Raw genomic sequence first — 144179 nt, 5'->3', positions numbered from 1 at the left:
TCTCAATCTATGGAGGCTGTCCTTAGAAGAAATAAAGTAGAAAATTAGATTGTGATCTCAAGCAATTCCACCCCCTATTTGATCGAAATTAGAACATGGCTTTAAAAGCGAAAGAAACGAGTCATATCAGAATTTCGATAGTCGGATATTTGAAATGATTTGTTTATGCATTACAATCATTATTTGTCTTAGTCTATATCTACAATTTAACCTTTTCACTTTTTAATTAAAAGTCGTATACGCATAAAGAGAAATATTGTATTTCAAAGTGTAAGGAGGAAATAGAGCATTTTAAATAGTTAAAAAAATAATTACGTAATCCGAACATAAATTAAACATTAACAAATTTTCTCTCTAGGGAATACATATAATTTTTATTGTTAAACATAATGTACGAGTCCTACGTATTTAGTATGTTCGTTTAACAGATATTTATCAATTTTCTCCAGTCGAATCTTAATTTCTAAATGCGTGGCATGTGAAATGATGTTTTAAATTATTTTAAATATCCCCTAATAAATTTTGTTCGACGTAAAACATTATTTGTTTTTCATTGTGGACATTTTAGAATGTAGTGGACTGGAAGAGTAACGAGACGCTCGAAAAGACACTGTTTATGTTTCATTGGTCGAGTAAGTTTTATAATCAGCCCCGAGAACCACCCGGGACGGTATTAACTCGTATCTAGATTGTTCTCACGATTAAAGACATCTGATTGTAACATGAAATTTAAATCGAACAGATTAAAATGATTTCGATTTAAAGTAGCTTATATACCCCTTTAATTAACTATCCTTCTTTTGTCGTACGTGGTTCCGTTTAAAAAGTTTACACACTCAACACGACAGTGTCATAATACTTGTGTATTAGTTGTAGATAAGTCGATATTTTCGGTTAAATGGATCTTTAAAATGGAGAGGTTTTCTTCAGACGGATACATTTTTTTCGTTCAATTTTGTGTAATGTATTCACGTCTATTTTGAAATATATATTCCTAGGTAACAATACTATTTAAAAATCAACAATGTTTAACATATGAGTTTAACAGAGCGTTGACAACTTTGTATAGTATGAACGACGGGAAAAATTGCAATTTTATTACTAATGGATGTACATTTTATAGTTAAATAATTGGATTGAAATTCATCCAAAGATACAGATGTGATTTAGTATCTTTTGTCCACTGATATTTTATCCATCAATTTATAAAAGATGAATACCACAGTGACAAACAGCGAGAGAAGTGTAGCTGGGACCGTAATTGCTGAAATATTTCTAATTTTCGTGTGCATTTCGGCAATAATAGGTAACACGTGCATGTGGATTATAATTTATCGGACACGTAAACTTCGGACGATATCAAATGCATTTATTTTGTGTCTTAACAGTGCCGATTGGTTAGTGTCCGTTCTGAATATGCCAACGACTGTCGTGGCACTTGCTCTAGGAAGATGGCCACTGTCGTCTCAGGCATGTCAAGTTTTCGGATTTTTTAATATGTTCACTTTAGTTCAAAGTGTTCTATCGTTGTGTAACATTAGTATAAACAGATATGTGATAGTCTGTAAACCTTTCAGATTTCCATCAATATATACAACTAAAAGATCTATCATTATGATAATAGGTTAGTACGCTTGTATTTATAAGAAGGGGGTTGTACGGGAGGGATCCATTACTTGTATTATAAGAAAAGTAAAACCAAACATTTTGGAAAGGAGGAAATTTTACGAAGTCTGGCCCTTGTGGTCGATCTATACAAGACACGAATATGTCACATTCCCCTAATCAAATACACCTCTAGGGGAAAAGGAAAGAATGAGGGGTCTTCGACTCTTCAATTTTATTATGGTATATTTGAGTCAAAAGACAAACGACGAGGAAAAACAGTAAGCATTTTTTTCTTGTGCAAATCCTATATTGTAGATGGCATATGATAGACATAAAATTGTAAAAAAAAGTCTTCCTTATTTAAGAATGCAGATTTAATGCATGTTTTTAACTTAACAAAAACATTATTCCTTCAAATTTTAAGTCCGGTTTGTCAAAGTTATATAATATGTTTATTTACGATTGCATTTATAAAATGATAATTAAATAGAACCAACTACCTGTTGCACAAGTTACATTTGTAAAATATAAAAGACGTAAAGATAAAATGTTACAAATCAGCATAATAAATGGTTACATTTACATAATACAATCATGTTGAAAAGGGTTGTTTTGATTTATAACATTTTGATTTTTTTGTCCTTCCTTATCTACATATATAAGGTTTTAATAAGTCACCCAAATAATATATTTATGACAGTAGTTCAAATCGAAGATTTGTACGTTTATTGTGCCATAAATCTTAATTTTAGATGTTATCGGAAATATTGAAATTTATAAAGTGCATTTAGTTGCACACGTTAGTGACTTTTTCCATATACCATGAGAATAGCATTAACATATATATCACACACCATTTTAAAGATAATGTTTAGGAGAAGAACATGAAACACCTAGCGCCCTTTTAACCCCTTTTATGAGCGCAATGTCACAGCTCGTTCAAACTTCATGGAAAGTATTAGTATATGCAGAGTGACCAAGTTTGAACTGTATTTATACAGCAAATCAGGCTATAAATCGTGTTGATCAGTACATTTTTGTACCTTTGACCTTGAGTTTGATATGTGACATTACAAACAACTAGGTTGAGCCATTATCTTCTCTTGGAATTATGCTCACCGTTTATAAAGAGGTTAAACATGCACTTACTATGTGTATATCAAGCAAAAGCAAAAAATGTAATGCTCCGAACCAGTGCATAGCTTGCTTTTACCTTTGAAATGAAAAGAAAGGGATAATGTACTATATACCAGCTTGCTTCAAGGGTTAAGTTCAAGGGACATTGGTCACATCTTAGATCTTCACTTCTGATCTCGAACAAATTAAATTGATACAACTTCAGTTCATGAGGAATATTTGATCTACTTTACATGAAATTTAATTGAGGGTTTTACATGTAGTTACAATTTAGTATATAACATATTGTCATACTATTATGCTGCCGATGGTTTGTCACGGTTGTATTCTGTCAGCCATTTCTATGTTTTAATTCATCTGATTCAAACTCAACTTTCGTTATTAATCAAAATCTGAGTAAAATAAAACATTTTGATGACAATTTGTATAACTTCCCTTTGAGGACATATAATTGAATATCAACTGCTATGAACTATTGTCCTGTGGGAGGATACAGTTTCATAAATTTATATGTTGCTGTAAAATTCTGACCACTGAAGAGACAAAATTCCATGGCAATGGACTTTGCCAGTATTACTCCTATTTTTATATTAGAAACTGTCCAGACGGACACTTTTTTTCAGGACACTAAACACTAACGTACCAGTATGAACCAGATTTATTCAATATATCAATTTAGAACATTTTAAATTCCTTTTTTTTTCTTCAACGGAATTTTGCTGAGGGTGCTCAATGTTAAAATTATAAAGACATTTCCATTGATCCCCTGACAATAATAAATGTCGATGAGAGTATCAAGGACATAAAATATTGACTCTTCAAAGATCAGTTTTGTCAGAAGCGTTTAAATGTCTTATTATCATTCCACTTTGTCAAATTTATCTATCATATGTTGTCACCCGTAAAAATAAATATATACCTAATAAATCAACAATCTTTTGAAAGCCATACCTATATTGACATTGGTGTCTAGGGTCCGTAATCCTTGAGACAATAAAACCGGTATATGAAGAGGGGTATTTACAAAATAGAATTTAGACATATACATAAGGGTACTATACTCATAACATTTTAATTAATGTAGAATGTAAATTTTCATGATAGGTTAGTAAACCATTTTCCCAAATGGGAATATAAATGTACACAAGGAGAAATATTTGTTTTCAAGTAAGACACTTGATGCTTTGAGCATGTTGTGATGATGTCAAAACATGCTAGGTATTTGTTTTATTTTATTAATCTAATGGACACATATCTCCGTAGTCTTATCCTTTGGGAGACATGATTAAAAGAAATATGTCGAAAGTTAATCTTTTATATTAGTATTGCCTACATTGATCTTTTTAAGAATTAGGACAAAACTACACTGTCAAATATACAACTCGACCGTCTGGGGTACAAGCACTAAGTTAAATCGTAACTAGAGCCTTTCACTTATTTCAATTATCACTAAATTATTAAGGTATTCATCGAAACAGAAATCAACATCAATGGCATGACAAGACTGAGAGTGAGAAGGGTATCCGAAACGCGAAGGGGAGGAATTTACTCCCAAAATCTGAATAGAGAAACAGATTTGGATTTTATTTGTTAAAGTAAAGTATGAAATTGTATATAGAGAAATAAATAATCTTTGTAAAAAAGAATCACTAGAAATGAAATTTGAGATAGGGTCCATTGTTCAGGACCTATAGATATGTTGAAAACTCTTAACCTTGATTTTTTCCCAGTGTACATTTTTTAACTGTAAATAACCGAAGTACAACAATGTAACAAGCTCCGAACAATTCGAATCATTTTTGCTTCATAAAACTGTTTGTTCCTTACTTTTTAAAGTGATTTTTAAGTGTGCTTTCTTATAATGCTTATTCATAGTTTGATGCAATTACAAGTAATCAATGGTATTTCAGAAACTAATTGCTGAAAATTATTCAAAGGGGGTTTCTGGTGCGATTTACTTTATTTTAATTTGTAAATTTTGGGTATATATACGTACTAAATAAATGATTATACTTTTAGAGTGATACAAAAATTATTAAAATTGATATTTTTATATTAAAATTCAAAAAGGACTTGTGTTTCATACATTTAATACTAATCTATTTTTACATTTAACCAATTTTAAAATATTTGATTAATAACACAAGTGTTTTGTCTTTTTTTCTAATTCGGGAGAATACTCGAATAGAAGTTTAAAATGAAAGAGAGAGCAAAGTTTGATATGTTGTTCAAGAGGGAAGTTATTTCTTCCCTTAACAATCCCATACGTTTTTTAAGCATACATTTGTACACTAACTTATTGTATAAAATTTAATATTTAAGTTTCGGTAAACAACACAAGTCTAAAATGTTTTAAGAGTTGTTTGTTTGATTTATATTTCTAAACGTAGTAGTAGCACTTTCATTCGTATTTTGGACGAAATCTTATTGTACAATAACAATGCTTATTATATAAAGAGATTGAACAATGAAGATATTTGGGGATTTTATTAGGAATTACTACATGTATATGAATACTTCATACCACGGTCTAATTATATAGACTAAGTTTAAATTAAGCTTTTATGAATCAAATAGAACTATCAGTCTCTGAATATAATATTATTTCTATCTATTTTCTACAGTGCTAATCTCTGCATTGTATTTTACTTTAAACCAAAGGTATTTATTTGTATTCGACGGTTCAAATTTTGAAAAATTAAGGATATTACATTTTTTTTTATTGCGAAAGACTTGATTAGAATCAACACCAATTCAGAGAAATAATTATTCACGTAATACAATGTAGTTTTGCTATAAGATTTAAGGTGGAAATAAAATAGACGTTAAGGAAAAAGACAATAAACGTCCTGCAGAAAGTATTAGAGTTAATTCTCAGCTAACAAAAGATAATACCCGTTTAACAGAATATCAACTTTCAAGCAGTCTTTAAAACGTGACAGGGCTGTGAAACAAATTGCTATTAAAAAGCTGAGTTATACCATGACAAATATGTGTAACGATTATGCCTTACTAATTCTAAATAAGTCGGCACCGGCTGCAGTTTGAATTTTAAATCGTCAGGCACAGGCATGGCAGGTACATTTGTATGTAGACAGTTTCTAGATTTTGATAACTTATTGAAGCTAAGTGTTAACCTAAAAAATTGTATCGGGGGAGGGAGGGAGTATGTTAAACGATTTGATGTAATAATTTATACCGTATGGACAACGGAACTTTTGTCCGTTTCATCTAGTCTACGTTCAAACTTAATTCAGGGAGAAGTTGCTTTCTAAGACAAAAAATCGAAAATACTTTTTTTTTTTTTTTTTTTTACACACCCATTGACAGGGTATATATGAATATCAAACAAAGCTATTCCACCGGAGTGAAGGGTCTCGCCCTTAGCAAAGAGGAAACGTTTATTAAGATTGGGTTATACTTGCCACATGCCACATGCAAATGTACGTAATTTGCAAAACAAAAGTGGATCTTTCCTTGTAATATATAAGGTTTTCATATTCCACGTCACCATTCCGAAATGTGTGTGACTGCGTATTTATACATCCCGCAAACTCCTTACAGACGCCCTTCTTATGCATGGGATTTACTGGCGGACGAAGACATTCCATTTGACCATCTGTCAATACCCAACTCATTCATATAGCGTGGGATAAGAATAAAGAAGATGTTGCATACTAGATATTTTTGAGACAACGTACAACAAAACACGGCCTATATCATTCACATGTATAGATTTTTGTGTATAGTCTCAGATGAATGATCGCTAAAACAAACTTTAACATTAGAGTTTACAATCCACCCTAAATTCAGATCATAATCATTATTTAGAGAACAAAACAAATTTATTGCGTGCAAGTCATGTAGACTAGATAGTATATCTGTACATAGATTGAATTTCAAGAAGAATATTGTGACACAATTAATATTTATGTAGTATTTACATTTTTACGGACCATAAAATATCCATAAGCAAGAAGTATTATGTTTACTAAATTGTCATTTTGTCAGATGATGCAGCAAAAAGAAACCATTAACTGTTTCAGTGTTGTACTATTACGTATTGTTATATACGTTCCAATGTGGGTACATATTTGCTAGTCTATACATAATGAAATATCACTGGGGTCGACCGTTTCAAAACCGTATGGTCGATTTAATCTTCCAAACCTTGCGAAACCGAAACTATAATAATAAATTGTTTGTTTCACTTGTTTTTTTGTATAGGAAATATTTATTGATTTAAAAAAATGAACAGTAAAGTCAAGTTATCAAATATAACTGGCAGTTGATTTATCCCTTTCCCTCCCACAATCTTCAAGTTGAAAATTTACAGATATATGCATGGCTACTTTCACATGCTTTGGCTTACATGTAAAGGTGTAAATCATCTGAAAATAGGAGTCTGAATTATGTATATAAAGAGATTTTTAAAGAAAATGACGAAAAGAAACAACACAATTTCGCATGCACAATCAAGTTTTGACGATATGTTTAACCTCAAAAAGTGTTTGGCTGTCCATTCGATAAAAAAAATCCAAATTTTAATTGATACATAATATTACTGATAAATCCCTCCCCTGGGCACTTATTTTAGTAATCAATCAATCGATCTGTATGTACAGTTGATTATCTGATTATTTAGATTTATAAGTCTAGCGGCCAATATTACATAGACGTACATACACAATCTAACATCAAAAGTCACTCATGCCTTTTATTACAACAACTGTTTTACAAGTTTCTAAACATAAACAATACAAGGCATTCGAAATCTTTTCTAAGTTCTATTCTTGAGTATCAAAGTGAAATTGTAAAATATTTTTATTAGTTAAAATTATGTACTAAGAAATTTTATACCTTTAAGTTCAAAAATGTCACCATAAATTTGAGTAATATAGATAAATACAAAATATAATAAGCGTAAAATTCACCTAATCATTATTATCCTTTAATCCTTTATGAATTTTTTCGAAGCAGGTCACATTGGACAATTGGCCTGTGGTTACTTTAAAAATAATTATAGCAAATACCTAAGTGCTTTAATCCTTTTCATGGTTAATTTCAACACCAAGTTGAACAAGTACTTTTAAGCTTAAAATAAAGATCTTAGGGAAATCGTTATCTCCATCTTACTAACAATGAATATGGAAGAAGGAATGGACATATAATCCTTGATGATGGATGTTATTCGGTTTGTTTTTTGTTTTTTGTTTATTTTTATAATATCCACGCGAATAAATGACGAGATGTAAAATAGCTTCTTCATCACTTGTTATTTTTATAATACCCACGTACGAGAATGAATGACTGATGTAAAATTGCTTCAATCACCATTATGAGTCAATACCAAGACTACAGTTACATTGTACCTTTTAGGTTATTTTAATTCGAATGCTAAGCCTAATATTGAAATGATGTCAGCTTATAACGTATAAACAGACTTAGAGATTTTCAAGTTGTTCCTTCTTGTTTACTTGTTGATAGCGAGGTTGTGGTTTTGTTTTAGTTAGAGTAAAATAATACGAACAGTATATAGAAGAACCAATCTGATATAAAAAAAAACATTCTGCTAAAGAGTTAGAAGATGAAGTATGAGTGTCATCCAAGTTACAATTTAGTAAAGTAAACCATTATACTAGGTCAAAGTACGGACTTCAACACAGAGCCTTGGCCTATACAAAGCTGCAAAGGGCCCCAAAAATTACTTAGTGTCTAACCTGTATATATAACGAGAAACGAGAAACACATTTAAACCACGTGTACATCAGCAAACGATAATCACTGAACACCAGGTTTCTGACTTTAAACACAATATGTGGGGAATGGACCCAGAAAAAGATGAACGGGTCCCTGTTTAGTTAAAAAATTTCAAAATTGGAGCCAGATATTGAAACTATGTCAAGTGTATGTACCTTTTAAGGTAGGCGCTGTAATGTTCAGTAAAGACTATTGTACTTCCTAACATGAAGGGCCGTTCGGGTCATCATTCATTTAAACAAATTGTCACGTGTTCTCCTAGGGTACGTAACAAAGCGCTAGGTGTAATACTTGGGTGCGTGAATTACCTGTTACGCGTACATCTAGCGTATGTCTAAAAGAATGGAGTATTGCCCGAACGGCCTTTCATATCCCAGTGCCTATTTTACCATACTCATATCAATCGCTTAAGAATTTTGTATCAAAAAGATATATTAATAAGCTTTTCGTTTAGGTTCTTGTTTGGTCACATAGCTCGTAACGTGTCTACGTATTAATGCATTGCTGGTTTTAAAAGGTTCTGTGTTTGGGCTCTCATAACAGGATAAGGAATTATAGTTTATTTGCTTAAATATGCATGCGTAATTTTTTAATGATGATATATGTCCTGTAATCTTGTTTACAATGTTAATAAATTTCATTATTTTATTTTCAGTCTGTACCAGCATATCCATAATTATTTCAATGCCGCCATTGTTCGGTTGGGCCGAGTATGGTTACGTTGATACACAATTTTATTGTTTTTGTTTATGGCCTAAATCACCATCGTATGCATTTTTCATGATTGGCGTTTGTTTTGGTATACCTCTTACCGTTATGGCTATATGTAACGTTCTCATTTTCACCGCAGTGCAAGCAAGTAAGAAACGAACAGCCCGTTCCTCAAGATCAAGTATGGCAATAAGCAAAAACATTTCAATTCAGGAATCTTCTAGTGACACAGAAGTTCCAACTAAGACCGAAAAGAAGAAAAAAGATAAACCAGAAACAGAAAATAAAAAAGAACGTAAACATGTGGATATGGTCGATGTTCAAGTAGAGATGTCCGATTCAAATACGGAAACTAACGATGTGAAAAAGAGGCTAAGTAAACTGCCGAGTAATAAAGTGAAAGCAGAAGATGTTCGACTTGCACTTGCGTTAGCAATTTGTGTAGTGTGCTTTTTCATTTCTTGGTTTCCATTTTGTATAAGCATGCTTATTGGAATTTATACTCCAAATTCTGTTTCGAACGATTTCCATTTAGCTACACTTCTTATTGGATATTCAAACAGCTGTATGAATCCAGTGATATATGGAATAATTAACAAAAGAATCGGAAAGGGATTCAAAGATCTGTTTTGTCGATGTCGATGTTGTAAAGAAGAAAAATTATAAGTTAAAGCATTTTCGTCAATAGCATTTATTTTATGATATTTATCCATTTGTTAATAATATATATTATAATAATTAAACTTTCGTGTTTTTTATGTTATATGATTTGAATTTTAAAATATGTAAGAGACATATATGGTCGAAATGCGCATCAGGTGTAGTCCAAATGGTACCATTTACGTTATTACTATCACTGGGTCGACACCTTTGCTAGTTGACGGTTAAAAAAGCCAAGAAGTGATTGTCAGTACCTCTTTACTGGTATTGACATACGGATATTGCTTTTTTATACTGAAGAATATATATCCCTTATGCAAAGCTCTGATTCGTTGTCCGGATTTGGCCATATTTTTAGTCTTGTTTTCGTTTTATCAGCTTTCCAACTAGGTTTTTGATTCTCAAATATTCAGGCCTGGAGGATTTCTGAATAAATAATGATTTTCGATATGGGCATCTAGTGCAGCAAGTGTAGTACCGTTCATGTTAATGCTACCATCAGGTCGATACCAATACAGGTGGGCTGTTAGTCCCCAGAGTATCACCAGTACATCGATACTGACTGGGTAATATTATTTTGTTAATCAAATTTGAGTGTTAAATTTGTTATTTCGGGACCTTCTAGCTGACTATGCGGTATGGGTTTTTCTCAATGTTGGCTACCGATAGTTGTTATTGTGTAATCATTTGGTCACTTGTTGAGAGTTGTCTCATTTGTAATCATATCATATCTTTTTATTTTTATCTATAATACTAAAATTACGAGGTCCAATTTGTCAGCCGTCATCACGTAAAAACGATGAATCAAAGAATTCACTTTTATATATAATTAATATAGTACAATGGTGTTGATTAAAAATTACACCACTCCAGGCCCATTTGTTTTCCACGTAATTAATATTGCCAATAATTAAGAAGTTCCGGATCGAGTCCGACACCGATACCAATAGTATATTCACCTGTTACCTATTACCTTATCTGTACGTTCCGCATCTGACAGGCGCACCACCAAACGGTGTATTTATAATTTTGCTGTATACTGTTGAGTAAAAAATACTCCATTCCAGGCGCTTTTGTTTTCCAAATTATTAATATTACCAATAATTGATAGGTTCCAGGTCGACGGGTTCAAACAGTAAGATTTTGAAAGCAGACGACTTTATCAGATGACAATACCAATACTAAAATAAGGCATACGCATAGTTATATACTTTAATTCAGTCATGGACCCGCGATATCACGGGTGTGTTCTAGTATAATTAATGAATGTAGCACGGTTTGTCTATGAGTGCTCAACTTCCCTCAAACCTTGCGCTGGAAATTAGAAAAAAAAACGTGCAAGAGTCGAAATATAAGAACCATGTGAAAAAAAAAACAGCTGAAAAAGTGAACCGACATGTCAGATTGGCATGAAGCACACTCAACAAATAGTTTAAAAACAAAAGATACAGAATGCCAATTCAAGATAATATGCAGTTACTGAAAGCTAGCTTAAAGCGCCAATTACAACTTATGTATATCAAACATTTGATTTCAGACGAAAGTTTTAGCCAACAGATTTAGTGTTAAGACGTCGTAAACAGTCTTCAAAAAAATATAACCGTTTGCAATGCCAAATGCAAGTGCATAGACTGTTATAGTAACGTCAGGACCCCGAGTGTTTATAAATGTACATCAATGCATGTACAGTTATGTCTTTAATTTAAATGCAGTTCATTTTAAGCTCTAAAAACTTTGGTATTTACGTAAAATATTTACATGCACTTGTTTTGGTCAAAACAGTCTTCACCAAATCTATGTTTTTCTACGTGTAAAACTCTGAAAATTTGTTGGGAGTGCATTATTAAGACTCTTTGCTCCGTGGTGAAGGCAGTACTTTGACCTAATATTATTGTGTAGATTCTGACTTGAACTGAGAGTTGACTCATTGGCACTCATACCACATATTCGTGTTTCTATTTTAAAACTCAAAGCATTTACCCAATGTGTGAAACAATTTACAGTGAAAAGTGGTTATTTTTATTGTTTTGGTCAAAAGTAATGGTTTTAAATTGGACAGATATACCACATTTACCTTGAAAAAATAACTATTTAGCTAGCTACTATATGAATTCGTTTTAATTCGTGACTCAAATAGATATAAGAAGTAGTGGTACATGTATGAGCGTAAATGAGACAACTCTACATCCAAGTCACAATTTGTAAAAGAAAAACCATTGTAGATCAAAGTACGGTCTTCAACATGGAGCCTCAAACCGAACAGCTCATTTATACATTTGAAAACATAAGAATACAGCTATCACAATAGACGAATCTACCCGTCTGAACTAAATGCATTTAACGGTTATATTCGAGACAACTATATGTATGTTGGTGTAGATCTAGAGAGACATATATAATTAAACATTGTCTGTACATATAGAGTACTGCAAACACATAATATAATAAGTAATAAGAAGATAACAAACACATATAGAAAAAAATATATAATTATATATTGTCTATGCATACAAAGTACTGTAAACAAATTTATAATATATATGAGAAGAAACAAACGCATATATTTTAAAGAAGGTTGGCCGATATTTTCCTTATCTAAAAGGAAAATCGTTTGCACAGTCGATATTAAAAACAGAAATTTTGAACTAAGTATAGGGTTTAATTGATATCAAATCCTCAACAGGTATTTATTATTTAAGTTCCAATTCATACTTTCGTATAGAAGTTAGATTGGCATACAATAACGGCTTTCGAGTAGTAGGTTTAATACATACCCTTCGTTCGACAAGCCTCTTAAACCAAAACCCTACTTATTATAAATGTCATTTATTTCAATTTCATTGTACAAATAAATAAAACTGTCAACCACGGATTAAAATACGTGCTGGATACTTTAATATGTTTATATACGAAAGTGTTGTGACTGTTGTAAAATGTTTTAGCTTTTCTTATTTAAATTTACTTAGAATGAAAATAAAACATAGAATGACACTCTTTTCACCTGCAATTTTTAATTGAATTTAATTTTCCTTTTATTTCATTTATACTCCTAAATTTCTAAAAGACAAAAATGTATGCCGGAATTGTTGACATATTTGTTTGATATGGCAATATGAGAAACCAACGATGAATATGTATGTTTTAGTTGTGAGCTTTCCATTTCTAAATAGCAATTTTTAATCAGCACCTGCATAATTTGATGTACATTTATATACCTCCAAGTTGATACGATATTCCAGACTTGCATTTCCTATCATGATTTTTGTGATAGAGATTGCTGCATACATGGAAGCTATTCAAACAGAAGTTCTTAAAATTGTACAATTTTGTTCACAAATTGGAATTTTGTGAACGTACTTAGTTACACTTATCTGATATTCTAACATTATGGATTAAGTTGAGTCGCATCTCGTCAGTGCCAACAAAGTACAAACTATATTACAAGTTAAAAACTGTACACATTTTTCTTCTTTCCTCTTTTTTTTTTAATTCTATGTATTTCTTTTTTCTTCTTTTTTTTACTTCAATAAAACATGAGGGTCTATGTGACGTTAATAAAATGGTGAATGTTGATTCCCTGCTCCAATCAGCAGCTTCCATGATGTTATTCATTGATGCACCTTTATAAAGAGCCCAAGAAGGACCAATAGCTCTTGTCGAATGAGACACATTTATTTATGTCGTTATATGCCATCTGACTGGTACTTACAATCCATGATGAAATTGTTTGTCATGAAATCGGATTATGTGTATTGCTTATTGCTAAAACCAATTTATGATCTTGTCTGTTCTCACCACGAAACTTGTCAGGGCTCTTTAAATAGCAAGTTAATGACTTTTTAGGATCAAGAAGCTTTTTTGCATCAAAAACAGGTACGAAAATTGCTTGGATGATATATTTTTGTACTTGGCTGAGGTAGTAGATTTTTTCTACTGGTATTTTTATGGGATAATCTGATATAATTTTTAACGGTTCTTGGTACCAGTGTCTACTCGGCCAATGATGAGCTACTAGAATTAGCTGATAATTGTATCAATTCATGTGTTGAAGCACTTTCGATACTAGACAGACAGGAAATGCATACCCGATTACATTGTCCCACAGTATAGACATAGCGTCTATTTCATATCCTTCTGAGTGTGGAAACCATGAAAAAAATATTTTCATTTTATAATTTTCCACTGACGCCAACAAATCTATCATTGGTCTGCTTAAAGTGACAAATAATGTAATGTTGCAGTATCTGACCACCAAATCAGGTGAGATTTAAGATATTGTGTAATTGGAACATTCAGTTTCAGATTTTGGGAAGTGAGGCGCCAATGACTTAGTAAATAAATTTAAATTTGTCTCATATGAAGTCTGGCATAGACAATTATCTCTATACAACAAGCCATAATTCTGAGTAGATGTAAAAGATCTCTTGCTGTTGCATGGTTTTTTAATTTCATTTCTTTGAGTGTGCTTTTTTTGTAATTTCAACACTCTTTCTTGTGTTGGCATTACTATTCCTTAATCCAAATGCAATATTACACCTATATATGTTATTTTCTGTGTTGGAGTTAATCATGTTAAAGAGGACTTCTTTTGATTTAATATGAAACCAGACTTTATCAGAGGATTCAACACTATCTCTCAATCCTGGATTAACATGAGAGATGCTTGATTTACTAGAAACCAGTCGTCCAGGTATACTACCAGTCTGATGTATTGTGCTCGTAAATGTGCAGCTGCAGTGACTACCGATACTACTTTGGTAAAAACTCGAGGAGCTGAAGTTGGACCAAAGGTTAGAGCTGAAATTGTAAGAAAGCGCTGTTTTAACACAAAACCTTAGATATCGATACTGTCTGGTTTTTTTTTTAAATATAAGGATATGCATAGTTGTCACGGTCCTTTAGATCGAGAGATATTGTCCAATCCCCTTGTTTTACTACAATCAAACCCGTTGATAGAGCTCATTTTGAAGAGTTGTTTTTTGATATACCTGTTGAGGGCTTTAGATTTATTACGGCTTCCATGTCCCCCTGGTTTTTTTTCGGAACTAGGGAAAATGTGCTGTAGAAACCGTTTTGAATGTCCGCTTGGTTCGTTTACTTCTAAACGTAAAATTTATAAATATTTGGCAGCAACAGAAGTTATTTTGACTCCTATGTTTTGGAGGAAAGTGTTGAAACTCCAGTTTGTAGCCCTCTTTTATAATTGATAAAACCCACTGATCGTTGGTTATTTTTGTCCATTCCTTTAGAAATAGGCTTAAACGACCCCCTACATGTATCTCTGGAAGCATTATTATTACATGAAAGTTGTTTACCATGTTTTGATAGTCATTTCTTTTCTTGCACTTTTCCATGAAATGAAATTGTTCGTTGTACCAGAACTCGTGTCATCCTTATATGGTCTAGTTCTAGTTCTAGTTCTTTGCACTGTACACTGTGTAACAGATTTTGCACCTGTAATTGTAAAACCTTGCTGTGCATTGTCAAATTTTGGTCTCTTAGACAAATCATTAGAAAATTAATTGCCTGTAGCTTTCCTTTTCCCTGAAAAAGTTTTTTTCACATGTAATTCAGGCAGTAACTCTTTTAATTGTTTATTTGTGTCAACCCTGTCTTTAAGAGCTTGTTCAATGTAACATTTGTGTAATCACCAACTGACTTTGTCAAAGGTAAGTGGATGTTGAAGTTCTTTAATACTAGTATCATCAAGACCTGTGTCCTCCTAACTGGCTTTTCTATGGATTAAATGGTGAAACGTACCAGCCCGTGGCACTTGGTTTAAAGATTTTGTAGTCATTTCAAATATGTCTCTTACTAGTTAAATATATTTATCTAAATTTATTTCCTTTCCTGATTGATAAAGTATTTAACAAATTTCCAAAAGCTTGTCGGGTGTATGCTGTAGTGATTATTCCCAAGCGTTTTTAACTAATAAATCAGGTACCGTACTATTTAGACTTGTTACTTAAAAAATTTCACCAGTTTTCTCGTGAACATGAAAACTGCACCTATACTCATCATTATAGGCTGTCAACCTTTCTTGATTTTTACACCTCAAAGAACCAGATAAAATATCAATTGACGTTTGTCAAGAATAAAAGCTTGTCTCTTTTTTTACTTAACATCATCCCCAAATAAAGTTTTAAGTGATCATTATTGTTCGCATCTGAATCACTTTCATTACCCTTCGATATTACTGACTCCTGATGTAGATTTTTGAGGATTTTCAGTTTCACTTTTAAAGAAGGCTCATTATCTACTGGTAAAAATATAGCATGTCCTTCTTTATGGCCTGATACTACGTCATAATTTGCCCTTTCACGAACTGAATCTGAAGAGCCACTATATTGTCCATATTTTTTCTGACAAGGTATCTGCTTACCCGAAGTGACAGTATCCTTGTTTTAGCAACCATTGTTTGAACTAAATTAATCAAAAAAATGATTAAACCTGGATTCTATCTGTGAGAAACGGCTATCCCATTTTTTTATTCAGTTCCTCGACCACATCATTTTTCTTGGACCTGCTAGAACTTGTCTTTCTCCAGGATTTGGACTCCGCCATTTTATCTCGAGCATCATCTGCCACTGACGATTTTGGACTGCTGGCAGTAGAATTTCCTCGTCTTCGCTTAACGTGCGATGAACAGTGACGTCAGTCATCAAAACACGAATACTAAAAAAATATTTGCAAAAATTGTGTCAAAGACACGTTAATTCTGACGAATAAAGAAACGTGGCCGCTTTAGATTGCGCCGGAAAAAATACTGAAGAGTTTCACACGCTTGATCTGATCCATCGGAAGGTTTGAATTCTTGATCAGTCAAGCGTTTGAGCAAGATGTGACCAAATACCGGAAAGATAATCCATAATGTAAGGATATCAGGTAATTGTAACAAGTAATGTTTAAATTAAAATCATCCCTGCGAAATTTGTACGGATCCCATCACGAGTTGTTAACTGGTATGAAAAGTCAGTTTTTAATATATGATGCCAACCTCTCGGAGTAAACATGTGCAAAGCATTAAATACACAAAGACCAAATAAAATCTATGTATCTATTCAGTCAAAATAGAGAACATACAACTTATGAAGATTATCTATAAATTACACATGAAAAGAACTGTTTTATCTTGTAGTATACGATGCATGTATAACCCAAACATAACGATATACTTAAACGGTAACTTTATTTTCATTATCCAGTAGTAAAGACGGGTTGCAATAAATTTTGCTGTTTTGTTTTAAGATTTAGCTTGGTTTTTAAGCAATTCTGTTGTAGTGTACAATTCGGAAAGCATTTATTTGTAATTTACGTAATACCATGAACATTACATTTTGTTTACGGATTGTTTTTATTTTACAAACGGTGCACGGTTATTGTGTTCTAAAATATGTATAATGCAATTTTGAAACCTATCATTTACTATTGTCAACTACATGCATAAACTTATCATGGTCCTTTAAATTGTAATTATCGTTCAAACACCATGAATTCAAATGTTTTTAATTCACATCTGATACATGTTATCACAACGAAAATAAAATGCAACTTAAAAAAGAAGAACAAAAACAAGGTCTTTTTTGTTTCCGTAGGGTAAAAACGATTTTCCGCCTCTCTTTCTACAGAAATACATAATTCAAGACTGAGAAAAAGGTTCAAATTTTTTTAAGTAACTGTCAGTGTGTTTCATACATAAGATAATGAAATTCGATGGTGCATTTAAACTAATTGTAATTCAATTTAAATTTGATATGACACACTAGTTAAATGATTTATCACAAACTTTTAAATCAAAAGATGCAATAAATTAATAGAATATGATTGTGTATATTGCTCATGAGTTTTTTTCACAACTTTATGATACTATTCAAACATTGATACCTGATTTGATGCTTAAATATTCAAGCAATTTGAAACAGTTGTTAAATTAACTTCATTAAAGAGCATATCAAATCTCAAATAGTTGTACTTAAAATTATTCTATTCACATGGTGTTTTAGTAATGTATTTTTGATATATTTAATTGCATATGTACAATGTAATAATTATCATGTACAGTCTGGGTATATCATTACATGGTAACAATAATGTCTAGATCTTTCTTGCATTTATAATTGAACGAAAACTAAAGAAGTTGGTAAATGAACTCGGATAAATCATATTATAGGTCGCCCCACTATCTATATCACTATGCTCAGCTCTTAATAAAACTCAACAACATGGCTTCTCGACGCCAAATACGTTTACCAAACTTTATCAACTTAGAACCATACATATCAGTAACGTCATAATACTTGAACTGACGTTGATAAGTGTGAGCTGAACTTATCAAGTCATCTTCTGGTTTGCTGATGAAACAAAGAATACACTTCCGAAAGACGCCAATACAGACAGATAAATCGATTATCTATGGTGGCCGGTTAAGGCCATTTCGCGTTTTCGCCCTTCATATTTTATAGGGCGAAAACGCGAATACAAGAAATAGCCTTAACCGGCCACCATAACTATCAGGTTATCTGAATATTAAATCAGCTACTTGCCACAATGTGACGGTTTTTCATTTCGTTCGCTGCGCTCCCTCGACAAAATGCTGTGAACCATAGCTGATATTTTTCAATATCAGTATGCAGACAACCTGATAATCGATACACACTGAGAAGTGTCAAACCTGATAACTTCTTCACAGATTTATTAATACAAAACCACTTTATCTGTACCCACTATTTATACTGTGGCTGTTGTACTAATATTATTCATCGGATACTAATATTCTGGATAAAAACTAATTTTTAAGACCCAAAACCTTTATCAGAAACTTAAGACATAATCAATACAACGGTCACATCAAAAAGACTTCGATAATGTTACACACAATTATTTCAACAGAATTTAAAGGATACATATATACAATCCTTATACCGTTTCAAAACAGTTTTATTGATGTATCATACTAATTTTAAGATACTTCAAGACAGTTCAAACTGGAAAGAAGGTCAAGTTCTACGCATTTTAACAAACGATTGCAACAATTCATCCAAGAGTCAGTATGTGGCTGGTTACAAAACAAAAATCAATCCACTATAGCTACATTAATTGTATTTTCATCTTTCAATGTTTTCGTTTTGTTGAATTATCTGACATATCCTACTGGTGGGTAAGGTCAGAACTAACAATCTTCTTTTTTTATTTGCAAGGTTTGTTGCTCGTGCTGGGTGGATACAGTAGAATGCGTCCAGGTGTCTCTAGTGTATACCCTTATATTTTTACAGTTAGGGGTGTTTTGCTTGTTAGAGAGGTGTCTACATATTCCATTATTATGATTAATGTTCTATTTGTTTTACTGTATTCTGTGTCACTTGGTCGCTTGTGGAGTGTTGTCTCATTGGCAATAGTACCACATCTCCTTTTTTATATTATCATTACAATTTAATACAAATCATTAAATGTATCATGAATCACATACTGTGTAGTCTGCATTATATAAATTATATCTTTTGTCTACACAGAATTGCCTTGATCTTAAATGAAGGCAACAGTAGTATACCGTTGTTAGAAAGTCATGTATTGATTGTTTGAAGAAAACAAATTCAGGTTACAAACTAAAACCGAGGAAAACACATCAACTATAAGAGGAAAACAATAAAACAACAGAAGCACAACAAAAAACAAACCACAATGCAACACACACAGAAACGAATTACAAGATAACAACCTGACCTTAAATGGATGAATTCGTTCTGACTAGCTTAGTGATGTTGCAGATAGAACAAGAATGTGTCAATAGTACACGAATGCTGAACATGTACTTTCATTTTCTATACACAGTGGACCGTGACATTAGGTGCAAACATGTACGTAATTTGGCATTAAAATTGGAAAGATCAAATCATAAGGAACATGTAGACTTCAACTTCATAAAAAAAAACTACCTTGACCAAAAACTTTAGCATAAAGCTGAACTGACGGACGAACGAAGAGATGCAAAAACGACCGGACACACAGACCGCATTCATAATACCCCTAATTTGGGGATAAAAATACCAGCAAAAACACTCATCATAGATACCAGGATTGAAATTTTATATTTTCGCTAGACGCGCATTTTGTCTACAAAAGATTCATCAATGATGCTCGAATCATTAAACGTGAAAAAGCCAAATAAAGGACGACGTTCTTTTTTCTGTTGTTTTTGTGTTTGTGTTTTTATCTAATATATGGAATTTCTATAGAAACACCGTGTTACCGTTGTTTTGTTTTTGCCAGCTTTGTATGTTTCATGGACGTTCAGTATTTAATGTGCTCGAACACAAATGGTTTGATACGTGATGATTCGTTAATGTTGATTTGGGAGGATATTATAGTAAAGAGCGCCTATTCGTATCTATTACCAAACCAAATGGTATGGAAAGAGCGCTTAATTGTAGTTAGTATTTCATAGCTTCAACAGACAGACGATATTCACCTACAGGTAGATGACTAGGAAACTGACATTTCTTTAAACTGTTGGATTGTAACGCCCATTGAACTATATATTGTACCCCTTTTTGTGACATTTTTACCTATTTTGTCTGTTTGTTTTTGCATCGATTGTTGCCAATATAATGGAATATGATGCACTGTCATACAAGTGAGACATTAAGCTAGCCATAAAACCAGGTTCTACATAAAAAAATGCCTGTACCAAGTCAAGAATACGACAGTTATTATCCTTTCGTTTTATGTGTTATAGCTTTTGATTTTGTCTTTTGATTTAGGACTTTCCGTTTGGAGTCTAAATAAAGGCAACAATATATACCGCTGTTAGAAATTCATAAATCGATTGAGATAAAAAAAAAAAAAAAACCAATTCGGGATAACAAACTAAAACTGAGGGGAACACAAAATCGTTCAATTAGTTGAAAATTAGAGATTGTTTATTAAACAAAAAAACAAACGTAAACGTAAACATTGTGTACATGTATATGGACAATTAATGCCTCACCAGAGTGAATGTAAAATATCTCGTTGATTTTATGACAGATATAAATAATGCAAAGGAATACTATTATAATTTAACTTCTGGAAACTTATTTTAGAAAATTGAAATACACAACACTAGAACTTTTATTGTGACAATATTTGAAGTGATTTCTTTCAAAAGTAACATTAAAAGGAAAGCACAAGTATTATCCGTCACGTATTTGTTCATGTAGTAAGTTCATCAACTCAAATCCATTCAACACGATGCCCACCTTGATTACAGGAGAGAATTTTCATAACAAGAAGATGTGGTATGAATGCTGATGAAGAAAACTCTCCACAAGGGACCAAATTACACATAAATTAACTGCAATTTGTTTACAACTGACACATATTCATTTGTTTTCAACGACACGTATTTTTCGTAATCAGTCTGCGTGATGAGTTCTTATCTAACAAATACATGTGGTCTAGCTGTATGAACTATACCTTCCAACACGTTTTGATTGAACTTTTCCTTGTCATATCTTGAACAGGTGACATAATTACCGACATTCGATATATGTCTGTTGTTATTTTGAAACGATTCTAGAATGGTTGTTTCAAAGAAACTTGTCGTTGTATTAGTGTTTTGTTTATATGGTATAATTCATGGTAAACAGGTCGAGGATGTTGAATCTATTGCTGATATAAAGAAAATTCTAGGTAACTATTTGCTTCTTAAATTCGGATTTATTAGAAAACACAATGCAGTTAGCTCTAAAATCATTTAAAGGAAGACGTGGAGATTGGGATGTATACAAGATTCAATAGTTGGACCGGAAACAAGGAAACAACCATTGTGTCATAGGATACTGGATTTATTGCCTCTTTCATGTCTTTTTATCGTAAAAATAACGTTGTAACTCATTATATTTTAACATACCTTTCTAAAATTTGTAGAAACTGATAAGAACAAGGGTTCCAACTCCCTTAGTAAAGGTTAACGTAAGAGGAATTTAGACATTATTTTAAAGTTCCCTGTGACATGTAGCTCCTCGAATATTCAAGTGTGTAAATAACTTTGGGTTTTGTATGATTGTCATTTTGCCTTTGTACGTTTCCGCTGAAGGCTATTTTATAACTATTTTGATTTGAGTGTCACTGATGAGTCGTAAGGTAGACAAAACGCGAGTCTGGCGTATTAAATTATAATCCTGGTAACTTTCATAACTATTTACACCCTGGGTCGATGCCACTGCGGGTGGACGTTTCGTCCCCGATGATATCACGGGCCCAGTAGTCAGCACTTTGTTGTTATCAATTATATGGTCATTTTTATAAATTTACTGTTTACCAAACTTTGAACTTTACGAACAACTAAGGATTTTCTTATCACAGGCATAGATTACCTTAACCGTATTTGAGGCGTGCTTGAGATTTTGATTTTGCCATTTTATAAAGGACCATTCGTGGCTGACTTTCTTTGGAGTTATGTATTTCTGTAATTTATTTTTCTATGGGGTCTTTTGTCCGTAAAATGTGGAACTCATAAAACAAACAAAATAAACCCAACGATTCCTGAGAGCTTCGTACGACATATATGTAATTTAGAAATCCATTTTTCGTATAAATTAAAATACTAGTAATAACATATATACCTTCTATAGTTGTCATGTAACTTAAATACTGCAAATACCACACTTTCTGTTGCCTTTATCTACACAATATTGTAACAGTTTTATTTCGTGTAAATATTTCATATCACGTCAAGTTAATTCAGAATCTGGGTTCTTTAAAGGATGGACTATAAGTTTTAAATTTGTTTGATTTCATATAATTACTGTGACTATCCATTTTTAACCGCAATGCATCATCAATATTAGTAGAAAGTCACAAACTAACACATGTTCGTATTCGGAACAATTCTCGCCTTTCGCCAATTTGTTAGTCTCAATACATATCAATATTATATTTATAGAAAAATAATTGTATCAATTATTTGTATTGAAAGACAGGGTATTGGATGAAGTTACTCATCTAAGACTTGAAAACAAAAACATGAAGAGTGACAACAATAATCTGCAAATGAAACTGAAGGAACTCGACAAGTCACAGACAGAGCTGTTACACAGATGTCGCAAAGTCGAAAAGGGCAATAACAAACTAAACGAAAAGGTGCGACGTTTGTCCATTCTTGTACACCGACAGTGCAATGAAAACAACTTTGACAATGAAGATCCACACACTTTACAAACAAACTTAGATAAATATCCTAATAGAATATTACCAGATCCTCAATCGGTGATTGATACAATTTCGAAACGGCTGCTTTAAAACGGTGAGTCTGCTTTATTGTCGTAACTTAAGACACCGATACTAACAAAAAGTCTTTTAGACATATACATATATAGATTTAATTTTCTTTTTCTTTTTTCATCATGCTTTAAACATAACAACATAACAGGTCCAATGGTGAACTGGAAAGATGCTTTTTTTATTGTCAGGGAGCGGTAGAAGACAATGAGAAAATGACTCAAGCATATATATTCAACTATGACATTTTTTTAAAAGGTCGTCACCCTTATTTGACTCTTGCTGAAACCATATTGTTCTGAAGGAATAAGAATGTGCCTTTTACTTATTTTAATAAGATAGAGTCGGTAAATACCTGATTGTTTATTATGGTGTTTCCATGTCACAATTTCGTATTTTACTTAACTTTGAAAACATATCACTTGTTTTGTGATTAACAGGTAATCCAAATTTTGCGACAATTCATAAGACATGCCTATACTCAATAATCATATATATGCAAATATATGATATTATAATTCTTGCAGTTCCGACCTCAAGCATTGTTGCATTTTCTGTCATTTTGGATCACAAAGCCACTCTTGGACCACTTCAAGTAGTCAAATACAACAAGATACTTACCAATGTGGGCAATGTGTATGATCCACGTCATGGTCACGCTAATATTCCTATAAAAGGAATATACTTGGTCGCTGTTTCGTCCATGAATCACGTAAATGAAGACATGCATGTAGAACTGGTTCGAAACGGTGATATTCAAGGAAGTATGTACACGCCGGCTGGCCAATCATTAGAGTCAATGAGCCAAACACTAGTATTGTCTTTAGAAAAAAGCGATCTTGTTTGGGTTCGTGTTCACAACAGTAATACCTATACTGGACATCGACTTTATGGAAATTCAGCTGCGTTCTACAATTCATTTTCGGCAATACTTTTATTTCCGTTATGAGAAGTATATTGATATTAAAAGTATATTTGTAATTGATTTTTCTTATTTGTGTCTTTGGGTTGCTGTTTATTGAAGTATGGCAACATCTAGATCTCCTTTTATTGATATTGATAACAAAAGAGATACAACTGATAAACATTATTTTTATAATTTAATTATTCGAAGTCTAGGTTCATATTTAGGAAAAAATAAGCAACACAAACAGCTGTAAGCCAGGGAATCGGTTAAATTACAATCTGCTCTCTGTATTCCATGTTTATAAGCTGACGAGTATGTAGCATGATAGTCAATGAAAATACTATCCGTAGAATAGCTATACAGACAAATAGTAATGTAAACATTTACCCTTAAGTCCAACATTTCACTGTTAAAGTTTGAATTACTAACATTTATATGAATCCTTTAACGATGGCATTGTTTTATAATTTTATGTTTGATTAAGATGAATCATTGTTGAAATCTAAAATGAAAGTTTTCTCACTTTTTCAGTTAAACAAGTATATACAAATCTGTGTTAATTGCCAGAAAGTTTAACCTGTTCAGTTGTCTGGTCAAATACAAAACCTACATGCACATGCGGTCAGATTCACCAGTACACATAACACAACATAGAAAACTAATGACAAGATACTAGTATAAATACATGCATATATACACCTGGAAAAAAGTATTGCAACACTTCCATTGACAACAATGTAAATGGACATGATTTTAGAATGTAGATAGTTTAGGTTTAACCAAATACTTTGAATCCGTTTATGGTTTAAAATTGAACTTGTGTAATTAACTGACATTTCAGGCAAAAACAAGACTCGAGAGACGCATCATTAGAGCTGTACTGAAAAAGTTATTCAAGCTTGTTCTTGTCTTCTATACTAATATTTTATAAAAATAATTTTTACAGCAAACTAATCATCTGATACAGAACATGTGAGTCAAACTAAGCATTTCAAACAGTTCTGAAAGAGTTTGATACAAAAACAATCTGTATTTATTGCAGAACTAAGGTTTTGGAAAAATAAGTCCTCTAAAATTTACATTTTTTGTGAAAAGCGCGAAAACTATTTCCGTGCAGCTCTCATGTCCTGTCCATGTAACATTAATATTGGATGAAAAGTAAGTTAATAACATGAATTTTAATTTTAAACCATAAACGGATTAAAAGTTTTTGGTAAAACCCAAAATATACACATTTTAAAATTATGTCATTTTTCATTGTTTTCAATGGAGGTGTTTCTATACTTTTTTCAAGGTTTATAGAAAACATTGTGCTTTAAATTGCAGTTATATTTGCAACCAACATCAATTAACCATTTAAATTTCGAATCTGATTCATTATATCACAGAGTAAATAAAATGCAATTTTTTTAAAAAAGGTCTTATACTTTTCCGTAGTTTTTAATGCTTTCCAATAGAAATACTTATTACTTATATTGAATAGGGGGAATAATTAACCAAGCGCGGATCGAGTATACAGGTGTCAATTACTTGGGGAAAAAATGTCGGATTTCAAAAAGTAAAGTACTCGATATATGGTTCATATATATCTACATATTAAGTGAATGAAATGAAGTGAATGGTGTAGTTAAACTAAAATAAATTATAATTCTATTTGAACTTTATATGATACACTATCACCAAATTTAAATCAAAAGATACAGTGAAATAATAGCACACGATTGGTCTTGAGTTTTTTCACAACATTATAAAAACGGCAAAACATTGATTCCTTATGCGGTGCTAATATATTCAAGAAATTTGATACAGTTGTTAAACTAACGTCATTAAATACCAATCTTATCTTTATCAGTTGTAGCTTTAATTCTTCTCATTAGATGATGTTTAAGTAATGTACATGTAATTGTGATACATTTAATTACATATTTAATAAATATTATATGTATACAGTCAGAGTATATTATTACAGTGTAACAATACTGTCTAGGTCTTTTTGCATTTATAATCAAATGAATCCTTTAAATTTCGATTAGTATTTTAAACTCGAAAAAACATGACACTAAGACTAAAATCGAGCCCAGGATGTTTTCATAAATATACATGCATAGGATTATAACACAAAAATGTATCGGTATACTTAGTTTCTATAATTATTTATTCTTTGTTGCAATCATATAACAAGCAATCCCTTCGCGTATAATGCAGTATTGTATAACGGTTTTACTGATACTAAACACTTCAGACGATATCAATGCAAAGCTTGCATCACAATGCCTTCGATGTAATTTTACACATTTAAAAAAAGTGTTAAGGAAACATTTATACAACCGAAATGACAGTTTCTAACAGTTCTCCTGACGGTGTCTGACACATTTTTAGAGATGATTGAATTAATTTTAACTGTAGCTATCCCATTGTTTGGAAATCGGTCCCAGTTTATCTGTAGAAGTACGTCTCAATCGTAAGGTATACCAGTAAACCTTTGCGGGATGTAAAAATACGTTGCAACAAAGCAACAAATAGTGTCGGCATGTTGAAGCAATAATACAATGCTTTATGAAGCTTGTCACGCTCTCAGCATGAAAATTTCCATTGCAATAGGTGGCTGCAAGATTTTCAGTTACAGTCGATTATTCCTAGTTGTCATAAATAAATCGAATCGAGAAGTTTTATTCATTATTCGCATATGATGATCTAAGGATTTCGCTTGTTTTCCTTTCATTGTGTTAATATTAATTGTACATCTTTTTTCTGAGTTGGCTGGTGTTGGTGGGTTTTATGATTTGTTTTCCTGTTCACACTGTTTGGATAAACCGGTTATCTATTTAGTTTTCGTGAAACTAAGGTGAACAATTTTCATATTATCACCATCTTTCTTGTCAACTTTGTCATGTGATTTGCTTTGTTTTGCATTTCCCGTAAATTTATGCAGTAGTTATTCGTTCGAAGCGTATTTTTGAATTAACCTTCACCAGGAACGTTTAAATATAAAAAAGAAGATGTGGTATGATTGCCAATGAGACAACTATCTACAAAAGACCAAAATGACACAGGCATTAACAACTATAGGTCACCGTACGGCCTTCAACAATGAGCAAAGCCCATACAGCATAGTAAGCTTTAAAAGGCCCCGATAAGACAATGTAAAACAATTCAAACGAGAAAACTAACGGTCTTATTTATGTAAAAAAATGAAAGAAAAACAAATATGTAACACATAAACAAACGACAACCACTGAATTACAGGCTCCTGAAAAAGCCTTTTTTGTTGAATATTTGAAAGCAAATGATGTTTAAGAATAGAAACAGTTAAAGAGCAATTTGACTGAAAAGTAAATACAAATTTTCAAATCTATCTAAGGTCAACTTTGACTGAGGAGTTGACATTTAGTTCTGTTTTAATTTCATTTTTTTACGGACAACGTATGCAACAATTGTTATAAATCATGTCAGTACCTATATATCATTTTATTCTGGTATCACCTAAGTTGGACAAAGGTATACATTACATTGCATATATGTACATTTGTTTAGGAAGCATTAAGTATGAGTTTTTTTACAACGGTATGATCAGTACCAAAGTTCTGACTTTGATACCCTCGGGAACTGATACCACATCAACAGAGGTAATTACCCAATCATGCTATTAAAATAAAAACACATAGACAACGATGTATAGCGTGCAAATAACCATGATTAATTAAAGCGGAAGATGAATGTAAATTGTGATCAGACTGTATAAAAACTATTAATGGAATCTTTTTGAATATAGATGTACGCCCTTTTCAAAATAAGAATGTTCTCTTCTTTTCTACATTGTTGGAGAACATAATTTTTGCTAGCGGATTAAGACGTTTTATTTATGCTGCCGAAGCAGTAATGGTTTTGTATTTTATGATTCGTTAATGTACATATGGATAGAATGTACTAGTAAGGAGCGCAAGGTAGTGTTTAATGCCTAACCAAATAGTAAAAAAGGAACGTTGTTTAAGTCAGGATTTTAAAGCTTCCTTCAACATATCACACATAGGATTTTCACATAGATAACAACGAAGCTCACATTTCTTGATATTATTGTATTATAATCCTCAATCAACTATATAAAGTAGACTTCTCTCGTTTAACCGTTTAACTTTGTTCAATTAGTATAGAAATTAATTTTGCTTAACAAAACGCAAAAATTGTGAATTGGAATGATAGAAGCATCACCACAGTGACGGTGAAACATTCAGTGGATTCTATGATATTTTGTTTAAAGTAGTTAGTTCATCAACAAAAGCCTCAACACTACGAAGTCCAGAGAAACCATCAGAGAACTAATGTAACATTGTCATAACATGCATAAGTAGAATGTAATTACAACTGACGCAAATACATTGGCTTTTTAAATTACGTAACTGTAGACAGTCTTCATAATAAGTTCTTATCTAACACTTATATATGGGTCTTGCTGTATGAACTGCTCCTTCCGACACGTCTTGATTGAACTTGTCCTTGTCATATATCAAACAGGTGAACTACTTACCGACATCCGATATATTTCTGCTTTTGTTTGGATACGATTCTAGAATGGCTGTTTCAAGGGAATTATTTGTGATTGTATTAGTGTATTGTTTATATGATATAAATCATTGCACACATGCTGAGGAAGCTGAATCGTGTGCTGACATGAAGAAGATGATAGGTAAGGGTTTGTTCTCGGACGTCGTGAAACTGATAAGATGCACCCGAATAGAACATGTTACAAAAGGAAAACTCCAGAAATTGTCCTAACTGAAACAAGGAAACAATCATTTTATCAAAAGCTTGTTGATTAACTATCTTTTGAAAATAACATCAGCATTAACATAACTTATAACAAACCTTTCTTAAAGGATCACTAGAATCAAATTCTCATATTTCATATACATGTATAACATTGTAACATTTACATGTATCCGTATAATAAAAAGTCTAAAACAAACAATTTACAGTACATGAGCTTGAGAATATATAACTTTTTTGTATATTTTTGTCAGACGCCATATAATTAACTATCGAGTTGACCTCCGACGACATCCGATGGTCATATTAACAATATAAATATAATATAGATATAAATACAAAGGGAACTTTAAGAATACGAATGACAGTTCGTCGATCGAACCAGTTGATCACATTATTTTACCTTTGTTCACTTTCAATATTGACATTCTTTTCCTTTGTACAACTCAACACGAACAAATGCATGTGTTATCAATTTCTAGCTAACGGGTTTAATTGAAGTTCACATGAAAACGGATTCAATGAGATTGATTTATGCACTTGTTGGTGAATAATTCATCATCAATGTTTCTTTTTTTGTTGACAAAATTGAACCATACTGGCCGTTAAAAGCAAATTACTTTCCCACTGTTTCACTTTCATTAATGATTGAACGCAACAAATCGTATTTCATATTATTCTATATGTATCGTAGCTTGTACCTTTTAAATTTGCCGTCGATTAATTTTTATGTTCTCTTTGGATTCCAACTGATTATATACATGTAGTTCCTAAATATACTCCGTTTTTGCTTTCTTAAAATTCTAATACTCGTCGCCATCAAGACTCGTATTCATTGTAACTGTACATATCCTATGAAAGCTATAAATGTGTATTGGTTTGCAAATATTTAATGTGGATTTGTAACAGTTGTATTCAAACGTTAAATGAACGAAGAAAGAAGTTTTGAAAGGGGTATAGTACTTAAGCTTCGTACAACGCCTTCAGTAAAATGGCAGCAGGTCACCAAAGTAAAATTCATAAGTGGTGAGTTATGTTTTCATCGCCAAAAATTATGACGTTGACAGTCGAAGAGTTGAAATTATTACGTTTTTCATAGATTCTAGTTTGAAGTTGTCCATCGTTACTTAAAATTAAATTGAAAATAATGTACCTTTTTATATGCCAAAATATATCGCACTGTCTGTCTGGAGGTCAAACAAGGCTGTCCGACAATAGATGGTCTATTACTTAACCGATATGGAGAGATATATTGAATACAAATGGGACCGTCAGTAGAGACAATTCAGTCTAAGAGCTTCAAATAATATGTGAGTAGAATTTAGTTCGAAAACATGTATCAGGACATCAAAAACAGAAAGATGTTATCACGGTTCTACTGAATCTTGTATGTTCTCTAAGCCAAGCATTTGTACATTTTTGACTTTTCTCTATTTTGGGTTTGAGCGGCCCTGACGAATTATAATGGCAAATCGGTACGCATGAACGGTAAAAGGAGATATTTTAACTTTAAAATGCATTCTGATGCACAAAATATTTACCAAAAAATGATAATTTCACTTGTGCACTTACTAATGTCGTTGTAGAAATTCTATCGAAGGATGTTAAACATCAGCTAAAAATGGCAAAAGGAAAGATGGACTACGAAAATCGACAACTTCGAATGAAGATAAACGTTTTTGAATTAAAACAAAATGAAATCTCAAATGAATTACATAAAGTACGAAGAATCAATCGGCATTTGCATAAACAAATGAACAAACTTACTTTTGCAAACAGAACCGCAAGTCCTGAGGTACAAAGTTATAGCAGTGATAACAATGACAAGAGCAACTTTCAGCCGACATAAGAAGAAGAAAAAAGTATTGATGCATATCTGACAGACCAGCATCAAAAAAGTATTCCTCTTATATTTGCCCAAGAAAACTATACTGGAAAAAAAGGTATTCGTCAAACAGAAGGAATTAATTTTGCAGACAATGAATCGAAAAGGTTGCTTCTCAATAGTGAGTATTTAAAAAATAAGTTAAAACATAAGTAGTATGTGATTACATAATTAAATGTCTTTCCACCCTAAACGATATAGTTTGATTTGAAAAGTTAAAATCCGTTTTAAATTTACAAGTCATACAAGTGAAAGGTTTAGCGCTATACAATCAGGTTCAATTCATCATTTTCTACATTGGAAAATGTCTGTACCAAGTCAGGATTATGACAGTTGTTGTTCATTCGTTTGATGTGTTTCATCATTTGATTTTGCCATTTGATAAGGGACTTTCCGTTTTGAATTTCCTCTGAGCTCAGTATTTTTGTGATTTTATTTTTTACAATGTCAAATGCTAGCTTTTGTTTGCAGATTTCAAAACATGTATGGTTTATATGCATTTTTTTAAACTAAGGAGATAATGTGTTTCTTCTGGCCTAAAGTCACTTTCGGTATTATATGATAGTTTATATATTACCTGACACTGATAAGAAAAGTGCCCATATTTTTTATTCATTTGCATTGAAGAAGTACAAAAACAGGTGCATCCGATATACGCAAGGTCATTTCCGGTTGGCTTGCTAAAGGTCATATGGCTTGCAACAGAATGTAAAAATATAAAGTTGCATTTTTATCATGTATAGATCTGAAGTTTCAAAGGCCAAATTCTATAATTGACTAAGTCCGTATACGTTAGGTGGACGCAAGAAGAACGCTAAGCATTGCATTATTTACATATTTGCTGTCGTATCCGTATCGACGTATCGTATTACACGTGTATGAGGAAAGGATAGATTTAGTTAAGTTGGTCACGATGAAGTATTCTATAATGAATTTAATTTTTATTTAGTTTTGATTGAGGTCGGAGCTAAATCATTATTTTATACAAATCTGTCCGATACGTATTCGTCGATCCGTGCACGTATCGAGAAACGTAAATAGTACAAATGATCTATTAATATAACTTGCACTACACGCCGAAAGCACGGATAATTGTCCCAGGTACGAACGGAAAGCGTGTCAAATACGTTTTAGGGACTTTCGTACTTCGTAGCGTGCATTTAATCTTCGTTAGACAAACGCTAGACTTACGCTAACATACGTTACTTGAATGCCCGATAAACGCTTATTTACGGTTCTCGTATATACGCCCTAAACACGCATAAAGGTCGTTGTGCACACGACACAGATATGATTAAGTCGAATGCGTACGAACGTACCAGCGTATTGATAGCGTACATGGTTTTTGACTACGCCCGGCGTACGTCGGTGCTATAAGCTTTGGTGTGATGACGGTATTATAAATGTAGACGAATCGCGCGCCTAGCGTACTAAATTATAAGCCTGGTACCTTTTATAACTATTAAGGTCATAAACTAAGGAATCAAAACAAAAGTCCGAAGATCATTATTAAATATGGTTTATGCTGTATCACTATACGCATAATTCTAATATGACGTGCTTCTTTCGCTTTGTAAACAACACCGTGATAAAATTCTCAATATATCTATACTTAGCTCAGATTCCAAGATGTACACACATGACTGTTTAAATATGCCTCCCACGTAAATCCACATGTATCGTTACCTATGTGTAAACGGTTGTGGATTTCGTTGTGTTAACAATTACAATTGAATAAAACCTTACAGAACATTTATTCTGATTCTGACGCATAACAAAGAGAATTTACACATTAGAGAACAGAAAAATGGACAAAAACAAAATAAATTAAAATTTCGCGAAATTCCAGTAATGATTTTGGCGCATTAACGTCATTTCAAAACATGACGTCATACGTATGAAAACGTCAAAGCTGTAGGTTTTTCTATTGCGTTTACCTTCTAAACTCGGATACAATTGCATTAAATTAAATTATTGGGGTAGGTGTTGCTTGTTTTCTGTTCTATTGCATTATTCGCACATTTACTGATTTCAGCAAGTCAACATGGCGGCTCCTTTGTTACAACATGTCAACAGTGAATTTGACGGTAGCTTACGATAAAAAAAGTAAATTTAAAGTTGCAAATGTTGGGTTTACTACGAAGTAACAAAAGGAATCACATTTTTTTTCTAGCTGTTAGTTAAGAAATCATTCATGCAGGTTTATTAAATTTGTTTTACATTTATCGAACAGTGTGTAAAATAGAACAGCCACACACACGGTATACCCATCATCGCTTCAGTTTTTTAATGATCGTATTTGTCCTATTAGAATCGAAATAATCCATGGAAGCCATAGATTTGTTGTAAATTTACACATGGCCTGGGCCGTGATATTCGTTAATTTTATCCCTCGCTAACGCTCAGGATAAAATTCGAATATCATGGCCCAGGCCATGTGTAAATTTCCAACAAATCTATGGCTTCCATGAATTATTTCTTAATTTTAATTCTTAAATGACATCGACACACCCGTGTTAAAATATGAATATATTGCATAAGCTGTTACGATCGTACTCCCGACGTCATAGAACGAATATAGGTGTAATACCACCATTGGTTTTCCCCTATTAGTATATGTTAAATTGGCATTTTTAAAAACATTGTACAGTATTTACCTTTATTTCAACCAAAGAAATACTATGCATGAATAAAGTTTAATCCTTGCCAGTGCTACAGTGAAAATTTCACACAACATTTCATTGCATATAAGACCGTAACCATCACTGGAAGTAAACAACCTAATTTTTACACTGTTATTTACTGGTTACCTGCTTTGGTAACTGTAACCTTAACTTTCCAAAATATTTTATAAGACCATCAAATAAAACAAGAATGAAGCATTCAGACACCCAACATACATGTTTATGACTCAGAAAAATGTAATTCACTGAAATGCAGGGTTAATTTTCTACAACTGTCAAGTTCAAGGGAATATTTTTTTAGACCTACTTTTGTATACAACCGGCCGATGTGACGTACCATGATTTTGTTGTATTACACCTTTAGGCATTTTACTGGAAAATACACGCTTGTGAAACGGAAAATCATCAAAACAAGGAAACGTAAACAAACGATGCTAAAATGTGTTATAAGCCATATTTGTTTATACATTTAAGACATATATTAGTAAATTATCATTTAAATTCATTCTAAATTATCTGAATACATTATTGTAAATAGTTTAAGCATGTCACTAATTCAGTTTGCTCCGTTCTTTTACACCAATTTAAAAGGCGTTTATTTGTGGGAACGGCAAATATTTGCCTCCACTTAGACCGCTTCGATCGAATCGAAAAGAATTGCCGTTTTTGTCCTATTAGAATCGAAATAATTCATAGGGCCTGTCGCTCAGGGTAAAATATCATGAAGGGCCAACCCGTGGTAAAAACGATATATTCAAGCCCCATGAATTATTTTTTAAATAACACTGTAATAAGATCATTGAATATTGTTTTTATTGGTATAAATATTGATTTTGTTATCAGTAAATTAAAAGCTAACTAAATATTACTAGTATGTTATATACATATACATATTCATGGATCTACAATATGTCGATACCTGTAACTTGGCATTGCACAAGGTCATGTTTTTCTCTGGCTGTTTATGACGTCTTTACACTAAATCCATTGGATGTTGGATGTGTACGGATTGATTGTTTAGTCTTAGATGCATGTTTTTTTATTAGTTCAGTTGTAAGCGGCTTTGAACTAGCTGTCAGATAACTGCGAGTACTCTCAGATCTGTTCATTACGTCTTTTTGTGTCGGGAAGTACCCGGCCACGTCTACTTGTATTTTTGTCCATCTGATGAGTTAAGCCTTTTTCAACTGATTTTTATAGTTCGTTCTTATGTTGTACTGTTATACCACTGTCCCAGGTTAGGGGGAGGGTTGGGATCCCGCTAACATGTTTAACCCCGCCATATTAATTATGTATGTGCCTATCCCAAGTCAGGAGCCTGTAATTCAGTGGTTGTCGTTTGTTTAATTTATGTGTTACATATTTGTTTTTCGTTCATTTTTTTACATAAAAAAGGCCGTTAGTTTTCTCGTTTGAATTGTTTTACATTGTCTAATCGGGGCCTATTATAGCTGACTATGCGGTATTGTCTTTGCTCATTGTTGAAGGCCGTACGGTGACCTATAGTTGTTAATGTCTGTGTCATTTTGGTCTTTTGTGGATAGTTGTCTCATTGGCAATCATACCGCATCTTCTTTTTTATATAATAGGAGAAAACATTTTAATTAAATATCAACGTTACCTTTGCACCAAAATTTATATGTCACGTCCAGCAGTTTAGTTCATATATTTTGTCGATTTCTTATACGATGTTTAATAAGAATCATTTAGATTTATGAGTTTGACTGTCCCTTTGGTATCTTTCGTCCCTCTTTTCAAATATACCAACTTCAAAATCAAAAACATGACCTTGATCTAATTTTCATCTTTCTAATCAAACTACCTTAACTCAAAAGTAAAATGTATATTATTTATAACAAATGCATTAGGGTATATAACTCTCTTTAGGAGTCTCTAACCAAACTCAACATCCCAATGCGAACCGCGTCTTTGTACACGCAGGATATATTGTAGTTTTGATTGGAGTTGAAAAACAATTTCAACTGTTCAATTTATCTTTTCCCGATTGTAACACCATTGCATTGGACACACTTTTTGATTTGAGGCCAACTGAAGCCCGCCTTTGCTTGCAGTATTCCATACTGTGGTGAAGGCTCATTAGTGGCATTCGGCTGTTTTCTGCTCTTTGGTCGGGTTGTAGTCTCTTTGATACATTCCCCATTTCCATATACAGCATGCTTCTAGTGGATCAGGATAAGCCTAGCTATCAGAAACATAGAATCATAAATAGTTTTTTTTCTATATAGTGTTTTATTTTGGCAGTTAAAATGTTGATACTACAATGTACATGATGTAACACATTACAAATCAAGATACGAAAGACCAGTTAAGGTTTCAAGTTGTCCTTTGATTGAAAATAGAAGGTGTGTAGGTGTTTGGAAACAAATTTGATATGGAATTAATTTAAGTATAAGTTGTATATCTGTATGTTTGCAATTCACTTCTTAAAAACCCATGCGATCAATTTGAACATTTATACCACTTTTTTCTCAATGGTATACTATATAGTTATAATATACACAACTATTTTGTCTTCAATTTTAGCAAATCCGTAACAAAGTATACGGTGGAAGTATTTTATATACACAATGAATTCCATTTTTTCAGTTGCATCTTGATTGTAACCTTGTAAATATGTTGGGTTTTTTTTTGTAGGTCAATCTACAAATATTGTTGCCTTTTCTGCCATTTTGGACCACATAGTGACTTTAGGACCGCTACAAGTAGTCAAATACAACAAGATTATTACCAACATTGGCAATGCATATGACCCACATCATGGACATGCAATTGTGCGAACAAAAGGAATATACTTAGTGTCTGTAACCGGCATGAACGATGGTGCACAGGCTATTCACTTGGAACTTGTCCGCAACGATGATTTAATAGGAACATTGTATTTAGGCAAAACTGAGTGGTTTTCAATGAGTCAAACATTGGTATTATCGCTTGATGAAAATGACCTTATTTGGGTTCGTGTTTTTAATCATAACAATTACGCAGGCCATAGTATTGTTGGTTCTGCAGATCAGTATTTTAACACATTTTCACTTCTACTTATGACTTCACTCTAATTCTAATATGACGTGCTTCTTTCGCTTTGTAAACAACACCGTGATAAAATTCTCGATATATCTATACTTAGCGCAGACTCCAAGATGTACACAAATGGCTGTTTAAATATGCCTCCCACGTAAATCCACATGTATCGTAACCTATGAGTAAACGGTTGTGGATTTCGCTGTGTTAACAATTACACATAACAAACGCATAACAAAAAGAATTTACACATTAGAGAACGGAAAAATGGACAAAAACAAAATAAATTTAAATTCCGCGAAATTCCAGTAATGATTTTGGCACATTAACGTCATTTCAAAACATGACGTCATACGAATGAAAACGTCAAAGCTGAAGGTTTTTCTATTGCGTTTACCTTCTAAACTTGGACACAATTGCATTAAAAATAAAGTATTGAGGTAGGTGTTGCTTGTTTTCTGTTCTATTGCATAATTCGCACATTTGCTGATTTCAGCAAGTCAACATGGCGGCTCCTTGGTTACAACATGTCAACAGTGAATTTGACGGTAGCTTACGATAAAAAATGTAAATTTAAAATTGCAAATGTTGGGTTTACTGAGAAGTAAAAAATGTAATCACATTTTTTCTAGCGGTTAGTTAAGAAATCATTCATAGATATAGGAAGATGTGGTGTGAGTGCCAATGAGACAACTCTCCATACAAATAACAATTTAAAAAGTAAACCATTATAGGTTAAAGTACGATGCAGGTTTATTAAATTTGTTTTACATTTATCGAACAGTGGGTAAAATAGAACAGCCATACACACGGTACCCATCATCGCTTCAGTTTTTTAATGATCGTATTTGTCCCATTAGAATTGAAATAATTCATGGAAGCCATAGATTTGTTGTAAATTTACACATGGCCTGGGCCGTGATATTCGTTAATTTTATCCCTCGCTAACGCTCAGGATAAAATTCGAATATCACGGCCCAGGCCATGTGTAAATTTCCAACAAATCTATGGCTTCCATGAATTATTTCTTAAATATATGACACACAAAAGTCCAAAATTTAGATTAAATTATAAAACAATAAAAACTTTTATTTATTTGATACCCTTTAGTCGGCAGTAGCATACTGTTTGCTCCGTCGTTTGATTTTTACATATATATATATATATATATATATATATATATATATATATATCAATAAAAAATCCTTTCGATCACGTTTATACTATACGGACTTTTTATTATAGGGTATGTCCTTCACAAAAACTCCCCAAACAGTGTAATGAGGACGAACAACTGAAAACGACAATACATAAGTTTCACGGCTAATATAAGAAATTGTTTAACCGGAACGATGCGTCTGTGTTTTTATTCACTAGCGACATCTTGTCGAGGTATTAAATCATAGATACACTGTACCATTGAAGTCGTACAATCTGTAATTTAATGGATTGTGTCGTATTTCCGATAAGGACATTTTGACATATTGAGAGTACAAAAAAAGATGACGATGACTTGGTGTTTAATGTCTAGTGGGTAACTAAATTATGGATATCTGGACTGACTCATATACCTGTGATATGGATATGAACTCTGTCGGAGTTCCTTTAGACACTTGTCAAAAACAAGGCGATCAAGGAAGCCAGATTATTTAATTTAATATTCCGGTATATTGGTGATGTTCTTTCAATCTGTCTCTTTTTTAGGCTTATACTTTGAATAACATATTAAGTGGTCATCATCTCAGTACCAGAATATATAACAAACGAGACGTTTTTCATTTTGAAAGTATCAATTTCCCCAACATTTGTACATTTTGAAGCAATATGCCAACTTCACCTGCATATGGGATGTACGTTTTCAATAGTTATCTGTTAGTTGTTGTCCATTCGTTTGATGTTTTTGAGTTTTTAATTCTGCCATTTGGTTAGGTACTTTACGTTTTGAATTTTCCACGGAGTTCCGTATCATAGTGATTTTATTTTTTGTAATTCAATCGGTATTTACGAGCTTTCAGACTTAATAAAACTTCTCTAGCGTGTGGCCAGAAGGTTGATGAACCTGGGTATGTCAACAAACGTGTCGTTCTTTTTTCTGTAAATATACCACAGACTTGTAGATATATATTCCGTTTCAACTTCACAAATAATATACGATGGTCTTCAAGCATATGTTCTAGCCACTGACGTTGTTCATCGTCTTACCTACGTGTTAAAATCATGATATAGTTCTTTTATTTGCCTTTGTAAATTATTAAACTTTACTGTTTACTTATGCTGTTAAGAGTATTATTGGTAATATCCATTTGACATAGCACTTTACTTATACATCCCGTCATATGTCATTGTGCTATGGTCAATTTTTGTATCTTTTTTTTTTTGTATTTGAAACGCGCGTCTTGCTCAAATACATCATTTAAATCTTAATATCTATGATGAAGTTTTTTTTTGCTTCAATTTGATGTGCTTTGTCAAAATGCTTTTTTGTCGAGCCTGCGACCTTAGTTGCAGAAAGCTCGACACAGTGATGGTGATAAGGCGGCGGCGGCGGCGGTGGCAACGTTGGAGAAGGCATTAACTAACTTCTTAAAAGCTTTATATCTTTGAAGGTGGAAGACCTGGATGCTTCACACTTTGTATTATATAAGTTACCATGCTTTAACCCAACTAACATGTTAGTGTGTATCGTGTAATCTGATGATCTATTGATTTTCCATGTATAGTGCATAGTTCATGTGTTTTTTATGCCAACTAAAGATGGAGTCTGGTAAAAGACGATTTGTTGATACTAGTGATGAAGAAATTCAACAAAAACGTTTGAAAATTAGTGCTGACAAAACAATGAAGCAGAATATAGCAGCAGCCACTATTTTCAGGGAGTATTTAAAAGTAAATAACATGGATCCTGGATTTGAACAGTATGACACATTAAAACTAGATGAAATGTTGGGTCATTTTTATATGGATGTGCGTAAAGCTGATATAAATCGTTATAAAACAAATTCACTGCAATGCTTGAGATACTCATTGAATGGATATTTAAAGGCTCCACCGTACAATAAAAAAATTGACATTGTGAATGATGAAAGTTTTATACAGTGCCTCCTAAAATTTTAGCAATTGGTCCTTCTTCTACATTTTTTCCTCTACCGAATATTACAACAGCCAGCACCACACTTATGAGCTCAGAACGTAGTTCCGTTACTTATAACGTTGGACAAAAGACTCTATATACATCTGCTAAGGAACACAAAGCGCCGCCGTTGCCATTTAGTGGACCTTTGCCATGCAATACGTTTAAGCCGAAACATGTAAGTACAACCCAACAAGGAAACAGCACACAGTCATTTAATGAATCATTGCAAAGTGTTAATCTAAATGATTTGTTTAACGATTTTACTGAAACTGCCGTAAACATAAATCGTACTACACTTTGTCCACAAGTTTTCAACAACTGTTCCGTTACTATTGTTTATAAAAAAATGACTTCATTTTTAGAAGAAGAACAGTTCTGATAGTTTTTGAACATATTTTAATTTACCGTTGGGTTTAAGGTGATCGGGAGCATTTCACTTTGTTTCATTCCATCTTATATATTTTTTCTTGTTTATATTTTTAAGGGTTTTCTGGACGAAAAACAATTTTTTTTAAATCTGTTATTACTGTTAAGTTTGTATAATATAATAGAGATGTATAATAAATATATGTTATTTGAATTTCTCTAGATTGATAAAGCCATTGATTGCGTCATGCATGTATAGATTTCAACCAGTGGAAATTTCCACAAGCGGACAGGCTAACAGGTCAACTGGCCTTATGTAGGGCAATACACGAAGGTTATCACAAGACAGCGTGTACCTTACTTTGTTCTTTTTATAGCAAACATGATTTCAGGTCAATAGTTATAGGTTAAATGTCAACATATTACAACGCGATTTGTGATTGGCTACAGGCACATTCGCTCGTGTTTGTAACAACGTATTAGATATTAACGAGAGAAATTTATGTATTACTGAAAAATTATTACACCAGGGTTTTCGATATCACAAACTAGTCAAAACATTTTTATCATCGGTATAAGAAAATAATTCGTAAATATAACTCAATATGCAGACATCTTATACGTTCAGGTATTTCACATCCAATCTTTTATGGTAATATTCCATACAAAGCACAACAATGTCAGTATTCACCTCAAAAGCTTACAAAACCTTTAAACAGACTTATTAAGAAGGGATATAGTTACGATACTGTTGTCAGGTCATTAAAGATTGCATATTTTAGCTTTAATATTGATTCACTTATAGGGTATTTGCATCGGAACTAAACACATTTATTTAAAAAAAACAGTTGTTGGCATGACACGAGTTATGTTCTTCTCATATATTTTATGATAGTATGATACTAAACCCCTAACGGGAGGTATTGTGCCTGATATTCATATGATGAAGACATAATCTTTCAATCAGTTTAACTGAGGTCTGGAGCTGGCATGTCTGTTAATTGCTAGTAGTCTGTTGTTATTTATGTATTATTGTCATTCTATTTTTTTCCTATTGTTTCATCCTCTGACATCGGACTTCTCTTGGACTGAATTTTAATGTGTGTATTGTTATGCGTTTACTTTAATATATTGGCTAGAGGTAAAGGGGGAGGGTTGATATCTCATAATATAGATATAGGAAGATATGGTGTGAGTGCCAATGAGACAACTCTCCGTCCAAATAACAATTCAAAAAAAGTAAACTATTTTAGGTCAATGTACGGCCTTCAACACGGAGCTTTGGCTAACACCGAACAACAAGCTATAAACATGTTTAACCCCGCCGCGATTTTGCCCCTGTCCCAAGTCAGGAGCCTCTGGCCTTTGTTAGTCTTGTATGATTTTTAATTTTAGTTTCTTGTGTATAATTCGGAGTTTAGTATGACGACCATTATCACTGTACTTGTATACATATTTTATAAGGGGCCAGCTGAAGGACGCCTCCAGGTACGGGAGTTTCTTGCTACATTGAAGACCCATTGGTGGCCTTCGGCTGTTGTCTGCTCTATGGTCGGGTTGTTGTCCCTTTGACACATTTTCCATTTCCTTTCTTAATTTTATTCCGTACTTTTTCAATTAAATGCTAACGGTAGCCGATTAAGTGCATTCTTATCCAAAGGAGGTCGTTTTCTTACGAGCCGTATGACTGCATACCAAAACCTTTTTTTTCTTAGTCTTAAACACCTAGATTTTATTCATCTCATTGTTATATGTTATTTCTATATTGACAAGCATCAAGTGACTTATATACTACACTTCCACTAAATTTGATAAAATAATTCTACTGGCTGTTAAGTAATCATTTATTAAAATATATACTGTGCTATTGAAAGGTTGTTTCTAAGTATTATATTTTTCAATCATTTTAGTTACTTTGTTCTACTGTCCATATCATACGCATTTTTTTTAATGTTTACTGTTTTTATCTTGGTTTAAACATTGGTTCTGCATAGTAGTTGGAGGTTAAGACATTAGTACCCTTCATGTTTTTGATATATGTAACATACCCTATCATGCCTGTATTATTTACACACATATAATTAATGCTAGCATGCTAAGACTTTCTCACGGAGAGGTACATAAATGTGTCAAGTTTATGTTGATTTACGACTGTGGTTTTCATCGCATCTGTAAAATAATCGCCATCTTATTAGTTAAGGATACTAATTATTTAGCAACGTTGTCATACATTTCATCCTAATTAATCCATCTTAACATATATCATGAAGCTGGACAAGTCCACCGTTTCATTCTTACCACAAACTTCATTGTAAATGACTCACAATCCCACCTTCCACTACAAGTGTAGGCTGTACTTCTTGGAGGAAGAAAATAAGCTTCAATGTGCACTCCTAGACAGTAACCAAATGAGTATGGTACATACGTGTATATATGACCAACCAGAAAATATTATAGTTAACTGTTACATGTGTATACAGTCTACCACATCCGTAGATCCGGCAAATCGACATTACGCTAGTTATTAGTTGAGTCAGCCGTGGATGGTGTTCTAAATAACCTTGTGGAGAGTTGTCTCATTGGCAATCATATCACATCTACTTTTTTATGTATAATAAACATACTATTGTATAAAAGTATAAAATCTATAAATTAAGTATAATAATAACAATTTCATTCATATAATAATAGTAGTAATAGCAGCGCAGGAAAATATATACATACATACATATGGTATAACAGTATACATATAATTTTATAACCTCATATACACACATATACATATATATATCTGGATTTTTTCAATAAAATTTGATTAGTAACTTTAATAGACCAGGGGTTTAATTGCAAGTTGTGTTCTTCCAAACTTAAATATTTTTAGGAAATATGTTATTCTAAAATCAAGTTTATTTCATGTTATTTTGAAAATCTTTTTATATGGGGTTTTATATCTTTATATGGGGTTTTATATCTAGCATCATAGAGTTGTTACTTATGGTGCCATATTGCATGTTTAGAGTTATTATGTAGTAATAAAGTTTCAATTGAATAAAATGTATGTCAGATAAGGCAAAATTTCGTAATGTATTTTTCATAATCTGACCGTTATGTTAATATGTCAAACAACTACAACTTAACATGAAAAATGTTGTTACGTAGATTGATTAGTCAATAGTTTATGAAAATACGCATTTTGACTCTAAATTTCAATATTTTATGTCATCAATTGACTGAATGTTTTTTGTTCTTTATTATATGCTGCACTTTAATAAATATTGAAAATGTAATTTCCAATACCAGCTTCTTTTATGGCTGAAACTGTACACTTATGTCTACAAAATTTCACAAAATGAACTCTACATGGAAAGATCTCATGTATGTGTTTTTGTAAAGATAGACAGATAGGGTTAGGCGTCATACTTTCAGTTTTTATATGGATTTTCAAGAGTTTAAACCAATACTTACCTGAACTACCAATCCCTTTGCTTTAAGTATTCATGAGAATTGAATTTGGCCACTATACAACTGTCTTAATACTGGTAAAAATTCCCATGTTTTGCCAAAAGAGACGTGGTTTGTGAATCAGCTGTAATTACAAATTGCAACATATTCTTACATTTATTTAATAAGAAGAAGTCTATAAAACATTATCTTATCAAAACAAAATCTTTTAACTAGAGCTATAGCCTAAACGTAATCACGGCATACATCAGTGAACTACGTGCATGTCTCCTGACAAAAAGATCCATTAAACCTGTATGAAATCTCTCTAGTTACAAACGGAAAGCATTCGAAAGTGTACAGTTTAATAGTTAAGCAATCCGTCATTCAATGTAATATAGATACTCATCACACTGTCTCCAGTCCATATATCAATGCATGTCCATATATCATGTTTGGCATCAGCTGGACATTAAAAAAAATATTGTCATTCCTAACCATATATCTACACTACAACTAGACTTATATTTGAGCTAGAAGTATTTAAATCAAGCCATTTCTGCAAAATTTGAACTGAAGAAACAATTTGATATATACATTCTTTATCAAATGTATCCGTCCAGTGTATGGTAATTTGTGATACTACATCCTTTGATTGAGTTAAACCATTCGAATTGATATTTTATAGTTCGTCTTTCTATGTTCTGATGTAACACTATAGTTTCAGATAAGTGCAAAGATTTGGTACCATTAAATCGTGAAGACCCGCTGCAAGTGTTTGCACCTGTCCTAAGTCAGGAATTGGATGTTCAGAAGTTGTCGCTTGTTGATGAGGATTATAGATAAACTCATCATAGATACCAGGATTAAATTTTGTATTTACGCCAGACGCGCGTTTCGTCTACAAAAGACTCATCAGTGACGCTCGAATTGAAAAAGGTTAAGAGAGGGAACATTATTTTCATAGTTATAGATGTTACAGTAGTTTGGACGCATTGATTCCACTTTCACAAGATTATATAGTCATGTGTTACGACTTACTTTTAGGTTGTCGGAAAGATGATACACCCAACAAAAATTTCATTAAACATCAATGAGTTTCAATGACTTACAATAAAAGCATTTCTTAACAATTTAAAGTACATACTAGAAACATATTTCCTGTAATTAATTTGCATACAGTAAACTGTGATTTTTTGTGAGTCCATAGCTTAAATTTTTTTTAAACAAATTCTTAATCTTCCAAATAATAAAAACAATAACTATATTTTTTTTTATTATTCAGTTTGAAACTGTATTTTGCCTCTAGATGCAGTTCGGTAATATTTCTGGTTGAGAAATTGTCTCATTGTCTTACATGGACATGTCACTGGTCTATATGAAAATGAAAGGAAAACGACAAGCAGGTTAAATGGATTTCTCTAAACCCAAATATTGCATAATAAAATGCATAAACAAGTTATATGATGTTGAGTTTTAATTTAAAAAAATACCATTTTAAACGATTTGTACATACCGAAGACGGAATCTGCGGAAATGTATTCATTGAATTCTCTTTCTCTTTTTTTACATAGGTTAAACCGTTGGTTTTCCCGTTTGAATGGTTTCACACTAGTATTTTTTTTAACCTCTTTAAAGTTTGTTGTTCGTTGTTATTCAATGCTCCGTGCTGCAGACTGTACCATGACCTATACACCATGCTATAATGGTTTACCTTTATAAATTTGACTTGGATAGATAGTTGTATCCTTGTCACTCTTGTCCTTTGGATGAATAAATTTAAAACCACTGGGTCGATGCCACTGCTAGTGGAGTTCCCCGAGGGTATCACCAGCCTAGTAGTCAGCACTTCTTTACTGATATGTACTATCATTGATATGGTCAAATTTATAAATAAACTGTTCACAAAACTTGAATTTTTGAAATTATAAGGCTTTTCTACATTATGAAAAGATTACTCTAGCTGTATTTGGCAAAATTTTAGGAATTTTGGTGCTCAATGCTCTTTAACTTCGTACTTTATTTGGCCTTTTAAACGTTTTTGAATTCGAGCGTCACTGATGAGTCTTTTTTTGACGAAACGCGCGTTTGGTGTAAATACAAAATTTGATCCTTTTATCTATGATGAGTTTATTCATACCACAGCTATGTTCTATATCTTGATGATCGACTGAAAAATAAATATGTTAAATTTACATGCATTGATATATTGCAGTACATTTTTGCATAAAATATCAAAATTTGTAATACAATACATTTATCAACCTTTCCCCTAGTCGCAATGCATTTGCAGCTGCACTAATCAAACTTTGCATGACTAATTGTATCAGTGTGTATAGTGATAAAACTTGTAATGCTGTTGTGATAGTACTGTAGCATGCGATTTCCTGCAAAATTTTAAAAATTATGAATCAAAGTAAATATATTTCCGTACAAAAAACTGTTTATCCATCACACTAGTAAAACACATCGAGGAAGTTTGTTAATGTGCAATTCATATTGAGGTATGTTGCGTTTTTCATTTTCTTAATCTCAGGGACAAAAAATTCTATATACTGTCTATAAAGCAAATAACAGGGAAATTTCACTTACAAGAATTTAGACTAGTGTGAATCTTATGTAAAATTCACATGAAAATCAGCTGAAATGAGCTTCTACGTGAACTGACTTCTCATCAATTTTATAGAAGTCTAATGTGAAACTCATGCAATTCTCATGAAGATTACCTGAAGTATTTCATGTGAAATTCAGGGTTATATTTTCAAAATAAAGTTATTCAAATATCATCTTAATTCTAAATTATGATTAAAACATGAAAGCTACCATTTGTTTTTTTGTAAAAGATAAAATAAATTTCATGTTAAAATTTTCATAATGTAGTTCAAGTGAATATTTTGACGTGAGTTTCACGTATAAGTTCGTTTGAAGTGAATCTCACACGAAATTTATGTGAAATTCACCTGAGGAAAATTTGCCTTAGTATTAAAAAAAATGTATACACTTTGTGTAATTAAGGAATGACTTTAAAAAAATTTCTGTCTATGAAGAAATAACATAAAAAATGTGTTGCACACTGAATAACGTTAAAGTGTGCACCACATTTTATTTATTATTTCGAATAGGCAGAACAAATATTATAGTCAGTTCTTATAATTTAATTCTTAATTCCATTTTAACCCGAGTAAATCATGAAAAAAACGTTGATGACGCCACGGTCACATGACAAAATGATGTCTATGAGATGATAAATAAAGGCAACAGTAGTATTAAACAAAATGACGTCAGCCAATCAGAAAACGCGTTACATCCAAAATTAAATTATTGAAATATTAGACCAGATTTAAATGAACCCATTAAGACGTTTGAGAAATGTTAACGCCGTTAATAAAAAGGGACACATATGCCTTGCAACAATAGCATAAAAAGCCATTGAAATAGTAAAATTTGACAATACAATTAGTTATCATGATTATAATTATGTTCATTTGGAATAAGGAATGATCCGGAATTTATTTTAACAATATGATAATGTTTTGAAAAAATTGGAAAAGTTAAAATTCAAATAAATTAAGGTGAATAATATTCTAAAATAATGTTTGGGATTGATGAAAGGGATAATTATAAAAAAAAAAGATTACAACAGAAAACATTCTTACTGTCAGTGCATGCCTAAGCGCATCGGCTTAATTATATCTTTAACGTTTATGTTTATAATAATTTTAATAGTAGTAATTATGTTCTGATTTCAGTGTTATTGTTGTCATAGTGTTTCTCAAATGGCTACATTTGTTGGCAATATTGCATATCGTACGATATGGTTTGGCTAATTCAACTAATTGTGATTTTGACAAACGATGCCGATGCAGTCTTAGAAACGATCTCTTAAACGTTGATTGTTAAAAAAGTGGGAAAATTTCAGTTCCAGCTGTTCCGACAAATGTGTACTCTTTCAATGTATCCCATAATGATATTCTTAATAATCCAGAATGGCACTTTCAAAAATCTGTCTCATCTAGTTACCCTCGATTTGACTTCGAATCGTATAAAAACTTTAGAACCAGATGCTTTCATTGATTCAATTAATACTGCAAAACAACAAATTGCGATATCATCATACTGTATTTCCAGCCAACATCTTTAGACCATTATTCAGTCTCCAATCTCTAAATGTCCAAAACAATAGTTTTAAATATGATCATACATTTCCTAATGATATCATATCTGATATTGCAACCTTAGAGAGTTTGTATGTTGATGCCATCTTTGTTACTCGGGTACTATCATTTGGTAAAGGCTATTCTCTATTGAAGAAATTGTCAAAAGTATTCCTTGGAAATTGCTTATTGAATGAAATTAACAAAAATACATTCGTAAATGTACCCCATTTAGAGCATTACAGATTTCGAGATGTTCGATTAGAGTTTATAATCCGTCTGCAATGCAAAGTTTGTTCAGAATGAAAATTCTGAATTTATCATACAATAAGTTAGACGTCAACGGATTTCAAAACTTGGTGAAAGATACAGAGAAAATGAAACTCTTAGAAACTTTGATATTAACTAATACATTTCCAACCCAAATGAATTTACCTAAGTTATTGTTCTATTATTGGGATGCTACTAAAATACATGAATTGTATCTTAACGAGAACTTGTTTGTAAATGCCACACCTGAAGTTGAACATATAGAAAGACTTCCAGAAACGCTCCAATATTTGGATTTTTAAAATAATACACTTATCGACTGTCGCTTTGATATGCCAAGTTTAAAACAAATGAAAATGCAGCATAATCTACTAGGTAGATTTTTATCATCTGAATCATATGCTCCAATGATCGAAAACGATACCAGCTACTTACTTGAAACAGTGGATCTATCTTTTAATGAAATTCATACACTACAATGGTCAGTGTTTAATAACCAACTTAAATTAAGAATTATTAATTTAAGTAACAATTTCTTCAAAATCAGACATTGCTTTTGACATTTCTCAATTAACCAAGCTTGAAATGGTTGATGTATCCAACAATAATATAACAAGCATATCGAACATGCAAGCAAAGGAAGCAATCAGCAACTTCTGAATGTAGTCAGCATTCAAAGTAGATTTATCAAATAATGAATAATTGAATGTGTATGTAAAGAGACAGTATTTCTAAGATGGATTCTCAACCATGTAACTGTTTTTCATAACATTGATCGTTACACGTGTAAACTTGATAGCGGAAAAGTTGTAAATAGAAATTTTGTCCACAATGCTGAACAAGTTATTGAAGGATGCAGAGACTACACAATTTTGATAATTTGTATATCGCTGGTTATGTGTTTGGCCATTGTAACCGTTGTTGCTGATTTAATTTATCGATATCGTTGGAAGCTTCGATATATGTATTATATGACTAAGAGCAAATGGCATCGACATAAACCCCCGGGTACTGAATGCCAATACAGATATGATGCCTTTATATCGTATTCTGACAACGAACAGAATTCTATAGTTAAAGAGTGCATTCCAAAACTTGAAGTGGAAAGAAACCTACAGATTTGTATTCAACAGAGAGACTTTATACCAGGAGAGGAAATTACCGTGAACATTACAAGTGCCATTCATGACAGTAAGAAAACAATTTATATAATTACAAGATCATTTCTAGACTCATATTATTGTAATTTTGAATTCAATATGGCTAGGATGAAAAATATTAATCACAGAAAGGGACAACATATATTATTTTTAGTGTTCTATGAGAAGATTCCAGCAAAGGATTTATCTTTGGTTATGTTAGAACTTATTCAAAAGCATTCCTACATTGAATACCCAAATGCTGAACAAGGCAATGTGTTGTTTTGGGACAAGATCAAAGAAGCAATAGAATGACAATGCATTATCCTTATATATAGCAATACAGCTGTCCCTTTGAAACTGATTAAGAGGTGATCATTCCTGGAAAAAAATTAAATAGTCAGAAATTGATGCGGAATTATAGAAGTGTTTTTTGAATATCAAAGTATAAATGTTATCGTTTCATTTCAAAGTTGTGTTTTTGTTGTGTCGTTGTTCACCTCTTATATTTGATGCGTTTTTATTCAGTTTTAGTTTGTAATCCGGATTTGGTTTTTTATTTCAATCGATTTATGAGTTTACTACTGTTGCCTTCATATATCTAACTGATTTTTGTTTTAAGTGTGCATGCTCAGAAAACAATAGGTTATCTCCATAAGCTATCTATCAATTTAATGCGCAAGGGCATAAATAAAACATAAAAGTATGAAATGATTCACCAAAAAACTAAACGCAGTATCAAAAACCACATATAACACTCGAATATAAAACAAATAGATATGCCAAGTTTTCCTACAATTGAGACGTTACCGAAACCTGTAATATTATTGGCGCGCTTCAAGACTTGTATTATTGTTCTAGATAAATTATGAATGATTGCTAATTGCAGGCGTTAATGACTTTAATATAGCCTTCGTAGTACAGACGAATGAAACATTTAGACTATTTCTTTAGTTCGTATTGTGATTTTTTTTCAAAATAAACTCTATATCCTTTCTCATATTTCTGTTCCATCATTATACTCAAATTGATTGGAGATGCATGATAAAGAATTACCATTTATCTATGATGATTCTATACTATTCGGCCAGTTTTGAGTAAACTTTTTTTTCCGGCTTGTTGTTCGATAACAATTGGATGTTTTTTTTCCTTTTTTGTTGCAGGATAACAATTGGATGTTTTTTTTTTCCATTTTGTTGCTCGAAAGCAATTGGTTGTTGGGCTAAATAGTCTTTTGATTTGTGCCTTCTTGTTGAAAGTCACATGTAGTGCGCACTATATAAAATCTGTTGCATACATTCTGGTGTAAATGCTAGATCCATCAAAATAAAAAAAAGAATTCAGTTGCAGCGGAATGCTAGGTTTCCCCTTGTGTATTAAAGATGCCCTTCGTATGACATCTGATGATATGCAGTTGAGTAGATGTGGTATGATTGCCAAAGTGACACACATCTACCATCTACATGGTCTACACCCGTTACTTACGGACAACTTTAATTGTGCAAGTACAACTTAACCTTTCTGTGCAACATTAGGTTTCCTTTTTTATCGTATTATGGTGAATTAGATATGTTCAGATAATCTGTCTTGAACTGGAATAGACTGAACAAAAAATAAGAAAGTCCCGACGTTCTCAAGTATACAAATAGTTCTTTATACATACAAATAGATGTGGTATGTTCGCCAAGGAGACAACTCTCTACAACAGACCAAAATGACACAGAAATAAACAATTATAGGTCAACTTACGGCCTTCAACAATGAATAAAGCCCATACCGCATAGTCAGCTATAAAATGCCCCGCAATGACAATGCAACACAATTCAAACGATAGAACTAACGGCCTTATTTATGTTCAAACAATAAACAAAAAACAAATATGTAACAGATAAACAAACGACAAGCACTGAATTACAGGCTCCTGACTTGGGACAGCACATACATTGATAATGTGATGGGGTTAAACACGTAGAATTATCCCAACCCTCCCCCAACCTGGGACAATGTTGTAACAGTACTACATAAGAACAAACTATAAAAATTAGTTTAAAAAAGCTTAACTCATTAGATGGATAAAACATAAATACAATGCAAGTAGACAAAAATTTGTTTGGATACATTTGTGATCATGTTGTTATAACATATAAAACATGTTTTAATGTTATTTATTGATGTTTTAACGCGGTCTCTTATCTACAAAATTTACTTAAACATTTTGAAACTTTCCAAATTCTAATAATGACTCATCAGTGACGATCGAATAATTGAGATTATAAAAAATTTATATTTTCAATAATCTGGTTTAATTCAATCAAATATTTGTGTGGGTGCGTGGGTGTTGCAGCCTGTAGCTCAATGCCATATTTGGCATGGCCATAGCGGCGCTCGCAGCATGAATCAGAATTCCCGTATCAGCTAGAATATAATTTTGGAATTCCCGTATCGGGCACTTGTTAATTTGCTGTCGACAAGAAAGCAAGTGTTACGCAAATAAGTTAAAATATCCAGTAAGAGGATGCCCAACAAGAGAAATGCCGTAGGATCGCCATCAAGGGCCATGGGGAAGAAAAGAAGAACGACCAGCAGGACAGGAGGACAGAAAGTGCAGCCCGAAGAAATTGTCCAAAAGAAAGACGGAGCTGGCCGGAGAAGACCTGCCAAGAAAACAAAAGAGATCGGACATGTGGTGGCAGAAGTACCTGAGGAAACTACTGATATCTCATCAGGTAATGAGTCGGAGGAGGATGCACGGGCATTCCCCTCTTTAAGGCACGAAATTGCAAATCATTCCATTGATTTCACTCCGTCACAAGAATCTAGCGTTCTTGACACAGTGGGAGAACACGTGTCTTTTAAAATTAAAGAAAAAATTTGGGAGGGAAAGTTTCTAGAGCTTCATTCTCTTTCGAGAACGCAAAAAGAAATGGAAGAGGTTGACGAGGGCGATTTGAAATTGAAAAGGGGGGAAATTTGCATTGAAAAAAGATCGTCGGGGGTTTATTTGTCAATAAATGAATGGACTTCAGCATTCATGATTTTTATGAGTGTCTACATTGAGAAATACAGCACACGGGCACAGGAATTGTTAAAATATATGCGCGATATAACATGTATAAGATAAGCGGCAACAAGGTCAGAAAACTGGGCTACCTATGACGAGCAATTTAGGCTAAAAATAGAAAAGAATCCAAATTTATCTTGGGGAAGTATACACGGTGAATATTGGCTATTACACATCACATCTCCCACAGTACATAACAGTGTGTCAGTGCAATCACAGGGTTATAGAACAAATACACAAAATCGTGGTAATTATAACTCAAATGCAGCTACACTTTCAAACAATAGAACACATCAAAAACCACAGGTAACTAGTGGAAGTGTAAATATGTCATGTAAATACTATAATAATGGTAATGACTGTCCCTACTTCTCTCGTAGGTTTAAACACATATGTGAAATATGCAGTGGCAAACACAGAAAGGCCCAATGTAATAACCGGGCCCAAGGAAAAAATAACAAAAAGTATTATTTTTTATTCATTGGGAAATACTCTAATAAAAGTATCAGTCTTGGAAAATTATTTAGAATTCTACCCACTTAACAATGTAGCACATGAAATTATATCTGGTTTCAAATACGGTTTTTCATTAAAATATTTTGGCTCTAGGGAACCAAGGGAGAGTTCCAATTTAAAAAGTGCATTACAGCTACCCAAAATTTTTAAAGAAAAATTAATGAAGGAAGTTAAACTTGGTCGAATAGCTGGTCCTTTCAGATACCCACCTTTTCCCACACTTCAGGTATCACCAATGGGGCGAGTGTCAAAAAAGGATGGGGATTTCAGACTTATTCAACATTTATCCTATCCTGAGAATAATTCAATAATCGAGTTTATTGATAAAGATCATTGTTCAGTGCAGTACAGTTCAGTGGACGAAGCAGCATGTTTGATTAATAGACACAAAACATTTGCCCGATTAAGTCAGTGTGACGTAAAAGCGGCTTTTCGTTTGTTGCCAATTGCCCCGCACGATTTTGACGTGTTGGGGATAAAATTCAGGGTGAATATTATCTTAATAAAATGCTCCCTCAATGAGTTGTGCCCCGTGGGAGAAATTTGCAAAAGCTTTGCATTGGATAATACAGCTAAAAAGCGGAAATGATGATATCCTCCATTATTTAGATGATTTTCTTTTTGTCGAGTCGAGCCAAACATCAAAAGTTGGCAATACTTTGAAGTTATTCCAAGAGGTATGCAACAAAATAGGTATTCCTCTTGCTAGTGACAAGACTACTTTGCCGACTACATTACTTATGTTTTTGGGTATAGAATTTGATACACAGAATTTAATCATGCGACTTCCAAATGAAAAACTTGTCAAACTCTCACAAAAAATCAGAGATACCTTGGACAGTTCTAAAATAACTCTTAAAGATATGCAATCTCTTCTTGGGCTCCTGAATTTTGCTTGTAAGGTAGTTGCTCCAGGCCGCACCTTCTGTCGCAGACTCATAAATTCAACAATCGGGTTAAGAAAATCATATTACAAAATTCGAGTAAACAAGCAGATGAAAGCAGATTTAGAAGTTTGGCTAGACTTTTTAAAACAATACAATGGTGTCACTGTAATAATAGACAATGTATGGGTTTCAAAAGAAAAATTAGAGTTGTTCACTGATAGTGCAGGGGGGTCCAAAGGCGGGTATGGGATCTATTTTGCAGGTTAGTGGGCCCAAGGCATATGGCCAAAACATTGGGTTGATACTGGAATCACCAGAGATATGACATTGTTAGAGTTGTTTCCAGTTGTAGCTGCTCTTATGTCCTGGGAATCATATTTTGTTATCAAAAAAATTATTTTTCATGTTGATAATCAGGCGGTTGTTCAAATCATTAATTTGAAAACTAGCAAATCAAGTAGAGTTATGACTTTAGTAAGACAGATGGTTTTAATGAACTTAAAAAATAATACATTAGTTAAGGCAATTTACATCCCTTCAAAACAAAACCAAATTGCTGATTGTCTTTCTCGTTCTCAGTGGGGGAAGTTCAGAAGCCTAGCTCCAGAAGCAGACCAGTGGCCAACCAAAATTCCAACACAGATCTGGAACATTTAAGTCAGGTGGCTGATTATATTGTCAATCAAGGTGTGTCCAAAAATACACAAAAATCATACAATTTGGCTCTGTCAAAACTTTGTACTTTTAGATCATCTTATAAATTGAAACAGGATTGGCCGGTGCCAATCAATGATTTGTTAAATTTTATAGCTTTTTTGTCAGTACAGGGTCTTTCGGGGGGAACCATATCATCTTATATATCAGGAGTTTCATACCATCATAAAAATCAAGGGATACAGGATACTACAAAATTCTTTATAATTGGAAAGGCATTAGAAGGAATAAAAAGAATTCAAGAAGGAAAACGTAATGACATTAGAGCACCAATTACAGTGCAATTGTTGTCAGATATGATTAGTTGTTTAGATAAAGTATGTAAGAATAAAGATGAAGCTGCTTTATTTTCAGCAGTTTTTTCTGTTGCCTTCTTTGGTTTGCTAAGAGTAGGGGACATCACTACTTCAAAATCCAAGTCTGTTATAAACGGCTCCAACTTAACAATTTCTGATATTTTAGTTAGGAGAAAAGTCCTGGAGCTAAGAGTAAGGTGGTAAAAAACTGACCAAAAGGGAAAGTCTGTTACTTTGTTGATACCTGAGAACGGAGAAAACTACTGTCCGATACGACTCATTAACGAATATTTAAAGATACGACCTACCTGTAACAATACAGATTTGTTTATCCATTATACTGGTATGCCTTTAACTAGATACCAATTCAGTAGTATACTGGAAAAAGCTTTACATTTTCTTCATATTAGTAAAGGCCATTTTAGGTCACATAGTTTTAGAATTGGGGAAGCCACGGAACAAGCCAGGCAGGGGGTCTCAGAGGAGGTAATTATGAGATTAGGCAGATGGAAATCGCATGCTTATTCTCGTTATATTAGGTTACAATTTTTCTAGTTTCAAAAGGCTAACAAGCTACAGGTTTTCACAGGTCCCAAGATTTTATGGATTGTTGGAAGTTCCCTTGTTCATTGGGCCAACGTAGAGGCGAAGAAATATGGTAGGAATAACCTGGGACTGGGGTCAAAAGGTGTAACAACATACTGGATTGGGCAACCTGGTTTACAGATTAAAGATTTGGACTCCCTACTGGACGCAAAAAGAAAATTTTTACCTTCTCCTTATTTTATAATAATTCACTGTGGAGCTAATGATTTGACAGATTTAGAATTGACAGGGAAGGGTTTAATGGAAAATGTAAAATGTTCTATCCTACGTTACAAGGCTTTATTTAAGAATGTTATTATAATATGGTCTTCAATGCTACAGCGCAGATACTGGCATTTTGCCCCCTTGAATGCGGGTTCAATAATCGAACAGAAGAGAAAAAGAGTGAATTCAGTGGTCAAAAACTTTGTAATAGAAAACGGGGGGAAAGCTATATTACATGAGAACATTAGGGCAAGTGAAATGTCTTTATACAGAACAGATGGAACTCATTTGTCACAAACTGGAGATCAGGTTTTCTTAAATAATATTCAAGGAGGGGTTGAGTCTTTCCTACGCACAACAAAATCAACTTTTCCAATGATTCAATAATGAAAATTTTGTGGAGGTGAGAACCTCAGTCAGATTTGGTAGCTGACTGGGGCTCTCATGTGGCGGTCCAGGGAGACTGGTAGTGATTGGGGGATTATTTCACTCGGCCCTTGCTCTGGGCCTGACAAGTTCTACAATTTGCAGGTTTGGAAAATGTGGTTAGTGGTAACGGTGGGGTCTACAGATTGGTAACTCTGGGACCTCCTTCACCTCATCTTTTAAAGGGGAGGCCTACACCTGCCAACAGGTGGGGCACTAATAACTGGAGCATTGGTAATACGAGTGTTTTCCCCGGTCAATCCCCATGGTAGATGGTGGTGTAACCGTGTTTTACTACCAGGGGTTTATGACACTATGTCAACATAGGTCAGCTGATAGCCATTGTGTATAGGTAATCGGTAGTCACCCTGGCGCCTCAACAAAATATTATAAAATACTCTGTAGCCAAAGTAATGCCACAAAGTAAAAATGTATATTCTAGTCATGAAAATGTAAATACAAGTTGGTGTAATAAAATGTATGTTTAATTCAAAGGATTGTTTTTGTATTAGCTGTAAAAGTTATAAATGAAAAGCAGAGGATGGAACTTCTACACAAATGAGTATAATATACAGAAAGTCTGTATAATGTTAATTTTGGTATTTGTGAATTACTGTAAAACAACATATAAAGATAGACAACTTTAGATGAATTTTTAATCACTTTGTGATTAAAGGTAGGACTTCAACATAGTTTAGAAATACGTCAACAACTCTTGATCGTTGTTCTTCATCTCCTTGCTATTCGTTCAGTATTGATATAGGGTCTTCTTCTATGAGTATTGCAATTAATTGAGATTATAAAAATTTTATATTTTTAATAATCTTTTTTAATTCAATCAAATGTTCGTGTGGGTGCGTGGGTGTTGCAGACTGTAGCTCAATGCCATATTTGGCATGACCATAAGGCCGCTCGCAGCATGAATCAGAATTTTGGAATTCCCGTATCAGCTAGAATAGAATTTTGGAGTTACCGTATGGGGCACTTGTTAATTTGCTGTCGACAAGAAAACAAGTGTTACGCAAATAAGTTAAAATATCAAAACCCGCCCACCCTCCCTTTGAGAATAGTTGCTGCTGCTTTTGTTTTATGTTTTCAGGCACTGGTTTGCTGTATTTGATTACAATATTATGGTTACCATTATACAAGCCGGACCTTCATAGTATTGGACCTATACAGGACTATTTGGAATAAACTTGCGTTTCTATGATTTGGACATTTCCGTCATTAAGCACGTTATTAACATATGGACTATTGTGATTTAAGCATCCAGAATTAATTCTAGTTTTAAGTAATTAACAATTTTAACAATTGGAAAGAAAACAAGACATTTTAAAGAAATTACTTATCTTCTACTATCCTTAGGCGCAGAGTCAAATTTGAATGGGGGGAGGTCCAGGGAGACTGGTAGTGATTGGGGGATTATTTCACTCGGCCCTTGCTCTGGGCCTGACAAGTTCTACAATTTGCAGGTTTGGAAAATATGGTTAGTGGTAACGGTGGGGTCTACAGATGGGTAACTCTGGGACCTCCTCCACCTCATCTTATAGAGGGGAGGCCTACACCTGCCAACAGGTGGGGCACTAATAACTGGAGCATTGGTAATACGAGTGTTTTCCCCGGTCAATCCCCATGGTAGATGGTGGTGTAACCGTGTTTAACTACCAGGGGTTTTATGACACTATGTCAACATAGGTCAGCTGATAGCCATTGTGTATAGGTAATCGGTAGTCACCCTGGCGCCTCAACAAAATATTATAAAATACTCTGTAGCCAAAGTAATGCCACAGAGTAAAAATGTATATTCTAGTCATGAAAATGTAAATACAAGTTGGTGTAATAAAATGTATGTTTAATTCAAAGGATTGTTTTTGTATTAGTTGTAAAAGTTATAAATGAAAAACAGAGGATGGAACCCCTACACACATGAGTATAATATACAGAAAGTCTGTATAATGTTAATTTTGGTATTTGTGAATTACTGTAAAACAACAGATAAAGAGAGACAACTCTAAATGAATTTTTAATCACTTTGTGATTAAAGGTAGGACTTCAACATAGTTTAGAAATACGTCAACAACTCTTGATCGTTGTTCTTCATCTCCTTGCTATTCGTTCAGTATTGATATAGGGTCTTCTTCTATGAGTATTGCAATTAAAAACAACTTAATAGGACATTAACAAGTTTTCATAGTTACAATTTGAAAAATATGATATATTGACTTCGACAATAAAATAACATAACAATGCACTTATTTTTCGTCTAAAATAGAAATAAAGGAAGTAGCATTTCGCCGGTATTTTTTTCACATGGTACATAGTTGACCAGAAAGTTTCGACTTCCTACTTTATCGTGAACAAATACGATCATATATGGTTATTGTTTGTTGCAGAAATAAACAATGACCAACAGATAAGAAGGAATGGTTCAGTCAATTGTTTTGTACTTGGTTACATTCAAATATACTTTGACAAACGAAATGTCGCAGTGTTTGATATTAAAATAGTATCATAGTATTGTTACAAATGAAAACTGATATTTGCATCACTAAGATTGAAAATCCTTCAGATAGACGAGGAAACCTTCAAACAATCGACGACTGGGTAATTTTGAGAAAAAAACTAAACAAATACCACAATCCAATATAAATTAAAAACAGAAAGTGTCTTATCAAATGGCAAAATCAAAAACTTAAACGCATCGAACAAATGAAAAACAACTGTGGTTTTCTGACTTGATACAGTCATTTTGTTTCGTAGAAATGGTAAATTGATCCTGGTGATATAACTATCTAATCACAATCTGATGATTTAGGTCTTTTCCAACGGATTTTTGTACTTTGTTCTTATGTTGTGTTGCAACACCACTGTCCCAGATTATGGAGCGCTGAACCCTCATAAACATGTTTAAACAGTCACATTTTTACGTGACTGGTCAAGTATGGATTTGAAAAAAGGAAAAGGTTGAGGATAAAACAAAAATCGGTTCGAAACCAATTGCCTAGATGCAAGTGTCACATCAGTTTTAAAACACTTACAAAAGTTACGTACTGGAAAACTAACAAAGGCAACACGTAAGTCAGGTCATTGCCAAAATACTAACTACTAAGCAATAGGGAAATGATTTAATGTTGAATTATTAGAGTTTATTAGGCATTTTTGCCGTGTCGATAACCACAAAGTACGCCATATATTTTGAATGCCCTTTCCAGTGACCACGGCATAATGAAATACAAACAAAAATACAAAAATACAAAAATACAAAAAATTTCAATAAAACTAACAATATTGTGTTCCATCTTAAATGTGTACTGAACATTCTATAATCACAGAAACATCAGAATTATTTAACAACAAAGAAGAGAAAAATGCCTACTGTCTTGATCATACATATAGATTATCGGGTGTCCTACATATTGATATCGTAAAATATTAGCCACGAACCAAAAAACTCCGCATTGTATCGAGCGGCTAATATTTAACAATATCTATACGAATAAAACTCGATTAAATGTATCTGTTTTAATTGTATTATTGGTATTGTTCCCCTCCCTAAGACAGTTTTACTCTTGATGAAAGTCAGCTTGATAACGTCTCCTCAGAAATTGTGACGTTGCTGATAAAGCCTGATCTCGTCTCAAATCCGTTATACAAGAATTACGGAGCGACTTATATTGGCATAGGAAAGGATGATAAAACAGATGATTTAACCTGCAGATACTCTAATTCTATTATTTTTAAGGTTTGCTGCAAATATAATAAAATATGTGTTTGGAAGTTATTCAACAAATAATGTAAGTTCTAAAACACTTTTTAGTGAATCATACATCATACAAGCAATTTCACACATACAATTTTTGTAGATATGGCTTCTTTATAAATAGCACTTCTAGTTCAATTATTAGCTAAATTATGTTAATGTTAAATGAGAGGTGATGTTTTTGAGACAAAATTTATAAACTTACTATTTTTGTCCCTGAAAGCCAATCGAAAATAAGGGATCTAGCCAGGGATCCCTGAGGGCCAATGAGAACCCTGTCAGGACTGACAGGAAAATGTCCGATAAAATAGGGGCTTGACAGGAAAACCTGCACATTTAAGAATCACAAGTAAAATGAACAGTAAATTGCCTGTTCTTTAATTATTATACAAATGGGCCAAAGTTCTAACTTTTCCTTTATTTAAATTTAGCAAAAGAAGCTTAAAACTTCGTTACTAGACTAGTTTCCAATTTCTAGCCGTGTGTAGGACTAGCAGACGCCGGGAGTACTGATACTAAATTCCAGCAGTAAACTGGTTACAATATAATCCCTAAGAAACTAATCTTTAACAGATATAAATAATGGAGCCTTAATAAAACTATAAATGTAATGACTTATTTGTTACTCTTATAGAATACTTAAGAGAGTTTAGATATATAATGACAACGACAAAAATATTTCCTACTGCGGTCACATGGAAAGGTAAAGATTCTAATCCAACAATAGAGATTATCACAAACAACATTGAAGGATTAAAAACAAATATTACATTCTTACATTCTTTAGACCTGTCAAAATCAATAGTATGTCTTCAAGAGCACTTCTTATGGGATTTTCAAATTAGAGAAATTAAAAACATACTGCCAGATATGGAAAATCATACAAGATGTTCGAATACCAATGACCCAATAGACAGTTTTAAACTTCCTAAAGGCAAAGCTGGAGTCTCCATATTATGGCCAAATGCATGGACTAACAGCATTAAAAAGCTAAAAGATGGCAATGAAAGAGTAATTGCAATACTAATAACAGCCTCACAAGAACTATGTATTATAAATGCATACATGCCAACTTGCAATACAGACTCCCAATTTGAATATACAGAATGTTTGGATATAATATATGATATCATACAAAAGTATCAGGAGACTCATAAAGTTATACTTTGTGGAGATCTGAATGGGACACTCCTATCTACGAGAAGTAACAAACATGACAAGATGCTGAAGAACTTTGTGGCAGAAATGGGTTTATCAACAGGACAAGATATATGCGAAAAGCACACATTTTTCCATCATGCTTGGTCATCTTCATCACAAATTGACTATATACTCGTCCAAGACAAAAAACTAGTACTAAACTACACTATAGATGAAAAATCAAGTATCAATCTGTCAGCGCATACCTCAGTCAGAGTCATTACAACAATAGACATACCAGCAAAAGTGAAATCTGCAAATAAAAACAGAAAAGCTAAGTATAAGTTACAATGGGACCAAATGGATACAAACCAATACAACAGGCTCATACAACAGGATATAACTGCAATAGTGGATGAAAATAACATTAACACACAGGTTGATATTCTAACAAATAGCCTTGTAAGAGCAGGAAATATTACAATTCCAACAAAACTCCTGCAACTTAAGGGTCCAAAATGGAAAGCATCCCCAGAAGTTCAAATACTTATAAAATCTTGCAGAAATATATACAAACAGTGGCAAGAAGCAGGTAAACAGAAAGAACATCCATTAGCTACAACACTTAAGCTGGAGAAGAGAAAATTGCGTAGCAAAGTAAGAATGGAACAAGCTGTCAGTAGACAAAGTTTATATCAACAGATAATGGACAACCCAAATACCCAACTTTTCTATAGACTAATCAATAGGAACCATAGCAGCCAACAAACTTCTACAAACTGCTTAAAAATCAATGGGGAATTGAATTTCATACCAGAAGATCAAAGAAGAAGTTTTGCATCCTACTACGAGGACCTGAGTGTCCCAAAGGAAGAGTTATTTGACATTAACTATCTCAACCTATGTAAAATCAGACAGCAGCTATATGAACAAGCAATGGACCAAAGTACTGTGGAACCAGAACTCTTTACAGATACAGAAGTCATGAAAGCAATAGATGAGCTTAATACCAAAAAAAAAGTGCTGATGAATTTGGGATATCAGCTGAACATCTAAAGTACTCCAAAACTACTATTACCCCTGCATTAACATCCATTTTTAACAACATCCTACTGAATAAAGCAGTACCAACAGCATTTACTTTTGGCCTACTTACTCCAGTACTGAAAAAACAAAAAGATCCAACTATCATGGGGAACTATCGTGGTATAACAGTCACAGCTACTATTGGAAAAACCTTTGAATATGCTTTTATAGAAAAACTAAATCTAAAATCAAAAACATTGCTACAGTTCGGATTTACAGAAGGATTGTCACCAATAATGTCAAGTCTGCTTATATCTGAAGCCCGCTATGAAATCAAAAAGTCAACTGAAAAATTTTATATATCTGTTCTAGATGTTCAGTCAGCATTTGATGTTGTCCAGCATATAATTCGTATGGACAGGCCATTGATCAGAATATTCATCCCACCTATTGGAAGATCCTAACAGAACTATATAATGGGCTTAGCTCCAAAGTAAAATGGCTAGATGGGGTAAGCGAATCCTTCACAATAAAACAAGGAGTTAGACAAGGTGGGATACTCTCTACTCATCTATATAAAATATTTGTGCAGGATTTGTTAGTTGAGCTAGAGCAGAATTCCCTGGGTTATCATCTAGGAGACATCTATATAGGAGCACCAACCTGTGCCGATGATATCGCCTTCATCTCAAATAATGAGCATGAGCTCCAAATAATGTTGAATGTTATAGACAGGTATGCAAAGGAACATCATTACAAAATACATCCTACAAAAACTGAAATAATCGATTGCTCAAAAATTAAAACTGATTACAACTGGACTATGGATGGTAAAAAAGTAAAAACCACTGATTGCAGTGAACATCTAGGAGTAAAAAGAACAGATGGTTCAGAAAATAACTTCAACGTAAAAGACAGAATTCAAACAGCAAGAAGAACAAGGTATGCTCTTATGGGATCTGGAGTACATGGCACCAATGGACTCAACCCAGAAATCTCCTACCAAATTTATAGAACATATGTTATACCAAGATTAATATATGGATTAGAGGTACTTCCATTAACAAAATCTAATCTTGAAGATCTAGAGAAATTTCACAGGAAGAATTTGAGACACCTACAGTCCTTACCAGAAAGGACATCAAATGCTGCTGTCCTACTGTTTTTGGGAGCCTTGCCGATAGAAGCTGAAATACACAAGAGACAACTATCACTACTATATTCCATTATAACATGTGACAATACCAAAATCAAAGATGTCATGAACAGACAGATAGCTACCAATTTCGATAACAAGAAAAGTTTCTTCAGCAAAATACTGAACATTTTAGAGTTATACAGTCTACCTTCAATCAACATACTTCAAAATAGCACACCCAAAAAAAATGCATGGAAGGAAGAAATCAATAGACAAATTCACAAATTTTGGAATGATAAATTAAAATCTGATGCTTTCAATAAAACCAGTCTTAAATATGTCTGCATAGATAATTTGGAAATAGGAAAAACAGCACATGTATGGAAGCTAAAAAATCAACCCAGAATTGAGATAAGAAAATCCATTGTGAAATCCAGAATGATGACTGGAACTTATATATTGCAATCAGACAAACATAAGTTCACACATTTCTCAACAGAAGCAACATGTCAACTGTGCCATACAGAAAGTGAAGACATAGTACACATGATAACCACCTGTCCTGTACTAAGCACTATAAGAGAGAAATATTTTATAGATATAAAAAAAGTCATTCTGGATAGCTGTGGTCCTGCAAAATGGAATACATACTGCAACAATAAGATGGAAATTACACGTCTGATATTAGACTGGAGCAATTTTAAAGAATCCCTTAGTATAGGAATGGAACTGGCAGAAAAGTTAGAGCAGAAAGCTAGAAACCTACTATTCCAACTACATATCAAGAGAATTGAAATATTAGATGCACGGAACATCAAATAATATTGTGTAAAACCAAAGTGTACAGGTATATGAACAATTATACTGTGTATTAATATTCAATATTCAGTGGTTAGTGAAGAAGCAAAAACGGATAAATGTTTATACATATAAGAACTGTTTTATTAAAAAATGTTAAACATGGAGAAACAAATATATTCAAATTCTCATTACATGGACTAGAGATAGACGATTCAAATAAATGTGTTAGTAAAGGAGACAAAAGGAGGATATTCATCAAGTTGAATTGATAATCACCCGAATGCGAGTTCAGCTCTAAATTATGAGTATAATTTAAATTTACAATCTCTATAAAATGAGAAATGTTATCATATAATTAAAATAATTAAAATTAATGACAAGCTCCTGTATTATAAATGATAATTTTATATGATGCCAAAATATTTTTAACCACATTTTCCACTTAAAACAAAGTAAATTTATTACATGATACTGAAACTAAGAATAAGAACTTTGTTTTTAATGACTGTCTTATTTTTATTTTATTTTTTAGCTTTTTAATTAGATAAAAGATTCTAGTTTTTATCAATGAAATTCCACATCGCCAGTCAAGAAAATTGACGTTCACTATTATGAGATATTTTATCATATTAAAATTGATGCAATATATTTTTACTTTTTAAAATACATACTTGTTCCTTTTAAAATAATTAAGTAACCTCATTTTAGAAAATTAATCTATAACTCTATCCTTTTATAAAAAATAGAATTATATATATATAACTACTATCACTATCACTATAGACACTTATTTTGTTTTTGTACAACTTTTAAATATTGTATGGTTAAGTTTTAAAACAAAAACAAAAACATGTATATAAGACCCTCACATGTAAATACTGCTATGGTGCACGTTTCCTTTATTATAATAAAAATAAAATAAAAAGATACAAAATAAAACAGTCTGTATATATATATAAAAACAACCTATAAATGAAAGAAAACCTCCTACATAGTGTGCTGTACATAGTTATCTACATACAACCAGAAAAAAATCTTTCAAAATTTACCCCAAATACTCTAATAATATATATATTAGAGGTGTTCCTATTTAAAGGAAGCTAATACAGAGAAGAAGAAGACCTGTAAAATGGCTCTTCCCGGAGAAACAACAAAAATGGTTTGGACCGATAGTAAAACCTTAAATATTTCCTTACTGAGACACTTTCAGGACTTATAATGGGTTGAAATATAATTTCAGGTATATGCATATTTGTGCCAGACACCTTACAATCTATGAAAAATATGTTATACAGTAAAACGAGTTTGGTAAACAAGTGGAAGGGGCACTTGCCAAACAAAATGCATAAAGTTAAAAAGTTGCAAATATAACAGTATGTCCAATTCAAATAAATGTTCATAAAGTCAATAATATTTCTGTTGCAGGCCATCACCCAATAAAGTTTTCATCCGTCTGTAGTTGACTTATTTCTTCTGTTGGCATAGTAAATTCCAGGTTGTACATGTTGTAAAAAGTATTAAAAATGTTATATTTGTCCAGTTGTTACAATATATATATATATCATGTATCATATAAATTAACTGTATATGATTTTTTAATACATGTTTAAGATGTCAAGAACAGATAAAACTTTGAATGTTAAGAATTTGTAAAGAAAAATCAGAACGTGAAGACAATTTTGACACAAATCATTTATTATTGACAATGTTAAGACAGAATAAATAGTTACATATTCAAATATACTGTAGTCATTTCCAAATATAAATACTTTATCTTTCAGATAAAATATTAAATTTAATACTAATTGATGGGGTAAAACTATTGTTAGGATCTTTCGTGCATGTGCGTAATACTTAATTATATTGTTGCGGGTCTGAAAGCGGTGAAAATTTGTTTTTCTACAATTTATCATGGCAATAATTGAGTTGTAAAAATTATACACAAGAGTAGTTGTGGAATTTTAAATGATTTCTTTGACAAAGTCATTGTTGTGCGTCGTTAAATTGATTTAAATCAAAGGAGTTATTCATGAGGTAATACTTATATACAAACGATTTTTCTTTCGTGAATACAACTTATTTCTATCAAATTATATCTCTTTTCAATTAGCATACACAAACTTCAAAATGTAAAGGAAAAGAATGTCAAGGTCAAGACGAAATATAATGAAATGATCATATCAATCGATTTTCGACGCCATTTTGAGCAGTGAATGCAGCAGTGGCTATATTTCGATGTTGAAGAGGATGTTAACATTTAACAAGGTATCATTTCATACTGTTTGAACATTTAATATTATACATTATAAATGAACGTTAATGCGCATTTTACCAGCAGTAATCATACACATAGATTCATATGGAATAAAAAGAGAGACGCAGTACCGTTTTTTAGAAAAATATAAAAACCCGATTTGAGTGAATTGAATGGCTTAATATGAATTTAGTTAGTTTATCTCAAATAATTACTGAATATCAAAATTTTTGGGATGAACGAAAAATTTAAATAGTAATCATCCGCTTATCAATATGCGCATATGTGATAATTAATCTATTTTAAGATCAGCATTTTTGTAAACAATAACAATGAATAAGGAAACAAAATATTTTGTACGTTAAAGTGTCATTAAATTCCAAATTCATGTCCATCGAAGTGTCTCATCTTTCCACTGCTATCTGATTCATAAGATATGTAGTCTTAGATGCATGATTTTTTTTTATAAAAAGTAAAATCACAAATTAAAAATACAGAACTTTGAGGAAAATTAAATCGGAAAGTTCCTAATCACATGGCAAAATCAAATGACAAAGCACATAAAAAACGAATGTTATTGGCTTTGAACTAGTTATTATTAACTACGAGCACTCACAGATATGTACTTTTTGAACGACCATTTAACTTTATAAGGGAGGGTATGTTTTTTTCTATAAAAATATTCTAATTCCCAATTTGATGAAGAAAAAAAACTTTTGTCAAGCAGATGACGTAAAAAGATATTCTAAATGTAAATTCCCCCTGTACAAGAGAGCGTTAAATATTGAAAAAAAAAGTCGGATTGATCGCGTTGAAAACTAAATAATTTTCTAACCTATCTCCCCCTTTTTTGAAGTGAAATGGTTGCTCCCTTAGTGTCTTTTTGTCGTCCCGTCACGTTCACTCTCTGTTTTTGTTATATGTTTTTTTGTATTTAAACCAATCTGATGAGTTAAACCGGTTTCAACTGATTTTTATAGTTGTTACACCACTGTCCAGGTTAGGGGAGAGTTTGTATCCAATTTATATGTTTAACCCTGCCACAATCTGTAAGTATGTATGTGCCTGCCTCAAGTCAGGATACCTCAGTTGTCGTTTGTACCTGTATTACCTATTTGTTATTCGTTTATTTTTGTACGTTAATTAAGACGTTACTTTTCTCGTTTGCATTGTTTTACATTTGTGAATTCGATGCCTTTTAAAGCTGACTAATAGTATGCGATATGGGCTCTCCTCATTGTTGAAGGTCGTACGGTGAAAAATAGCTGTTAATTTCTATGCCAGATGGTCTCTTGTGCAGAGTTGTCTCATTTTCAATCATATCACATCTCTTCATGGCTTATATATTATTATAGGATTGACATATGAGTTTATTCTCGACCAATAAAGCAATAAGAATAAAAGAAAAATGGTCAAATATTGATAATTTAATAAGAAATAGAGTTCAATTAAGATGTATTCTGTACTGTATAATTGACATAGTATTTTATAATTTGTAACAGTTATGGCTAAACATACATATTTATGAGTTATTATAACAAAATTATGTGTTGTACATCTTTACTCATAGACATGATAGATGATACTTGAGAATAATATATATTACAAAAGAAACCGTCGCCGTTTTTTATATTGACCCTCATATTGGCTTACTGCGGGAAAGACAAGAAATCATGTGTGTAGAAATAAGAATATGTTCCTTATATAAAAAATATCCTTTTCTACAAAGTTAACATGATATAGGTTGCAATTTTTAGATACAGATACGGAAGGGTGGGCAGACCTTATTATTACTATAGTTTTAATGAATGGGTATTTTTATAATGACCCTGTTATATGTCCAATGTCTGTAATAATGGTCGAGGAAGTCTGTAATGGCCCGAGGCCACGCCAAGGGCCATTACAGACATCCGAGGCCATTAGTACTGACCAAGGACATATAACAGGGCCATTATAAAAACACCCATTTCTTAATACATTTATTAACCAACTGGAAAAAAGTGTATGTGTTGCTGCCAACGTGATGTACTCTCTTACTCTTTTATTAATGACAGTTTAGTTTGAAAAAAAATAATTTGTACTTCACCATGATCAGCCTTTAAATATACCAAATATCCAAGATATTAAGTTGAAAGAAGTTATGTGTTGAAAAACAGGATAAACAGTGATCCCTTTATAGGGTTCTTTAATGTTTGTTGCTCGTTACTAAATTAAATAAAATACAAAAAAAAGTATAATACACTTTACAGCTTAATTTTATTAACTTAATTAAAAACTCTAACTGGGCTCAATACAGACAAGCTGGGCATTAATACAGGGCCATTACAGAAAAAACAGGGCCATTACAGAAAATACAGGGCCATTACAGAAAAACAGGGCCTTTACAGAAAAACAGGGCCATTACAGAAAAAACAGGGCCATTACAGAAAAACAGGGCCATTACAGAAAATATGTTATTCTTAATAACCAGTCATTTTTGACAATAATGTACTTAGTTGGTTAATAAAGTAAAATATATTCCATAACTAGAAATTTGTATCATACACTAAGTTAACCACCTCTAAATCACTCTTAATGTATGCATATAAAAATTAGAATTATTTGCGAATTAATTACGAAGGATTATAATAAGATCTACTGGATTGGTCCTGGACCCCATTGATTTTAATATGTGTATAAAATCTATCACTGCTTCTTTTTGTAACTTTATAGGGTTGGAAAAAAAACCGTTGACCATGCGCACGTTTTTAGATTGAAGCGCTTCCGCGCTACAAAATGTAATTTAGTCAACACTTATACACCCCAGTGATGTTATAAAAATAAGCATTTAATTCTTAAATAAAATAAACAGATAATTAAAAAGGCTATTTGATAATAAGGATGTATTATTAGGTCGAACCGTCTCCTGTTACAATTTAATGTAATTTCAAACTATATTTCAGAAGAGGAACGAAAGATACCAAAGGGACAGTCAAACTCATAAATCTAAAACAAACTGACAACGCCATAGCTTAAAATGAAAAAAAGACAAACAGACAAACAGTAGTACACATGACACAACATTGAAAACTAAAGAATGAATACCTCGAACCCCACCAAAAACTAGGGGTGATCTCAGGTGCCCCGGAAGGGTAAGAAGATCTTGCTCCACATGTGGCACCCGTCGTGTTGCTTATGTGATAACAAATCCGGTAAATAGTCTTATTCGGTAGGTCACATTCATGAAAGGGAAGGGGATTGTAGTTAAGACGTAAAGAACATATCCAATATCAGTTGTGAAACGGTTATTCCATAACAGTCAACCAACTCGAGATGGCGTCCGTAAAATTTACGATGGAATGATTTCAACTTCACCTTTTAATAGCTTCCTTGTAAGCAGCAGCCCTCTATCAAGAAAATCAGGATAGGAAATGCAAGCACGGGAATATCGTATCAATTGGGAGATATATACCCCGCATACAGGTGCTGCTGGAATGTTGCTACATGTACTCAGAAATGGAAAATTCACAATGGAAAGCTGAAATCATCTCTTTTGTCGTAAAGTTTGGTTTTCAACCGACCCTCATTGTCAATTTCTAGATGTAAGTCAAGATATGAGGCCGACTTAACTGTATATGTAGTATCCTTTATCTCCAGTTCGATGGGAAAGATGCGTTCCACATATCAACCTTCATAATTTGTTTTAGGAAATTAAGGAATGTTTCCTTTAAATTTGTATCGCAACGTCTTTTGAAACTTCACGTATATTTTTCAGATTTGAGGGAAAATAAACATAGAATAAAATGTTGCACATACATTTGTATATATAAAGAGTAATTTACATATTTATATTTTGTTTCTTTACCATCAAATGTTTATTAATCTTTATTTTGCATTTTCAGTAAACCAATTGTTGATTTGAAGAAAGGAATTTGGTACACTATATAAAGGTATCGTCATAATTAATGTGATTTGACTTTGGACGATAGAATTTCATGATTAATGCTTCTTTTATTACCCCAAAACTGAACATGGGGGATTTAAGTTGACTAGCAAGATGCAAAGGAAGCAAAATAAACAAAATTATAACATGTATTACCCAAATGAATAAAAATATTTTTTTTTTTTATTTTTTAAGAAAAAAAAGTTTTTCTGAATAGTATAAATATACGATTTTGAAAATGTGCATTGAGGTGTTATACCACCAAATCATGGTACGTCACATCCGGTTGTATACGAAAGTAGGTCTAAAAAAATATTCTCTTGAATGTGACAGTTGTAGAAAATTAACCCTACATTTCAATGCACTTAAAACATTTCTGAGTCATAAACATGTACGTTGGGTGTTTGAAAGCATGATTCTCTTTTTAGCTCACCTGGCCCAGAGGGCCAAGTGAGCTTTTCTCATCACTTGGCGTCCGTCATCCGTCGTCGTCGTCCGTCGTCGTTAACTTTTACAAAAATCTTCTCCTCTGAAACTACTGGGCCAAATTAAACCAAACTTGGCCACAATCATCATTGGGGTATCTAGTTTAAACAATGTGTGGCGTGACCTTGCCAACCAACCAAGTTGGCCGCCATGGCTAAAAATAGAACATAGGGGTAAAATGCAGTTTTTGGCTCATAACTCAAAAACCAAAGCATTTAGAGCAAACCTGACGAAATAAAATTGTTAATCAGGTTAAGATCTATCTGCCCTGAAATTTTCAGATGAATCGGACAACCCTTTGTTGGGTTGCTGCCCCTGAATTGGTAATTTTAAGGAAATTTTGCTGTTTTTGGCTATTATCTTGAATATTATGATAGATAGAGATAAACTGTAAACAGCAATAATGTTCAACAAAGTAAGATCTAAAAATAAGGCAACATAACCGAAATGATTAGTTGACCCCCTTTAGGAGTTATTGCCCTTTATAGTCAATTTTTGACCATTTTTCGTAAATCTTAGTAATCTATTACAAACATCTTCTCCTCTGTAACTACTTGGCTAAATGAATCCAAACTTGGCCACAATCATCTTTGGGTTATCTAGTTTCAAAAATTTGTGACGTGACCCGACCAACCAACCAAGATGGCCGCCATGGCTAAACATAGAATATAGGGGTGAAATGTAGATTTTGGCTTATATCTCTAAAACCAAAGCATTTAGAGCAAATCTGACATGGTGTAAAAATGTTCATCAACTGGAAATCTATCTGCCCTGAAACCTTCAAATGAATCGGACAACCAGTTGTTGGGTTGCTGCCCCGAAATAAGTAATTTGAAGGAAATTTTGCAGATTTTGGTTATTATCTTGAATATTATTATAGAAAGAGATAAACTGTAAACAGCAATTATGTTCAGCAAAGTAAGATCTACAAATAAGTCGAAATGACCAAAATTATCAGTTGACCCCTTAAGGAGTTATTGCCCTTTATAGTCAATTTTGACCAATTTTTCGTAAAATTTTGTAATCTTTTACAAAAATCTTCTCCTCTGAAACTACTGGGCCAAATTTAACCAAACTTGGCCACAATCATTATTGGGGTATTTAGTTTAAAAATGTATGGCGTGACCCGGCCAACTAACCAAGATGGCCGCCATGGCTACAAATATAACATAGAGGTGAAATGTAGATTTTGGCTTATAACTCTGAAACCAAAGCATTTAGAGCAAATCTGATGGTATAAAATTGTTTATCAGGTCAAGATCTATCTGCCCTGAAATTTTCAGATGAATCGGACAACCCTTTGTTGGGTTGCTGCCCTTGAATTGGTAATTTTAAGGAAATTTTGCTGTTTTTGGCTATTATCTTGAATATTATGATAGATAGAGATAAACTGTAAACAGCAATAATGTTCAACAAAGTAAGATCTACAAATAAGGCAACATAACCGAAATGGTCAGTTGACCCCCTTTAGGAGTTATTGCCCTTTATAGTCAATTTTTATCCATTTTTCGTAAATCTTAGTAATCTATTACAAAAATCTTCTCCTCTGTAACTACTTGGCTAAATGAATCCAAACTTGGCCACAATCATCTTTGGGTTATTTAGTTTAAAAAATGTGTGGCGTGACCCGATCAACCAACCAAGATGGCCGCCATGGCTAAAAATAGAATATAGTGGTGAAATGTAGATTTTGGCTTATATCTCTGAAACCAAAGCATTTAGAGCAATCTGACATGGTGTAAAAATATTCATCAAGTGGAAATCTATCTGCCCTGAAACCTTCAAATGAATCGGACAACCAGTTGTTGGGTTGCTGTCCCGAAATAAGTAATTTGAAGGAAATTTTGCAGATTTTGGTTATTATCTTGAATATTATTATAGAAAGAGGTAAACTGTAAACAGCAATTATGTTCAGCAAAGTAAGATCTACAAATAAGTCAACATGACCAAAATTATCAGTTGACCCCTTAAGGAGTTATTGCCCTTTATAGTCAATTTTGACCAATTTTTCGTAAAATTTTGTAATCTTTTACAAAAATCTTCTCCTCTGAAACGACTGGGCCAAATTTAACCAAACTTGGCCACAATCATTATTGGGGTATTTAGTTTAAAAAATGTATGGCGTGACCCGGCCAACTAACCAAGATGGCCATCATGGCTACAAATATAACATAGAGGTGAAATGTAGATTTTTGCTTATATCTCTGAAACCAAAGCATTTAGAGCAAATCTGACATGGTGTAAAATTGTTTATCAGGTCAAGATATATCTGCCCTGAAATTTTCAGACAAATCAGACAACCTGTTGTTGGGTTGCTGCCCCCGAATTAGTTATTTTAAGGAAATTTTGCAGATTTTGGTTATTATCTTGAATATTATTATAGATAGAGATCAACTTGAAACAGCAATAATGTTCAGCAAAATAAGATCTACAAATAAGTCAACTTCACCAAAATTGTCAATTGACCTTTTATGGAGTTATTGCCCTTTATACATTTTGTAGTCAATTGTTAAAAAATTTCATAATTTTCTGTAAATTTTTAGGAAATATTTTCCACTGTAATTACTAAGCCAAGTTCATTATAGATAGAGATAATTGTAGCAACAAGAATGTTCAGTAAAGAAAGATCTACAAAAACAGCACCATCACCAAAACACCATTTTGTCATGAATTTATCTGTGTCCATTGTTAATATGCACATAGACCAAGGTGAGCGACACAGGCTCTTGAGAGCCTCTAGTTTTTTTGATGGTCTTATACAATATTTTAGAAAGTTCAGGTTACATAGTTTCCAAAGTAGGTAACCAGTAAATAACAGTGTAAAATTGGATTGTTTAATTCCGGTGATGGTTACTTTTTTATATGCAATTAAATGTATCGTGACATTTTCACTGTAGCACTGTAAAGGATTAAACTTTATTCATGCAAAGTATTTCTTTGGTTGAAATAAAGGTAAATACTGTACAATTTTTAAACAAATGCCAATTTAACAAAGACTAATAGGGGGAAATCAATGGTGGTATTACACCTTGATAATGTCTTAAAATGAGGAAAAGTTTTCTTGGATTACTCATTAGTTTCCGTACCTTCTATTTGGAGTCAAAATAGTTCGTTTGAATTATGATTTAAAAGAGCTATATAAGCTTAGAAATGGAAAAATATTAAATACTAAACTTGTTCAAAGGGTATCTACACGTCTCAATCTTCAAAATCGGTTATCTAAAAATACCACCATTGCTATCATTTTTAACAATGAAAAACGTAGTTATCTTTCTATCGATAAGTGTCATGCCAAAAAATTACTTACATGTCCCCGTCTTTCCACCAACAATACGGCAAGGTCCACGTTTAATAGTCGCACATTTTCTTTGAGTTTTGAAACTGATGTAACTTGAAAAACAAACAGCATTATTTATTTAATCACATGAAACAAACCGGGATGTGGTATTCAGTACGCGGGAGAAACTGGACGATATTTATCTAAACGCACTCAAGAACATCTGTATAGTTTTAAAAGACCCAATAAATTCAAAAGTATCATTTACCAACACCTTAAGAAGCACAACCATCCTTTTAAGTATTTAGCAGTTCAACCTTTAGAAGTAGTAAATAAGCAGCCTGGTGAATCTCATTCAAAGTTTGTACGATCACGGAAAATAATTGAATTAATTTGGATTAAAAAATTACAGACAGTCTACCCTCTCGGTCTAAATGATAATATCATGGGACTTGGTAATATATCTAGAACCGATTCCGTTAAAATTTTGGATATAGTTTCTTAAACTGTTCGGAAAAACCGTTCTCACGGTCGTAGAACAAATCGCAATAAAAGAAAATTTCGGACCAATCATACCAATATTTGGGACCTAATTTCTATTTCAAAAACAACGGCAGAAATTATCTGTTAACAAAACTCTGTTCATTACCGATTAATAAGTTAAATAAAATTTTGGAGGATTGCAACACAATTTCATATAGCAGTCCTAAGTATGAAATTGTTCAAATTGTTATGGCATATTGTTATTCTAAACTATTTCCCAAAATTGATCGCTCTGAAGATCATAAAAACATTTTATTAAAATAAAGCATGTCAATAAAGGTTTTGATTTTGTAAATATTTCCGGTATATTTAACGACCATTCTGTAAAAGAACAAATTCCTGGATATTTTGACAATACTGAGCTACCTCTTATTTGTTATATTTACAAGAAATCTACCCGGAAATTTGTGTTTAATTATAGTCAATTGTGTAAAGATGTTAATATCAGTGAAAATACACCTACTTCATGTAATTGTAGTACATCCGAACATATTTATGGAAACATTTCCCATGTTATAACAGGAGATCTTAACATCGTTCAAGACCGAAAGTTAAAATCATGCCTCAGTAAAGGACATAAATATCGTCCCCCGTCAATTATTAATTGGAATAAGTGTCGTAATATCACCAACGACTCACTCCATACTTACTGTATAAAATAGATAAAACGGGAAAAAGCTGACAACAAATCTTTGGACTCTTTTTTTAATTCAGTAATGAAGATAGTTGATATACGTATTCAACATTTTAAAGAACATTTTACTATTAACAATAACCACAATAAACCTATTTCTCGTATCAAACATAAACTTTAAGAACTAGCCAAGAAATGTATCCCGGCCGATAAAGCTGCTAATAAAATTATTATTGTTTGACGTAAATTGTACATTGAGGTTCTGAAAAAAGAAATCACCAATTCACCAACATTCCAACTGACTCCATTTTCAGAAAACGACATCTGTAACAAACATAAACTTTTAGCTACCGCTTTACAAGCAGAGCCAAATACAATGAAAGTCCCAACTATGTATTGGTTCCGAAGCTACACAAAACACCTTACAAATATAGATTTATTTCGTCTTCAAGCCATTGTTCCACTACTAAATTGTCTATTCTTCTTACCAGCACACTTGGTACAATTAAAAACCTGATAATAAATTGTTCAAATAAGGCCTTCGAAAATAGTGGAATTAATTACTTTTGGAGTCTCAAGAACTCGTTGGAAGTACTTGATAAATTGCATGCTTATATTGGTGATTTTGAATCTTTTCAAAGTTTTGATTTTTCTACCCTGTATAATACCACATTGCCTCACATTCTCATTAAGAAAAAATTCACACACCTAATTAAATGGACATTTAAAAAGTCAGAATGTGAATATATATATGTTTAAACTCTTTTAAGTCATTTTTTAGTAGCAATAATTAAAAAACTATGCTTTGATACTATATATGCCCTTGAATTTTTACTAGATAACATTTTTGTTCGCTTTGGAGATTCCGTATAACGTGAGATTATCGGAATTCCAATGGGGACTAACTGTGCACCACTTATTGCGGACCTGTTTTTGTATTGCTATGAGTTACAATTTATGACAAAAATAAGAAAAATAAGGAAAGACCCATCGAAACAACATCTGATAAACAAATTTAATACTACTTTTAGATATTTGGATGCTATTTTGGCTCTCAAAAATGACGACTTCAGTATGTATATTAAAGAAATTTATCCTGTTGAACTTATTTTAAATAAAGCTAATACTAACAATGACCCCTGCCCTTTCCTCGATCTTGATATCTATATCCCTAACGGAAAGCTGAATACTAAAATTTATGAAAAAAAGAGAGGATTTTTCATTTCCTATCGTTAATTATCCATTTTTAGATGGTGACGTTCCTTAGTCACCATCTTACGGTGTTTATATATCTCAACTTGTACGATTCGCTCGTGTATGTAACAATGTTTTAGATTTTAACGAGAGAAATGTATGTATTACTGAAAAGTTATTACACCAGGCTTTTCGATATCACAAACTAGTCAAAACATTTACTAAATTTTATCATCGGTATAAGGACATCATTCGTAAAGATAGCTCAACATGCAGACTTCTTATACGTTTAGGTATTTCACATCCAATTTGTTATGGAAATACTCTTTATAAAGCACAAAGGTGTCAATATTCACCTCAAAAACTAACAAAACCTTTGAATAGACTTATTAAGAAGGGATATAGTTACGATACTGTTGTCAGGTCATTAAAGATTGCATATTTTGGCGTTAATATTTATTCACTTATAGGGTCTTTCCATCGGAACTAAACACATTTATTCAAAAACCAGTTGTTGGCATGACACGGGTTATGTTCTTCTAATATATGTTATGAAAAAATCAAAAATCAAAAATAATACAAGACTAACAAAGGCCAGAGGCCAATGTCTATACATTGTTCCTTTTTAGTATTTTTGATTCGTATCAAGTAGATTTTTTAGGATAAGGACATTCGTGGGACTCAATGTATGTATATAGAATCGTAAGTTTTATCATTTGCATAAGTAGGATGATGGATGATGCAGGTTTACTTTGGGGCAGCGTTTTCAGCTCCATAAGAGCTTTATACGTCATGGCGGTATCTGATCCCAAAAGTTGAAATGTTACACTATTATTAACAAATTTATAGTCAAGGGGATATAACTCTAAAATGATTGACTTTTCAAAAAATTCAATTTCAATAATTGATGAGATTTGTCTTTTCATTTATTAAATAATATGCTCATTGGTTCAGACTTTAATGATAGTATAGTATATTTAAATTCATAATTGGTACTTATAATTGTAGTGTATGCAAATTTTATACATGTATAAACTGTCACATCTGTGGCCTGCATCATCATACTATGTGTTAGTTGTTATTTTGACTTTAGCGGACCATAAATACACTTATGTGCAGCATAGGTGACTTTATGGTACAATGAAAGACTAAATTTTAATTGTATTCAGTCTTGTGTTATCATGTTTTGTAAATTTTAGAAATATGTAGAAAATAGTTACAGATGGTACATATGTGATTATCTAACTTGGGGTTCGTGTTGTTTATTCTTTAGTTTTCTATGTTGTGTCATGTGTACTATTGTTTTTCTGTTTGTCTTTTTCATTTTTAGCCATGGCGTTGTCAGTTTGTTTTAGATTTATGAGTTTGACTGTCCCTTTGGTATCTTTCGTCCCTCTTTTGAATCTCATTGGAATTTTGCAATTGATAAATTGATAAATGTTTTAATATCCAATCTCTTTTCCAAATAGCTGCCAAAGGAAGAACACACAGAAATTTGGTGACATTCAATGTTCTTCTCATATATGTTATGATGGTATGATACTAAACCCCTAACGGAAAGGATTGTGCCTGATGTTCATATGATAACATCATAATCTTTTAGTCAGTTTAATTGAAGTCTGGAGCTGGCATGTCAGTTAACTGCTAGTAGTCTGTTGTTATTTATGTATTATTGTCATTTTGTTTATTTTCTTTGGTTACATCTTCTGACATCAGACTCGGACTTCTTTTGAACTGAATTTTAATGTGCGTATTGTTATGCGTTTACTTTTCTACATTGCCTTGAGGTATAGGGGGAGGGTTGAGATCTCACAAACATGTTTAACCCCGCCGCATTTTTTGCGCCTGTCCCAAGTCAGGAGCCTCTGGCCTTTGTTTGTCTTGTATTATTTTAATTTTAGTTTCTTGTGTACAATTTGGAAATTAGTATGGCGATTATTATCATTGAACTAGTATATATTTGTTTAAGGGCCAGTTGAAGGACGCCTCCGGGTGCGGGAATTTCTCGCTACATTGAAGACTTGTTGGTGACCTTCTGCTGTTGTTTTTTTCTATGGTCGGGTTGTTGTCTCTTTGACACATTCCCCATTTCCATTCTCAATTTTATATATGTTTTCTTAGTTAATTGCTGATTTGACAAACAAAAGAAGAAAGGAAATTGGGTATGTGTCAAAGAGAAAACTACCCGACCATATAACAGACAACAACAGAAGGTCACCAACAGTTCTTCAATGCAGCGAAAAATTTCTGCACCCGAAGTTGTCCTTCAGCTGGCCCCTAAACAAATTTATATACTAGTTCAGTGACAATGGACGTCATACTTAACTCCAAATTATACACAAGAAACTAAAATCAAAAATAATACAAGACTAACAAAGGCCAGAGGCTCCTGACTTGGGACAGGCGCAAAAATGCGACGGGGTTAAGCATGTTTATGAGATCTCAACCCTCACCCTATACCGCTAGCCAATGTAGAAAAGTAAATGCATAAGAAAGCCAGTATATGCAATCTTTAATCACCTTACGACAGTATCGTTAGTATATTCGTTCTTAGTAAGTCTATGTAAAGGTTAACATTTTTGTGCTCTATAAAGAATATTATTTATAAATCAACTGTTATCAAAATTTTGAATTTTTTGAAATACTAAGGCTTTTCTACCTCAGGCATATATTACATTGTACCTTAGCTGTATTTGGCAAAACATTTAGGAATTTTGGTCGTCAATGCTCTTCAACTTCGTACTTTGTTTGACCTTTTAAACTTTTTTGGATTCGAGCGTCACTGATGCCAATTTATCTAAAAGTATAATCAAATTTTTGTATCAGATCTTGTTTCGATGGGTCTTTGTCAATTTTAGTCATAAATTGTAACTCTTAGCAATATAAACACAATAAAAACGGACCCACAATAAGTGGTGCACAGTTAGTCCCCATTGGAATTTTGATAACCTGACGATATACGGAATCTCAAGAGCGAAAAAAAAAATGTTATCTAGTAAAAACTCAAAGGCATATACAGTATCAAAACATGTCAAATTGACATAGATCTTTTGTGTATTGCTACTAAAAATGACCTAAAGGAGTTTGAACATATGTATACGCATTTAATGAGAATGTGGGGCAATGTGGTATATAGGATAGAAAAATCAAAATTTTGAATTGATTCAAAATCACCAATATGAGCAGGCAATTTATCAAGTACTTCCAACGAGTTTTCAATTTTTCGACACTCCAAAAGTAGTTAATTCCACTATTTTCGAATGCCTTATTTGAACAATTTAATACCAGATTTTTGATTGTACCAAGTGTACTCGTAAGAAGAATAGACAATTTAATAGTGGAATAATGACTTGAACACGAGATAAATATATATTTGTAAGGTGTTTTGTGTAGCTTCGGAAGCCACTACATACATGTAGTTAGGACTTTCATTGGCGAATTGGTAATTTCCGTTTTCAGAACCTGAATGTAAAATTCATGTCAAACAATAGTAATTTCATTAGCAGCTTTATCGGCCGGGACAAAAGAATTCCTTGGCTAGTTCTTTTAGTTTATGTTTGTTACGAGAGATAGGTTTAGTATGGTTGTTGTTCAGAATAAAATGTTCTTTTAACTGTGGAATACGTATATCAACTATGTTCATTACTGAAGTAACAAAAGATTCTCCCGTTTTATCCATTTCAAACGGTAAGTGCGGGAGGAGTCGTGGATGATATTACGACACCCATTTCAATTGATAATTGACGGGGGACGATAGTCATGATAGTTATGTTCTTTACTGAGAAATGATTTAACTGTCGGTCTTGAACGATGTAAAGGTCTCCTGTTATAACATGGGAAATTGGTAATAAATGTATTCGGAATTACTACAATTACATGAAGTATGTGTAGTTTTTACTAATATTAACATCTTTACACAATTGGCTATAATTAAACACATTTATCCGGATACGTTTCTTGTAACTATAACAAATAAGAGGAAGCTCAGTATTATTAAAATATACAGGAAATTGTTCTTTAACAGAATGGTCGTTAAAATACCAACAATATTTACAAAATCAAAACCTTTATTGACATACATTATTTTAATAAAATGTTGTTTATGATCATCAGGGCGATTAATTTTGGGAAACAAATTTCCATGATATTATCATTAAGACCGAGAGGGTAGACTGTACGTAATTTTTTAATCCAATTTATTTCAATTATTTTCCGTGATCGTCTAAAATTTGAATGAGATTCACCAGGCTCCGTATTTACTACATCTAAAGGTTGAACTGTTAAATGTTTAATATGATGATTGTGCTTCTTAATGTGTTGATAAATAATACTTTTGATTTTATTGGGGCTTTTAGAACGATACAGGTGTTCTCGCGTTCGTTTGGACAAATATCGTCCAATTTCACCTACGTACTAAATACCGCAACCCGGTTTGTTTCATGTGAGTAATTGAATAATACTGTTTACTTTTCAAGTTATATCAGTTTCAAAATTTATTATTTAACCCTTTGACTTTGGTAACCGCTTTACCTTTGACTGTCAAGAATCGGCCTGGTGACTTACGTTTTCAAATAGCGTCATGGCAACCTTTGCAACAATTGATAACGTCATTCTATTGTACGTGGTACCTGCAGATGATTACTCGTTTTGATGACACTAATTGATAGAAATTTAGAAATGGTTGTAAAAACTGATAGCCTCATTGAATTAAATGGAATGTAAGCTAAAAAAAAACGTGTAATTTATCTTATCTGGTTATGCTTTTTGTATGTCGTAATGCGATTTAGTTTTTCATATTGAATAATCACTCTTTGCACTGCAAATAGTTATCAAAGGTATCAGAATTATAATTTAGTACGCCAGACGCGCGTTCCGTCTACAAAAGACACATCAGTGACGCTGATATCAAAATATTTATAAAGCCAAACAAATACAAAGTTGAAGAGCATTAAAGATCCAAAATTTAAAAAAGTTGTACCAAATACGGCAAAGGTAATCTATGCCTGGGAAAAGAAAATCCTTAGTTTTTCGAAAAATTCAAAGTTTGGTAAACAGGAAATTTATAAAAAATGACCACATTATTGATATTCATGTCAACACCGAAGTGTTGACTACTGCGCTGGTGATACCCTCGGGAACGAAACGTCAACCAGCAGTGACATCGACCCAGTGGGGTAAATAGTTTCCATAGGTACCAGGATTATAATTTAGTAAGCCAGACGCTCGTTTTGTCTACAAAAGACTCATCAGTGACGTTCATATCAAAATATTTATAAAGCCAAACAAGTACAAAGTTAAAGAGCATTGAGGATCCAAAATACCAAAAAGTTGTGCCAAATACGGCTAAGTTAATCTATGCCTGGGATAAGACAATCCTTAGTCTTTCGAAAAATTCAAAGTTTGGTAAACCGGAAATTAAAAAAAAAATGACCACATTATTAATACATTGTATTCATGTCAACACCGAAGTGTTGACTACTTGGCTGGTGATACCCTCGGGGACTTGGGTGCACCTGTTTTTAACGGGAACCTGGGTTTTCTCGAATGCCGTTTGTTTGCAATGTATTTTAATTTTTTGTTTGCGTATGTCTAATGATATTATTTCAGTTTTATTACGCTTCGATTAATTCTACCTTAAAACGTCAGTTTATATTTTGTGGCTGGGGCGGAATTCGTAAACTATTGATAAATAAAAACTAACGAATATTCCGTATGTCGTAACTAGAATCCCATTCCCTTTTCACGAATATGACCTACTGAACTAGTATATTTACCGGGCTTGTAATAATATGAGGAACTCGACGGGTGCCACATGTTGAGCAGGTTCTGTTTACCCTTCCAGAGCACCGAGACCTGATATCATCCTCAGTTATTGGTGGGGTTTGTGTTGCTTAGTCTTTAGTTTTCTATGCTGTTTTATGTGTATCACTAGTATTATCTATCCGTCTGTATTTTTTTCTCTTTTAGCTCACCTGGTCCGAAGGGTCAAGTGAGCTTTTCCCATCGCTTTGCGTCCGGTGTCCGGCGTCCATCGTCCGTCGTCGTTAACTTTTACAAAAAATCTTCTCTTCTGAAACTACTAGGCTAAATTAAACCAAACTTGGCCACAATCATCATTGGGGTATCTAGTTTAAAAAATGTGTCCGGTGACCCGGTCAACCAACCAAGATGGCCGCCATGGCTAAAAATAGAACATAGGGGTACAATGCAGTTTTTGGCTTATAACTCAAAAACCAAAGCATTTAGAGCAAATCTGACATGGGGGTAAAATTGTTTATCACGTCAAGATATATCTGCCCTGAAATTTTCAGATGAATCAGACAAACCTTTGTTGGGTGCCTGCCCCTTCATTGCTAATTTTAAGGAAATTGTACTGTTTTTGGTTATTATCTTGAATATTATTATAGATAGAGATAAACTGTAAACAGCAATAATGTTCAGCAAAGTAAGATTAACAAATAAGTCAACTTGACTGAAATGGTCAGTTGACCCCTTTAGGAGTTATTGCCCTTTATAGTCAATTTTTAACCATTTTTCGTAAATCTTAGTAATCTTTTGCAAAAATCTTCTCCTCTGAAACTACTAAGCCAAATTAATCCAAACTTGGCCACAATCATCATTTGGGCATTAAGTTTAAAAAGTGTGTGGCGTGAACCTGCCAACCAACCAAGATGGCCGCCAAAGCTAAAAATAGAACAAAGGGGTAAAATGTAGATTTTGGCTTATAACTCTAAACCATAGCTTTTAGAGCAAATCTGACATGGGTTAAATAATCTATTAGGTCAAGATTTATCTGCCCTGAAATTTTCAGACAAATCGGACAACCTGTTGTTGGGTTGCTGCCCCTGAATTAGTAATTTTGAGGATTTAGCAGTTTTTGCTTATTATCTTGAATATTATTATAGATAGAGATAAACTGTAACAGCAATAATGTTCAGCAAAGTAAGATCTACAAATAAGTTGACATGACCAAAATTGTCAGTTGACCCATCAATGAGTTATTGCCCTTTATAGTCAATTTTTAACCATTTTTCTAAAATTTTAGTATTCTTTTAAAAAAATCTTTTCCTCTGAAACTACTGGGCCAAATTTAACCAAATTTGGCCACCATCATCATTTTGGTATTTAGTTTTAAAAATGTGTGACGTGACCCTGTCAACCAACCAAGATGGCCGCCATGGCTAAAAATAGTACATAGGGGCGAAATGTAGATTTTTGCTTATATCTCTGAAACCAAAACATTTAGAGCAAATCTGACATGAGTAAAATCGTTTATCAGGTCTTTGTGCCATTGACTTATGTCCGTTCTTTGTAATATTTGTTTTTCATATGCTACCCGAATATACGTTTCTTTTTGTGTTATTTAATACCCTTTCATTGGGGCGCTTCTCCTGTATCTGAGTAAGCTACACCGCAACCACAGAAAAACGTGATGTCCCTTAATTACTCATTATCGAGTAAACGTTTACGTATTAACAGTACTGTTGGGCTATCTTTTTATTATTTGATCGGTCTACACATACAATTCCATTAGGACGAACACCGTTGTATTTGTATTTGCACGGGGAGATAAGTGTTCAAAATTTTCAACATTAAATGTTAGAAAGACACAATGTCATAAATGAAACAAATTGTAGGTACATAGTCTTAATTTTTGAATTTTCAACATTGTTTTAGAAAGACACAATGTCATAAATGAAACAAATTGTAATCGCATAGTCTTAATTTATATGACTTTTTTGAATATCTTATTGACTGTGCCATTAACATTTCAATGGCGCGGTAGTTTTTCGTTGATGTTAATAAAAAATTCCAATATGGCTATGAAAGAGACTTCTAGTAAAAATAAGCTTTTAAGAAAAAAATATTTCACTAACCTGTTAGTTTATCTGACAAACTCTTTGATAAGATCAATTGAAAACAGCAAATAAAAGTAAACTATTGGGGCGGCATCTCTGGACGGCATATTAATGGGTCCAGTGGTTGCTCAATTAAATGGTGGGTCATTCATTGGCTCTGGTGGAAGAACCCGGAACCACGGAATCGGTTCAATTGCAGCCATGTTTCTATCAGCGCTGCTCAAAGTCTATATCGTCATATATAAGGTCATTGATGCTGCACATCAGTCAAAGCCGATGTTTGACAATCAAAAGTTATTTTTCAAATCGGCGCTCTTTTTTGGTTGTGTGTAAGAGTGATATACCTCGTTTTCACACGTAATGGTCCGTAGACATACAAAACAAAATATTCGGTACCCAAAGTAATGGTATACTCAGACATTAACGTGCCATTGGTACTCGAAACGCCGGAATTGTAAATTAATTGTTTCTGTTTATGCCACCACCCACCGGATGCGGCATTAGGTGTTACCTTTGAACACCCGTCCTTCCGACCTTGTTTTGATGACCGTGCTAATAATCAAAGAAAACGACGAAACAATTATAAAAAGTTTAGAGGGATAAATACTGTAAAAAGTATTACTGATAGATAATGTTAGCTGTGTCATTTTGGTCTCTTGTTGGGAGTTGTCTCATTGGCAAGTCCATATGTCCATCAACTAAAAAGAGTTTGGTTTTATTGCTATATTATACACGGAATATGGCAAAGGCGCATTTATACAATTAACAGATTGGAGCTTGGACAACTTTTAAAACTATCAGTTCATTTGAAAAAATATAAATAGAAAGAAATATGTTAATGTAAGCAAATGACAATAGCTTCTGTGTAATAATTAATTGATAGCAATGGCTCCATCGTGATAGGGCTTCAATAACGGAAAACTTCACGAGTCCGGTAGCAGAATTCTAAACAACACCGGATTTTCTTTCAACACTGGCTTCCCAGAGCACTGCAAATTCTCTTTAACGCCAAGGAACAACGTCACAGCAGAAATAACATCGACGTTGGGCTGATCCTTGGTAGTTAAAGGTGCATCGGCCATATGACAGAAAGAAGGTTAAAAGTGGACTTTACCGCATTGTTGGTACAAAGACGGGGACATGAAAGTCATTTTTTGGCATGACACTTATCGATAGAAGGGTTTTATGTTAAAAATTTAAGCGATGGTAGTATTTTAATATAAGCAATTTTGAAGATTTAGACGTAAATATACCCTTTGAACGAGATAAATATTTAATATTTTTCCACTTCTAAGCTTCATATTTGGTTTTTTTTTTGTCTCAATTATTTCGATTCTAATAGACAAATTCGGTAATTGTGTTAACCTAGAAAGCCCTATACATACAATACTGTTTTGGCTGTTCCGTTTTACTAAATTTTGATAATATTAGTAATATTATATAATACACTGATTATTTTGTTAGTCGCATTTTTTCACTTTTAATATATATTTTCTTCCAATGTAATTTTATTCGTTCTGAGAGGTACACGAAACTTTAAAACGCCCGGTATTTTACATTTAAGTTTTTATTTACCTAAAGATACGTGTGACGTCAACTTGTTTCGTTGCCCTGCCAAGACAATAACATCATTTCGCGGAATTTTTGTTTAATGAAATTTTACCATTACAAATTAATTGAAATAGACTAATTTGATTATTTTGCTGTAAAATAGAGATAAATATTCTGTATCTGAATCTTGGCCTACGTAAACTGGGTATTTTGATGTAAAAAAAAAATGAGAATATCTGGAAGAATGAATCAGTTGGTCGTAACGCAGAACAGCCGTTTTTGTGTATAACTGCGTTTGCGCGAAAGGTATATTTATTGTGATTATCCTGGTTAACAATAGTAGGTCGTCACATTTGAATGCATCTTAATCACTTGTACAACATTTGCCAAATGTATTCCTTTTTTCAGGAATGATAAGTATAATTTTCATCTTATTTTAGCAAGGTTTTGCTAAATTATATGTATGTACTGTCCTAAAAAGTGTAGAAATAGAAAACTGTATTGTCATTTTATACTGGTTTATATCATTGACTTGTTTTAGCATTTGCATAAAAAGTGGAGGAAACACTGTGGTTAATGTGAATATGGCTATGCTGATGAGCACAATGCCGACACCACTCAACCAAACTATCGGTCTAATCCAATCCAGGTGTGAAGAGATAATACCTGTAAAACCTCCAGCAGCACAACAACCATGTCCTATTCAGAATTCACTCCAACCTATTTTGTATCAATCACCAGTATTTGCAGATATAGAGTCTACAGGTAGTTTGAATATCTACATAATTATATAAATACATATTATAATTCTACACTGCCCTTGTGGTCTTGTAGTAGCATGCTTGCATGAGTTCAGAAGGTTGTGGGTTCGACCCTGACCTAGTAGGGTGTGTCAACATGTCTTCATGATAACTGGCCAAGCGTGGAAGTGAAAAACAAAGCAGGGTTTATATTCATGTTATTCATACTGTTATCATGGTCTCGTGCTGAATATGTATTTAATTTCAGTAATTTGCCAGTGGATGTTACACAACCATATATCAATCTAATATGCATTGTTATAATACTACAAACATGACAGGTAATTATACCAACCAAGTTTAATACTTTCAGGTCGTCTACGATACATGCACAAACTGAAAGATTCACCAGCCAAGTAGTCAGCACAATGATTACCATATTTTGTTCACATAAATTGAAAGTGCCAGTATGTTCGCTTTCTATTCAAAATATTGCATTATAAGCAAATATCAGTTGTTTAAATACCTTAGACTGACTCGTTTAACAAAATTATATGTCCGAATTAACCGAAACTGGCCGTATTTGTACTTTATTATGTAAATCTTAATTGCCGAATAGTAAATTACTATTTTTATATCTGGATGTATTGTATAATAAAAATAACAGCAATATTGAAAAACAATGACTTCAAAACTATGCTCACATCATTTTTTCAGTGCCAGCATGTCCTTTTTTTACTCAAAATATTTAATCGTAAACAAATTTCAGTATCTGTACAAATATCGAGGTGGATAGAAAGGTTATCCAACACATCTAAAAAATATTGCATATGATGGGATATAAACATCATTGTTTACGTTGCATCGTTCTCCATTTTTAACTGTCTTTTCAGATCACTAACTATAACTCGATGCATTTAATACATTATTCCTAATCGTTATTCATCTTGGATTTACATGATTTAATCTTCTGTTTCATCAAATGTTCAAAACGAAAACTGTACAGTGTATTGAAAGGGATGATATCTGTGACGTCTGAAAAATATACTCGATCTGAACATGAATGAAATATTGCCACTGGACGTAATGCTACAATCAAATAATCAATAATCCAACATGATATATTAACAGTATACTATTCCGTGAAAAGAACTTTTTCATACTTTGCATTATACAGTACATGAATCAGTCATATGAGTGTTGAATGGTGCCGTTAAATAGTTTTGTTTAAAATACAATTCTTCACGGACTACTGTCTTAAAATATTACTGATTTACTATTTGACTATAAGATTTACATAATACATTTAAAATATGGTAAGTTTTGGTTGATGCGGACAAATAATTTTGTTATGCGAGTCAGTCTGAGGTTAAAAAAAAACCTACAAATATTTGTTTACGATTCAATATTTTGAATAAAAAGAGGACATGCTGGCTCTCTAAATTATTGCGAGCATTTTTTTGTAGTCAATATGCTCCAATTGTGCTATGATTTCTTTTATACAATCCATTCTTACATGAAAATATAACTGATTTACTATGCGACTCTAAGATTTACATAAGAAAGTGCTAATATGATCAGTTTTGATTGATGCGGACAAATAATTCTGTTATGCGAGTCAGTCTGATATATGACAACTACTGAAATTGGTATTCACAGAAATATTTTGAATAAAAAGAGGACATGCTGGTTCCAATATTGCTGTCAATTGTATTATGCGGTCCATAATGACATAAAAATATAATTGACCTACTACGCGGCTATAAAGGTAAATTGATAAAGGTCAGTTTTGGTTAATGAGAACAAAATAATTTTACGAGTCATCCATATTTAATATTTATAAATGATTTTTTAATATTAAAAAATCGGGTATAAATTCCACAACGGCTTGCATACGAGTCAGCCTGCCTGATATGTGAAAACTGTTTGATTTTGGTGATGAACAAAAGGCGTGGAACATAAGGTGAAAAGAAAGTTGTTTGTTCCATTCGTACTTAGGTAAGTTCAAGTAGAGATTTTGTGCCATAACAAAAGCAACATGGAGTGAATATCAACGACTTAAGTCAATAAGCATTTCCAACCAGGGCAATACCAAATTCTATAAACAAACTAATATCACCCAGTAGACTGTCCATTCCATCTATTATCAAGCCACAGCTAATAGTACTTCAAAACAAACTGACTTTTATACCAAATTTATTAAATTTTGCTAGAGTTTATCGTTATTTTCATTGATCTGTAGATCAGTAAATCAGTAAAGAACAAAACTGTCTCACTCTGAGATTTCATACAGTCAAATAACGTGGATTAACTTGCTTTATCCGAAACTTAGCTTTGTACTAAAATTGACAAAATTGTGACTTCTGAGCTAATTCCAGACGGATACGATATAGATCAGGTATCACGAAACGACCAAAGAGGTGGCGGTCTAGCTGTTGTCTACAAAACATATCTGGATGTCAAGGTAGTTAAAAACAATTGTCATTCTACCGATTTCGAACTAATAAAGTGTAAAATTGCTACTAAAAACTAACAGTTTCGACTATGCGTGATATATCGTCCACCTCCATCGAAAGCGAAAAAAATCGGAAATTCAATCTTCTTCGAGGAATGGTCACAGTTTCTATATCGTACTGTTGTTGTTTCAGAAGAACTTATTATAAAAGGAGATCTAAACACATGTGCATGGTCATACCCTCGATGTAGTCATAACGAGAGAAAATAGTTCTATTTTGTGTGGAATACCTTCAATTTAGGACCCACATCTCTGTGATAACAAATACAAACCCTCTGGCAATCATTTAGCGATTACGTCACAACTTTACATCGTTAAACCACAAAAAACAGCGCAAAACAGTGACATTTCGGAAATATCGTGATATAGAAGTCGAAGATCTGATCAATGACTTGATTAATTCCGCCTTTCTTTGTTATCCGGAAGAATAATCAGATGAACTTGTGAAAGTATATAACTCTGAAGTTCAAACTATCAACGATGAACATGCTCCATTACAAACAAAAGACATTTTGCTAAGACCTAACACGCAGTTGTAAATCGATGAATTGCATTCAGCAAAAAGAGAACATTGCAAAGCTGAGAGACAAACGCGTAAAACAAATTTAGAGGTGTACAAACAGATTTATATGGACAAAAGTGTACAATGAAACATACTGACTTTGAAATGTAAAAATGAGTACTTAAAATCCTAGAAATTGGAAACGACCAAATACAGCTGCATAAACGTACGAACAATCTCATGGGAAATAAAGCAGAAACTGTATTACCATCACATCGGGACGAATATGCACTATCCAACAGATTTGGTGAATTCTTCGTTGGAAAAAATAGACACAATTCGCAACAACCTGAGTAATTCTAACACATCATCAACATAAGTTGTTAAATCCCTTGAAACCGCTTACTTCGCTTTAACCAGCGTCAAATGAAGAAGTTCTAAAGATAATCAAGACAGCTTCGGCAAAATCATGCGAACTCGACTCAATTCCTACTTACCTCTTAAAATCATGCCTCGACAGCTTGCTTCCTATCATAACCAAGATAGTAAACATTGCAATGACAGACTCGCAAGTTCCTGCATTTTACAAGGAAGCGGTTTGAAAAAAAAACGGTCTTGACGCTGATGAGTGAAAAAACTATCGTCCCGTTTCGAACTTGCCTATTACGTCAACGATCTTGGAAAATGTGAGTGAAACTCGGTTAGAACAGCATCTTGAAGCAAACTCACTTTTCGACAACATGCAGTCAGCATATCGTGCTTGTCATTCAACAGAAACGGCTCTATTACGGGTTCACCAAAATATAGCATTGGCACTTGATAATAACTGATTTGCGGTAAATGTTATACTCGATCTATCTGCTGCATTCAACATTATCGACCATCCCATCCTGATCAATCGGACGGGTTAGAATACTCTTACGGCATAACTGGCTGAGCGCTGCCATTGATGAGATCCTATCTTGAAAGTTGAAATTAACATGAAGCAATTGGCTTCGTACTATCAGATGTAATTAACATTAAATATGGCGTTCCACAAGGTTCAGTCTTGGGACCCCGATTGTATTGTATTTTTGCAAAACCGATCAGTGAAATATGTCGGCGACACAACTTTAGCTTGTTTGTGTGTACAAATGTGTATACTGATGACACTCAAGTTTACTTAGTTATCAAACCACTCTATAATTGGGACAACATATCTTTATGTCTAGAGACTTGTTTACCTGACATTAGTAAATGAATGTGCTTAAATATGCTGAAACTGAACCAAGACAAAACTGAACTGATCTTATTTACACCAAAACCTCGTGTAAAGGAATTTTCGAATTGGCATCTGTTATTTGATGGATCAATAGTAAGCAGTGCATCTGTGGTAAAAAAAATCTTGGCGTTTATTTTGATAGAACATTAAGCATGAAAAAGTAGGTCAATGGCATCACGAAGTCGTGCTATTCCAAATTAGGAACATTGGTCGAATTGTAATATATCACCGAGAATGTCTGTGAAACTTCATTCTGCTCGCTTGTCACGTCACGTCTAGACTACGGAAACGCTCTGTTATATGGAGTAAATGCCAGTTTGGTCAATAAGTTACAGCTAGTACAGAAAACGGCAGTCAGGCTCGTTACACATACAAAGAAACGTGATCATATAACACCAGTTCTTGTGTCTCTTCATTAGATCCCAGTGCAGTACCGAATACAATATAAATTTCTTTTATATACTTTCAAAAACCTGCTTGGCCTAGCGCCCGTCTATCTTAGGGAACTCCTTAGCGCCTATCAATCATCAAGATCTCTAAGATCGGAAAATGCAATGCAGCTTATACAACCTCGTGTACGCACAAAAATCTATGACGAAAGACGTTTTGACAAAGCTACTGCGACTCTCTGGAATAATCTTCCCAGCCATCTAAGACATGAACAATCAATCAAATTTGTTTAGAAAAATTAGAAAACCCATTATTTTAGACTCGCTATCAGTGATTATAATTAGATTTTTATACTGACAATGACTTTTTATTATTAGGTCTTTCCACTTTTCTGTGGAAAGACCTATTGTTTTTCTTCTGAAAGGGCCCAAATAAGCATTTTCTTGGTTTTCGCACTATAACTTTAGTTTAAGTTAATAGAAATCTATGAAATTTTGACACAAGGTTTATGACCACAAAATAAAGGTTGGGATTGATTTTGGGAGTTTTGGTTCCAACAGTTTAGGAATTAGGGGCCAAAAAAGGGCCCAAATAAGCATTATTCTTGGTTTTCGCACAATAACTTTAGTTTAAGTAAATAGAAATCAATGAAATTTGCACACAATGTTTATGACCACAAAAGGAAGGTTGGTATTGATTTTGGGAGTTTTGGTCACAACAGTTTAGGAATTAGGGGCCAAAAAGGGACCCAAATAAGCATTTATCTTGGTTTTCGCACCATAACTTTAGTATAAGTAAATAGAAATCTATGAAATTTAAACACAAGGTTTATGACCATAAAAGGAAGGTTGGTATTGATTTTGGGAGTTTTGGTCCCAACAGTTTAGGAATAAAGGGCCCAAAGGGTCCAAAATTAAACTTTGTTTGATTTCATCAAAAATTGAATAATTATAGTATAACTAATCGCCGTATTTGAATATCAAAAATAAGACAACGCGTGACCGAACGACGCATGGATTAAACGAGTGCACAGCACGAGTTTAATCCATAGCGGCGTTCGGTCACAAGTTGTCTTATTTTTGATATTCAAATACGGCGATTAGTTATTCTTTTTATTACATTGGCAAAATTTGGCCTTTTTTTATGAAATTAATGTAGAAAATGTAAGGAACTATATCTTTTTCCTACGCATTGACAATTTGTTTTGATCCGACGTTATCGACGTCTTGACAACGCGTATTGTTGTATGACGTCAGAGAGTGAAATAACCACGTTTATTTCACATGTGAAATTATCGGTTTTTATCTAACTGGGAAATCAATGTAATTCATTGCAACCAATGTAATAATTGGGGTTCTTTGATATGCCGAATCTAACTGTGTATGTAGATTTTTAATTTTTGGTTTCGTTTTCAAATTGGTCTACATTAAGGTCCAAAGGGTCCAAAATTAAACTTAGTTTGATTTTAACAAAAATTCAATCCTTGTGGTTCTTTGATATGCTGAATCTAAAAATGTACTTAGATTTTTTATTATTGGCCCAGTTTTCAAGTTGGTCCAAATCGGGGTCCAAAATTAAACTTTGTTTGATTTCATCAAAAATTGAATAATTGGGGTTCTTTGATATGCCAAATCTAACTGTGTATGTAGATTCTTAATTTTTGGTCCTGTTTTAAAATTGGTCTACATTAAAGTCCAAAGGGTCCAAAATTAAACTAAGTTAGATTTTAACAAAAATTGAATTCTTGGGTCTCTTTGATATGCTGAATCTAAACATGTACTTAGATTTTTGATTAGGGGCCCAGTTTTCAAGTTGGTCCAAATCAGGATCCAAAATTATTATATTAAGTATTGTGCAATAGCAAGAAATTGTCAATTGCACAGTATTCAGCAATAGCAAGAAATCTTCAATTGCACAGTATTCAGCAATAGCAAGAAATCTTCAATTGCACAGTATTGTGCAATAGCAAGAAATCTTCAATTGCACAGTATTGTGCAATAGCAAATATTTTCAATTGCACAGTATTGCACAATAGCAAGAAATATCTAATTGCACAATATTGTGCAATAGCAAGAAAATCCAATTGGATTTCAATTGGAGTTATCTTTCTTTGTCCAGAATAGTAGTTGAATCAACTTAAATCATTGTTTTATACAATATACAATGTATATTCACTTTTACTACCAACTGATATATTAAAACAATCTTTACCATTCAGTAATAACAAGCACTTTTTTACATTTTAATATTTTATGATGTATTTAAATGAGTAGTTATTGTTGCAAACTTCATTAGAAATTTGAATTGAGATCAGTTTTGAAATAAGGGAAAGGGGGATGTGAAAAAAAAATTGGGGGGTCAATTTTTCATTTCAGATTTCATAAATAAAAAGAAAATTTCTTCAAACATTTTTTTGAGAGGATTAATATTCAACAGCATAGTGAATTGCTCAAAGGCAAACAATTTTTTTAAGTTCATTAGACCACATTCATTCTGTGTCAGAAACCTATGCTGTGTCAACTATTTAATCACAATCCAAATTTAGAGCTGAATCCAGCTTGAATGTTGTGTCCATACTTGCCCCAACCGTTCAGGGTTCAACCTCTGCGGTCGTATATAGCTGCGCCCTGTGGAGCACCTGGTTTTATATGTGTTCAAAATTTCAGCATTGATTGTTTTAATGTTTAACATCTCTTTTAACTGCATTGATTGTTTAATGTTTAGCGCTTTGAGTAATTTTAATTAGATAATGAATGCGCTATATAGATATTATAGATAACAAATAATAATAATAATAATAATAATAATAATAATAATAATAATAATAATAATAATAATAATAATAATAATAATAATAATAATAATAATATTTCAATAAACAGACATACTTGAAACAATTATTCGTGAAGAAAACGAATTTACTATGATTAAGTTTCAATTAATTTTAGAAGTGTTATTTCATTTTTAATTTACTATAATCTTCAATATGTAAATACAAAATGACCAGTTGGTCATTTGTTTTTGATGTACCTTACCACTTGCTATTTTTTGTCAGTGTATTCAGGATACAATGCCAATCTGCGTTAACGCGCGTTAACTACAAAAAGTAAACCGTGCATTTTTTCATAATAGCTTTATAATCCCTTGATCTACCAGAGATTATCCGATTCGGATTGCCCTACCAGATCACCCTAGCTTGAGTTTCTCCGCTTTGGATGCTTTCCGTTATTTTTTTAAAAACGACTGAATACAAACTCTCTGTTGATTTAACGTATTTAAACATTGTGTCCTGATCTCATAAAGGGTATACGTATAAACTATATACATGATATAGGAAGTATATATGGAAGTATATACTAATGATTGTGTGGCGTTCGAAGGTAAACTCTATGAAGCTTAATTGTGTTTTTTTTTAATTTAATCTAGTATAGCCGGGGTGTAAAAAAGTTATTTGGACTTCTTGGTGTGTCATTGTAAGATCACCTTCTTGCTTCCGGTCATAGGGACGATCTTACACAAACACACCGCGTGCTCATGTGATATCTATCACTGACAATCGGTCAATTACGGCTTCAAAGTAAACTCATCATAGATACCAGGACTAAACTTTGTATATACGCCAGACGCGAATTTCGTCTTACAAAAGGCTTATCAGTGACGCTCGAATCCAAAAAAGTTAAAAAGGCCAAATAAAGTACGAAGTTGAAGAGCATTAAGGACCAAAATTCCTTAAAGTTATACAGCTACGGTAATCTATGCCTAAGGTAGAAAATCCTTAGTTTTTCAAAAATTCTAAATTTTGTAAACAGTTAATTTATAAATATAACCATATCAATGATAATTCATGTCAGCACAAAAAGTGCTGACTACTGGGCTGGTGATACCCTGAGTGATACCCTTTGTCAAAACACGACAATAAATAAATTACCATATTTTCACATCATAATAGACCAAGAGATTTTCCTGACGATTATACGATATGGATGCACAAAAATAATAAAATTGTGCAGAGAAGACCAAGTTCATGGTACATTGGTTCAAGAATTGGATAAACATTATTTTTCACCAGTCACTCGTTGCATATGACTTAACTCGTCAATATGTCAATACATGTCAAAATGACCAGTTGGTCATTTAATTTTGATGTACCTTATCACTTGATATTTTTTATGTCAGTGTATCCAGGATACGATGACAATCTGCGTTAACACGCGTTCACTACAAAAAGTTAACGTGCATTTTTTCAGGTTAACACGGAAGTAAAAGCGAAAGTAAAAGCCCGTTTACTCTTTACAAAATTAGAAGACTCGTCGTTTTTGCGTAAACGCGGAGGTAAACGCGAAAGTTAACACCTGTTTACTTATTATGTCTACTGAAATTTCGGAGTCAATGCACAGTAACGCGGCGTCAACATGAAGTGCACACGTGTAAACGCCGCGTTAACCTCTCCGGCCCGTCTACATGTAACGCTTGGACTGCAACAAACTGTAGAACAGTTTTAGACAGTTTGACACCAGAACTGATCATAAAAGTTCTACGTAGCTAAAACTGAAACTGACAATTCTACTTCGAACAGTTCTAGGGTAGAACTGTTCTAGATAGAAATGATCTAGGACAGTTAAGAACACTTTATGACAGATTATTCTGACAGTTCTAATGAGAGTTAGAAGTGCTCTCCACTTAACATATACTTTTTCTCGAGAAAATTCTAAAAAAATTTCAAATCTAGAAGAAATTTTATTTTTTTTTATTCTTAGCTTCAAGCACATAATTCTCCGATATATTTTCCGTATGCTTTGAACTCAACGTGACCTTTTTCGTAAAAATCTAGTGATCGCAATACGCATGGAGCTGTCATTAAACTAAACTATAATTATCTTATTGTACATGTGCTCAATATCAATGCTTCTTTGTTGGTTATTCGTTAAGGTAACATAATAGCTCCCTTGATCTACCAGAGATTATCTAAGGCGGATTACCATATTTTCACATCATAATAGACCAAGAGAAATCTGTGTTAACGATTATACGATATGGATGCACAAAAATAATAAAATCGTGCACAGAAGACCAAGTTTATGATATTTATATTAGCTCAAGAATTGTATAAACAGTATTTTTCACCAGTCACTCGTTGTATATGACTTAAATTATGTTAATGAAGAAGAACAATATTCAATATTATTATGACATGGCTGCTATGGTAGTATGACAACTGATATCATAATATGTTTACCTGTATTATTCGAATTTGTGTGCTCGTATACATTTACATGTATTTGCTAATTTAAAACCTTCTTCAATAATGAAAAGAAGATAAAATTACTAGATAAACTTTGTGAAAGTGTGATATGCTGAACAAATCTGTGACCATTTATTTTCTTTAGTTCATTTTGTATTCCAATAATCATTACATGATTATCTTTATTACATATTATAGGAGACTTGAACCTGTGTAGTTTTCAATCACAGTGTATGGTCAATGTTAGTTAAGACCCTTACATTTTGCACAATTTCCACGTCACGCACTGTTTCTTGATGATATTTTTTCTGAAATAATCTACACAAGATCAAGATTCTCTAAATCATATGTAGTACCATATTTTCTTGTCTTAATTGCTAGTAACGACATTTTGAATGTATGACTATGTCATGGCCATGTCTATGCCATGCGTTGTTGTCTTGTTTTAAAGTCATATGAATGAGAAAAAAATATATGCATATATAAGGGCTAGTTTTTATCACATTCGTGTTTACATTTTCTCAAGAAAATTCAATCATTTGTCGAAATTTTAGAAGAGTTTTTTTTTTATTTTAAGTTGCTTGCTTCAAGCAAACAATTCGCCGACATATTTCCCGTACGCAGTTACATGTACCTCAGCGTAACCTTTCTTGTAAAAATACGGTAATCGCAATGTGCAAGTGAGAATGATTAACAAAACGTAAACATCGCTCCGTCATCAAAATAAACTATATCTTATTGTACCTTGTTATACACGTGCCTGAATATCCCTGTTCCTATTTCATTGTTTACAAACAGGTAACAACCTTTAAACTTATGCTTCAAAACACGACAAGTAATTAAGCTGCAATATTTTTACAACACTGACCGATTATAACATTTTTTAAATTATACAAAATGTATGCAAAACATAAAATAAACTCGATAAAATCGTGCACAGAAGATAAAATTTATGATATATCTATGCATTGGATTAAGATTATGTTTCACCGGTCACCAGTTTCATATGACTTTGATATTAACTTATATTAATTTTCATATTTGAATCTGTAATCATTGACATCCTCAACTTCACAAAATCACCGCTACATGTATTTTGACCTTTTACATTTTTAAACATTCAAATATTTTGATGTCAACACTGATTCAAGAATACCCTGACTGAAAAAAAAAACCAGATCAAATTGAAGGGTTGAAAGTTGGTAATCAAGCTTTACTGCATAGTTTATGCTGTCTTGGTAGTTTGTTTTACATGCACAGCTAAATATACAAAATGCCCATTTCATCATACACGATTCAAACATAAATATTAATGCATTGATACAATTGATTTTTTATTTTCAGATGTTTCTCCCCCAAATGGATACACATTTGTAAAACGTATTGGAAAGGGAGGATTTGGCAAAGTATATTTAGCGAAAAAAAAACAACATAACTGGGCAGTCAAAACAGTGTCGAATCAAAATTCAGAATTGGTAAGATTAATTGAAGCATTATAATCATCCAGAATTGTTTAGACGTATTCATTTTATATTGTCATTCAAATGATATGATATAATGCTGTTGTTACAATCTTTTTCTTAAGGTAACTTATTCATCCGTCTCGATATCTTCTGTATAAACAAACTGTTGGAAAGAATTGAACAAAGACAAAATGTAGGCTGATCAGAAAACTTTCTTCAATCAGCAAAAGAATGCAAATTTCAACATTGACCTCTGACTGCCTGTCTTAGTATCAATTCACACCTGTGAGCTTAACTGGCCAAAAGGGCCAAAGAGTTTTTATAATTTTTTGGCGTTCGTCATCTCTCGTCCGTCGTTGGTGTCGTTAGGTAACCTTTTACAAACATCTTATCCTCTGAAATTAATGGACCAAAAAAAACCAAATCCGGTCTCAATCATTCTTAGTATTTAGTTTTTAAAAATGTATCCAATGACCCCGCCCTTAAACCAAGATATCCCCTATGGCTAAAAATATATCATGCGGGTAAAGTGTAGTTTTTGGCGTATATCTCTAAAACTAAAGCATTAAAAGCAAATATGACGAGTGGGAAAAAATGTCAATCAGGTCAACATCTATCTGCCTTGATATTTTCATGCACATTCAAGGACCTATTGTCGGGTTGCTGTCCATGAATTGGTAAACTTAAGGAAATTATTTTCTTAAATATTATAATAGATAGAGTTAAACTGTAAACTTGAAATAAACTATCCGTAGAGTATCTAGTTTAAAATGTAATCCCAATACCCTGTCCATCAACAAATAAGGCAACAATGGCTAGAAATAGAACATGATGGTAATATGCAATCTCTGAAACTGAGAATCATTTACAGCAAATCTGAAAAGAAGTAAACATGTTTACGTTTCGTCCCCGAGGGTATCACCAGCCCAGTAGTCAGCACTTCGGTGTTGACATGAATATCAATTATATGGTCATTTTTATAAATTTTCTGTTTACAAAACTTTGAATTTTTCAAAAAACTAAAGATTTTATTACCCCAGGAGTAGATTACCTTAGCCGTATTTGGCACAACTTTTTGGAATTTTGGGTCCTCAATACTCTTCAACCTTGTATTTGTTTGGCTTTTTAATTATTTTGATCTTAGCGTCACTGATGAGTCTTATGTAGACGAAACGCGCGTCTGGCGTATAAAATTATAATCCTGGTACTTTTGATAACTATCATCAGCTCAAGATCTTTCTGGCTTGGATTTTAAGACGCATCAAACAACCCCTTGTTTGGTTGCTGTCCCTCAATTTGTAAATTTGAAGGACATTTTTCAGTTCCTATTCATGTTATACGACAGCAAACATTTTAGGGGTTCGTAAAATGCTATGATGTCATCATCGTCTTTGTCGTCCGAAGAGTCATTTAGTTTCCGGGCAATAACTTAAGTTTAAGTAAATGTATCTTTATGAAATTTTTCATGAATGTTCAACAACACAAAAAGGAAGGTTGTGATTGATTGTGGGGGTTGTGGTACGAACTGTATAGAAAAAGGGACAACACAAGCATTTTTGTAGTTTCCGGACAATAACTTGTGTGCAAGTGTATGGTTGTCTCTGACATTGTACCACAAGGTTCCCAATCACAAAGGGAAGGCTGGATTTAAGGTTTGAGGTCATCAAACATGCAGGAATCAGGGGGCCCGAAAAAAAAGCCCAACACACACATGTTTTAGTTTCTAGACAATAACTTGTGTATAAGTTTATGGATATCTCTATCATTGTATTTGAAAGGGGAGACTGTGGTTGAGTTTGGTGGTAATTGCACCGAAGAAAGGTTGGGTGGGATGTGCAACAAGATTTAGGATGTGTTCTATTCCCAATCAAATGTCAATTGTTTTAAAAAAACAAATATCATTATAGATAAAGAGAAACTGAAAAAGCAAGCGTGTTTTGTTTTAAAGTACGTTGTGAGAAAACGAAACAGTTCATTATAAAGGTGCTTCCAAATAATCTTCTCTCATTCCCAACAACTGGGGAAAGATCGGTTAATTGATTGCAATGGTTGCGTTTTGAGTGCATGTAAAGTCCAAGGACAAATGTTTGAAGCATGACAAATACACGGAAATGACATTTATGAAATAATAAAAATTACTAAACATCAAGTTCTATATATTATTTAGAATATAATTAATTTCGACACATTAAACAGGTATCCTAGAAAATAATTGTAGGGAAATGTATAATCATTTATATTTCATATTCTATTTAATCTTTCAATAAATAAAAAAAAGTACGATTTTCGTTCTCAAAAATATATTCTGATCAATCTTATGACAAAAAACTGTTTTGAATCTAGATTTACTCCTTTACCTTATACATTTGTTATATTACCAATATTATTTTAACTGATCGGGCGAAGCTTACGTTTCAATTTAGATTGACTGCAATATAAAACAGAGCGAAGTGCGAACTTTTAGAATATGTGTTGATCTCATAACAATGCAAGTTGAACAAAAAAGACAATGAATATTAATAATGAACAGATGGGAGCAATGTCTCAGCAACTTCAGCAGAATGAACACAGGATAGACCACAAAGCTAGTGGTAAGCGCTTTGCAGAGTTGACGGTCAGAACACGGATAAATTCAATGTTGCGGTGAGACAGATGGACAGGCTGAAAACAACTGAGGAAAAAGTGCATTTGAACAGCAGGGTACTTTCCCACAAATGGCATCTGTTATAAGTAAATTAGTGGACAAGCGAAAGTTAAAATGCCTGCAATGGACACATAATCTAAGCCAAAATTTGACCTTAGTCTCAGTACAACACAAATACACAAAAAGTACACAACAAACTCCCTGCCTGGATGTTTCCCCAATTTGTTAGCATGAACCATCAACAGCACAAACTCTGTTGAAGGCAAATTTTGTGTCTTTGCCTAAAGTCGGAAGTCCTATGTCAGAGCACTTTGCCCTGCATGAGACAGTTCAAATTATTCAACAAAAACCTTAATGTAAGAACAGAAAACTCTAGTACTGACCAAAGATACCAGCAAATGGCTAATGTGTCTTCTTACACACACTTATATAATTACAACCTACTAAAGATCAATCATATTTGGTTCAGAGCAGCACACCATTACATAAATAATTTACTCAAGTGGATATATCAAGTTTCTCCAATGTTGGCCGCACTGCCTGCTAACAGTACCAACCCTGTCGAGTCAATGGTTAATCCTTCTCCTCCCACATTTATGACTCCAATTATGACAACCTCTGCAGCTCCTGGAGCTCTAACGGAATTGCCACAACAGCAAGCTGACTCCACTGACCGATCCAGAAAAGGGTAGAGGAAACCAAAAGAGCAATGCAACTTATTTTCTTCAGACTTCTCTTTGGAGAGAGAATATACCCGATGGCAAATACTTTTTGATATCAGGAACCGGAGCCGAAGCCCACAGCTCCTAAAAATGCCCATCAAATCAATGGAAGAGGACCCATGTCCTTGGAGGCGTTCATTTACCCATTCGAACGGACTACCGGTAGACGACAATGGGAAAACGAGAAAAAATGATTGTCGGCTCCTAGATTGCTTGGCCGATGTTGCCTTTGAGAAGGCTCGCAAGGTAAACACAGATGATGATGAGAAAGTCTAAAGAAAAGCATTAAAGCAGCGCTTAAGGAAGAAAGACGATCATAACAGATTTAAACCGACGCATTCCTCCGAGGACAAACAATCAAAAACTACAATAGCCAACCAGATGGCGATTTATTGATCAAACAGTGTCAATTATGCCCATCATCAAGTCTTCGTTTGCGCAGTATCACCGACCGATAATGGGAATATGAACAGTTCTATGGAACATAAGGTCCGTAACCTCACTCAAATTGTCACAAAACTAGCTGATGTTTATGCTTTCAACTAATCAGCGTAATCGTGGCCGATCGGTCTATCAACCTTGGGACTTCTGGTCAATATTATCGTTGAAAATCAACACATCAATGGAAGATCACCTGGTCAATATACACCTGGAAGATCCCAAAGCAGTATAATCGCGGTAGAACGCCACATAGAAATGCATCCAAGTTTAATGCATATCGACCACCCTCACCAAGCCAATGATGATATAGTCCCTAGGACAACGATCAGCATCTCCACGGACAAACTCCAAAAATCTTGATTATTTCAGACAACGGCTACCTTCACCAGGATACAGATATAAACAAAGCGCAACCCCAACAACGTAGTCTTTAAACAGTAACGGGTCGGGCCAGTGGGCCAACGCTCGACTCCCAGGTATATTGGTCATGAAACATTACCTCATGATAAAACCGAACAGAGGCCCACGTCCTCGTCCAATATTGTCATCAGACGAATCATTGGAAAAAGCCTAGCAGTACAAGGTACTATATATAACCAGATTGTTAGCATGAGTTTGGACATTGTTGTAATGATAACATTAGTGATTGAGCAGATAATAAAGATTCAAAGACCATGCGCTACGTGGTTTTGGTAAACAGCTGGTTAGTGGTAAGATTACAAAGAACACCTCTTTCGACATTGACTCGATATTTTTGGCACACTGGGCGCAGTGATAAATCAGAGTTCTCCCACAATAAAGTGATAAATGCGGCATTTGTTAATAGTGGAGTTGAGATTTAAACTCAGCAAGTTTGCATAAAACGAGCCATCACAACTCCGCCAAACTTTGAAATGACAGTTACAACTGAAACTAAAAAAGTGCTGACCAGGAGTCATTTTAGAACCATGCCCGCAAACTAGTTGCGTATTGGTTTTTCACGTAGTTGGCAAAGGAAATAGTTGTCCCTTGACCATTTAAATAATAATTTCCGCCTGAAGAAAGGTACTACTATTGGTTATATAGAATGATTTGACGATATAGTGGGTACGGCAGATGAAAACCCGATAAGTGACGTAAGACGTAGCATTGAAGAGACACGAAACAAGGTGCCCTAAGCACTGCCTTAAAATTACCTAATATACCACAACGTTTAACCGACGTCCGATCGAATCACTTCAATCTATTTCATTCCAACTATTAAAACTGGAAAGGATTAAAGAACAATTACAATGACATGTTACATATTGATTTATATTTTTAACACTATTTGATTTTGTAATTGCAGCAAATGTATGCGTTCTAGAAATAACCGAACTATCTTATCTATTTTTTGAAATTAATTGATAACAAATAAAAGAACTTTTTATCTTGTGAACAATCCTGATATTTATAACTTTTTTCCGCCATCTTGAAAATGGCAGCCATATTGGATTTTTCTGAGTGGGTTCATAGCAGAAATCAAATGGTATACAACCAAGAACTACTGTGCAAATGTCATGCTTTTCTCATTAGGTGAGCAATTCTGCTCTATATCTGCACCAATCAGCCGAACTAGTACACAGTTTGTTTTCTGTAGACCACATGTACATGTAACTTAGACTCGAAAATGTCGAAATTTAAATTTGTAATATCAATTGATGTATTTCTTTATTTCTTTTTCACAGCACGCTAAACTCTTCACTGCCGAATGCAATCTTTTAAACAAGTTATCACATCCGAATATTATCACTTGTCTTGGTTTGATTAAGGCCACTGATGGAATCTCTTCTACGTTGTATCTGTTCATGGAATTTATGGACAAGGTATTGATTTCCATAACATTAATATTATATATTTTTCTTTATGTATTGTTTTTTAGCTCACCTGGCCTAAAAGGCCATGTGAGCTTTTCTCATCACTTGGCGTCCGTCGTCGTCGTCGTCGTCGTCGTCGTCGTCGTCGTTAACAATTTTTCAAACATCTTCTCCTCTGAAACTACTGAATGGATTTGAATGAAACTTAGCATGATTGTTCCTTAGATTATCTTGCACAAAGTGTGTGCTTCGATTTTTGATCCGTCAAAAAACATGGCCGCCGTTACTTAAAATAGAACATAGGGGTCAAATGCAGTTTTTGGCTTATATCTCAAAAACGAAAGCATTTAGAGCAAATCTGACATGGGGTAAAAATCTTCATTAGGTCAAGATCTATCAGCCCTGAAATTTTCAGATGAATCAAACAAACCATTGTTGGGTTGCTGCCACTTAATTGGTAATTTTAAGGAAATTTTGCAGTTTTTGGTCATTATCTTGAATATTATTATAGATAGAGATAAACTGTAAACAGCAAAAATGATCAGCAAAGTAAGATCTACAAATAAGTTAAATGACCAAAATTGTCAATTGACCCCTTAAGGGGTTATTGTCCTTTAATGACAATTTTTCACAATTTGTTCATCACATTTGCTAACTTTAAAAAATCTTCTCCTCTGAAACTACTGAATAGATTTTGATGAAACTTAGCATGATTGTTCCTTAGATTATCCTGCACAAAGTGTGTGCTTCGATTTTTGATCCGTCAAAAAACATGGCCTCTGTTACTTAAAATAGAACATAGGGGTCAAATGCAGTTTTTGGCTTATATCTCAAAAACGAAAGCATTTAGAGCAAATCTGACATGGGGTAAAAATCTTCATTAGGTCAAGATCTATCAGCCCTGAAATTTTCAGATGAATCAAACAAACCATTGTTGGGTTGCTGCCACTTAATTGGTAATTTTAAGGAAATTTTGCAGTTTTTGGTCATTATCTTGAATATTATTATAGATAAAGATAAACTGTAAACAGCAAAAATGATCAGCAAAGTAAGATCTACAAATACAGTACTTGCAACCTTAGGCGTTACTGTTTGACGTGAACTTGACTGATCGGTGAATGATCGGTGACGGATGTTTGACTGATCGATGAGTGATCGGTGATCGGTGACCCATAGGATCCGTCAGATAAGTCAAATAACCTATGTGAGAGTTACCCTGACAACTGTCACCGATCGATCAGTAAATTAAATTTATGCACGGATCGGACGGATACGTATATATTTAAAATTCTTATGTAAACCGAACTCCACAGTTTTTACAATCGCTGAACGCGGACCTCTACGAAGACACCTTAATTTACACGTTATAATTTGTAAAAAATTAGTTGCAATAAAAAAGTAAAAATAGTTTAACAGAATAAGATGCTTAGAACGTTAAATTGTTTGTGTTGATTAATATTTTCGTATTAAATATTATAAACATCAGAGACATATAATCATAATTGTATTATATGACTCAGTTAACATGAACTTATTTCTACGAAATTGGTTATTGTTGACCGCCATTGGATTTTTGAACTTTTAATAGTTTCGAATAGGTTGTTTTTTCATGAAATTAAAAGAATGTCAAAGAAATGATATTAAAACTTTGTTCCCATTGTTAAGAATAACCAAAATGAATCTTCTTTTTATCAAATATTGTACTATTTTATTTGCAATCAGTTATTTTTACCATCTTGAGACAAGTCTTCCAATCAGAATTGAGATATAATGAGAATTAAAATACATAAACTTTTATTTTTGTGGAATAAGAATGTAATTATTGATTTATTTTGATACAAATTATTAACCGTCATATGATTTCAGTACTTTTTGTACATCAAGATTGGCTGTTCTTCATAAAATATGCTTTCTTTTAGGAAAAAGATATAAAATTATTGTACGCGTTTCCTAAAATGCAAATATTGTTTCATTTTATTGAAAATTATTGACCGCCATTGGATTTTTGTACTTTTTATAGTTGCGAATAGTTTTTTTTCATAAAATTCAAATAATATCAGAAAAATCATACTAAAATTTTGTTTGCATTGTTTAAAATAATCAAAATTATTCTTCTTTTTATCAAAAATGATACTATTTTATTTGAAATCAGTTATTTTGATGCATATTATTAACTGTCATATGATTTCAGTACTTTTTGTACATAATGATTGGCTGTTCTTCATAAAATAATCTTACTTTAAGGAAAAACATATTAAATTTTTGTACGCGTTCCCTAAAATGCAAATATTTCTTCATTTTATTGAAAATTATTGACCGCCATTGGATTTTTCTACTTTTTATAGTTTAGAATAGGTTTTTTTCATAAAATTAAAAGAATGGCAGAGAAATCATACTGAAATTTTATTCGCATTGTTAAAAATAACCAAAATTATTCTTCTTTTTATTAAAAATGATACTATTTTATTTGAAATCAGTTATTTTTACCATCTAGAGACAAGTCTTCTAATCAGAATTGATATATAGTGAGAATTAAAATACTTCAACTTTTATTTTTGTGGAATAAGAATGCAGTTATTGATTTATTTTGATGCAAATTATTAACCGTCATATGATTTCAGTACTTTTTGTACATCATGATTGGCTGTTCTTCATAGAATAATCTAACTTTCAGGAAAAAGATATAAAATTTTTGTACGTGTTGCCTAAAATGCAAATATTTCTTCATTTTACTGAAAATTATTGACCGCCATTGGATTTTTGTACTTTTTATATTTAAGAATGGTTTTTTTTTCATAAATTAAAAGAATATCAGAAAAATCCTACTAAAATTTTGGTCGCATTGTTTAAAATAATCAAAATTATTCTTCTTTTTATCAAAAATGATACTATTTTATTTGAAATCAGTTATTTTTACCATCTTGAGACAAGTCTTCTAATCAGAATTCAGATATAATGAGAATTAAAATACATAAACTTTTATTTTTGTGGAATAAGAATGTAGTTATTGATTTATTTTGATACAAATTATTAACCGTCATATGATTTCAGTACTTTTTGTACATCAAGATTGGATGTTCTTCCTAAAATATATATATGCTTACTTTTAGGAAAAAGATATAAAATTATTGTACGCGTTTCCTAAAATGCAAATAGTGTTTCATTTTATTGAAAATTATTGACCGCCATTGGATTTTTGTACTTTTTATAGTTGCGAATAGTTTTTTTTCATAAAATTCAAATAATATCAGAAAAATCATACTAAAATTTTGTTCGCATTGTTTAAAATAATCAAAATTATTCTTCTTTTTATCAAAAATGATACTATTTTATTTGAAATCAGTTATTTTGATGCATATTATTAACTGTCATATGATTTCAGTACTTTTTGTACATAATGATTGGCTGTTCTTCATAAAATAATCTTACTTTAAGAAAAAACATATTAAATTTTTGTACGCGTTCCCTAAAATGCAAATATTTCTTCATTTTATTGAAAATTATTGACCGCCATTGGATTTTTCTACTTTTTATAGTTTAGAATAGGTTTTTTTCATAAAATTAAAAGAATGGCAGAGAAATCATACTGAAATTTTATTCACATTGTTAAAAATAACCAAAATTATTCTTCTTTTTATTAAAAATGATACTATTTTATTTGAAATCAGTTATTTTTACCATCTAGAGACAAGTCTTCTAATCAGAATTGAGATATAGTGAGAATTAAAATACTTCAACTTTTATTTTTGTGGAATAAGAATGCAGTTATTGATTTATTTTGATGCAAATTATTAACCGTCATATGATTTCAGTACTTTTTGTACATCATGATTGGCTGTTCTTCATAGAATAATCTAACTTTCAGGAAAAAGATATAAAATTTTTGTACGTGTTGCCTAAAATGCAAATATTTCTTCATTTTACTGAAAATTATTGACCGCCATTGGATTTTTGTACTTTTTATATTTAAGAATAGTTTTTTTTTTCATAAATTAAAAGAATATCAGAAAAATCCTACTAAAATTTTGGTCGCATTGTTTAAAATAATCAAAATTATTCTTCTTTTTATCAAAAATGATACTATTTTATTTGAAATCAGTTATTTTTACCATCTTGAGACAAGTCTTCTAATCAGAATTTAGATATAATGAGAATTAAAATACATAAACTTTTATTTTTGTGGAATAAGAATGTAGTTATTGATTTATTTTGATACAAATTATTAACCGTCTTATGATTTCAGTACTTTTTGTACATCAAGATTGGATGTTCTTCATAAAATATATATATGCTTACTTTTAGGAAAAAGATATAAAATTATTGTACGCGTTTCCTAAAATGCAAATATTGTTTCATTTTATTGAAAATTATTGACCGCCATTGGATTTTTGTACTTTTTATAGTTGCGAATAGTTTTTTTTCATAAAATTCAAATAATATCAGAAAAATCATACTAAAATTTTGTTCGCATTGTTTAAAATAATCAAAATTATTCTTCTTTTTATCAAAAATGATACTATTTTATTTGAAATCAGTTATTTTGATGCATATTATTAACTGTCATATGATTTCAGTACTTTTTGTACATAATGATTGGCTGTTCTTCATAAAATAATCTTACTTTAAGGAAAAACATATTAAATTTTTGTACGCGTTCCCTAAAATGCAAATATTTCTTCATTTTATTGAAAATTATTGACCGCCATTGGATTTTTCTACTTTTTATAGTTTAGAATAGGTTTTTATCATAAAATTAAAAGAATGGCAGAGAAATCATACTGAAATTTTATTCGCATTGTTAAAAATAACCAAAATTATTCTTCTTTTTATTAAAAATGATACTATTTTATTTGAAATCAGTTATTTTTACCATCTAGAGACAAGTCTTCTAATCAGAATTGAGATATAGTGAGAATTAAAATACTTAAACTTTTATTTTTGTGGAATAAGAATGCAGTTATTAATTTATTTTGATGCAAATTATTAACCGTCATATGATTTCAGTACTTTTTGTACATCATGATTGGCTGTTCTTCATAGAATGATATAACTTTCAGGAAAAAGATATAAAATTATTGTACGCGTTTCCTAAAATCCAAATATTGTTTCATTTTACTGAAAATTATTGACCGCCATTGGATTTTTGTACTTTTTATAGTTGCGAATAGTTTTTTTTCATAAAATTAAAATAATATCAGAAAAATCCTACTAAAATTTTGTTCGCATTGTTTAAAATAATCAAAATTATTCTTCTTTTTATCAAAAATGATACTATTTTATTTGAAATCAGTTATTTTTACCATCTTGAGACAAGTCTTCTAATCAGAATTTAGATATAATGAGAATTAAAATACATAAACTTTTATTTTTGTGGAATAAGAATGTAGTTATTGATTTATTTTGATACAAATTATTAACCGTCTTATGATTTCAGTACTTTTTGTACATCAAGATTGGATGTTCTTCATAAAATATATATATGCTTACTTTTAGGAAAAAGATATAAAATTATTGTACGCGTTTCCTAAAATGCAAATATTGTTTCATTTTATTGAAAATTATTGACCGCCATTGGATTTTTGTACTTTTTATAGTTGCGAATAGTTTTTTTTCATAAAATTCAAATAATATCAGAAAAATCATACTAAAATTTTGTTCGCATTGTTTAAAATAATCAAAATTATTCTTCTTTTTATCAAAAATGATACTATTTTATTTGAAATCAGTTATTTTGATGCATATTATTAACTGTCATATGATTTCAGTACTTTTTGTACATAATGATTGGCTGTTCTTCATAAAATAATCTTACTTTAAGGAAAAACATATTAAATTTTTGTACGCGTTCCCTAAAATGCAAATATTTCTTCATTTTATTGAAAATTATTGACCGCCATTGGATTTTTCTACTTTTTATAGTTTAGAATAGGTTTTTATCATAAAATTAAAAGAATGGCAGAGAAATCATACTGAAATTTTATTCGCATTGTTAAAAATAACCAAAATTATTCTTCTTTTTATTAAAAATGATACTATTTTATTTGAAATCAGTTATTTTTACCATCTAGAGACAAGTCTTCTAATCAGAATTGAGATATAGTGAGAATTAAAATACTTAAACTTTTATTTTTGTGGAATAAGAATGCAGTTATTGATTTATTTTGATGCAAATTATTAACCGTCATATGATTTCAGTACTTTTTGTACATCATGATTGGCTGTTCTTCATAGAATAATATAACTTTCAGGAAAAAGATATAAAATTATTGTACGCGTTTCCTAAAATCCAAATATTGTTTCATTTTACTGAAAATTATTGACCGCCATTAGATTTTTGTACTTTTTATAGTTGCGAATAGTTTTTTTTCATAAAATTAAAATAATATCAGAAAAATCCTACTAAAATTTTGTTCGCATTGTTTAAAATAATCAAAATTATTCTTCTTTTTATCAAAAATGATACTATTTTATTTGAAATCAGTTATTTTTACCATCTTGAGACAAGTCTTCTAATCAGAATTGAGATGTAATGAAAATTAAAATACTTAAACTTTTGTTTTTGTGGAATAAGAATGTAGTTATTGAATTATTTTGATACAAATAATAACGTCACTTGATTTCAGTACTTTTTGTACATCATGATTGGCTGTTCTTCATAACACATGCTTACTTTAAGGAAAAAGATATTAAATTTTTGTACGCGTTCCCTAAAATGCAAATATTTTTCCATTTTACTGAAAATTATTGACCGCCATTGGAATTTTGTACTTTTTATAGCTTAGAATAGTTTTTTTTCATAAAATTAAAATAATGTCAAAGAAATCATACTAAAATTTTGTTCGCATTGTTTAAAATAATAAAAATTATTCTTCTTTTTATTAAAGATGATACTATTTTATTTGAAATCAGTTATTTTACCATCTTGAGACAAGTCTTCTAATCAGAATTGAGATGTAATGATGTACTTTTTATTGTTTAGGAGTAGTTATCTTTTTTATTAAAAAAAATACTATAAGAAAAATATAATGTAATGTTGTTTGCATTGTTTAAAATTATTTCTATTTCTTGTTAAAAAATACAGCAGTTATCTTTGTAATTTGTTATTTTAAATGCTTCGATTGTGACGAGAATATAGAAAGTCCGTGATTATAATAAGTTTTTTTTAAGAATTTTATGATGATAAGGATACAAAAATTTAAAATATTGAAAAAAAATAGACTACATTTTTCAATAACTGATTCTTTCATTTTGTTTTTCCCGAGAATGTTTGGAAAATAATAAAATAAAAACCGCGATGTAGACACCGTTTTAGAACTCGCCGGTTTTAAAAATATATAACCTAAATAAAACGAAAAAGATCATTCTTTAATGATGATGTTTTAATTTAGGTTTTATCTGTACATTTCTTTTCATTTCAATTCATAAAACTTTGCTAAATAATTAATAAACAAAATGTATAATTGAACGTTCGATTTTCAAGAGTCGCCATTTTAATTAGATTAAACGAAACTAAGATCCCGTAATTTGTATTAGTTTATCATGTGACGTATTAAAGTTCAATCCGTCATCAAGGTCGATCGGTACTATCCGTCCGATCAGTCCGATCAGTCAATTACTTTTACTATAAGTCTGACGGATTGCTGACGTGAGTTTGACGCGAACTTGACTGATCGGTGACTGATCGATGACCGCTGACTGATCGCTGAAATAGTAACGCCTAAGGTTGCAAGTACTGTAAGTAAATATGACCAAAATTGTCAATTGACCCCTTAAGGGGTTATTGTCCTTTAATGACAATTTTTCACAATTTGTTCATCATATTTGCTAACTTTAAAAAATCTTCTCCTCTAAAACTACTTAACCAAATTCAACCAAACTTCAATTGAATGATCAGTAGGGTGTATAAAATAAAGTTTGTGCTTTAATTTTTTTTTTCGTCAAAAAACATGGCCGTCATGGCTAAAAATAGAACACAGGGTAAAATGCAGTTTTTGGCTTATATCTCAAAAACTCAGCATTTAGAGCAAATAAGACAAGAAGTTAAAGTATTTATTAGGTCAAGGTCTAGCTGTCCTGAAATTTTCAGCCGAATTGGGTTACTGGTTTTTCAGGTATAATGCCCCTGAATTGATGATTTTAAAGAAGTTTTGCAGTTTTTGGTTATTATCTTGAATATTATTATAGATACAGATAAACTGTTAATAGCAAAAATGTTAAGCAAAGTAAGATCTACAAATAAGTCAATTTGACCAAAATTGTCAATTGACCCCTTAAGGAGTAATTGCCCTTTAAAGACTTTTTTTCACAATTTGTTCATCATGTTGACTTACTTTAAAAAATCTTCTCCTTTGAAACTGCTGTATCAATTTCAGCCAAACTTAGGCTAAATGAGTTTCAGAGTATCTAGTATAAATTTTATATTTCATTTCCTTGTATGTCAGAAACATAGCTCCTATGGCTAAAATAGAACATAGGAGAAAATGATTTTTTTTTTTGCTTTTGAAGAAAACAGGACGATTCAAAGAACATTTAAATAAATTGAAAAGCCAAAATAATCATTGAGGAGAGATTTAACCAAAAAAATTAAGGTGAGCGATTCAGGCTCTTGAGAGCCTCTTGTTTTTTTAATTCTTTGTTTATTAATCAAGGTAAGGATTCTTTATTAGACATTTTTATTAAGCTTTATTGAGTATTATTCAGATAATTTATCTGCAGTAAATTTTATACTGTTTAGAAGTGTAAAAATATTAAGTTTAATGTATTTAACAGAAAGGGAAGGGTTATGGGTAGCCATCCATGACAAAAATCAGTACCTGCACATCAAAACTACCAAAGAGGAAATGACATGGGTTTATCCGGTTTATTCAACTCAAAATCATAATCAATGGTGTCAACTTGATGACTGTAACTGTTATTACGAACATCCCAATTTCTCCACTTATTTTCAGTTTTGTATTATGGCAAGAAAAATCCTTATAAGCATTATCATTGAATTTTTTCCCTAAATGATACAAAAACAACCACAGGAACGAACATCGAGGTTAAAAAAGACGATAATGATCGTTACTTCATCTATGGTTATTTGAATTAAAACAAATAGTAGGATTTTGAAAAATGCACAAAATGAGTGTATAGATGGCTTGGGCCTATTCGAATTGTTTGTTCAGAAGTTTCATATTTTTTGTTATTTTAATCTTTACAGAGAGTGATTACAATTGTTGGAAACAATAGGGACCCTTTAAGCTGAAAATATATGTTTTCAATGAAATCATAGTAAGAAATGAGATTAGAGGTGATGACATATTTCTATTGGAATATCGAGTGTCTTTTTATTGTCGGGATGTAAAAGTACCCAGCCGCATCCACTTGTATTTTTTGTCCATCTGATGAATTAAGCCTTTTCAACTGACTTTTGTAGTTCGATCTTTTGTTGTACAGTTATACCAATGTCCCAGGTTAGGGAAGGGTTAGAATTCCGCTAAAATGCTGAACCCCGTCACATTATTTATGTATTAGCCTGTCCCAAATCAGGAGCCTGTAATTCAGTGGTTGTCATTTGATTATGTGTTACATATTTCTTTTTCGTTAATCTTTTTTCTTTATATAAATTAGGCCCTTAGTTTTCTCGTTTGAATTGTTTCACATTGTCATATTGGGGCCTTCAAAAGCTGACTATGCGTCATGGGCTTTGCTCATTGTTGAAGGCTGTACAGTGACCTATAGTTGTTAATGTGTGTGTCATTTTTGTCTCTTTGGTAATCATACCACATCTTCTTTTTTATATCTAAAAGAGGGGCGAAAGATATCAGAGGGACAGTCAAACTCATAAATCGAATATAAACTGACAACGTCTGACTAAAAATGAAATAAGACGACCAGGCAAACACTAGAACACATGACACAACATCGAAAACTAACGAATAAGCAACACGAACCCAACCAAAAACTAGGGGTGATATCAAGTGCTCCGGAAAGGTAAGCACATCCTGCTCGACATGTGGCGCTCGTCGTGTTGCTTATGTTATATCAAATTCGGTAAATAGTCTTAATTCGGTAAGTCACTTTCGTGAAAAGGAAGAGGATGGTAATAACGACGTAAGAAACATATCTGATATCATTTGTGAAACGGTTATCCCATAACGGTCAACCAACTCGTGATGGAGTCCTTAAAATTTACGAAGGGATGATTTCAACTTCACCATTTGGAACTCTTGGTTTAATAGCTTCTTTGTGAGCAGCAATCCTCTATCAAGAAAAACATGTTAGGAAATGCAAGCACGAGAGTATCGTATCAATTGGGAGATATATACCCTGTATGCAAGTGCTACTGGAATGGTGTTACTTAGAAAAAGGAGAGTTCGCAATTGGAAAGCTGAAATCATCTCTTTCATCGTAAAGTTTTGTTTTTAACCGACCGTCATTGTCAGTTTATAGAAGTTCAAATATGAGGCCGACTTAACTGTATCTTTTGTATCATTTATCTCTAGTTCGATGGGATATATGCGTTAAACATAGTCACCAGATTTTGAATTATTCAGTGAAAGAACATCATCTATATAAAAAGTAGAGTTAAAGGATATTGCTAACTTTTTATCTTTCTTCCCAAGAAACTGCTGTATGAAGTCAGTCTCATAATACTAAAGAAACAATAAAATTGAGAATGGAAATGGGGAATGTGTCAAAGCGACAACAACTCGACTATAGAGCAGAAAACAGCCGAAGGCCACCAATGGGTCTCCATTGTAGCCAGAATCTCCCGCACCCGGAGGCGTTCTTCATATGGCCCCTAAACAAATATTCATACTAGTTCAGTGTTAATGGACGTCATGCTAAACTCCAAATTATACACAAGAAAAAACTGAAATTAAAAAATCATACCAGACTAACAAAGGCCAGAGGCTCCTGACTGGGAACAGGCACACAATTGCGCAAGAAGAGGGGCACAATCGGTTCCCGACAGTTTGTTGAAAAACACATCCTCCGAACGTAACAAATATGTTGTCAATCAAAAGATCAAGCATACTGATAATGTCAGTTTTAGAAAAAAAATTGTTTAGAGTGATCCTTTACAAAGTAGGATTTAACCCTCCCTAAAACAAGATACTTGCATCTACATTGGCCATTTTATTTTATGAAACAAAGCAATATCAACTCTTTTAATTTGTCTTTTAGTTTGAAATGTGGAATACTTGTGTAAAGTGTAGAAAAGTTAAAAGTTTTAATACTATTGCAAGATGAAAGAGAGTTAGATTGTATGTACTCTAAAAGATCTTTGGAATTTTTAAGTATCCACATGTGATTCACGCTACCTCTAAATTATGTAGTTTCACAATAACTTTGAAGCCCGTCTTTGATTGCTGGAACAAAAGATCTTTATAATTTAGATAGAGGTTTCGCGGAGCACTTAAAAGACCCAACAATATTCCGTTGTTTGTGAGGACACTTATGTAGATAAGGTATTAAAGTCTGATTACCGCAAAAATTACCGGCTTCTCGAAAGGTACTATTGTATTTAAAAGTGTTCCATAGAAAAAAATGGCAAATGGTAGCAAAATGGTAATTAATATGAAATGTCCAATACCTTATCTACATGTGAAATCAATCAATAGTTGTTAACCACAATGTATTCTACTTATAAACTACTTGTCGATAAAGAAAAACGAAATGTCGCAAAATCAAAATTATAATCCTGGTACCTTTGATAACTATCATAACCATTTGAGCACTTACCAATAGACATGTTAACCATAAGTCGATACCGAAACTGAAACTGAAACTGACACCGATACTGAAACCCCAAAAAAAGTAGTGAAGTAAATGGTAAATGTTTATACTTTTTGATTAACTCAGTCCTTTACGACATGCTATTGTTTGAAATTTAAATGGACTAGATGGAGTTTTACTTTAATTCATCAATTTTCAAAACAAAGTCAAATTCATTGAGAATTAAACATGTTAAATACACTAATGCAAGTGAAATACAATTAGTATTTTGATACACATTTTGTATTGCTGTACATTAATAATAAAGCACATTTCGTCGAAGGGAGAGAATTGTACATGAAATGTCACAGTGGCAAATTATTCAACAAGCTTTCATATCAACAGTAACTTGGCTTTCTCATGAAAAATATGTATCGATGACGGATGATTGGCTAGAATTGGAAGAAGCAGTTGGATCTACTGATCACATCTCCCATAGTATAAATCGATCAACCAAATAGCAGGCACAGGAAAGAAAATTAGATACTTCAAATATGGTTTCCTTGGTCATAACAATGACAAGATTACTTACAGATTAATGGCTGCGATCGGGTCCACACGAGATGTTATTCTTTCCTCGTAATTGTTACTTACTTGGCGATACTATATATGCATCTGCAAATCTTATTGCAACACCATAAACTGTAAGGCAGCTACGCAATCATAATGGAATAATCTGAGATGAACGCAAAGTTGTCAATGAAAAGATACGTGCAACAATAATTTATCTAGAACATTCAAAAAGACGATTGAAAATTTATAAAACAATTGGATCTCTGTTTAGACATAGTCGGAACTATTTTGCACCTTTTGTAGAACTGTATGCAGCTGTTTCCATAAAACTAAACCTACTTCATTATTCGGGTATATCATAAATAAATTGTCTCTTAAAATTGTATAGTACTTGAATTAGTGTATTGTATAATGGTTGAATTTAACTTTGTTTTGTTGATAGATTCATGTGAATTGATGAATTGAATTATTCCTCCATTTAGTGTAATAAACATGATAAAGTTTCAAACAATATAATCGAGTAAAAGGGTTGAGTTAATTAACTTCATAAACATTAACTATTTACCTCACTACTTTTTTTGTTTCAGTATCAGTTTCGATGTCAGTGTCGGTATCGGCTTATGATAAACATGTCTATTAGGACGTAACCATCCCCTTCAGTGATCATCACTCATTGTTATCACAATATAAGCTGAAACTGTAAAATTTTTCGCATACAACATGTACAAGACAGTTGTATTTGTCAGAAAATTCTTCGTTGTAACAGACAGCTACGATCATCTTACATATAAGTAGAAGTTACGATCCGATCATAGTTGACACAAATAGATAATAAGCGTTACGATACCATTGTGATTTTTTGTATATCATTTTTCGTTCTTGTTGCTTTTCCATCCTGTAGGGGGAAAGAGCTTCAAAGGCAATGCTTATAAAGATGTTTCTTGACATAATACAATCTGTAAATAAGCCGTTAAAGATAAGAAATCCGCCTTTTAAAATTTCCCTTAAACTGTGTCCACCATATTTGGATGATCGTAATTGCAGTGCATAATAAGACCTTCAGCACGAATGTTTAATTTTCAAAAGTATATAATAATAGATAAATCAATAGTAAACCGAGTTGATAAGATATTAATTACCTGTAAACAAAGTTCCTGAACAGTATTATGGAGAATAAGGATATATAAAAAGTAAATATTTCAAATACTCACAGAAATATTTATCAGCATAAAAAATTATGTTCTTTTCAGTGAAATATATATATATATATTGTCCAAATGTATGATGAAAAAATGCTACTGTGAATGCATTATTATTCGTTGGATAGCAATGTCGTGGAATTCGTTGGTACAAAGAAACCACGAATTTAAATGTTCAACGAATTTCAAATTTGCTGTATTATTAAAAGCAGACTTTCGGAAAACAACGAAATCAAATATCCACGAAAATGATAGTTTCTTCAATCCACAAAAATAGATGAATCAACAGTATGCTAAAACCTGGCCTCAGTTAATTAACTAAAACTAAAGGATGCTATACGACAAATAGCTTTACTAAAAAAAACGCACATAAATATGATACCGCAATAACAACCGATATTATTAATTTCCAAATTGATGTAAAATGCATGATTGCTTAATTTAGATTTTTTTCAAATGTCTCAGCTTAATACGTTTTTCTTGTAAACAGGGATCACTCAGAGAATTATGCAATCGAGTTGGTTGTATCAGTGAAAACAATACAATATATATCACCAGGGAGATGTTATGCGGTATTAGGTATCTCCATGTTAATGGTATTGGTCACAGGGATATCAAAGGTAAGAAAAATTAAATAGGAGCCACATGTATAGTTAAATACTGATCAACATTTTTTATCGGAGACCACGCATTTTTTTAATAGAATTAATCTGAATCGATTAAGAAAAACAGATTGCGTTCACATTATCTTTAATCCTAGCGATCTATATCGGTCTATTGTGAACCATTGTGAAAAACATTGCATTAAGTTGTAGTTTCGCTTGAATCTTTTGATACTGGTGTTAATGCAGGTTTCTTTAATTTTGAGAAGAAAAAAAATGTAGCAACGAAATACTGCATGCAGTTCATGAAAAGAAAACAATCAACACAAGAAAAGGAAACAGATTTCGCAAATTTATGCAACGGCAAAGCCAACATGTTTTCAGTTTGTTTTGAAGGTCTGTTGGAAGAGAAATATGGGTTAAACAAAGAATCTCTGACACAGTTTTGCTGCATTGCATTACATTAGAATACATTATTTTCGATTTAATTGTACTAGTTTAAATCGATCGCTGCGTTCACATTTAAAGTAAGATCGGTTTTCTTTAGATCGATTCAAATTTAACTAACTCTTTTCGTGTTTTAGTTAAAACTGATTGAGATCGATTTAGATCGTCCACATTGGCCCTTAACTCGATCGTTAGTAAACCGGTCTAGTTTAACATGTTCAAATCGATCTAAATGTTTTACTGTGAACGGGGTACTATTCCTGATAAAAACCGAAGTGCGTTTATACCTGATTTTAATTTTAATTTTGCTTTGCATTTTATTTTGCCATTGATTAATAAGTAGATAATTGCCATTCTTTAAAACAAAACAATCATGCTGTATTTTAAAATCATGAAAACAACACTGCCGTGTTTTCGGAAAAAACTAAAATTTATAAATATCATACGTCTGAATTCTGTTAAGTTTAGAAATTCTTTAAAACTATTTGAACTAACATTTGATGTCTTTTACATTACAGCAGACAACGTAGTAATTGATTCATTTGGTAGGGTAAAAATAAGTGATTTAGGTATAACAAAGCAACTTTGTTTTTATGGAGGAGTATCTGGATTACAGACACAAATGATCGGTACATTATCACACATGGCACCAGAAATTCGAGGTCTTGGTTTTCAAACTGCATCATATGGATTTCCTGCAGATATATGGTAAGGGAAAATGTTGTCTAATTACTAAGTCTTGCATAATACAATTATTATAACCTTACAACATTATTTAAATTAGAATTGTTGTTTATGACATTAAAAAAAATGAGAATGGAAATGGAGAATGTGTCAAGGAGACAACAACCCGACCATAGAAAAAAAACAACAACAATATATACTTTTATTGGCTATGTCTTTATAAACTGTATATTTTATAGCTCTTCATCTTTTTAAAAAGTTTTTAATTTTAAGGTATTTTTGCTCCACTGAAGAGACATTGATTATCAAACTGCGTATCTGGTGCACAAAAATTGGTACCGTTGTATGGGAACATTTTTGTGTGTGTGTTACAAAAACATATGTTTGTAATACATCTTTCAATTAAAGAAAGAGCTAATAAGATACTAAACCTGGATGACACTTAAAAAGTGATAAGGGGACTTATGGTTGTGAATCATTTTTTTTATATAGATTATCCTATACTTTTTTATCCTTTTTTAGAATTTTATCCTATACTTAATAAAAAATTCAATAAAAATATGGGGTTACCGTTTATGTAAGCTCACAATCTGCCTTCGAAAGAACATGCATTTTTGTTAAGGATGTACAATGTACATCTCTGATCAGCCAATCATTTCTGGAATGAATTTGTTTTTCTTAACCTGATTTTTGGTTTTATAAGAGTGCTAAAAAATAATTGGTGAAAAAAAATTATATGGTGGTGCAAATCTTTTTTTGCTGCGAACCTTTCAAAATACCCGATTCTAATGATTTTCCCATTTTTCTTAATTTTACATATTTTGGGGCTATTGCCGTGAAAAAAAATGCTGTAAATTTGTGATTTATCTTATTTTTAAGAACAAAATGCATTATATTTCAATTTGTTTTGTTATAAATTATTGAAAATTCATATCTAAGAAATTTAAAAAAAAAAATTAATATGGGATGTACATGATTCTTTTAAATACATTTTTTTACCTTCACCCATATACATTATTACACAATTATGAAAGATGTGTGATAGAGGGCTGTATAGATGGAAGGATGGATAAGATAAATCTTGCAGTAAATCAGATTAGATGAAAAAAAACATAAATCCATGGATAGAATGGAATAGATTGGATGTGGGCAGGTATGAGAAGGATGGAATTAGTTTGGTTTAAACATATTTTATTATTGAAAACAAATGGATTAGATACAATTTTTTAAACTTAGTTCCGTCTTCTCCATAATATATATACATTATATTCATATAGCACATTACATAAATTTGTAATTTTCTAATAAGCATGAAGGCATGAAAAATAATTAAATAAATCACAACTATTGTTATTATAATATGTATACACAAAAAAATAATAGAAACGGCTCAATGGATATCAAACGTTCTTATTTTGAATAATCAAACGCACCCAAACGATCGGTCTAAAGGGAAACACCTACTGTTACTAGTGTGTTTTTCAATGACTGTCTATTTACCTGTATAAGTAGTAAAAAGTAACGTGCAATATTGTGAATACATATAATTGTGATACGGACATTAAATTCTGACGTTAAAAATACGGATAAAGGGATGACAAGAACATAGATTTAATGTAAGTATGGTTTTTGTGTAAACTTCAATAATTGAAATCCATTGAGGCGAATCATTATGTTAACCGTTATGAACAACAAATCGATCATTCGAACAATGCAACGTCTGTACTTTAGACTTATAAATAAAACAATAACCAGTAAGGCTGTTATCAGTATGAGAAACGTTGATTTCTTTTATATATTTATGTACTGCAGAAAATATTACAAAATTGTCTTTCGTATCTAAGTTGTCATTACCAAACAATAATAAATCAATTGTTACAGGACTTTCTAAGTGGGTCAGTTCAGTAAGCATAACATTTCTTTCAATGGAATTGATGGATAGGATAGATTTGATGGATGGGATGGGAAGGATTGGAGAAAGGGAATGGATTGATGGGATTTGAGGGACGGTAAGATATGGAGGTATTGGATGGACGGATGGGAAAAATGGTTTGAGGAAGGAGTAAATGGAGGGATAGGTTGGGATAGGAGGAATTCTGTGGATTGATGGGAAGATTGGACGGATAGATGTATGAGTGAGATAGAGGGATACAGGGATTAGAGGATGAATAGAGGGATAGATTGAGGGATGAATGGGATGGAGGGATTCGATGGATGAATAGGAGGGATGGATGAATGAAGAGACGGATGGGAGAAACGGACGGAGAGAATAATTGGGAAGAGTTTAGAAGAAAATGAGATGTAGGGGATTGACGGGACGGTATGGATCAATTGATGGGAGAGATGGAGGGATGGAGAGAAGAATGGGAGTGATGGATGATTGGATTGTTGCAGGGAGGAAGGAGTAGATAGATGGATGTAGAGAGGGAGAGAAGGAGGGATGATGAATGAATGGATAAAGAGAAGGACTGATTGATAGATGGATGGATTTTACAGAAGTTCGATGATAATTTAACTTATTTTTTGTTTTACAGGAGTCTAGCTTGTACTCTCATGGAAATTTTAACAGGACTTCCTCCGCAGTCTGAAAATTATTTTAATTCCATTTTTTGGGGAGAACAACATGGGTTTTGTTCCATTGATGCTTATCGACCAACATTTAGTTCAGATTTATGCTGGCATTTTATAAAGTATGCACTCAACCCATATCAAGCGTTACGCCCAAATGCTGAATTATTGTTAAGGCATCCATGGATAACGAGGATGGTGCTGCTTTGATGATGATATTGAAAGCAAATTTATTATTTTTCATTCAGATATTGGTTTTTACAGAATAAATATGTTAAATTTATTAGTCATATCGGGAGTATCATACATGTACGTTGAACAATAATGTCAAAATCATTCAATCGCGTAGTGGAATTAACTATTTGTGGATTCTTATAAATTCTATATATACCTTTTGGACTATTTTCAATCTCTGTCTATTTCCGAAATTTATTCTTACATACTTTTGATTTTTTAACCCTATATGCTAACATTGCCTATGCAAATTTTAAAATTGTTTGTATGCACATTGAACGACAAATTTATGTGACGTATAAAATTTTCTGACGTTAGACACACTAACCCATGAATGTGTTTGTAGATAGATGTTTTTGTCCTCTGTTAACTTTTTCCTTTTATAATTGTTATACGATGATGACTGATAGTGGAATTAACTATTTGTGGATTCTTGTAAATTCTTTATATAACTCTAGGACTATTTTCAATCTCGGTCTATTTCTGAAATTTATTCTTACATAATTTTGATTTTTCAACCCTATATGCTAACATTGCCTATGTAAATTTTAAAATTGTTTTTATGCACATTGAACGACAAATTTATGTGACGATACAATTTTCTGACGTCAGACACACAAATCAATGAATGAGTTTGTGGATAGATGTTTTTTGTGTTCTGTTAAATTGTTCCTTTAAAATTGTTATACAATGATGACTGATGTACCCATATTTTGACTATTTTATTTATTGTGTCTGTTTAATTAACGCATCAAGGTAAATATAACGGAATTTGATGAGACTGTCATCAAAGTGAGAGGGTTAGCGCTATAAAACCAGGTTTAATCCACCATTTTCTACATTTGAAAATGCCTGTACTAAGTCAGGAATATGACAGTTCTTGTCCATTCGTGTTATAGTTAGGTTATCCATGTATATGAGAACAATTGGGACATTATATCATGGGTCTACATACTTGTGTTTAATGACCGATTATGATATTTCATGGATTCGATGTATTCTTATATCAAAATATTAATATGCTGAACTGAAATTATTTTATATTACGTTAACCTGCTGGATAAACATGTACCGAAGTAGTGATGCTTGCAGTTAACTAGCCAAAAAAACCAAAAAAAACATGCAGAACTATAACATTTTATTACTAAATACCTACAGATAATTTGTGGACTAGACTGTATTCACCAGATTTTTTGAATTTGTATGAACAATCTAAGCTGATATTGATTACAGATTTCGACATATAGGAACCTACAACTTAACTTCAAGATGACGGTATGCTGTGTGACATCGATTATTGTGTTTTTTTAACTATTATGTTTTTTATAATTACCGATGGTTTAATATCATTTTTGTTCATTCTTTTTATGCATTTAAATTTTTGAAGACAAACAATTTCTAAATAAACTCATCAAAGATACCAGGACTAAATATTGTATATACGCCAGACGCGCGTTTCGTCTACAAAAGACTCATCAGTGACGCTCGAATCCAAAAAAGTTCAAAAGGCCAAATAACGTACGAAATTGGAGAGCATCTAAAAGCATTGGCAAATATAGTTAAATTGATATATACGCATGTTGGGAAAGTTACAGTTTAAATAATTAGGTCTTTCCACTTTTCTGTGGAAAGACCTATTGTTTTTCTTCTGATTATTTTTCTTTGTAGGAGTTATCTCCCCAAACACTGTTTTCCTTGTGATCACAACTCCTTCGCAACCGTAAAAGATTACAACAAATTTATTTTATAAAATTGCTCATTATATCCTTAGCATGATTTGTCCAATTTCGACCGAAGCAATATGAACGCTCCATATGAGAGTTATTTCCCTTTTTGTATTTGAAATTTTGAAATGTATTTTAAACTGGAACACCATAAGTGATAGAGACCTAGGATCTTTTGATTTGAGGTCCTTGGTCCAAAAAAATGAAATTTAGGTCAAGGTCAAAGGTCAAGGTCATATTATAATTTTTGAATTTGTCTTATTTTCACTCATTTTCATTAACCTTATAAGATATCGACAAATTATTTTGTATAAATTGTTAGTTGCGACATGTGGTAACTAAATAATTTTAGTTGAAAGGGTGCGTAAACAATGAATGGGAGTTTTAGCCCCTATCATATCTAGAATTATGTGTAAAGTGATATAACTTATTAACCATATATATTAGAGACCTAGGATCTTTTGATTTGAGCTCCTCAGTTTGTGACCTTGAAATTGAGGTCAAGGTCATAGGTCAATATGACGTTCTAGATTTTGACCTTTGCTTTAATTTCATATCTATACATCATAAAGCCATATGAACTGACATTTTAGACTGATTTTTAATATTTTAATATCAAAATAGATATTAACTGGTGGAAAGACCTTCAATTGTTCTCTGAACAATTGGTTTTTAATTTTCATTCTTTTCATTATTACAATGATGAGAGATGTATAAAGAATATAATTTGCAAGTATAAATTTTAGTTGTAAACAACAGGTGTTAATTTTGGTAGCAGTTGTTCAGAAAAGAAACTAACTGTTTATGTCATTAGCCAATACTCGAGATAAAAAGAATTCTAAGATAAATACACTCTGCCAAAAAAAACGTTTGCATGTAATTATTTAAAGGTCAAGAGTAAAAGGCTAAATATAAATTAAAAAAAATTCTTCAGAGAAAAACTGAAGGTCTTTCCACCTCGATAATAAGAATGAAATTTAAAAAACAATGTTAGAAAATGTCACTCCTTGTTGATGTAATTTGGTACCTCAAACTGATATAAAACATTAAGATTAATAGGTATGTGCAGAAGACTTAATTGTCTTATAATGAATGAGAAAGAGTTTTTAGCAAAGGTCAATATCTAGAACGTCAAATTGACCTTTGAACAAGTAGGTGAAAAGAGTTTGTTAAAATCTTTTATGGTTTTAAAAATATAGTGATAACTAGAAAAAAGGGACGCAGGGAGATAAATGTCACTCTAATAAGAATAACAGTTTGGTCACATAGGGTAAGTTTTGAAACTCCAATTACTGCACACAACATCATTGGTCAAAATTCAATTCAATACGTTTTAAAACAGAAAAGCATCTCAGACGGTAGAAGAAAAAAATAATGTTTAACCCATTCTATCCTATTTTGAGTCGATATAGTGTCGCTTTTTTCTGTTATTGTTTTGTACCCAGACGAGTAGATCTGAGTTTTACATATTAAAGATGATCTTTTACTCGCATAAATACACCTATAAGAAAATAAGTCATCTACAGAAAAACTAAGATTTTATCATTATAATTATCATAATTATAGAACAAGCATATATAAAGAGTTCACTAGAGTAATTTATAATAAATGAATTTCAATAATAGCATTTTTTTTTAAAGTTGGTGTATTCTGAATACTATGAAAGCACATAGTAATATACAATAAGTAAATACAGTATGATTTCCAATGAGACAACTATCCACCGTAGAACAAATGACGTAAATTTTAGGTCACCGTACGGCCTTCAACAATTAACAAAACTCATACCTTTTAGTAAGTAATTAAAGGCTGCGACAAAATTAAAGATACTGCAATTCAATTAAGAAACCTTACAGCCTGACTTGTGTCCAAAACAAAACCAAAAAAAAAAAATATAATATACAGCTAAAAACAACAGTCGGTGCATCACAGACTGTAGACTTGATACAATGCCATTCAGAATATGACGTGTTATCAAAATGGAATACTACTATCAATATTCATCTTATTGTCTATGAATTCTCACCTTGTCGGGTCAGAAATGAGGTTGTACCCAGTTTAAATGTACCTGTACTAAGCACAACAGTACGTGTATCATTGACTTATGTTCTCAATCCAATGTAATAATGTACATTTTGATATACTAAATACTTAACCGACTATGCTTTTTCTGATATCGGAACTTTATTGCATACAAGAAAAAATAGTTTAACGAGTTAAAAAAAACATTATTACTTTTATTCAATCGTTAACAAACGCCATTATGGACCCTTTTCTAATTCAAACATGTCATCTTTCACACTTTGATATCAATTTTCATATTAATTTCACTTACAGTTTACTACATGAATAAGTTTAAACTGATATTTGAAGACATTATGCTGTCCTCTCGATATGGTTTGTTTAATTTAATAGTTGAGTTATTGTATCATGGACGGTATTATTTCTAAGTAGGTGGACTCTGCTGGGGATGATGATTGTGAGAAATAGTAACGTCTACTTAGAGTTGCAAAACGTAACAGTTAAGCCTCAGTAACACCTTAACGGATAGCTCGAACGAATCGATGCCAAAAGGATATTTTTTTGTCAATCCGTTTATGACCGTTAGACGTCAGTCCATATCTGGTTCATGTCCGCTCAGCGTCAGTTTTATCCGTCGACGTCTGTTCTGTCCAATTGAAAATTTCAAGCATTTTCAAAGCTATGGAGGTCCGGTAGACAAATTCACCAACGCACTTCTACCGGATGTATAACGGATAAAACGGATGGGAAACGGGCATGAACGGAAGGATAACAGATACCTACCAAATGCAAAACGGATAAATGCCCATTGAACATTTCGCGTCACTCAGAAATGACAATTATTGAAAGGTTAGATTTCTTGAGTGTCATGAATGTCTATTACGCATGCTTGGATCTTGGAGTAAGAGCATGTCTTCACTGTCGAGCATCTCTTATGCAGGTCCGACTGAACGTAAATGTTTCAAATATAAACCTACTAGTTGTCACAAGGATAAGAAGGATAAGACAAAGGAGGTGGGCAATATCATTGCTTAGTCATGAAAGATATGTATTTTAATTATCGCTCACTTTAATTTTCCGCTATCCAGTATCTTGTTTAACTTTTTTATCCGGAACGCTTTCGTTAGGTGTCCGTTTTATCCGTTTGGATGTACATTTGACGTCCGTTCTGTCCGGTACGTTTCCGTTTCTCGAACGTTGCATATCCTGTAAGTGTCCGTTCTAGGTATCCATTACCCGTCCCTTTTATTTGGTCAGTATACCAACAGACACCGAACGGACAAAAATTGTGTGAACGGAAAACCTTTTTTTCATCAGTTCGGCATCCGTTAGAGCTATCCGGTAGTTGTGACCACAGCTTTATATAGTAAACTAATAATCGGTCTGTACTAATTTTCAAATCAGTCCAAACAATCACTGATATCAAACTATGATTCAACTTTCATAAAATTTGGGTATGAATTGTACATATGAGAGCGCCTAAATTGCATTTCTCAATATAATTATATTTCTAAGAGACACCACCCTATGAAAATTAATTGATCGGCACTAATGTTTGAATTCGTCCAAGACATTGCTAATATAAATCTATGATTTAAGTTCAATAAAATTCTGGCAAGAATTGTACATTTAAGAGTGCTAACAATGCAATTTTGAACAAGTTAAACTATTATAAAAAAAACTATATGACATGAGTTTTTTTTTCAAAATCTGGCAAAAATTGTAAACGTGAGACCGGACGGATGAACGCACAGACGGAGGGACGAAAATACAGACGCCAAATATTTCCATTGACCCTGCAATATTAACACGGGGTAAAAAAAGTATAGAAATGTACGATTTGCCAGGCCTTTTTTCCGCTTACGCCCACCGAATTTGGTTAAAAGACTTGTTTCCCTCTTAAGTCAATTGGTAAATTGTGTTACTTTATTTTTTCACAATCCTATTCAAACAACCTATCAATTTTAAGGTGCCACAAGATGTAATAATTTTGTTCTAAACCATGACAAATGTAGCCAAAACCATGACAAATTTCTAGACTCTTAACTTGTCCATGTCAATCGCTTAACCAAACCATACCAATTTGTATATCTTGGTTATCCTGGGTTAATTTCTTAATTTAATAAATTAACAATTTTAAGTTGGATAGTTTGACTTACAATATATATTCAAACATTTAATTTGCTTTTTATTTGCTCATTTGAGAAGAACTGAGGCAATTGTTTTGAGAAGTTACATAACTTATCCATGACCAACTTCACCAAATTATGACAAAATCACTGTTCTAAACGCTCCTCGATATGACGACCTTACTACCCGTGGATATGGAGTGATTTACCCTCACCGACTACTTGAAGTTTATTGCGCGTGAAACCAACCATTAAACAGATTTTTCTACGAGTTAAATATAAAGCAGTGCAGTGTAAAAGTGTAAAGTTGCCATAATTAGTCTAAAAAAAACCATGAGCTTGTGCAATACAAAATGTTCCTACTGGATGTTAAGCAAAAATATTTCTTTTTATTTTAATTCGTTGAAAACTAGCCCAGTGTATTTATAGAGAAAAATATATTCAAAGATTGCATATTTGTTTAGGGGCGAGTCTACACGTTGTGCAAATTAAGTTGTTAATGACAATGCATAATAATGAATATCAGTAAACAGTAAACGCAAAAAATAATGATTAGAAAAAGAAAAAAAAAAGAAATCGAAAAATCATGGATAACGCATAATCGTACAACAGTCTGAATGATGTTTGAGCAACTTCCAGTTATAAATGCTGAACAATTAAGATATGAGTTTTCTTTGTGTAACTTGATCTGTTACAAACATAAATGGATGTTCTTTAAAATAAAGGCACTGACCAGCTTCCAGCAGTTTGAAATGCTTGTATTTAGCGCTCCTACACTTTCATTGTATTGGTGCTAGTAAAGTGCAAACATGTATTTCTAATTGTGCAGCGTATTGAATACCTATTTTATTATAATTATTTCATTGCATATTCACCCTTATTTGAGAGTTCAAATCAGGTTTAAAAACCAAAACCAAAAGAAACACAATAATTAAAATAAGAAAAACAACGGAAGAACAGAAACACTGAATTGCTACAAATACATACACCAACATGTTTTTTTCGTTTGAATTGTTATATACATTTGTGATTTAAGGGTCTTTTATAACTGACTGTGCAGTGTGGGTTTTACTCATTGTTAAAGTCCGTACGGTGACCTTTAGCTATTACTTAATGTGTCATTTCGTCTCTTGTGAAGAGCTGTCTCATTACCAAGTATACCATCGTTTTTTTTTTTAGCTCACCTAGCCCAATTGGCCAAGTGAGCTGTGCTCATCACTTCGCATCTATTGTCGTCGTCTTTCGTTAACTTTTATAAAAGTCTTCTCTTCTAAAACTACTGGGCCAAATTTAACCAAACTTTGCCACACACATCATTAAGGTAACTTTTTTTCAAAGTGTCCGATGCAAACCAACTTGGCTGACATAGCAAAAAGTAGAATATAAGGGTAAAATGCAGTTTTTGGCTTATATCTCTGAAACTAAAGCATTTCGTACAAATCTGATATGGGATTAAAATGTCTACTAGTATCAGGTTGAGATCTATCTGCTCTAAAATTTTCATATAAATCAGAAAACCCGTAGTTGGGTTACTGCCCCTGAATTGTTAATGTGTCTTGTTTGGTTGTTATCTTCAATATTATTATAGATAGAGATAAATTGTAAACAGCAGTAGTAAAAATGTTATTTTGTTAGAATATTAGATTGAAAATACTTTGTATTGTAAAGTATCAAATTGAATTCACTGTTTCTCAGATTGTCATTGTAAGGTATCGTTTATGCTGATTGTATCATATTGTCCTGTTTTTTAAAATTATAATGAAAGTGCTCAATTTTTTTTTTACCAGCTAAATCTAAATGGTCTGACTGCTCATAATTACAAGATGCTCTATGGAATAACCGTATCACAAATGATATCGGATATGTTCCTTACGTCGTAACTACAATCCCCTTCCTTTTCCTGAATGTGACCTACCGAACTAGACTATTTACCGGATTTGTTATCACATAAGCAACACGACGGGTGTTGCATGTGGAGCAGGATCTGCTTACCCTTCCGGAGCACCTGAGATCACCCCTAGTTTATTGGTGGGGTTCGTGATGTTTATTCTTTAGTTTTCTATGTTGTGTCGTGTGTGCTGTTGTTTGTTTGTCTTTTTCATTTTTAGCCATGGCGTTGTCAGTTTGTTTTAGATTTATGAGTTTGACTGTCCCTTTGGTATCTTTCGTCCCTCTTTTGTCACCAATTATGTAAACTTGATTCTTATGCTTTTTTTATTAACAATTATCAAGGTCAATCAAACATGAACTCTGCTGCTATTGAATTCGAATCTACTAAATGTAAAACAAAAATTATTAATAAGAAAAATGGTATGATCAAGATCATTACAATAAAAAGAGAGAATTAAATATCAAAACTAAAAGTATGTCTGAAAATCCATATAATTCTTATATCAGAAATAACTATTTTAAACATTGAAGACAATTCAAAAAAGTTTTAAAAATATATAAAAGGGAGTTTAAATACAGAATTGTTATACAACTTGACTTGTCTGCTAAAAGAGAATCCAAAAGAATATTGGAACCTTGTTACTATATTAAAGGGGAAAACAGAAGAAGCTCGGGATACTCCAGAAATTTCTATAAATAACACAACATGAACAAAATATTTTCAAGATTTCAATTCTCTATCTGATACTAGTAAATCAAAATATTGCGCAATATTAATGATTGACTGAACATGTCTTAATTTGTGTTACTGATCAAGTTACACAATGATTCTGAGAGGTATAGGTAGCTTTAAAACGAGTTTGTCTCACAATTTTTAGAAAACTAAATGCATGTACCAAGTCAGTAATATGACACCTGCTAACCATACGTTTTGAGGTATTTGAGCTTTAGACTTTACTGTTTTGAATTGTCTTTAGAATCCGGTATTTCGGTTATTTTACATGTTTATTATAATTGCTCAGTTCTCGTCACTTCCGAAATAGTGTTTCGTATAAAAGTACAATCCAACATGAATCACCATCTTTAGAACAAAAGAAAAAAAACGTTATGCACGCTATGGCGGGATTATGCATTATTATTGCAATGTTCTGATAGAATTTTAATCAATCATTTACTTATATTTGGTATTAGGTATTCTCTAATTTTAAACATAATACGCAATAAGATTCAATTGTTGGAATGTGTCTCCGTCTATCTGAAGGATTTGCATTCGAACAATTGTTTTACCCTACAAAGTACCAAACAATTGATGTCACCATTTCCATCGATCTATTACTCATTGTTTATTTCCTGAACAAGCAATTACCATATATGATCAGAATTGTACTAAATAGGAAATGGAAACTTTCCAGGTTCCATGTACCATGTGAAAAAAAAACATAGACAACACAATACATCCCATATTTTTTTAGACAGAAGAATAAGTGCAATTGTTATGTTATTTTATTGTTTAAGTTGATAAAACAAACTTTTCAAATGGTAAATGTTAAAATTTTTAAACGAGGTTAAGGAAAAGAGCAGAGTTTTTTTTAAAATCATTCCTACACTTGTTCATACCAATTAGATACAAAATTAATAATTAAAATAAAGGGTGAATACATAAATCCAACAGTAGTATACCTCTGTGAGATGTTGAACAATAAAGAAAAATAATAATCGTGAACAAAAAGCAGACATTTACAAATACTTCCACAGGTTAATGTTAATAATTTAATTGTAAGGGAATCAGTTTAAATGAATAATGGAACTATTTTTTTTACAAATTAGTAAAATTGGGAATGGAAATGGGGAATGTGTCAAAGAGACAACAACCCGAGCATGCATGGAACAGACAACAGCAGAAAGTCAGCAACAGGTCTTCAATGCAGTAGTCTGTTATGGCTGGTCTTGCTATAAAATTACAGAGTGTCAAACATAAAGTAGCCCTAAAAACTTGTAACAAACAATCTTTATGTTATAATAAACCATCTTTGAAGGCTAAATTAGTACTCTAAAATATATTTTATTGCACAATAACTTTCCTATTTAAAAAATCCACAGGAGCCAAAATGCGAAACCATACTCATAACTGTGTATTGCTACCTCATATTAATACAAACCCGGTAATAGGTATACTTCGGGATGTGACATTGGAGAAAAAAGCGACAAATTATAGTAACGAAATCATAAAAAGTATTAGCTATTATCGGTGAAACGGATATTCCATAACGGTCAATAAACTCATAATTTCATCCTCAAAACATACGAGGGGATGAAATTAACTTCACCTTTGACCTGGTTTTTGAATTCTTATACAAGTTATCAGCAAACTAGTTACAGGTTTTAATGCTAGTTATACTGAGCCTAACAAGTTTTACAACAAAAATATATACAAAATGGTGACAACATATAATACTAATAATTTCAAAATAGAATTATGACATTTCAGAAGCACCATGCATGTTTATCGTTCACATTCACCAGGAATTTCTTTGTATTGAATTAGGGTAAAACAAAAAGCAGTAATGAGTAAAGTGTTATTCAAAATTCAATTTCTCGTCAATACTCCATATGCTTCAATGAAGGATTGGCAAGCACTTCAGTAGTTGCCCTGAGTCTATACAATACTCTTGTGGCCGGATTAAACTTGTCACGTGTTGACGTAAAGTGAAGGTAGCGCACCACCTTTGACGTTAGTTATTGTTTATTTACGAGATCTCGACCTATTGTCTGAAGTTGTTATTTATATATATCTGCTTGTAAGTCTCTAAACTGTTTACTGATGCACATTAAATCGAGCAGCGACGTAGGCAACACTCCTTCTAGCGTCAACCATTTAAAGGGCTTTCTGTCTCTCTGTCATATTCGGAGATGACCTGGTTGACGCCTCGTGCAATTTGTTCTAACGTTTATTTGTTTTTCTTACTAATGGTGTGTTTCTGAATGTTAGTTAAAAATAAATTTAAAATTTTGCTTTAAAAGTACAGGTAGAGAAGGTACATTTGTAAAATATCCATTACACGTGCAAAGCTTAAATAGGGCGAAATCAATCACCCGGAAAAAATACGACTGTTTCAAATTACATAAGATTAGATGAATGATGTTGAAACTAAATTTTTTGGCAGAAACAAATAAAAAAAATTAAAAAGTGTTGCTCTGTATATTTGTTACTAGGTAACAGATGTAACCCGACGGGAGTATCTAAAACACAGGGAAAGCCCTTACATGTCTGTGCAACTGAAGTTTATTTTTATTTTCGGTGGATTTAGTATATATACCAAAATGTAGGCATCACATTTTACATTGTTCGCACACCATGTGATCTGGGAAAACTTTTAACAAGAACAAACAAAAATGAATTGTCATTCTATTGCTTCTTTGATCTTGTCCCAAAACACCGCATTGCCTTGTTCATCATTTGGGTATTCAATATAGGACTGCTGCTGAACAAGTTCTAACATAACCAAAGATAAATCCTTTGCTGGAATCTTCTCATACAAAACTAAAAATAATATATTTTGTCTATTTCTGTGATAAATATTTTCCATCCTTGCCATATTGAATTCAAAATTACAATAATATGAGTCTAAAAATGATCTTGTAATTATACAAATCGTTTTCTTGCTGTTGTGGATAGCACTTGTAATATTCACCGTAATGTCTTCGCCTGGTATAAAGTCTCTCTGATGAATACAAAGCTTTAAGTTCCTTCCATCTTCAAGATTTGGAATGCACTCTTCTACTATAAAATTATGTTCGTTGTCGGAATACGATATAAAGGCATCATATCTGTATTGACCTACAGTATCCTGGGGTCTATATCGATAGTATTTGCTCTTAGTCATATAATACATATATCGAATCTTCCAACGATATCGATAAAGTAATCCAGCAACAACGATTGCAATGGAAAAACACAAAACCAGCGATATACAAACTACTAAAATTGTGTAGTCTCTGCATCCTTTAATAACTTGTTCAACATTTTGGACAAATTTTCTATTTATTATTTTTCCGCTATCGAGTTTACATGTGTAACGATGAATGTTATTGAAAATACTTACATGGTTAAGCATCCAACTGAGAAATTCTGTCTCTTTGCATATGCATTTAAGAAGATTATTTGATAGATCTACTTTTAATTTCATTTGGATATTGCTTATTGTTTCTTTTGCTTGCAGATTCGATATGCTTGTTATATTATTGTTGGATAAATCAAGCATTTCTAGATTTTTTAATTGAGAAATGTCAAAAACAATATCTGATAAGAGGTTGTTACTTAAATTAATGATTCTTAACTCAAGTTGGTTATTGAACATTGACCATTTGAGTTTATGAATTTCATTAAAAGATAGATCCACTGTTTCAAGTAAGTAGCTTGTGTCGTTTTCGATAATTGGAGCATATGACTCTGATGATAAAAACCTACCTAGAAGATTATGCTGCATTTTCATTTGTTTTAAATTCGGCATTACAAAACGACAGTCTATCAGTCCAGTTTTTGAAAAATCCAACAATTGAAGCGTTGGTGGAAGTCTTTCTATATGACGACCTGCGGTTGTGGCATTGCCAAACCAATTCTCGTTAATATATAATTCACGTATTTTGGTGGCACTCAAATTTATGAAGAGTTATTTCGGTAAATTCATTTGGTAAGGAAATGTATTCGTTAATATCAGTGTTTCTAAGAGTGTCATTTTCTCTGTATCTGTAACCAAGTTTGAAAACCCATTAAAGTCCAAGGCATTGTCTGATATATTCAAAACTTTCATACTTCGCAAACTGTGCAGTGCATGCTGATTATAAACTTTCATCATACAACTCGAAATCTGTAAATGTTCTAAATAGGGTACATTGACGAATGTATTTTTGTCAATTATATTAAAAAAGCAATTTCCAAGGAACAATTTTCTTAAATTTTGCAATCTAAAATAACCTTTACCAAACGATAACACATCAAAAACGAAGACAGCATCCACATAAACACTCTCTAAGGTTTCGATATCAGATATTATATCGTCAGGAAAGGTATGTTCATATCTCATACTATTGCTTTGGACATAAAGATGTTGCAGATTGACAACTGGTCTGAAGATGTGCTTTGGAAATACAGCATGGGTATATCGCAATTGGTTGTTTTGCAGTATTAATACTTGCAATGAATGAAGACCAATGAAAGCCTCTGGTTCTAAAGTGTTTATATGATTCCAAGACAAATCAAGTGTAACTAGCTGAGACAGATTCTTAAAAGTTCCATTTTGGATTATAAGAATATCATTATGAGATACATTGAAAGTGTACACATTTCTCGGAACAGCTGGAACTGAATTTTCCCCACTTTTTGAGCAATCAACATTTAAGTGATTATTCCTAAGCCAGCATCGGCATCGTTTGTCAAAATTACAATTGTTTGAATTAACCAAACAATCTCGTCCGAAATGAATAATTGCCAAAACATGTATCCACTTGAGAAACGTCATTATAACAATACAACTGAAAATCAGAAACAAAGTAATTCATATTAATGTTATTATAAAAAAAATAGAATGGAAAATAATGAATGCGAAGACATGAAATGAAACGTGTTCCCTATGCTAATACATGCGATGAAACTTCGCACCAATGTTCCCTATCTCTATTTACATGAAGTTTATAATACTTGACATGATTCGAATTTAAATTAAAAATAAAATATATTCTCCTTGTCAAATTTCGCAATGTATCTTTTCTCGTTTAATTTTCGAAGTAAGCATTTTGAAACGCCACAATTAATTAGACCAACGACCATATTGTATTTTATTACAACTTCTGTTTTAATAATTATAAATTTTACATAGAACTTATTTTATGCAGTGAAATTACGGAAATGACATAACATACCTACCGCTTTAACAATTACTTTTAGTCACACACTTCCTCAATGTGATGCATTCAGTGTGATAAACATGTTTATATAGAGTTATAATAAGGAAATTGTATATTTATACTATAGTAAAATACCAACTAATTGAAACGTTTCATACAGTTGGATTGCAACTGTCCCACATTTCCTATTATGTATACTAGTATGTATATATATGTAACACTCAGAAACGTGTCCTTCCCCCCAAACGTGTCCGATACTCCCAAACGTGTCCACATCGACGTCACTGAACTGCAAAACATGTCTAGTTGTAAAAAGGGCGTCAAAGCGTGTCATTTGTATTATTTAAACGCCTAAACGTGTCCATTTTTTAATAAACACCCAAACGTGCCCAATCCGTCAAACGTGCCCAATCCCCCAAACTTGTCCTATAATATAAAGGGAACTAAAAGATTGTTACACTGATATTTCGTAAAAATAAAACTGTCCTTTTCCGCTCCAAAAAAATATAATTTGATTCCGAGTTACGATTAGTGTAGATACCTAAAAACCGTAAAGTGTAAATTCTTATAACTGTATACAATTCATTCAGGCCTAATCCCAAATTCCCGGAATAATTAAGGTACAATCCAAGAGTCAGTCCGGCAAATATTCTTCTGCATCTCATTATATAAATTATCCAAAGTATGTTGTCGTCCTGTCCATGCATGAAATATTTGCCACTGGACGTAATGTCTATTGTTTGCGTGTATTTAAGTGATGCTCGAAACTAAAAGTTCATAATAAAAAACCTTACTACCAGTTTATAGTTTTTAGAGCTTTTTTTTCCATTTTTTTGAGAGAATCAAATAGTTTCTTAGTGATGTTTTAACAAAAATCGGTCTTTACTGGCTCTTTAGATTTTTAAGTTTAACCAAGGTTTATCCCGAATAAACGTAAACAAATTTAGGCCCAATCTTAAATCCCCGGTATGATAATAAAACTTATGTATAGTATTTATTGTTAATATGATATCGTTCAAATAATGCATGAAATATTTGGCACTGGACTTATGACTCTTGTTTGTATGTCTTCACTTTAGTATATATAGTGATGCTGGAAATCTAAAATTTATTAAAATACCTGATAAACAGTTTATGATTTGAATATCTTTTAAAATATCGGAACTGTTGAAAAAAAGGAAGTCAATTCTTTTAAAATCCTACCGTGCAGTATTCACGGATTACAGCTGATTTCCTAATGCTTGCAAAGTAAAACTTTGTTTGGCTTGCTTGCTTTGTTTGTTTAATTGTTAATACAAGCTTTGTAAATAAGACTGACATCTTTAAACAATATGTATAGGCATAGTTTAACCTGAATATATTATATTTGAATTTAATTTGGTGTTATCCTATGGTAAACGCTTAATCCAACTGAACTAGAATTGTTTGTACATGTTTGTGCGCTCTAAACGAGTATAATACTTGCAACTGGACTATAAGCAATTTCAGTCAAAAGTCGATTTATATGTTACAGATTAAATTTGCAATAACAACCGGCATTGAACCAACTAATACTAATAAATGATCATTTCATCAACTGTGTCCCCCATTATAAAATTGCCGTAAACGTTATTGATTTTATTCATGTATTAGCGCTAAAAGACGTGAGACGTCCTGGCGTTAAATAGTGGACACGTTTTGGCGAATAACAATTATCGGACACGTTTGGTGGTTATAAAATCAGACACGTTTGGGGAATATTGGATATTACGGACACGTTTAGGGAGAATAGACACGTTTGGGGGAATCGGACACGTTTGGGGGACAGGACACGTTTGGGAGTGTTACATATATACATATATTCAACTTGTCTAACATCAACCCATATTATAAGTATACGGAATACATTGATACATGAATAGATTACCTTAGACGTATTTGGCAAAACTTTTAAAAACATTTGGTCACAGATGCTCTTCAACTTCGTACTCTATTTGGCCTTTTAAACTTTTTTGAGTCTTTTGTTGACTAAACGCGCGTCTGGTGCGTATACTAAATTTCAATTCAGGTATCTTTGATACGTTTATTTGCATCCTTTAAACGATAATTTGCATGTTGAGATTTTTTTTTTATATGACTCAAAAATTCCATTGAATTAGTTTGAGATTAACATGATTAATACGGGTGATCCTTCCACACACACATATGAAACAAAGTCTACACATAAGTATCTCAAAACTAATGGGAAAATCCTACAATACCACTTTTAGTGTTTTTAGTGTATATAGTGTTTATTTATAGATTATAAAGCTATCTTTGACTTAATTTATGTATTTGTACAATTCTTAATTTCTTTTATAATTGTGTTGTAACAAACTTTTCAAAATGATAAAAAATGAAGATTTTAGAATCAAATATCAACATTTGTATCAGTGCACTATATTATTGCAAACGGTGGATTTTTGTGCAAGCTAATTGTTTGTTTTTCTGAAATTGTGACACATTTCACAATGTTTTGATACTATTACTTAAATTATTCATCCCTTATTTTATTGATTTTGTTTTTACATTGTATCATAGATAAAATTTCGTTGTGCAGTGTATGTCCACTTGTGTTAATATGTTTCTTGATTGAGTAAAGCCATTTCCATTGATACTTTATAGTGTGTCTTTCTATGTTGTTATGGTACACTATTGTTTCAGATAAGGGTAAAGGTTTGGTACCATTAACACGTTTCAAACTGCTGCAATTGTTTACACCTGTCCTTCGTCATGAATCTAATGTTCAGTAGTTGTTGTTTGTTGGTGTGGTTTCAACGTGTTTCTCGTTTCTTGTTTTTTATATAGATAAGACCGTTTGTTTTTCCGTTTTAATGGTTTAACACTCAGTCTAGTACTTTTTTAGGCCCTTTATAGTTTGCTGTTTGGTGTGAGACAAGGCTATATGTTTAAGACCGTACATTGACCTGTAACGGGTAACTTTTTTTCAAATATGATTTGGATGGAGAGTTGTCTCATTGGCACTCAGATCACATATTCCTATATTTCTTTTTGTCATTTGGAGTGTACTGCTATAAGTTCGATTACCTAAAGTTAGAAACAGTCCTTTACCAGCTAACGTCGCATGTTAACATTATTCCAATTGTTTACATCTTTGATCATCAGTCTGTCTTGCAATTCTGATATTAAAATAGCTTAAAGAACAAATTTTCAAAATAAAAATGTTAAGTTTAAACACTTGTGATGCCAATATGCGACAAAATATTTAATTTAGCAAAATATGTTGTAAATATTTTCAATGTCTGGATGTATTAACGAAATCAAAAGTAGTACTGAAAATGAATTGTTTGATTAATTAAAAGATCCATAAAAATGATAAAAGCAATGCCCAGCGTAATTTAGCAACACGATCACAAACAAGAACAATCTGTACAAGGAAGAAAATTTAAAAAGTGGCTCATTGAATCACGTGAATGGACAGGTGGTAAGTACAACGTTCCTGAAGGATCATCGTTTCACACTAATTGTATCTACATTGCTTAATCAATGTTATTCGTACTCGTTACAGCGACCTAGAAAAGTAATTCCTTATTAAAAACTGATTATCGTTCGTAACACCGTCGAGTTGATTTAGGAAAAGATAATGGAAACATCATAAATAGTTTTACTCTAGTAAGTACAATGTTCGTTATGTATGATTCAACCATTTTGCCATATATTTTCACCCTTTAATAGACAATTTGAATTTTAGACGATTTGCACTGAACTGGTACACGTTTTGATTTGGGGGCCAGATGAGAACCACTTCCGGGTGCAGGATTTTCTAGCTGCGTTTTTGCCCCATAGGTGGCCTTCGGCTGTTGTCTGCTCTTTGATTGGGTTGTTTTCTCTTTGACATATTCCCTATTTCCATTCTCAATTTTAATTTTAATTCAACCACGAGAAAAAAAATTAAGATTTATTGTATTTGTATAAACATGATAAATTACGATCGTCAATGATGAGTCTTTTGTAGACGAAACGCGCGTCGGCGTAAATATAAAATTCAATCCTGGTACATTGTATCTATGATGAGTTTATTTGCTACAAGTTACCTGTGCGACTTAAATAGTAAAGGACTATAGCATAGAAGTCTTTGAGTACGACAATAAAAAATACTCACCGTTTAAAGGCAGCCTATAGAAATATCAGCTTTCTACGATTTACCTGTCTGCAAATGTAATGGTTAGGTTATTGACTTGTCCGAGTGACCCTGTGGCAAGTATAATAAGAGTATTGTTTCGAACCGGTTTTATATCTATTGATTCGGGTCAGCTCCGTTATTCCGACGCCCTTATTAGTCCATCAACCCAATAGTCCGACTCCACAATAGTCTGACACCCCACACACTCCTATAGTCCGACACTCAATAACTGGTCAATATTTTGAAATAATAATTTTTATTTCAAGAGCATAATCCCATTACTTAATTTTAATTCTCCTGAGAGTCCTCAAAATAATATACAAAAAACATTCCATATTTTCTCCAGTTGCAAAAAGTTTATAAATCCCTAATAATAATGCATTTTAAACAGCTATCACATATGAAGTTAATGTAAATAAATTATCATAATTTTGCTTAATGTCGAGTGGCAAATGTTACATGAATGTTCAAGACGAGAACAAATTAACAACAAATACAATAGGTAGGTCTTGTAAAAAATGCCATCTGGGATGAAGAAAGGTCAATGAAACTTTGACTGCCACTAGATAATGATATATATTGAATAGGGACAGTAAACTGCCTTGCAACAAGTTCAATCAAAAGGCGATCGACGGCCCCTCAAAGAGTTGATGCAATGGTTCCTCGACGGCAGAGAGCGTGGCACTCTCTATACACAAGGACTCGAATATAACGTTACCACTCTGACATTTGTTGAAAATTATACATCCCACACAATCAAACAGGCGTCCAACTTTGCAAGGGTTTACTGCAAGTCGGAAGAGACCAAAGTGACCATGTTTCTATTTCCACTTGTATTTTAAGTATACATTAGAACTCAATTGAACTTGTCCATCGAATGACTTAGAACAGATAATGGAAATTATCATGGTTGGTAGATATGCATAAGTGAAAATATTTATCGAAACTAAATATAGAATTTTTGAAACGCGAACATTTTGTCAAAATACATAATACTTTGTGTTTGTCGTATAACTAACATGAAGATGAGCAGCTATGTACCTCTCTCAAAGCGAAAAAAAGAAAGTTAAGGCTCCAGTTTTGCTACTGCATGAACGATTGTATTAAAATGTCTTGTTCAATGTATATAATTATTTTGAGAAGAACACTGGTTTAGTCTTTATACAAAAATGTTTGTACTTTATTTTCGCGACGTCAAACTGTGACATATCGGATAACGATGCACAACTAAGATTTATCATTCAAACTGGTTTAATTTTTAAACGAGTTTAATAGTGGACCCCTCTTTTTTAAATTGACATTGGGTTTGATTTCGTATGAAGTTTATTTGCACGCATTCTTATGAAACAGTCAACAATGCATTTTTTTTTTTTAATTTGATAAATATACCGCCAAAAATTACGATTTTTCATCATTTATGAACATTTGATAAATTTTAGTTATTTCTAAACAAACAAAATTCACAAATTTATAGTATACTTATATAAAAAGAAATTATAAATAATTTAACAAAAAACAGCTTAAGTTTATCTTTAAAAACAGAAAAGTTATGCATTTCTGTCGAAAGAAAAAATACCTCCACAATTCTGATTTTTGAGCAAATATCTGAAATTTCTACCTCATTTTACTCAAAAAAGTAGCACATGAAGGTATATTTGTTTTACATGTTTGATTTAAGCAGGTTCAAAGCAGGATTAAAACTGAATCGTAAGCCCTTTATTCATGAGTGTATACATTGAACTCTTAAGACAGTGATAAACCAAACAGAACTTTGTAAAGTTTGTCGAGTTCTCCGAACAAAATTTGTTTGAGTATACGAGTATGCAATATCCAGAAAAACCGGTAAATATTAATTGATATAAACCGTTACATTCTGGTTACAGTGTTAATTTCAAGATAAGTGATGTTGGTAACAAGAGCTATTTCCGTGTCGCATGTTTGCTTGTGTTGTTAAATATGCAACAAAAAACACAAATAAAAATAACTATATACAAAAATGTTTACTGTTTTATTAAAAGTTATCAAAGGTATATCAAACAAATGCACACAACTACAACCAATGCATTCATTTGAAAATTAACTCATGAGGAATGAAAATAAGGAACATAATGGAAAAGACCCTATTCATCTCGGTTGGAAAATAAAAATATTAAATATCCTAAGAAAAGTGTGATTTTCAGTATTTTTTTACCCTTTTAACTCATTAACCGTATGAGCTACGTAAAATCCGTTGACATTACCAAAAGTGATCAAAATTTTAATTTCGCGGTCAGTACATCGACTGAGCATTAGCGAAATCGTATAATACGTGGATCGATAACGGTATCCGAATTTGGAGATATTCTCAAAAACCTACCATTTTATGTTAAAAAAAAATTGTTCCAAAGACAAATTTAGAATACACAAAACATTAAATTTATGCGTCATCACAAATATTTCAGACTTTGTATGGTTTTAGAGGAGTTGCATCTCAATGAAATCATTTTCTTACTTTAGTAGTATTGATGTAAACAGTACATGGACAAGGCTATTTGTACATGATTGGTAGTCATTTGTTTGTCTAATGTCCAGTGGCAAATGTTGCATAACTATATAAATATAAAATATGTATATTCCGGTATTTTGTTCAAGATTATTTTTTCTTAAATTGTTTAACATCTCACAGCGGTATACTACTGTTGGCTTTGTTTATTCATCCTTTATTTTATTGATTTTGTATTTAATTGGAGTTGAAAAAGGAATAGTTGTTAAAAAAACCTTTTCCCAACTTGTTTAAAAATTTTCATAGTTACCATTTGAATAGTTTGCTATATCTACTTCGACAACAAAATAACATAACAATGCACTTATACTTCCGTCTAAAAAAGAAATATGGGATGTAATGTTTGTTTATATTTTTTTCACATGGTACATAATTGACTATTTATAGATATTTCGATTTCCTATTCAATACAAATCTGATCATATACGGCTATTGCTTGTTGAGGAAAAAACACTGAGTAATAGATCGGTGGGAATGGTGAGATCAATTACTTGGTACTTTGATATTCACACGAATATTATAAAATGTATAATTATTATTTTTGTTTACATAGAATGCAAATCCTTCAGATCAACAGAGAAACCTTCTAACAAACGTGATGCGTATTATGTTAAAAAGGAGATACTACGTTATACCGAATATCAGTAAATGATTAACTCAAATTCCATCAAAAAATTATATTTAATAATGCATAATCCCAACGTATTGTGCAAAATGTCTGAACCACTTACTCTACATTCCAAGGGTGGTTTTTTTTATGTTGGATTATACCTTTATAAGGAACGCTTTTTCGGAAGTAACGAAAAAATTATAATGAAAATGCAAAATAACCAAAATAACGGATTCCATTGAAAATTCAAAACGGTATTGAAGTCAAAAGCTCAAACTCAAAAAAACGTTCGGTAAACGTTGCGTCGTTTGTTTTCTCTTATTTTTTTAGTGTAAATTCACATTGCGATAAGACGTGTCACGGTACTTGTCTATCCCAAATTCATCTATTTGGTTTTGATGTTATATTTGTTATTCTCTTGGGATTTTGTCTGATGTTTGGTCCGTTTCTGTGTGTGTTACATTTTAGTGTAGTGTCGTTGTTCTCCTCTTATATTTAATGCGTTTCCCTCGGTTTTAGTTTGTTACCCCGATTTTGTTTTTTGTCCATGGATTTATGAGTTTTGAACAGCGGTATTTAGTTGCCTTTATTTGGTAAACAGATGGCATATTACTGCCTCGGTACAGCCATTTCGTTTTATAAAAAGGGTAAATACAACCTGGTTTTAAAGCTAGCTATACCTCTCATAATCAGTGTGTAACTTGCTCAGTAACACAAATAAAGACATGTTCGGTCAATCATTAATATTGCGTAATACTTTGATATAATAGTATCATATTTTGTTCATGTGGTATTAATTAAAGAAATTTCTGGAGCATCCATTTTTTAATTGTCTAAATTGTTTAAAAAAGTTATTTCTTATACAAGCATTATATGGATTTTTAGACATGCGTTAAGCTTTAATAATTAATGCTCGCTTTTTATTGTAATAATCTTGATCATATCATATTTTTTATTAATAGTTTTCGTTTTATATTTAGTAGACTAGAATTCAGTAGCAGCAGAGTTCCTGTTTGATTGACCTTGATAATTGTTTATTAGAAAAGCATTAAAATCAAGTTTACAGATTGGTGACAAAGTGCATCCTGAAATTATGAGTAGTCAGTCTATTTAAATGCAGCTGCAAAAAATTCGAGTACTTTCATTTTAATTGATAAACACAGGACAATATGAGGTAATCATCATACACTATACCTTACAATGGCAATCTAAGAAACAGGGAATTCCATTTGATATTTTACAATACAAAGTATGTTGAATCAGATCTCCTGACATACTAATATAACAAACCACAGATGTGCCATTAGGTTTAAAACAAGTAAAATTACTATTTGTACCACCTAACATACGACCATTCATTATTCTGAGTTTTTGAAGTAATTGATTGCCTATTGCGTCAGTTTTATTATCAAAACTCTTCATTTTCTGTAACCAAATATCTTATTCATATTCTTCTTCATACATTACAAATGAACCATAGGTATCATTCTTTATAAAATATAATTCTGACCCAGGCCTTGCATTTAAGTCTACACATAGTACTATGTGCCCCTCTCAGCATACGAATTAGTTGTATCTTTTTCTACAGTTTATAATGGGTCGTCATCTGACTGAAATATATAACTAGATGATACTGGGATAATATACGCTAAACACAAGATCATATTGTTTTTGCGAAATTAAATAATGTTTTGACACATTGATAGTCTGAGCTTGTATTTTTTAGTACCTCAATACCAGGTAAAATGGTATTCTACACAAAAATTCCAAGGCCACCCATATATCTATTGTTTGCTGATTTGAGGTTTGCTACTCACTTTTTTGACATTTTGACAGATTTTCTAAATCCTCTGGATTTATCCCTCAAATTAAAGTGCTCCTAATTTTTTGCCCATTAACCTCCTTTTTTTCTTCATTTTTTTCATTCCATATATTTTTAAAAGCCGTTTTTGAACAATTTATTAAATTTTCAATGGCCTTTATCCTAAAAAAAACAAGCACACTGATCCATTTTATTTAAATTAAGTAGCGAACCTCCTTAAGTCTATAAAAGAGGAAAATACTTACAACTTTCCCAATATGAGTCTCAATTAACATTACTTTATCCTAATCTGCTATATTATTTTTTTAAATGGAATCTGTTTATTTATTCAGATTTGCAGTAATGAGGCCAGCGATATTCCGTGTGCAAATTGTTATGTTAGACATAAATGATCTATTA

At 32.4% G+C, this 144179-nt stretch overlaps 2 protein-coding genes and 2 long non-coding RNA genes across 4 annotated transcripts; all 4 read left to right on the top strand.

Moving 5' to 3' along the window:
- Positions 1-855: 855 nt before the first annotated feature.
- On the top strand, positions 856-9974 carry LOC143055849 (alpha-1A adrenergic receptor-like). Its single transcript, XM_076228900.1, has 2 exons — positions 856-1624; positions 9161-9974. Exons 1-2 carry the CDS (start codon positions 1213-1215, stop codon positions 9880-9882), a joined length of 1134 nt encoding a protein of 377 aa, XP_076085015.1. The 5' UTR covers positions 856-1212; the 3' UTR covers positions 9883-9974.
- An 11428-nt stretch (positions 9975-21402) lies between these two features.
- On the top strand, positions 21403-24114 carry LOC143057878 (uncharacterized). The gene is made up of 3 exons (XR_012972846.1): positions 21403-21543; positions 22832-23158; positions 23661-24114. It is a non-coding gene; the product is annotated as an uncharacterized LOC143057878 (long non-coding RNA).
- A 41575-nt stretch (positions 24115-65689) lies between these two features.
- LOC143057438 (uncharacterized) lies at positions 65690-100659 on the top strand. Its single transcript, XM_076230744.1, has 5 exons — positions 65690-65755; positions 69626-69673; positions 85752-85975; positions 97205-97335; positions 100417-100659. The coding sequence occupies exons 3-5, from the start codon at positions 85795-85797 to the stop codon at positions 100657-100659; spliced, it is 555 nt and encodes a 184-aa protein (XP_076086859.1). The 5' UTR covers positions 65690-65755; positions 69626-69673; positions 85752-85794.
- A 2182-nt stretch (positions 100660-102841) lies between these two features.
- Positions 102842-118192, top strand: LOC143056621 (uncharacterized). The gene is made up of 3 exons (XR_012972424.1): positions 102842-102974; positions 116931-117060; positions 118008-118192. It is a non-coding gene; the product is annotated as an uncharacterized LOC143056621 (long non-coding RNA).
- Positions 118193-144179: the final 25987 nt, after the last annotated feature.

The sequence above is a fragment of the Mytilus galloprovincialis genome, chromosome 13 (assembly GCF_965363235.1).
Source record: "Mytilus galloprovincialis chromosome 13, xbMytGall1.hap1.1, whole genome shotgun sequence".
NCBI classification, from domain to species: Eukaryota; Metazoa; Mollusca; class Bivalvia; order Mytilida; family Mytilidae; genus Mytilus; species Mytilus galloprovincialis.
This window is presented reverse-complemented; position numbering and strand designations above follow the sequence as displayed.

Excerpts from the sequence above, each read along its gene's own strand:
- LOC143055849 (XM_076228900.1), top strand. The coding sequence starts at position 1,213 with ATGAATACCACAGTGACAAACAGCGAGAGAAGTGTAGCTGGGACCGTA. Across the intron at positions 1,625-9,160 it reads ATCTATCATTATGATAATAG|TCTGTACCAGCATATCCATA; the intron begins GTTAGTACGCTT and ends TTTTATTTTCAG.
- LOC143057438 (XM_076230744.1), top strand. The coding sequence starts at position 85,795 with ATGGCTATGCTGATGAGCACAATGCCGACACCACTCAACCAAACTATC. Across the intron at positions 85,976-97,204 it reads TGCAGATATAGAGTCTACAG|ATGTTTCTCCCCCAAATGGA; the intron begins GTAGTTTGAATA and ends TTTTATTTTCAG. Across the intron at positions 97,336-100,416 it reads CGAATCAAAATTCAGAATTG|ATCAATCATATTTGGTTCAG; the intron begins GTAAGATTAATT and ends AACCTACTAAAG.